We start from the raw sequence: 144,179 nt of genomic DNA, 5'->3' as shown, positions 1-144,179 counted from the left end.
AAGGGAGGTCGTATACTAGCTTCAATATTTTATTTTGCTGTCGTTGTATTCAGTTAATGTCCTTTTGGTTTCCTGTTCCCCATAGTTGTTGCATATAACATATTTAAGATTTGACAAAGGCTTAATGCATAAGATTTTTTTCCGTTTTTGGAACAAAGTTTTTGGGTTTTGAAAAAAGACTCGATAATGTATCTATTTTGCTAATTACAATATTGATGTGGGTTGTCCATGTTAATTGTCTGTCTTTTGTTAGTCCTAAATATTTAACAAGTTCAATTTCCATTAGTCGTTCTTCGTGTATATAAGCATTTATTTTATGACTTTTTTTTCTAGATACAAAACGGATAATATTGCTTTTTTCATTAAGTGTAAGTAAGTTTGTGTTTGTCCATTTACTCAACATAGTTCGGTCTTTGTTTATGTCATTGTTTGTTAATACGTCAATACAGTCAGATTTTTAAAGAATTTATAAATATTATATTGCTCTTATATGGTAAAACAAATAAACATACATATATAATAACTAAATTTATATAAAAAACTGAAAACTGACGCTAAATGCAAAGCTTATATAAATAATCTATATTCAGGAAATACAAGATTCCTTGATGATTTGAATCATCGGTTCTCAAATTTATTTCGCCCACCGCCTGATTTGAGAACGAAAAAAAATCCAGAACCCCCTAAAATGTTTAAACTTACCGTCTGTTGCGCGTCTTCAAAACGGCTAGATATTGCAATTATTATTTTTAAACGAGTCATAGTCTTTATAAGTTAAAAACAAATTGTACTGAGCAAGTTAGAACAAGCATCGATAATCCTGTCGCGGTGTTTGACAAAAACTTGTCAGAACTTGATTCTTACAAACACAGCACACGAGCTAAGAATAAAACAAAAACAGACATGAAATTAATTTTTGTAGAAAATATCAGGAAAACGTAATATTTTGGCGTTTTTAAAAATCAGCTCAAACTGCCTCAATGCCCCCAATTATCTCTGGGTCTTCTACCGCTTTACTGAAGGCCTTCAGCGCCCACAAGAGGGCGCTATCGCCCCCTTTGAGAAATGCTCTTTTAAATGAACAAAGAAGCAACGCAAGTATAGTCTTGCGCAAAACTTTTCCTTGGCAGGAATAAAGAGATTTAAAAAACTCGTATCTTAAAAATCTTGCTTTTCCTCATAGACGTAGAGTCTATATCATTGTTTTCTTATCGATTTTCGATACAAAATTATTTTTCAGATTATTATTTTCAGATACCGTCCCTTGAGTAACACCGCGAAAGTCTTTTTTTATATTTTTACAGGACGGCGATAAAAACTGCTTATTTCATTGAATTGAAGAAAAATTTGGCTTAGAGTTTTTAATAGGTGACAGTTCATGGATAAGCGTTTCATTTTCATACACTTTAAGTCGTAATTTGGTTAAGTATTTTAATAAATTATGCTGTTTTTCATGATCCTGTAAAAATAACTTACACGGTGTTGTTATTTTAGAGACGATATATAATATCTCAACGTTTTTCATAACGCAAAATAAAATAAAAGAACTCTTCTTGTTACCATACTATGTAGCCACTTTATGCGATGATCTCCTTTCTATTCTTGCTTGATAAATATTTAAAAAAAACTACAAAATATACCGTGTTTTAAATAAATGCTACAAAAAAGATTATGAATATAATTTTTAACTTCTTTCTGGAATATTTTGTATTCTTGACTGTACTTTTTATTTTCTTCGATCATTTCATTAAATAAAAACATTCCTCTCTAATCATAATAATATTGTCCCATACAGCTTTTATTTTAATCCATTCAATAATATTACAATGCAATGTAGATTTATGATACCTCAGCCCTAGAAGATTTGAAAAGGTGTAAGTTTAGACCAAACCATAAGAGGGTATCATTTTTCCTCTTGTTTACCCTTTACTTTTCCGTTAGATTGGCAAAGAGATGAAAAAATCTTTCAGCCATATAATGCGGATATGGTAAAAAGTCCTATTGACAAAAAATATTACAAAACCCTACAAATTTAAAGGAATCATATTTTATTTGCTTAAGTTTATATTTTGGGTAACTTTAAGACACACTTGAGGGAAAATATTTAGTCACTTGTAAACCAAATATATGTATGCGGTGATATGTAGCCAATTTTTTATATTATTTGACAAAACGCGGGAAAAGAGTACTTATTTTATTTGCAGATAGGTAGTTATCTCATACAATAAACTAAATAGACGAAATTTTGTTATACTGTGTATTGTTACAATATAAGAAGTAAAATTAACGGAAATCAATCCTTCAACTAATGATACATTATTAAAATATAGTAATAATATTTGGGTATAAAGAGGGTTGTTTCTTTTTACCGATGTTATATTTCTTTTTTACTGTTGCTTTATTTTATGTTGTTGTTTGTTTTCTTTTTATTTAGTTAAAACTATTTTTAAATAAATTATTTTTTATATCGTGTCTTACATAACTGGTGTACTTCAAAACTCTAGATATTTCAATAATACTACCGCAATTCGCACAATGTATGATACACTAGTCCGCAGCATACTAGAATACTGTTCCATCATTTGGGATCCTTCTGAATCAAACCACATCCTTGAAATAGAGAAAATTCGAAAGCGATTTTTGCTATACTTATCTCTTAATTATGCTGAATTACAACACCCTCGAATCTCGTCATCAACTGTTTTCTGGGAAAATTTTCTAGTATGAGCTGATTTCTGGAAGTATATAATATAATTCAAATATACTGAAAGAGATCAGCTTGTATGTTCCCAATAATTATACTAGAGCGAGATCTCATGCACTGTTTTACACATCCAGAAGCACGCACACTAATACAAGTCAGAATTCACCCATTAATATTTATTTATTTAACACTTTATATACATATACAATATATATGCTTATAAGGGCAGGCATATTTCCTTAAAGCAAATTTCTTCCTACCTACCCAAACCTTTCAGTTTGAAAAAATTACAAATACATGGACATATTAAAATTTAACTTAATTTTTTAATAAATAAATTTAACTTTGTTTTTTTGGATACGTATTTTTATTTATTTCTTTATATATAAATTGTACATTTGTGGTTTCATTGCCAAATTCCAACCAACTGATAATATAAAGGTGTTATTAAGATTATTTAACCTTTACATTGATCCAAAAAACGTATTATTTATAATTCTTATTGTAGCATAATTTTTCTTTTTCATTATACCCTAGCTAAATACAAGTCACTTTATGTTTATGTTAAATTATTCTCAATTTTAATTTGCTATATTTATATTTAGAACATAGGGTTTTCTCACTTCAATTTGTTATCTTTTATTTGTCATCTTATATTTTTAGGTTTTTTTTTAACTTTTTTGCAGTTTAAAAAAAAAAATACTAATTTGTTTAGTTTTAATTATTTAGTTAAATTATATAGTTATATTTCATATTGTATATAAGTTATGAATTGTTCACTGCTGTGGTTATTTCTGTAAAACTTTTTATTGTAAAAGGTTCTTTGAACCGTTGATATATAAATACATAAATATTGAATTTTACAATTTTATAAAATTAACAACAAAGATTAACCAAATGAAAATATATTTTAAAAATTAACACTTTACTATGAAGAGAGGAAAGGGGGTGGGAAGGAAAGGAGAAGGATAAAGGAACAATTTAAATATTTAGATAGTGACATTTCAATCTTGACTTAAATGTAAATAAAGAAGGAGCGTCTCTAACATTAGTGGGTAGATTATTCCACAATCGATTAATTAATATTAATAGGGCAATTCGCTTGCTGAACATGGATCTATTTTTCTGTACATATCGACAGTTTAGAAGCTTTCTGATTTTTATTCATAAATTTCTAACTTATATTTACAGGCTGCATTACGTAATGGATTAAACAGCCCGTAAAGTAGTGCAGACTCCAAATTTGTCAAATAAATAAATAAATTCTAATTTGTTCACTGCTGTGATTATTTTGTAATAGGTTCTTTGAACCGTTAATAAATAAATCAATCACAATATTTGCTATCAATGCGGTAAGTACATTATATTTCGCAAGGTTTGGAAATAAACTGCACGTTTTGTTTATGTGCCGTTTTTTTTCTTAAATAATTAGATCCGATAATAAAGCGATAAATAAAGATAGCAATGGCTTAATTATTTTAATAGGCAAAACACATTAACACTATTCCTCCCTTAAACATCCTTTGGTTATATTTTCACAGATCACGTCCGTTGAGTGGCAGGACGGGGTGGCGGCGGACGGGTGTGGGCGGGAAGGGTGGCTCCGGGAGACTAGGGGGCCGCTCGATCGATAACTCACCCTTAGAAACTTGATGGCTCTACACGAAATATACTTATTTTAACTTGTATTTTCCCTTTACGTGGAATAAGTGTGGAACAGGGAGTAGAACGCCAAAGCGATGATCCTTTGTTCCAAATGGCTATTAATTGAAGAGGCATTTACTTTGTGGGATTCCATGCTCTCAAAGTTGTTTGTAACGAGAATCATACCCAATTTATGGTTTATCAACATAGTTGAGGTGAAATAAAAAGGTTCCGTTATAAAAAATACATTTATTAATTATGCGATCCTAATAATGTAACATTGTTATTTACATTTCAAAATTATCTATATATTACTTTTTTATTACAGTAATTTACAATAAATACCAGCTTGACTCTTTTTGCATTTATATCCATGACATTATAAGGATAAAATTAATTTTTACTCGGGACTTACAGATGAGATGAAAAGTAACATAATTGACCTGTAAAATAATTAACCTAAATTAATAGGTAATATAATTAGCTCAAATTTACAGGTAAAATGTTAAGTTAAATTTTGACATAAGTTAATATTTAAATTTACAAATACGTAAAATAATTATAAAAAAGTTATTATGTGTCCGGATGGATTAAAAATACAGTTTTGTGTGTGAAATGGAATCAGAATCCTGAACGAGTGTTTTTGGCTTAACGGCTACTTTCTTAAAACTGCATTGTTAATTTTTTTCCTTTGAACATTTTTTTAAAATCTATGTTTATTTTTCATAACTGTTATTGTATAATAGATGTTTTGTTCCATTTGTATTTATACTTTCTACGTATTTACATTTTTTGTTTGTTTTTTCTCAACTTTTTTTTGTTGTAATTTATATATATATATATATACATGTATTAAAGTTAATAATTATTTTATGATGTAATTTATTTACAGTTATGATTATAATTTTTATTATATATATTTTTTAAAGATTCGTTGGACCACAAATAAATAAATAAATTATCATACATTTATAAAATAGTTCAATTATATCACGGGTTTATATAATTTAATAATTTAGTCATTTAAACAAAATTTCAATTTTTCTTCTGAACAAACTATGAAAAACATTATTATTTTATGAATTTCGGAACTATTGTTTATATCTAGTTATTTAAAAAAAACTTAACTGGGTCATTCGGTATATTATTTTTGTACGTTATTTTTTTTATTTAATTAATAAATATAAAAACATATTTATTGGTAATAAATATAACATATTATAGTCGTTGCACGGCAGAGGGGTCAGTTTGTCGTTAAAGATCTCTTAATAATGTTTGTTGGAAGTTGAGCAAGTTTTCTTCGACTTGAAAGGGATGTTGACCTGGGGGTGAATTGTATTTCAGTTTTTATTTTCCTCGATACGGAAATCAGATAAATATAACGTGATACTTTTATGAAGAAATTTAAACTCTACTCTGCTCCGCAAGCATTATTTCAAACAAATTATTTTGAGGCATTTTAATCAGTTACATCTTAAAGAAATTTTCTAAAAATAATCCACAAAAACAAATTATTAAATAAGAATCAATAAAATATATGTTTTTCCGCAAAAAAATGACATAATTCAAAAGTAAAATGTAACCATAAATAATTAATTTTAAAAATGTTTTGTCAACAGGTTTTATTTACCTGTTACAGAAAACCTATGTTAGTCACTTGTACATTTTTTAATATATGATTTTATTCATGCTATTTTAAATAAATGACTCAAAAGACAAACAATAAAATTTATTAACAATTTTTTGTTCTTTTTTTACTGATAATATTTCATTGATCCCAAACTTCCAAAATTTTTCTTCTTTTAAAAAACACGCACTATCCTGGTTTCAAACTAAATATATTAACTCTTTTTTTCCATGATATATTTTGTTGCCCTTTAATAATAAGGAATATTTCAATGTTTTTTTTAATATTTTTTATTTCGTTTTTAATTACTATAAAATAAAAAAGTACTTTATAATATTTTACAGAATATTTTCTTTTCTCTTTCTTATATAACACAAAATTATTATACCTGTCAACTTATTATACGAGGAAAAATTCATAAATATTTCTTGTACATCCACGAATAGGTCATGCCTTTGTGGGATTTTTTTGTTTACTATTTTTACGGTTAATATGTATTTCATTCATATGTATTTAATTGCTATGTAACTATCTTTTTTAATACCCTGTTTTACCTCTTATGTATATTGTAAAAAAAATAATGAGTAAATAAAATTAAAAAATCTCATTTTATAAACAAAAATAAATATAATTCCAAATACTGCTAGAATAAAGACAAACACACACGAACATGAAATAAATAGAACATAATTGAAACGTCAAAGTTAAAATACATTGAAGCCGAGAATTGTTTTAAATCATGTAAAAAATATAAAAACTTTTGGTCAAATCTTGTTCCAAGTCGGAACCTACCTCATGACTGAGGAACGTGACCAACATGTCATAATCTTGAGACTGCAGTCTACTTGTCTCGGCAGCCTCGGCACCCCGCATTTCTGAGAGCTGCCGCAAACGAAGCGCCTGTTGCAGTTTTTATCTAGCCCGACCAGGGTGCGGGAGACCTACTATGTCGTCTTCTTCCCTCTACGCTACCAACCACAACAAGCGTTTCCAGATAATCTTCCTCTCTCCTTGTGAGATGACCAAAATATCGGAGAACTCATATGAGGCATATGGTCCAGAGTTTGGCCGTCAACTTCAGATACTGAAGAAAGGAGGCGTTGGATTGGTGCGTGGTATTCTTAGCATACGCCTCCAGCACCACATCTCAAAGGCATCTATAATGTTGCATTATTTTGTTCTTATTGTCCAAGTTTCTGTCGCATATAATTTATTTTTTTTAAACTTAAGTTCTGACCGATCTCATCTTCTCGCTTTCGATATGTTTCCGTCCTTCCATATCTTTTCCAAGCTTGTCATCGCTCTTTTAGCCATCCCAGGTCTTTTGATTTGATTTCAAGCTCGCAGCTGCCATCGTCCGTTATCCAAGAACCGAGGTAATTAAATTCATGGGGTCGATTAAAGCTTTGATCGAAAGCTTGATCGAATAGTCACTCTTTATTTTACCAACTTGTCTCTCTTGGTAGTGCCATTTCTAAGACAGGTCAGCAACATATTGAACAAGATGGAGTAACATATTTTTATCTTCTTCTTTTATAGTATTTATTCAATTAAACACTATTTTGACATCACTTGCATTTATTTTGGTGCATTTATAATACATTATTTCTGAAAACACAGATCTATCAATTTACATTAGTTGTTGTAAATTTTCCTTCTTTTAAAAAACACGCACTATCCTGGATTTAAACTAAAGATATGAACTCTTTTTTTCTCTTTATATTTTTTTGCCCTTTAATAATAAGTAATATTTGTGTGTGTTTTTTTTTAAATATTTTTTATTTCCCTTTTAATTACAACAACATTTTATTTTTTCTTTCTTACGTTACACAAAAATATTATAACTGTCCATTATTTATTAAAGGAGCAAAAATTCATTAACATTTTCTTGTATACCCACGAACAGGCCATGCCTTTGTGGGATTTTTTGGTTTACTATTAATATGTATTTCATTGCTATGTAATTATGCTTTATTTTTTTAATACTCTCTTTTATCACTCATGTTTATTGTAAAAAAAAAAATTAAAAATGAAAAATGAAAAATATTTTTTTTTAAAAAATCATATCTAACAATGAATTCAATTTGAGGTCAATTCAACAATTTATATAATTTCATGATATAATTATAATAATTGTTTTCTTGTATATTTTATTTAGAATTTCTATTTTTGGTTTGTCTGTCCCAACTCCGTACAGGACAAAGGACTCATAGTCGGGGTCTACGTTCAACGCGCGAAAGGAATGCGGTTATGTGTTTTGACGCTGCCTGGTAGAGCTTCGATAAAAATTGGCGCCTCAGTTTTCAAGAATATAATATATTCGGGAATAAAGACCAACTATTTTTTGTCTTAACTCAACCAGACAAGGTCACAACACACTACCACATTCCTTCCGTGCGCGTTGAACGTAGACCCTGACTGTATGTAGGTTGATTATGACAAAAGAAGTTCAATAAAATAAATTAATATAATTTTGTTTTTAAGCACTTTTTTTTTCTTTTTCTACCGACCGGTTTTAAAGCTACACATCCTACCTTATCATGGTATACTTAACTAATTAATTCTATCCTATTTAATTTTATCAATATTAACTAAATATTAATTGAATCCATTGATCCATTATTACCAGTCGATAAACATCACCCTCCACTTTCTGGAGATATTTGCCATTCATTTTCTAATAACTTACTCAAACCTAATGACTCATTATATCTTAAATTTAAAGATGGTGATTATGCTGGCCTCAGTCAATATCTTTCAGAAATTGATTGGAACAGTATTCTAAGCAATTCTCATATAAATGATGCAGTCATCTTATTTAATGATAAAGTCGCAATTGGGATGGAACAATTTATCCCAAAAGGAAATTTTATTCAACCTAAGTTTCCAAAATGGTTTAGCTCTGATTTAAAGACTCTGATTTTGAAAAAGAAAAGGATCCACAAACTTTATAAACAAACTGGGAATCTCAAATTTTATCAACAATTTTCTCAACTAAGAGAACTTGCGAAGTCTGAATCATCCAATTGTTATAGATCATACATCAATGAAACTGAAACAATGTTGTCCATAAATCCCAAAAAGTTTTGGAGTTTTGTTTCTAATAAGCGTTTCAATAACGATCTGCCAATAAGTATGTTTCTTAAAGATAAACACGCATCTAATGGTACCGACATAGCTAATCTTTTTGCAACGCATTTTTCTTCAGTATATGTTAATAATTCTTCCAATGTTAATTCCTTATTTAGCTATACTAATACTGTAGACCTGAATAATTGTGAAGTGTCAGCTGAGGATGTCAGAATCGCTCTAAGTAAACTTGGTAATGGTAAATGTATTGGTCCAGATGGTATTCCTGAAATACTACTATCAAATTGTAAATCTAGTCTTGCCAAGCCTCTGTCTTTACTGTTTAATATGTCTTTAACAACGAGTGTATTTCCTGATATTTGGAAAATTTCTATAATAAGACCGATATTCAAATCTGGTGATAAATCTAACGTAACTAACTATAGACCCATTTCAATGATATCTCCTGTACCTAAACTATTCGAATCAATTATTACAAAAAAAATAACACCTATATTTAAAAATGTGCTGATTGAGGAGCAGCATGGATTTAGGACAGCCAAATCAACGACGACCAATTTGCTTTCTTTTACTGATACTATTTTTACAGCGTTCGAGAATAATCTCCAAGCTGATGTACTGTATACAGACTTCTCCAAGGCCTTTGACAAAGTTGATCACAACATTTTATGTGCTAAACTTCGTGCTGTAGGCATTAGAGATCCCTTTTTATCGTTTTTAAAATCCTACCTCTCACATAGAAAACAAAGTGTAAAAATCAATAACTTCATATCAAATAGCTTCCTAGTAACTTCTGGTGTACCACAGGGTGCCCACTTGGCCCCTCTTCTATTTAATCTGTTTGTTAATGATGCTGCTAATGTTTTTTCTTTTACAAAATTCTGGCTTTTTGCTGACGATAACAAGATACTTAAGCTAATTAAAAATATTGATGACTGTGTCAGACTCCAAGAAGACATAAATGCATTTCATACTTGGTGCAAAACTAATAACATGGAACTTAACATCGATAAATGCAAAATTATTTCATACCATAAATGTAAACATCCTTTTATTTTTGATTATAAACTTAATGGCCAAGTTCTTTCGATTGTCACCTCTATAAGAGATCTTGGAGTGATCCTAGATAATAAACTAACTTTTCTGGAACACTTTGATAATATAGTAAACAGATCCTTAAAAATTTTAGGCTTTATTAATAGAACTACGTCTGATTTCCAAAGTATGCTTACACTTAAAACACTTTATTGCTCTTTAGTTCGCCCTATTCTTGAATATGCATCTGTAATCTGGTCCCCTCATTATGCTGTTCATATCAAGCGCCTTGAATCAGTTCAACATCGTTTTATAAGAAAAATTGCATGGAAGATGGGATTGGAAAGAGGAGACTATTCATATTCTGATATGGAGAGGTTTTTAAGCATATCAAGTCTTGAAAAACGCAGATGCATTGCAGATATAATCTGCATGTATAAAATTATGAACTGTCTCATTGATGCCCCTGAAATTTTGCAAAAGATTCTTTTTAACGTTCCCACCCGTAGACTAAGAAATAATGAAATGCTTTTCCTCGGTCACTACAGGACCAATTATGGTGCACAGTCGCCTTTGCCCAGAATGATCAGGCGGGTGAACGATCATCAAGATCTTGATTATTATGGTGTAAGGATGTCTTTCTTTACAAATCAGCTAAAGAATCTGTATAGTTAGCCTATGCTTTTTACTTAATCTAAAAAATCTATCATCTGTCTTTGCTGCTTATTTCTGTTCCTTATATTTTTTTATTCCTTTGTAAAAATTTCTTTTAATTGTAATGTTTATAATGGACTTTGTCCGTAAATAAATAAATAAATAAATAAATAAATAAATATTTTGCTGGGTATGGACCTAATTAATCAAGTCTTTTTGTCTTGAAAAGATGGGGAGCGTAATTAGAGATGGATACGATCTTGAAATCTAGATAGGAGTAGTCTAAAAGAAATATTGTTTATTTAGTTATTTATTATTTTTTTCTTTATATTTCTGATTTATTAACTCCATACGCAGCATAATATTAAGTAAACATTGATAAAATTTAAAAAAATGGAATGTTCCACTAAATCTTTCAAAAATTGATTGGTCATCAATTATATTGTATTGATATTAATAACATATCTTTAACTTCCTTTAAAAATGAAATCTACAAAAAAAGTTATGATGTTGCGCCTTGAATCCGAAGCCTATATTATGCAGGTTATGAGCAGTTCTGTATGTAGGCATATTATAAATGTACGCTGTATGGTCAACTAAACATATATTATAATGTGCAACTAAATAAAATAAAATATAAAAAAAACTGTGTGACCAACATTAAAAAATAGATTTATTTTTAATAATATGTATTACATTGACATTTTAGTAATATTATAATGTGTATATGATTAGTTGTTTTATGTTATGTACCATTTTTATGTATTGTATTGTATTTATCAATGTATGACAGGGTTACGAATGATGAAATCAAGCGAGAGTGTAAATCTGAGATAAGTATAATTGATAAGATTAAGAAAGGGTCTCTGAGATGGTTTGGTCACGTAGAACGTATGGACGACGAAAGAATGGTAAAACAAGTATATATGGCGAAAATACACGGTAACGTTAGACGAGGACGACCAAGGAAGACGTGGTATGATCAGATAAACCAAAATCTTAAGTCTGGTCATGTCAAAAGCAGACAAAACCGTAGGGCATGTATGACAAGATGTATGAATGTGGAAGAGGCTAGGATTGTATGCCAGGATAGACGTGTGTGGCGGTCCATTCTCTCTGCCTACCCCTATGGGGAAATGGCGTGATGGTAGTAGTAGTAGTAGTAGTATTGTATTTATTTTGAATAGATGTACAAATAAATTTTGAACATCTAGTTATACCTTACCTAACAAACAAAAAAAAATTAAAAAATCATTTCAAAAACAAAACATTGTTATAAAATTCAGAGGCTTTCTGATGACACTCTACCCATATGGATGTTTGTTTTTAACAAAAGTCATCGCCAACCCACGAAACGATGCTTTGGACCCAGCATCCCTAATCTCCGCAGGCAACTCATTACATCTTAAGTCCTTTATGATACAGATTGTTTTGAGTTGCCTGGATTCTTGTTTTGGGGAGTCAAAAACCCTCACCTCCCCTCGTAGGATAGCGAATAGTAATGGATAGTGAATTTCATCATTACGCTGAACATCACAAAATATATATTCGGGCAATAATTTATTTTTTAATTGTTAATAACTAATAAATAAATAAAATTAATAAAAAAAATAATAATACTGCATCAACATTTACCATAAAATTTTTATACGGAAGCCTCTAATTGGACTTTATGATATGTATTTATGATAATATAATTGTAAATGTCTACATATAAATAATAAATAAATTTATAAATGTCTGTTGGCTTTCCAATGCTATATTTTTTTTTAAAAAAGGATAGAATTCATTACCTTGTATACCTGTATCCCTTGATAAAGAAAATTGTATAGCTTTGAAATCGGTCGGTAGAAAATATAAGTGGTTAAAAACAAAGTTGTTTTAATATAAAATTTCTAAAACAAATACACTTATTTTTCACAGAGTAAAAAAACATTCTGAAACCCCAGTAGGAGTACCCCAGGGTTCACATTTGGGACCATTGTTTTACAACGCGGATCTCTATGATATTTATGTTGTATTTATGAACGCAAGGTTTTTGATGTACGCAGATGATAAAAAAATATACTTCAAAGTAAAAAATCCCCTTGACTGTCTTAAACTTCAAGATGATCTAAACCGTTCGACAGAATACTATTTGAAAAATCGTATTAACGTCAATGTATCAAAGTGTTTGCTTATTTCTTTTTCGCGAGGTCGACATCCCATCCCATATCATAGATTAGAAAACCAACCTGTTCAGAGAGTTGATACCGTACGCGATCTGGGTGTTATTCTTGATAGCAAACTTACATTTGAGAATCACTTCGATGACATACTGACCCGTGCACATAGAAACCTTGGTTTTGTACTTCGTACATGTCAGGTATTTAAAGATATCGCGTGTATTAAAATGGTCTACTTTGCTCATGTTCGCAGTTTGCTCGAGTATGCGTCTTCTGTTTGGTATCCACAATATGTCACACATAAAGAAAAGTTTGAGAAAATTCAATGGACATTTCTTAGACATCTTAACTGGAGATGCAGGTATACCGATCTCAATTATATGTCTTCCTTTCAAAAAACACCACTTGCTTACTTTAGAAGATCGCCGTCTACTGTTGGACATGGGGGTGCTTTATGACATACTAAGTGGACGCCTAGATAGTCCGGCTCTTTTGTCGGAGTTATCATTAAATGTCCCCGGCAACCGCACCCGTCACACGTCGAGCTCTCTATTTCATGTGCCAGCAGTTCGTACGAACTATGCCCAGAACTCTCCACTTATACGTTTTGCTAGTGAACATAATTTGAACTTTCCCCTTATTGATCCATTTGATTGTAAAAAAATAACATTTAAAATGCGCGTCTTAAAACATACTTTTTTGTCTTATACTTAGTTTCAATAATAAAGTCTTTTTATTTTAATTTATTAAATTTTATCTCTAATTCTTAATATTTTATATTTTCGACACTTGACACCCTCATTCCAATAAAACACCCACTCACCCACCCTCTCACTCACTTACACTCACACAAACACACTAGTTAATTAATTAATTATGGATAACTTATATAGCGCCATTTTCGTAATAAAATACCTCAAGGGCGCTTTACATGGTGATTCTATTGTTAAGTTAATTTAATTGAAGCTTTTAAATTTGTAATTTAATTAAAATAATTTATTTTGTTGTCACGTGCTACGGATTTATTCAAATGATTTAGAGAACAAGTGGGTTTTAAGTTTTTTCCGAAACATCACTTCACTTTCACAGCCTCGCACCTCTGCTGGGAGAGCATTCCATGCCATAGGGCCTGCGACCGCAAATGCGCGTTCACTAAATTTAGTGCGCTGTTTGCGTAGAGGTATAATAACTTTTCCTCTCGCCGTAGACGTAGCTGATCTAAGCGTGAGACGCCTGTCAGCTAGTTCATCTGGAATGCATAGTTCCCTTAGATATTCCGGAGCCGAGTTGTGCAGTGACTTATACATAAGCCAACAGAGTTTGTATTCGACCCTCTGTGGAAAACGTAGCCAGTGTAGTTCCCGAAGTAGTGGAGTGATATGACTGAACTTAGAGATTCCGAAAATAAGTCTCGCTGCTGCATTCAATACAGATTGTAGGCGAGTCATTTTGTTCATTGGTAGACCTGCATAGATACCATTACAATAATCGGTCCCCTCAATATAATGTATATATTAATCAAATTGAAAACATTCAAAAGAAATTTATAAGGAGCCTGGAATATCGTTTTGGTAACATTGAAAATGATTACGGCGCATCTTTGATCAATTTTAATATAGAATCACTACAAAAAAGGCGCCTTAGATATGATTTAATTTTTTCTTTTCAAAATTCTCAATAACATAGTTGATTCGCCGTATCTTTTACAAAATATTGGTTTCCGTTGTCCTCTTCGCTATACTAGATTAAATTCCCTTTTTTATGTACCAACTTGTAAAAACAATTATACCTCGAATTCATTCATTAGACGCACCTGTAGAAATTATAACGGACTCAGTATTGATGTAGACATTTTTAACTGCACGTTGCATTTGTACAGAAAATTTCTTCATGGGGTCGATTATTTGGGATAGTTGCTGAATGTACATCTTGAGTGGTTTATGCTATGCATATGTGCCGCATGTAATGTATATGTTTGTGTATGTTTTATATGTGCGTTCATGTGTGTGCGTGGATGGCTCGGAGTGTACATTCGGTATTTTTATTTATTTTAATTTATTACCTCCATGGAAAACGCAAATGTCAACAATTATCTTTTTTTCACTTAAAATTCTTATTTATTTTTTATTTTTTGTCACATTTAATGTTTATATCTTTTTAATTTATGAAAACTTAATTGGTCTTTTTATGTTAAAAAATTGTTGTTTTTAATACTGATTTTGTATGACTGTATGTTTTCTAAATAAAATAAAATAAAAATAAAATCGACTCTAGACACTACAAACGCATTTATTAATTGTATGTATTGTACGTGTATTTAATGTATTTCTGTGGATATCTGTCATTGGTTTTATTCTCTGTATATTTTATTTGTTATATTTTTGTTACATGTATTACTGTTGATATCCCCAATAAATAAAAACTAAAAATAAAAAACGATTGATGTCAAATGTATGCAACCATTTGTTTATATTATATAATATGTAACTCCCTACTTACTAAAAACAAGTAACTGGAAATATGTAATACAAATACAAAATAATGCAAATAAATCCTCAATGCCCCAATTTGTAGACTCCATTGATACTCCTTTAACGAGAAAAATTCCGGCAAAAGCGTACGTGAACTTTTTCCAAGAAAAAATCTTTTCGACAATCCACATGACTTCGTAATACGGTGGGAAATGTAATCCAGTGGAGGGGTGCACCACCCCCACCCCCACTCCCACCCACCCTACCAACACTTCAGCCCCTCCCTTAGCCTCGGAACGACAACATATCGCTTTAGTTCTTTGCAACACATTGATATTATAATGAAATCATACCCAATACCCACTTTATTTCTTCTGAAGTTCGTTTATGTAACATTACGATAATAATAATATGTAATAATAATAAATGTCCTACATAAAACACTAAATTTTTGTTAAAAGCTTAGGACAGTTTCAGGACAAATAAACTTGCACAGTACGTTCATTAAAATAATCAAGATTTTTTCATAACAATTTTTGTCGTTGGGCCCTAAACAAACAAGATTACAGCAGATTATAAACACCGTACATAACTGAATATATTTGGCGTCGCGGCGCCTTCTCGGTGAGCTTTTAAATTAAACCTTACGGGTTGTGTTTCCGCTTCACGTAAAAATGTAACATACTAACCTAACCTAACCTAACCTCACAATAGGGATGCTAATGATTCCTGATTTTTTTACTACAGCATTAATTATTGACAAAACTAAATACATTTTTAAAAAATTGCTGTATTTTAACGCCCCTATAAACTCTATTGAAAAATCCCTATAGTTAAATAATTTATTTAGAAAATTCCCGCTTTTTTATGACGTAGAAAGATTTTTTTCAAATCTCTAAAGGAAATAGAAATATTAGTGTTTTTATGATTTACCCAAATATTTAAATTTTTAACGAGTTGTAATAACTCACTATTAAAAAATGGGAATCAAGTTGAGGTAGAGTGGGGTTTAAACCTCGTAATTCTTATCCGTGAGTCCGCAACACTAACCTCAGGACCACAACCCTAATACTACTACTACCATCAATTTATTTTGCGTATGGGCAAGCAGAGGGGATAGTACCTTCACACACGTCTATCCTAACATACATTCCTAGCATTTTCCACATTCATACATCTTATGTACATAACAATATGTAAAGGAGAGAATTAATAGGCTTGATTTATGCTCTTCATTCATAATTCATTTGATCATTAAATCAAATGCAATTTTCCACTCTCACTTTCCTTCAATCATCCTTTACCACTCCTTATCAATTTCCTTCTTTTCCTTTCCACTATCTCCTTGTTTTGTCCATATTTATCTTATTTTAATATATAGTATATTTATTATTTATATAGTTTAAACTTCGAGCCGTCGTCGCTTTATTACAGTATTATTTAGTGAATACATATAATTGGATGGCAGGCCCTACTATGTATACATTTTATGTAGTTTTTTTTTTTAATTATTCATTTAACCTGTTTGTATTCGAAATAAATAAAATAAAATAAAAATAAAATCCTGTCATGCATGCCCATTGGCTCTGTCTGTTGTAACATGACCAGACCTAAGAATTTCGTTTTTGGCAGTGGCTTTTGATTCAGTCGTTTCGAAGGGGCTAATTTTTAACCAGCCAATACGTTGAGCTATTTTAATTCATTCAGCGAACGGCCTAGCCATTTAATTGAATGCTTGCATTTGATGAACAGCCAGTCGTCTAATTGAGTGGCTGATTTAACTATTTGGCGGTGATATGTGCATGAATCCGGTAATTTTTTTTGACACTTCCTTATAGGCGACCCTTGTATTTTTTTATAGCAATTACTTTATTTATGCCTTAATTAATTCCCTTTATTTTTTACGTTTTTTTTTATTTAACTGTTAGTGCATAATTTAAATTTTAGGAGAAATTTCCACAGCAATTATTTAAATATATAAAACTGCATTAATTATCTAACAATACATACATGTATGTCAATAAATAATTACTTTGTTATAAATTTTTTCCGAAATACAAATATAAATACCTAAATTCCCCATTACCTATTAAACACTTAGTCTTGCCCTTAACTATTGGTTTTTCCCACAATTATTATTAATATACATGTATTACTAATAATGACATTCAATCCATCTAATCGTTACATTTGTTTGAAAATGCTCTAACAAGGCGAAACAGTTGCCACGATATTTTTGTTTTTAAATTTGTAAAAATAAAACAAAATGTTCAGTAGACTCAAATCATCGTTTGATTTCTCATATTATAAGATTAACTTCCATTGTTAGTCTACAAACATTTGGACTTATCCAAATTATATTAGGTAAGAAGCACACTATAAAGATTTTATCAGCACCAACAACAATAAACTTTGATAATGTTTTCACAATTTAAACATGTTGTAAGTATCGGTATTATATTAAAACAAGCAATTCTTTAAAATGTAAACTCAATAATCCTTTGTATTATAATATCTTTTAATATTTAAGCCGTAGCTTAACTTTCTTATCTTTACACTGTAATGTATATGGAAATTCCGTGGAATTCGATACCTGCTTTCACAGGTTAACCCTTTCATGACCAAAGTTTTTAAATGGGCACAATTTATTCATTGAATCAACTTTAATTTGGTATGATTTTAAAAGAGACTCCATTAAATGTTTTGTGAAGATTTATCGTAATTTAAAAATGAAATAATATTAAATTTATAAAAATTGAATGATCTAACTTTGTGGTAATTCATTATAATAATAATAAAATAACTTTGTTTTAAACCAAATTATTTTTCAATTGAATAATTTGGAAATCCTCGAAATCAAATATTATAAATAATCCATTAAATTTAAGTCAAAGACCTATTTTTAATATTTTCCCTGCAAAGTCTAACCCCACCAAAAACACAATTACCCCCCCCCCCCCTCTCTAACCTTATCTACACCCACTGTTTACTGTTTCTTTTCAGGCAACGTGAGTTACCGAAACTAGTCGGTTGTGATAATAAATAAGTGGTTCATAAAACAAACTCATTTTATTTATTCCTTTTAAAAAAAAAATATTTTTCTACCAGCCGGTTTCAAAACTATACAAATTTCTTGATCTCGGAATAATTTCAAAATAGTATTTTACTGATTGCATAAAATTTTATTCGTAATTATTTTTAATTAATGTGAATGGTATACAAATTAAAAAATAGCAAAAGCAAAAAAAAAATATCATTCTTGTTGAATATGAACGGGATTATACATTGAAAAAGAAGCTTGTGTAGCTTTGAAACTAGCTTTGGTAGGTAGAAAACATAGTTGTTTTATTAACGTTATTATAAAAATGAAATATTTGAGTTTTTGCAATTTTTGCAATTTTTCGTAGACAACGTCTGTAGCTAACTTCCTAGGATATTAGATGTATTTTAAAGATGCAGATAAAATCGTTATTAAGTTACAAAATATTTACTTACAAAACAAAAAAAACTTTTCTTTTTTTTGTTTTGTACACCATTTTATGAAAAAGACCTAAATTATATTGTTATGGTGTTTGTTACAATTAATATACTTTAAAGTTTCCGAAAACCAAGATTTGTAAAATTTCCATTGAAAATAAATGTAAAAACCGCATTTTTCAATTTAAAATTTAAAAAATGACATCTATGAATAATTAGTTTCATACTTTTGTTTAGAATCACCTTAAAGCAAAGTTTTGAAAGACTCAATTGATTAAGAAAAAGTTCCGTGTTATAGTTAACTCTTGTGATTCCTAGTTTGTAAGCAATTTTTCTTTTAAAAATTCGCTGAAATTATTAGATTTACATGCGTAACATTCACGATTCTTCAAATTATTGAACAACCGCATTCCTTTCATTCTTTCAAATGTTGATTTTTGAGAAGTTAGAGGGGTGAAACCTTTTCATCAGAGGCATCAGGGCATCAATAATAAATTAAATAAATTTTATAAATTCACGATATTAGAAATCGGGTAATGATAAAAAAAGTTGTGGTAGAGCGCAGTTTGATTAGAATTTCTGATCTGGAGTCTGTGACCCGGACAGCAACACGAAAATTTTATAAGAATCTTTATTTTTTCCCAATACACACAGCGTCGAGGGGTTAAATATATACCTGATGATAGCTTTCTTATGCCTTTGTGAAAATACCTCCCCTACACAGAGAGGGTACGTACTGCGTACTAAAGCCTGGGTATACAACCTAATTATTGGGTGTAATCGTTGCATTCCGGTGTTCATAATTGTTTGTGTAATTATTGTATTAAGAGTCGTTTATTGTCGCTAATGCTGCTACACCAGGCGATTAACTTTGGTAATTCCGAGATGTTAGAAAAACAATTAAATATAAATATTTTAAAAGCTCAGTGTCCACGCTGAAAACTACAGTTCTTTGAGTGAAATAAAACCAGAACCCTGGACGAGTGTATTCAACTCGATGATTACATCATCTCGTCATTATCATCATCCTGCTTTCAGCGAGCATTCAGTAGCGCATAGAGCACTGCATTAATAAACCAAATGCGCAGTAGTTCGACCGTCCGTTAAATGAAGGTAAGGTCATCAGTCTCACGTTTCAAGTGCCAGTCTAGGAACCTTCGAATAAAACATTTTACGTCCAACCTGCCAGTAATCGAACCTCGAACCTCAATAATGGTAGGTTAACATTTCAACCATTAAATAACGAGACGGACTTATCTCGAGTCGATTTCCTTAGTCAGGGTTCCTGAGAGCAGCCATTCGAAGGCGCTCGTCCAGGGTTCTTGTTTATTTTCACACACAGAACTGTATTCTTCATCCGCCTGGACACAGATAATGGCTACTCTCGTTTGAAAATTAATATGCAACATATACAATATTCCAAGACTGTGGAAGACTAATAATCATGCCTTTATGTCGCAGACGATCGAGATACGCTGCATTTGTAGTGTACTAATGCAGTACCTTATGCACCAATGCGTATGGATAGGAAAATGGTGATGATGAGTCCCTTACATTATTTTTAATTTCCAACGACTACGATTTAACTCTATTTTATGTTATCCAAATGTTTGCAAACGAGGACTGGATTTCACCCCGAAGGGATTTATTATGTTTATTTATTTATGTTTAATTTATTGTGTATTACCACCATTAACAATTTAGAATCGTTTTTCGTATGATTTAATAATAAATTATAAATGGCTGGTTTAAGTTGCCACTTTACACATTATGTAATATCACAATTTATTAAGGATCGTTTTTTCACATGGCATTAATTTTTAAAAAATACAGCCGATATCGAGACGCATCAATTAATTGAAAAAACACTCACCAAAACTCGCTGAAAATCGTTCTAAAAAATTATCGAAGTCAAACAGTTTTTTTAAAACTCGGTATTTTATCACTAATTTTAATCATTTATATTGGTTGCTAATGAAAAATAAAAGAAAATTACAAACTAAATATGAATTCTTAATAACCATCAGGTTTTGTGGTAAAGTGTTATTTTTTTAAACAAAGAATGTTTACAAAAATGAATCACAAAAAACCCTCTCATGAAAAATTACGTTTTAAGCGAATATTGAATTTTGAAAAACGAATCTTCAATTCTGCCTATGTTATAACATCTGTATTTCTTCAAAGCTTGTATCTGTTTACTTCACTCAAATCAACGATGTTTAAACATAGGCAGAATGGTAAATGTATAAAGGGGCCACGTAAACCAGATTCCTATTTTAGTTGTTATATTTCGACAATATTATTTTATAAATACGCACCTATTTGGTCCATCATTTTTGACGAAATTACCCGAATGGTTAAATCCACATTTTTCTACACAGAGTTTTGTACACCACTTAAAATACTGCAACAAAAATATTATTTTGTAGATTCAGTTTCTGCTTTGACATTTTTCTTAGTGCAAGTCCATTTTAATTATAATTAGAAAAGAAAAAAAACAGATTATTAATATAACGTATACATGAATTATTATGTTCCCAGGAGTTGTAAAAAAAACTCGTTTGGGACGGTACATAAAAAGAAAACATTTATGTGACAATAATATTAGCTAATACAATCCAATATTGTAGGAAACCATATTTAAAACGTTAAACACAGTGTAACGTACTATTTATGGAAATTGTATTAAAAACTTTCACAATCAAAAATATTTGATTAGTATTTTTTAATTGCTGCACTTTGAAATTTACTGCTTGACTTTTCGTTTTTTAATTCATCGGGCAGTTTGTTATTTTATTTTACTGTTTGGTTGTAATGAATTGCTATTTGGCAATAAGCCCGTCAATGAACAAATATATACTTTTTATTTATTTTTTTATTTTTATTTTCTTTTATTCAGGAAACATACAGTACAGTTACAAAGTTTAATATTTTACACAATTGGACTTAATTCTAATGGACCAGTGAAGTTTCCATATTAAAAAGCAATTGAATGTAAGGTTAATTATGAAAGTATAAAAAAGAGAAGGAAAAAGAAAACATAAATGAAAGTTGTTTAAAAATTAAAATTTAAGTGAAAAAAATATATTTTAAAGTTTGTAGTTTGTAGTGAGTATTTACAAATGGAAATAATATTACAAATGAAGAAAATTTGTAAGAGTAATTAAGAATTAAGAATGGAAATAAAGAATGAAAAACATGCTCAGATGTAAAAATAAAATAAAATAGTAATAACATTTTTTTTTTAAAAAGGAAAAACATAAACACATATTTATTTTGAGGGATTCAAAAAAACGATGAGAAGAATCTTTAAGTGAAATATAAGACAGTAAATTTAAATTTAGGTCAATTTATACGTCAGCATCATTAGCTCGACAGCCCTGGGTGGGCCTTGGCTGAATCCAGGAGTCTCCTCTACTCTTGCCGGTCTGCTGCCCTTCCTCTCCAGTTTCTCACTTCCAACATTGTCATATCTGCGCTGCTGCAGTCCATTCATCGCATTTTGTGCCTTCCCGGTCTTCGTCGCCCTTGCGGCACAGAGAGTCGGGCGTTTCATGGGGTATTTGTCACCCATTCTAATTATATGGCCAGCCCACCTTGATGGAGTCGGGCGCTCGGTAGATATAGCGACGACGCCAATGATTGTTTTCTCTTACAAGGCCATAGATAACTCAAAGGATTCTTCTTTCTAAAGCTGCAATGGTTCCCTCAATATTCTTTGTCATAACCCAGGTTTTGGACGCATACGTCAGGATTGGTTTAATCGGAGTTTTGTACAGTATTATTTTTGTATTTATTCGTACTAGTTTGGACCGTAGTGAGGAACTTCAGGCCTACGGGAAATTGGATACAAAAAATATTTTCTCGCGCGGTAAAAATTAGAGCATTAAATGATACCGCAAAGTTTCTTGAAAATGTACGAAAAAAGTATTTTAATAAAAACGCACTACTTTTATTGACGTCACTGGTTCATATGAACCAACCAATGATGTGACAGCTGTAAAAGATATCCGGTTAGTTTACCGTAAACGGACCAATGGGAAGAACTAACAGTGAACAACCTCTGACGTCACACACGGAGTTATTTCAGAAATACAAAACTGTAAAAAATCATAGCGCTAATAATACGACACGTAAAAAAATATTTTTTTTGTCTTATTTTAATAGTCTATTAATAAATAAAAATATAAAAAAAGACACTGAACTTCCTCATTGTTTTTGAAGCGCGTAGTCAACGGTCGGCAGCCATTATTCTCCTCCTGATTTCGCTCTGAGTACTGTTGTCACTGGGAGCTGTGAATCCTAGGTATGTAAAGGATTTGATCACCAAAAATTTGTAGTACAAATATAAACGTACAAGAAGCTTAATAAATAAATTTTATTAAATATTTTCGTCTTAAATTGTAATTTCGCTATCTCCTATAAAACTAACAGTATATTTCTTATTTAAACATTGTCTGTCCGACAATTTTACTGACGAATGACACAGTAAAACTGAACTTATGATAAAATTTGTAATATCGTTAGCGATAAGAATTTTGATAACTAAATAAATACCTTCCGATTCAACTACATACAATTTTATGCGATTACATCATTCTGATTGTATTGATTGAATTTGTTTTGCGTTTACATAAAGGTGGCTTACTAAATAAAGTAACGACATATCCAATACGTTTTAAATTACAACACGTCTAGAAATTACAGAGCGTATGGACAAAAATAAATCTACAAATAAAAAAACCATCACGCCATTTCTCCGTAAGGGTAGGCAGCAGGGGCGAACCGTGTATAGAAGCGAGTATGCGCAGCTTACCATTATATTTTACTAACCAGAATAATGTTTTATTGTAACTTTATTTACAGAAAAACAAATAAATAATTAACATTTATTTTAAATCATTTCCACCGTTTGTATTTTTATCCTAAAATAAATATAAATTTCAATAAAGCGAGCCCAGCACCTGCGGTGAGCCAAGAAACTAGCCGATTATTCCAGCTTATTTTTTCATACAAATAAGTATACTATATTTTGAATGTATTAACCCCAGTGCAGGTTTTTTCTTATATACTTGCAGATTACACAAATTATTTGAAGATTCTTGATTTGGAAAACAGTATTTCAAACGTTATTTCTTAAGGACTATTTTTCTTTGAGATGGTACTTTTGACATAAGACCATAATTACTTTCATGCGTCATATTGCAGGACATATAGCGCTCCACGCGGCCGTTTTTAGCACTACTAATTACTAGAACAATGTGGGCAGTTGACATTTAAATTTAGTACCTAATATCGACTGAATTCATAGTGGTGTTTTTAATTTATTTTTTAATTAATTATATATTAAAGTAATGGATAATATATCTTTATAATATAATATATCACAAAGTTACATAGTCTGAGTTGATTTCATGGATAAAAGTTGTTGTATCACACAAAATCACAGAAAAATATCAATTTATAGTATATATTACTTACATTATGTGTGTAGGTAAAAATATATGATTTTTTTATAGCTTACCTGTCAATAAAATCTTCATTCGCCACTGGTAGGCAGAGAAGATAGAACGCCACATCACTAAAATTTTAATATCTACGAACACGCGTAACGCAAAGATCTACATTTCGCTGAAAACCGCACGTAAATCGGTTAAGCCGTTCAAGAGGAGTTCAGTGACATCACTCGTACAGAAAAATTTTATTTTTTAAGATTACTGTGGTACTACTAGTAAAAATCCGGTAATTATCTTATTTATGTTTTGTTTTGTTTTTTTATATACAGTATAATAATTATAGCTCTTGGTAAGCCAGATAAATTAATAAATTAATAAGATTATTATTTTATGGTTACGCAAACTGAAAAATAAAGCAACAAAACTTCGTGTTAAGTCACAAAATATACAAGCTCTTTCACTTGCACAAAGGCGGAGAAAGTGAAGCAAGAATACCTCGTATTAATCTACAAACCTACTATCAAATCGTGAACTATTTTCTACCCACGACTTATTTTTTTTGCTTCGGTAGGGACAAGAGAAGATGATGTATTATATTTTGTGTCTTACCTATTTTTTACTCTTCCTTTAATAATATGTTGATTGAATAAGCCTAGATATTATTTCTGAAGATATCTTACGTCACTCGTAAATCGTATAGATAACGCAGCTTTATTTGAGGCGAACACATTACTCACACAGATTTATAATGTATACGCATACATAAAAAAATAGCATAAAATATTTAGGCATAAAAAAATATAAAAGTTCAAAATGTAGGGAGCAAATAAATAATATTGCAAATAGAAGAAGGAAACTTATATATGTATTCATAAGATTAAGAAATAAATTTAAAAATTTAAATCAATTTATTTATTTATTTATTTATTTATTTATTTATTTATTTATTTATTTATTTATTTATTTATTTATTTATTTATTTATTTATTTATTTATTTATTTATTTATTTATTTATTTATTTATTTATTTATTTATTTATTTATTTATTTATTTATTTATTTATTTATTTATTTATTTATTTATTTATTTATTTATTTATTTATTTATTTATTTATTTATTTATTTATTTATTTATTTATTTATTTATTTATTTATTTATTTATTTATTTATTTATTTATTTATTTATTTATTTATTTATTTATTTATTTATTTATTTATTTATTTATTTATTTATTTATTTATTTATGAAATCATACAGTCTTTATATAAAACAAGGTACAAAAGAACAATTAAAAAAAGTAAGACCAATTACAGATTTCACACTAAAGAATGCAGGAGGAGAGGGGAAAAATAATTTAATTCTAAAAAAGTAAAAATAAAAATATTACATTAAAAGTTCATAAAAAGGAGAAGACATTGTAAAGCTACTCTCCTTTCCTCCCTCTCTCTCTCTGCTTCCATGAACATGAAATTTAATTGTAAAAAATTACAACCAACAATAAATTACTCGATGCAGGTAGTAGATGTAGGTAAGTATAAATTAAGAGTTGAAATCAAATGTTTAAAATTAAAATTTATTTTGCATTAGCCTAATTTATATTACACTATGGAATATTTGGGTAGGGTGGTGCTTTTAAAACAAATATTTTTAAAACCATTATTGTATTGCCATTGTTTGTATTTGCTTTATGGTTTTATGTTATTTTTGTTCAGTTTCTCATACACTGTTTCTTTATATAAGTGATGTAATTGGCTTAGGCCGCATATAAAGTAATTATATTCATGAGAAAAATATCAAATAATGTAAATAATAAACTCTGAAGTAACATGGGCACGATGTCAACAAAATTGATATAATCGGTACTAAAGTATATTACTCACATACAATGTTTATTACTAAAATAATATTTAAATTTTTACCTCAATGCTCGCGTGACCTACTATGGTAGGCGGAAATAGTGTACGATTTTTCTGGTTTCTAGTATTTTCTTCCAATAAAATAGATGCTTACCAAAAACGTGTTATTATTTAAAGGTAAAAAATACAACAAAAAGTCTTAAGATATAGAATAATTAAACATAAAATTTTCGGATTTTTTTATTTGAATTTGAATTTCGAATTGAATTTTTGGAAACCATTTGTTTCATAAAATTGAGTACACATTACAACCTGATGATCCAGACCTACCCATTTCCCACAATTTACACTTTTTTTTATTTAAGTACCCAAAATAAAAATTAAAGATGTAATTAACCAAAAACTATCTAATATAATTCAATATTTTTGTTACTAGTACTATAAAAAAACCAAACTACCGAAGTAGAAAAAACAAACCCTTACTCTTAACAATAATATAACATCAATGCTCGCGCGGACTACTATGGTGGTCCCTACGATTTTACACCAAATTTAATACTCGCAACTACTACTCAGTATTTAATGTCGACTTTCTCAGAAATCGAACCCAGGACGTCAAGCATGATAGGCGAACGTGCTATCCACTTCACTACGAGGCGGACTTGTGCATATTATAAAATATGTTAATAAAATATTTTTTGTGGGTACGTCTTGAAACTGGTAGATATTCAGAAGTGGTTAAATACTCATATTTTTAGTAACGTTAGTTGAATGTTTGACTTCAAAATTAATGCTCTAAATATAAGTAATATAAAATATTGTCCTTATAATCGAAACTGGTAGACTGTCAGTTCCAGGATGCAGAACTAAGTTCGCACAGAGGTACTCCTTACATGTTGGTCCAAGATCCTTCAATCTTCTAACTAAGGAACTACAAAACATTGAATCACTGGTACAGTTAACAGTAGGTTTGAGGTCATGGATTAGCATGGAAGGAACAGATAGACACATTCTTTTTTTTTAAATGCATACTGCAAATAAATCATGTTTTGTTAATATCAGCATATGTTCATTTAGTTTTTCTTTTATTTTTCTTTTCTTTTCATGGTCATGTCGTACTATATTTATATGCTATAAACTTTTTAATAATTAAAAAAGGAATGGCCCACGCTCAAACGCTAAAGTCTTTGTGAGCATTTTTTCCAATTTTTGTTATAGCTTAATTTTAAGATGTATTTTTCTAAAGTGTATTTTTGTAATTATATTTTTATGTAAATAATACATGTATGGAAAAATAAATAAATAAAAAAAAAAAGTGGTTAAACTCATATATTTTAAAAAACGTTAGTTGAAAGTTTGACTACAAGATATATGAAGTATTGTCTTTATACAAAAGCCTATGACGAATATAATATTAGTAAGCGTATTTAAATTTACTTATTCATCAAGTTAATATATGTATTTTAATTAATTGTGTTTTTATGGCACCTCTTGAGAGTTGATGAAGGAAGTTTCACCGTCTCATTTCGTTTCGTTTTAATATCTATATGAGAAAACGAGTAAATCTTTTCGCGTAGATCTACGAAGGGTTCATTCAACCCCCACACTTCAAAAGCGACCTACGGAACGCACAGTCGTGAAAAACACCCCTACAGCTGGACCCGGAGCTTTTTGTTTACGGCCCCGTAAAACACCCAGGGGGTTGTTTTAGAAACAACTGCGAATACGTGAATATTTGTACCTTTATCGAATGAATCGTAAACCGTAGCAGTAAAGGAGAACAGGGCTGAAAGGGAAGAGGGGGCGGGACAGTCATGGAGTGGGGGGAAATAGGGAGGGGGCAACTTGGAACCTCTGAAGTACATATTTTAGAAAGACATCTTATATTACTCGAATTAAACGGAAAACAAATTTTTGCCAGATCTTTTTATTATTTATGAAAACTTTTCGGTAAATATTTATTAGGTTTTATTTGCTTAAATGTCGCAGAAATGCGAATTTTGTTGGCTTAATTTAATTAACAAAAATTACATAGATTTTTGTAAACTTAAAAAATTAATTTACCTTATTGAAAATGCGAATCGTCTTAATTGTAACAGAAAATGGCTTTAATAGATATTTCAACGGATATTGGAAACCTTTTTTAAATACAGAAGCTTGGGCACCAATATGATAATTTATATAATTTTTAATTCTTGGTTACTCTTCTTCTTTTCTTCTAAACTCACCTGATTTCACATTCCTCGTCCTTTGATTTGTATGACATAATGTGCTATTATTTAAGTTTATTTGTGCGCGCCTTATCTCCTTTTTTTAAAAAAACAGCCGTTATTTTCAATTAATTAGCTTTTTTATGAATGTATCTTCAGACATATATTTTATTTTTAGTACAAATTTTCTACCAACTCTTCTTTTGACCAGTCTGTTTTTTGGCTGAGACATTACTTTTAACAATAAGTCCACTACGGTACATACATGTTATTTGTACGTGGCGCTTTTACTATAAAACTTTAGAGCGCTTTGAAAAAAATATTATTATAGGTAATATAAAATTTGGTTGTACTTAAAGTCATAACATGCTTAGTGGTGGAAAAACAAATTCTCTACCGGATGCGGAACAAGAAATTGCGGGAGGCGAAGCCCTAAGGCTTCTACGATATTATTTAGCGAAGTGGACTGTATTTTCATTTTAATGAAATAAGTTAATATACTCGATATGCAGTATGCAGTGTCAATCAGCCGCAACCCTAACAAATGAGATGGATTAAGAATAGATGCCACTAACCTAGTTCGTTCTTAGTGGAATTGCGGTGGTCCGACTAGTCAATTGCGAGCGGCACCAACACTAGGACAGGTTCCCGATCTAGAGCTGAACACTGGTCGTTGGTGGAAACAAAGTCTATGATGCGGCACACGTTCAACAAAATAAACGCGCGATTCACTACACGAGGTCTTATTGTGGCGGATGATCAAAGGATACTAAGGTGGGAAGTGAACAGTTGTTGTAGGTACAAATTATGTTGAAGTTGTGACAATAATTTGAACAATTCATACCCACATTATTCGCAACCACTAAGGATTTATTGAAATGAATCAGAGAACAGGTGGGTATTAAGTTTTTTCCTAAACAACTTCTCTCTCTCAGTTTCGCACTTCTGCTGGGAGTGCATTACATGCCGTAAAACCTGCGACCCCAAACACGTGGTCTCTGAATTTAGGGCGCTGTTTTCATACAGGTATAATAACTTCTCCTATCGTTATAGACGTAGCTGATCTGAGATAATCGTAAGACATCTGTCAGCTAGTTTCTCTGGAAGGTGTAGTTCTTTTAGATTTCCGGTGCGGTGGCTCAGCCGACAGAGTTTGTATTCGTAGAGTTTGTAAAGCGTAGCCAGTTTAATGCCCAAAGTAGTGAAGTGGTAGAGTGACATGACAACTTAAGGATTTCAAAAAGCTGCAGCGTTTAATACAGACTGTAGACGAATTATTTTGGCTGGTTTAAGTGATTTACACACCGGGTAGCATATTCGTAAATACCCGACGCGTTTACCCATTCGGAATGTTTCGGAATCCACTCGAAGCGGCTTCCTAAATAGCAGACGTGTCGGATGGAGATATCTGACGCATTATCCACCCCAGTAATGACCGAAACAAACCTATAAAAAAATAAAACAACTTTTTTTTTCTACCGACCGGTATCAAAGCCAAACATACTTCTTGCTAAAGGTATACTAAACGTATTAATTCTTTCCTATTTTATTTTATATAATTTATTTTATTTTATCTTTAAGGAAACAATGATAGTTTTTTGTATATTTGTACTCTTTTTGTCGTACTCGTATCCAATATAAATCTTATATTTGAAGTACTAACTTTGTGGTTATTCATTTCATTAGTTTTGTAAACCTTGGGGAAGAAGCTTGTTTAGTTTTGAAACCGGTCGGTGGAAAAAAACATTGTGGTTGAAAACAAAGTTGTTTTATTTATTTTATTATAATGAATAATCACAAAGTTAGTTCTTTTAATATAAAAAGAAACAATCCTAATATATTAAGTATCTACATACGCCCCAAGAGGTTTTACATAAAATATATCAAATTAAAATGAAAGAGTTATATGGTACTACAAATTAATATGTAGGTACTTATATAATAAACAAAAACAAGTATAAGAATATCCAATTACATTTACTGCATATATATAAAGATACAATACTGAATATAAGTAGCTAGGTACATAATTAAATGTGTTGAATGAAATTAAATTTATATATTCATATAAACACTTTGTAAAGCGCCCTTGAGGTATTATATTACGAAAATGGCGCTATATAAGTTATCCATAATAATTATTATTATTTTAATGCCCTTAATATGACAGATAGTAAATTCAATTTTTTTATTGAAGCCGCACTGCTATAAAAGACCTATTATGTACTAAATGAGTACATTGAAGACAGCAGTATATGGAACTGACAATATCATTTTATTTATGTTCATTTATTTAATTATTTTTCGTTTTTTTTAATATTTTTTACAAAGAAATATTTGCGTTCTTATAATTTACGCAAATATTTAATTTTGAGGGCCATTTTCAACAAGTTGTAAATAAGTCACTTTTAGAAAATGGGAATCAAGTTGGGGTAGAGTGGGATTCGAACCACGGACCTTCGATCCGTGAGTCCGAGACACTAGCCACGGGACCACAAACCGATTCATTTATTTTTATTGTATTATTTGTTAAAACTAGACTTGCTCTCTCTACTCTCTTTCTGTTTTTTTGTTTATTCATATATAGATTAACTTTCAATAAGCGCGTAAATTATACCTACATTGAAGAAAAATTCAATAAATAAAAAGTCCACAGTCTTTACTTTTTAGTAAGTCATTTCTTTTGTACGAAATAATAAGTCATTTTTGTGTCCGGCAATTTAAAAAAAAATAAATACTGTAATAAAACCAGAACCCTCTGATTTTTTTTTAACACAACGGCTGTTCGCAGGTAAAAATCATGAAAAGGAAATCGGGTAGATATTGGTCCGCTTCGTAGTATACTGGTCATTGCGTTTGCCTACCATACATGAAGTGCCGAAAACTATTCCTTTTAGTAAAAGATAAATAATTATTCAAGTATATTTATGTATCTTAAAGCCATCTCAACCCACTCAAGGCAATTGTTTTACTCAATAAACAATATGTTGCATTTATTTATGTATTAGAAATACAAGGTTCGGAGATCGCGCTTCTGCCGTTGCCGGCCCCTCTGCCTGGAACAAATTGCCTTCACACTCGCGAATCATCGACAGTCCCAGTCAGTTCAGATCTCAACTGAAATCTCTCTTCTTTCGTTTATCATACCCTCAATTTTAAAACCAGAATGCCTAACATGTAATGTAAGCGTAGAGAATTGTAAATCACCCTTGAGATATTTTTTACAAAAATAGTGCTTTATAAATCCGCTTATTATTATTAGAGGAGATGTGCCAAATAAAGAATAGCTTAGGAAAAAAATATTATGTATTACAATCAAATTGTTCATAAGTTCTTAGCAATGAAATTGTCGGAAACATAGTTATGTACGCGACAAAAAATGTCATCGAAATATTTTATTTAATACGCAAACGTCATAATTTTAAACAAAAAGTAAAACAATGGATAAAATTTGTTGTGCTCGTAATATAAGATACTACGATTTTTTTATTTGCATGCAATAATCACATATGAAATCGACATTATCGGCCCCCGAACACTCAGTATAGCATTAATGACGGCAGGCTTTGTATTTTTCCAATATTCACTATTTGCCTTTGATTTTGTGCCTTTTTTGAAAATGACGTTTTTCTTTTGCAAGCCTTACTTCTATTTAATAAGGAGTCTCGAATCTCTTCACAACCTGGAAAATATAAATAAATTTAGTTCTTCTAGAATTTGATATTAGAAATGGTTTTCATAATTTCTAACGATATTCCACATAAGGATCGCCCAGATATCCCATATTAGGAACAAGATCAATACAAAAAAAATATATTCACAGAAGATAATCCACCTGAATTTCAAAATATTAAATATAGACTATAATATTGTCGAGCAGTAAACGATTGATAGTTTTGTAGGAAATTGGAAACGCACAAAAACGTTTCCTAACATGTTTTGATCTATCGTTAGGGAAGGGGGTACGCTGTGTTATATAGAGGGCATTCTTGTTTCGTTTTTGAGAAACACCGTCATCTAATATTAGGGACGTATGACATATTAGGTAAATCTCTTCTATTATTATACTGTATAATTACCGCTATTATTTCTTAGTTAAAATTTAGACATCCCATAAAAAAAACTGTTCTGATATTTGCTGCCAAAAACTTATAAAGCATGCCACAAACTTGAGTTTTGCATTTAATTTAGTGATTTGGATCGTCAGTCAACCCTGTATTGATTACGTACAGATCAGATGATGTTTTACCTCCCGACTTCAAAAGGATAATTTAGATAGTATGGTTTCAAAAAATATAATTTCACGTAGAATCGTTCTCTTGTGTTCGGAGCCGCTGGGAAGGTGGTTGTTTTATTGTTCGGGGTTGGATTATGAATACGGGATTCACCCTTTTGGAATTTAAGGGATGCTTTTGTCCCTCGGGCTCCTTTTTAAAATGTTTTTGGAAGTTGGGCGAGGCGAGAAATAATACATAATGCGATAGATTGGGAGTATACCAGATTGTCATGTTAGAGATATACGTTAAGAATGCTTTTATTGTCTTGGAAATTTTTGCTCGCCATATTAAACACATTGGCCCATGAACGGTGCACTAAGCACAGTAATTGCTAATAAAAATATGTCGATCGAAAAATAAGATATTCTTATTAGCGTAACAAACGTTTATTCTTAAAATATTACAACGGAGACGGAGAACATTAAAAAGTAATATGAAAGTCAAGGTCAATGCCAACAACAGCCAAACCCTGTTAATACCTTCACTTCCGTATTAATAGGCCCTATATGCCCAGGTCATAAGCCCTTATTACAAGCCATGTAAATACCAAAATCTTCAGATTCCCTTCTCTCTCTATTTCTGTTGCATCATGCACATTTCGATTTGTTATTTTCTTTTTTTCTTAGGTTAACCTTTTCTTTTATTTCTTTCTTATTTTATTTACATTTTTTAGATCTTAATTTTAATAGATACTAATAATATTTTATAATAAATTTTCGATTTACTGTGATTTAAGTTTACAACGATTTAAACGAGCACTAAATAAATAGTCCAGATCTTGTCTCGATGTCCCTTATGTTTGTCAATGCTTCTTTCTTTTTTCTTTAAATGTTTTAAACTACTCTTTTATTGTAATATTTAAACCTTATAAATTGTATACATGGACAATGTCCGTTAATAAATAAATAAATAAATAAATTTAATTTTATATTTTTTTTAGTTACATTTATGAGCACACACTATTTATGCATGTATATATATTTTTCTTATGTTTAAACTTTATTCAAGTAAATGGCTATTCTTTTCAAAAAAATATTTAAAACCATTTTATCTACTTACTACTACTACTACTATCACGCCATTTCCCCGTAGGGGTAGGCAGAGAGAACGGACCGCCACACACGTCTATCCTGGCATACAATCCTAGCCTCTTCCACATTCATACATCTTGTCATACATGCCCTTCGGTTCTGTCTGCTTTTGACCTGACCAGACTTAAGATTTTGGTTTATCTGATCATGTCACGTCTTCCTTGGTCGTCTTCGTCTAAGGTTGTTTTATGTATACTTGTTTTACCATTCTTTTGTCGTCCATTCGTTCTGCGTGACCAAACCATCTCAGAGACCCTTTCTTAATCTTATCAATTATACTTGTCTCAGATTTACACTCTTGCCTGATTTCATCATTCGTAACCCTGTCATACATTTATTTCCCACACATTCGTCTAAGAGATCGCATTTCAACCGCGTTCACTCGGCTTTCATCCTTCCTCTGCCAGTTCCATGTTTCACTTCCATACATAATTATCTACTTATGTTGAGTTTTTTCTATCTTCTAAATAATATGTTTTATTTTTTCAAGCATCAAAAACAAAATAATACATGTTAATTACTTTATATGCGTAGGTATAATATTATGTCTGTACTCTTTCATTTTATTCTTATAAAAAAAATTAAAACTAATGTCTGATGTCTGAGCACCTGATGACAAATTACTATCATAATTAATCGGGTCGAAATATGATTGATACTTATTTTTTCTTTTTATAATGTATTAATATTGTAATAATGTGTATTTTATTGAATAAAGACTCTATACCAAAATATATATCCTAGACTTGTTTTTCTAGTATTTTTTTATTAAAATGCTTCAGCAGTTTCGGAAGAATAACTACTAATTTATATATTTTTTTGTTTGCAAATTTTTTGTTTACATTTGTTACATTTTAACTAACTAACTAACTAACTAACCATCACGCCATTTCCCCAGGGGGGTAGGCAGAGAGGATAGAACGCCACACCACTCTGTCCTGGCACACTTCCTTTGCTTCCTTCACATTCATACATCTTCTCATGCACGCACGTCGATTATTCCGACTTTTCACATGACCACTTTCAAGAATTTGTTGTACTTGATCATGCAATGTCTTTCTCGGCCTTCCTCGACTTCTACAACCAGACACATTCGCATCATAAATCTTTTTAGCCGTTCTTTCATCATTCATTCGCTCCACATGACCGAACCATCGCAAAAGACCTTTCTTAATTTTGTCGATAATGCTTAACTCAGCCTTACATTTTAAATTACATAATTTATATAACTTTATTTAGAAAAACAAAAAATCCAACATAGGTATGGCCTGTGTGTGGGTATACTAAATCTAGAATACATTATGAAATTTATGGTGTAGAAGCATTTAATAACACACAATAATTTCTACAATCTAAATTAAATAATGAAAACAGAAAAATGCATTCCGCTTTTAATATAAAAATATAATTTAACAGTCTTCTTATATTTATTTTAGATAAAATATGATAATTAGACATGGTCATCTACTTTCTATATATTTTCAAACGGGAAAATAAAATATTGTCTCTGAAATAATTATTACCGGATGCCATATCTATGTATTGTCAAATAGTTAATGCATCAACATGTTGACAAAGACGTTTATCTGTGTTATGTTTTATCTATGTTCGTGACCAATACAACTATTCCTTATCGATAAGTTAGTGATATGGTTTGTCCAGTTTTAATGTTATCTTCTTCGAATTAGTAGATAACGCTTGCCTAGCAATTATTTGTGACTTAAATCACCTTAAATGCAGAATGAGTCATTATTAATGCATTTTGACTACCTGAGATTAGTCATCCATCCTAATTTATGAATTTTTTTCATTACACGAGCACTGTTATTTATAATGACTATGGGTTTGTATGCATAACCATGGTGGAAATAGCGCCAATTCCATATATTTTTTTAAGTGGGTGGTATAAAATAAAGTATAACATACCTACATATTATTATTAAGTTAATTCAACAATGTTTGAGTATGTCCAAATGCTTGCAGACTGGCTGGATTTCCTCCCTAGGGAGTTGTTCATATTTAAAATTGAATTGAATAGTTGCCTAGTAGGTGATTTGGTTCAGCCGGATGAATCTCACCCACATAATAAAGGTTTCAGCTCCTTTACTTCACAAAAGTCAACAGACGGAAGAGTTAAGGAATTGGGGATGTTTAAACATGGGCAGAATGGTGAATGTTACACAGTGTGTAAAGTGGCCACTAAAACCAGCCAAGGTCATAAGCCCTGTAAATGCCTTGACTTCCATATTCCCTTCTCAATAATGTTTCCCTCTCTGTTGCGATAAATTTAATTATTAAGTAAGTTTATTGTCGTAGAATCGGGTTGTGGTCCCGGAGCACGTGTCGCGAGCTCGTGGATTGAAGATCGAGGTTCGAACCCCGCTCTACTACAAATTGATTCCCACTAAAAAAAAAAAACTCTTTAAAAATGGCCCCAAAACTGAAATGTTTCAGTAAATCATAAGAACGCAAATATTTGTTTTTCTATTAGCAAAATTCTTTCGGGTTTGAATTGATTCATTATTCACTTTGAAGTGAAGTGTACCGTATTTGGTACAATTTTTAAATAAATTATACATTATACCAAAAAATACAGAATTTCAAAAAATCATGCTTATAAATTAATTACAACTGACAGAATAATACAAGAACTTAATTTCTAATCAAATTCTGTTCCATATCTAAGAAAAAAAAATGGGGCGTTTCAAATAACCTAGCCTGGCTATTAAGTAGGTTTTTGTTAAAATGTTTTCATTGAATTCAATTGTGAATCAATTCGTTAGCTTCAATCATCTCAAAAATAGAAAAAGTGCAAAAGAAAAACGTTTTTAAACAATTCCCGACATTGAGAGGGCCCAACAGAGCAGCTGAAGACTCTTCCGAAAGAATCCTTCTAGAAGTGCTACCAATCATGGAATCAAAGAAGGAATAAATGCATCGCTAGCCAATGAAAGTATTTTGATGGAGATTCATTCAAAATTTATGTACGCTTATTATATTGTTTGTAGTAAAATTATTAAACTCATTTTTTTATCAGCCTGTATATACCTATCAAAATTATGTATCATGTAAATCAAAACTTTAATATTTCCCCTTTCGGGCATTGGAGTATGTTCTTTGATAATACCGCACCATTTTATGTTTAAATTTACTGAAACAATCACAAAACAGAATTATTTTCCTAATAAAGTGGCTATTTGAATCACTACCAATATTCAAACAGAACTATACTAAGTAGGGGTTCAGAACTATACTATTTGGAATATGTTCCAAAATAACCCCAAAGTTATTCTCACTCAAAAGCTATTGACATTTGACAAACGATTTATTATAACAAAATAATATTTATATGATTACAATAAAAAAGAAGATTTGTAATTACTTGATAAATGTTTCGGGTATACCAGAAAGTTAGACGGAGATTTTTTAAAAAAGGAATAAAAAATAGGCGCGAAAACACTTTGGCAGTGACCACCAAAAACAAAATAACTGAAAGTTTAACGATTTGTGGTGCAAGAAAATAGCTTTAACGAATAGTATTTTTTTAAATGTGTTTATTTATTTGAGAAAAAAACAACAACTTATGCAATCTTTGCACCACAACAGGCCAGGAGGCCCAATTACAGTGGTGAATTACATCACAGAACACCCAGGCTTGAGAAAAATCACATTTTGATTTTTGTGTTCTCTCCGGGAATCGAACCCGGAACCTTCCGTGTGTGAGTCAAGCGTTTTGACCTCGGAGGCCGCCATATAGTGCACATAGAAAATAAGAGTACTTAGAAACTAAAATAGTAAAAATAGTCAATAACATAACCTAGTAATAAAATAAAATCAATTTAAAAATGAAGGAAGTTAGAATTTAAGAAATTAAAAATGTATAGGTAGGTATTGTAAATAAATTTAATTGTTAATGTCACAAATTTCAAATTTGTTTCAAATAGCATGTTTTAAAGTAACCGTTTAATGTGTTTTTCATGTGAAAACATTCTTATCGTTTAACGAGTAACAACCAGTGACAATGGAATATATTAGTCACCTAAAAATAATGGGAACATGGACGAGTGAAGATAAAGTAATCGAATGAAAAATAAAACAAAAAATTGAGTATTATAGCAATTATGAAAGAAAATGGCCCGCGACATGCAACCTAACGATAATCTAAAGTAATTGACGTTTGACGTTCCAATCGTTTGGCGGGAAACAAAGAAAACTAGTGGAAAAGTCAAAACGCCAGAATCGTTCGAAGTTCGAATTGAACTTCAAAAAGATCGCGCCGGGCGTTAATTTTATGAACAGACGCGCTGAATTTTATCTAAGACGCACACTTTTTATTTCAATAATAATTGACCGTTCGGCAAGGCCGGTGGGACGACGCTAGCGCCACGGCGGCCGAAATCCGAATAATTGTTATTGAACAGTTAATAAGGTCGGTTCACACATACTCGCCGAATAATTTGTGACCATTGTTTATCGGGAGTGCGGCGAATAAGTACACTGCCGTTTCTACTCAGTGGCTTATTTTCACTTCGATTGATCTGTAAACTATCATTGCGTAGATAAAGCAAAAAGACCCATCCACTTGCCGTGCATTTGAAAACGAATACATTTTGGCAATAGGTAGAAAAAATAATACGCGGGTTTCGATCTGCCTCGGTGTTTTAATTAGTCTGTTCTTCCTTTCGGTGAAGTCGCTCGCCTCGCCTATCACAGTAACAGATTATTTAGTTTGGCGCAGATCAGGCATAAGACAACCTGCTAGCGGCGGTCGTATCGCGCTGTCGCCAGTCGCGTTTCGTTCTCGGCACGGGGTGGTTGTGTGAAACGCTCTCCCGATCCGTTCAAACAATGTTCCGTGTGTCATAAAGCGCTATCTATCCACTCGCGAAAGTAACCAGTGACTATCCGATACATTTACAATATTGTGCGTGCTTTCACGCGGTGAGAAAAACAAGCGTGATTTTAGTGTTTATTGAAAAAATATTGTTTATTTACAATTTTGAAATTGGTGATTGTGATCTGTGTTGTCACCGCTTTTATGTTGGATTTTAAAGAACAATTACTTTATTGGATTTTCTGAAAACCAAGGTAAATACACCTTTTTAAAAAATATATTATCATTCATATCGATATTAGTAATTTAATTATAAACTAAGCGAGCGCTTTAGATATCAATAATTTATGTTAAACTTTAATAAAAAGTTTTTTTGCAGGCTGAATAAATTATTGTAACAATTCACAAATCAAAATAATTTATTTAACAAATTTTATATAACTCAATCAATCGAAATAATTTATCAAATTTTATTTTAGGTAAAAACACATTTTCTTTTTAAATCGTTAAAATCCACGAAATCACAAAATTAATTAAAACTTTTCAGAAGTAATTTAAATTATTTATCCGTGAATCGCAGCTGATTAAAAAAATTATCGCGTGTTTAAGTAAAGTTTTATAATAATCGAATAAACTTTAAGTCGGGTTTCGTAAACCGCGAGTTTAGAACTCCGCTAGCCGCACGTAAGCACTAAACACATTAAGAACCGTAAAACTAATGTGAAAGAAGTCCACTGTTTTTACGCATCGAACTCCTTTGTTTCGAGTTCATTTATCTTCTACTCCCGTTATGAGCTAATTCCGCTTCGTGCAAATGTATTCTTTTCTGAAATTCAAATCGTCCAGTTATGGGATTTAAACTGTGATTACAATTTACTCGCGTAAACGCCATGTTTAAACTTGGAATGTAACAGATAAAATCAATTTTCAGTTATTTAACACTTTACGTCTGTTACTTTTTTTTCGGAATTCAAAATTACAACGGTACACTTTTTTTTTCTCCTTTATCATAACTTATGTTATTATTAACAGCAAAAACAGAACGGATAATGGATAACAAAATGTACACAAACATAAAAATAGTGCGAATATACAAGAAAAACATGAAATTAATGATATTTGTAATAAAAAACACATAGCTAAACGAATAAAAGTTTAACGTAAATTGAAGAAAAAATTTGACAGCGCCTTTTTAAAAGAAAAAATATAAAAATCACAGCAAAATATAACATAAAAGTATTATTTATAACAGTATCGAAGTTATAATATCTTACTTAAACCGAGAAATATACGAAAACAATATTTTTTTAAATAAAGAAATAATTTGAACGTATTATTTCAATTAAACAAATATTGCAAATCATAACAAAGAACTGTTTGAACACAAAAAAAAATAAACAGATTCAATCAGTAAGCAGTTCTTACAATAAATAATTTCAGTTAAATCAATTGGAAAAGTTGAAAAAAAGTGAGATCTCTGCTTCATTTATTTGAAACGATCCGAACTTAATAAATACAGGCGTAAACGTCATTTCAGGTGGAAAATATTTCATAACGTTTTCTTTTCTCAAATTTGTGGAATGTACCTACTATAAAGTCATCTGTGACTATATATCAATTATTTATCACCTCCATTTTTTAATTCAAAGTATAACAGATTTTTTAAAAATTAAGTACGATTTTTCATTATTTTATAGTGCGATTTATTGAATCATTAATTTCTTCATATTTTTTTTTATTAAAAAGATAATCAATTAGTTCTTATACCTACTTAATTAATAAAAATTAGCAATTTAACTAAAAGTCGACTCCCAATTGGTTTTAAATCATATTATAATTGAATAAGTTATTTTTCACGTACGTTAATTACCATCGATTGTATTTTGAAGCGAAACAATGATAATCTTTGTTTCACATAAAAATATACCTACGTATAGTTTTCGTGCAGCGCAGTGCCCTTGGCACCATTAGGCGCGACTCAGGGTGGGGTAGGAAGATTAAAAAAAAGGTTTTGTATGTAAACTTTATAATAGTTCAAAAATAATTATTAAATACACAATAAAATCGTTAAAACAGCGCTGTATAAAATAAGCTAATTTGATGCGAAGATTGTGCGTACATCGTCCATTTCTCAAGTTGTTATAAATCATGGCAATCTGATGAAATTTCAATTACATTTTCCTTTTCAGCTTTAGTGCCGTAATACGGCATTTTGTTGTCAAAAAAATGGTACGAATAATTTACTCGCAATACAAAGTTAGCAAAAACAATTTGACATATAAAATTCCAAGGATAAAGGTACTCGCATGTATCCATTGCAGCTTCACTAGTTACACATATGCCTGTTCTAAATTTTCGTACGGGTATGTTATATAATACTTTTTATTGATTATACATAATTTATTTTTTTAAATAAATCGAAGCATAAATAAAAAAAAGTTATAATTATTATTTATTTAAAACGTTTATGAATTCATCTTCCGAATGGCAGCTTCGTCGTGTTTCTTTTGTCTGAAAATTAAATCGTATTATTTGTATTTATTTATTATGATCGGAGTATCTTTGTTTGATTATGTTTTCATATCACGTTAACAGCTGATTACTGATTATAATTAATTATACGTAATATAAATAATGCACAACAAAGCGAACATAAATGTCGTGCGCTCGGGAACATTAAACCCGATATTAAAAATGGTGATCCGTAAAAAATCGTATTTTCTTATTTTCATAGTTAATATTTACCACTTTGAATTTACGTGAAGTAGCTTAATATTTGCGTTTTTGCGTCTTAATACTCTACATTTATAGCTATTTTTTTATTGTTTATTTTATCTTGTTGGTCATAAATTATTTCAGAATTACTGATTTTACTATATATTTCCTAAAATAGAACTCCAATGAGTGTACCGGCGAATAACCATCCTATCCAGTGTATTATTAACCCTTATACTGCTAAACAACGATATATCGTTGTTGTTAATCCCTATCATAAAGTTCTAACTAGACTGATGCTGACGTCATAATCCCCAAAAGGGTAAATGAATTCGCGAACTGCTTGTTGCACTTAACCGTCAGTGGTATAAAACATTTTCAAAACATAAAAATTACTTATTCGACGGGTTATTATTTAGTTTCGTACCTATTTCAAGCCTACGGAAAATTTAATACAAAAAATATTTTCTTACGCGCAGTAAAAATTTAAGCATTAAATTGTACAGCAAAGTTTCTTGAAAATGAATAAAAAATAATTAAAAATATTTTAATGAAAACGAACATTTTTGAACGACGTCACTGGTTCATATGAATCAACCAATGATAAGAGGGTTGTTTAAGATTTCCGGTTTGCTAATCGTCAATAAACCAATCAACAGAACTAACCGAGAAGAAGCGGAAGAGACCTTGCGACGTCACACGCGGATTAATGTCAGAAATACAAAACTTTAAAAGATCGTAGCGCTGAAAATACGATACATAAAAATTGAAAAAAAAAGGTTCGTCTATTAACAATTTATTTTTTTAAACCACTAAACATCCTCATTATAAATTTACTTGTGATGTTTAAATTCACAGTGCTTTAAAGAAAAGAGAAACGACTAAACACAGGAAACTTCTAGCTAGTCGGGACCTGAAACAGTGATTTTTTTTACATTCCAGAAACAGTGAAATAAAGAATAAATCAATGTTAATAGTAAGATTTTTTATCACTTATATGATATCTGAGGAAAATAATTATATTCGGTGTTTTCCCCGCTATTAAACCCGATTCAGTGATTACGAAAATACTGATGTACTTCCGTAATGAATAACTATTTGTATACTTTACCTTTAATATAAAAATTCTTATCTAGTGAGGTCCCTATATCACTGGAAAACCCCATAATTAAGAATATAAACAAATAAGTAAAGAGCCATAAAACATAAAAATAATTCACCATGGAACCTAATGATTGTCAATTAGGAGGTTTGAATATTAAAAAAATCATTTGTTAATTTATTATAATGGGTACCCACAGTAATGGGAAATCAAAATGTTTTAGCTGTTGATTAGGTAGTAAATATTACTCTACTAACAAAACGTAATTATTACTATACAAACTCTATTCTACAAACTATTCTACAAAGAAAACGTAAATGAGGTATATCAGCTCGATATTGATCCAAAAATACTTCAGAAAAAGCTTCTTTGATTTCGTGCTCTTTGTAAGAGTCATATTATAAATTGTTATCACTATCACTTAAAAAAATATCATTATTGTCTAATTCACTTTCGGAATAGGTTCAGCTGCTAAGCCTCTGAGTTTCTCGGCGAGATACTATTATTTCTTTATCACTTTTACTATCCGTTATCATTTTGAATGATATATTTTGTAAATTTATTCATAATAAAAAGGACGCTTTGCAGGGTTAAATTGTTAGTTAAAGTAACAAAGTAAGATTAAAAATATATATAAATGTAAAAAATATGTAATTTACCTCAGCTGTTTGTAATTTCGGCAACTGTTGTCTATCTCGCTCAATCCATTATGCGTGAACTAGCTATTAGTGAAACGGAATATTTTTCTTAGAAGAGATATCAATTTGTGAGACAGTTGTACAAAAACATTATTTTTTTAAATTAAAATTGTATTATGACAACTACCAAGAAATAATATCACTTAGTACATTTACCGGTTTACAAATTTCAAGATATATTTTACTCAATTTTTGTTTAGCATGCATCTATGGAAGTGGTAGGTTTGATAATATATAACAGAGCACTTTGCCCCGCAATCAACAAAAAAACTATCATAATTATTTCGTTTCAATAATAACAATGCGCCTTTAGATTGCAGTACGAGATCAGTTTTGTTTGTTTTTATTTTCAATTTAGAAAGGGTTTACAACCCCTGTACGAAAATTGTCTATTTGCGGCACGAATTTTCTATCTTGCTCACTCCATTGGGTTTGAACTAGATATTTATGAAATGGAAGATTTTTCTTGGAATTGCTATTAATTGATAAAACAGTAGTGTGTTTGGAAAACAACGTATTCGATAAAATATTTTTGAAATGTATAAATAAGAGGATTTCTGATTAGATTCTTGAAAAACTGCGTAGCAGCGTAAGGGTTAAAGGATTACATCACTGTTTCCAGTAAGACGGTTCGTCATAACACGACTGTAGTAAATCCCAGACGAATTGAAGTTACCACCGAAGGAAACGCTCATCCGGTTATTTTTCTAAGTTCCGATGCCACGTGGTCACTCGCGTCGGAAAAGGAAATACCCCAAGCCCCGACTTGCCAGTGAACGTGGTACGTCACCAAATCACAGAATCCTACAGCGATGCTCATAATTATTTGTCATTATAACGCGCGTAAATTATGACGTTCGGACTGTTGACATATTATTATTCAATCGTTATTTACACAGCGGTGACACGCGTGCGAAAACAGCGGCCGTAATGTTCCTCGGAAATACTCTAGAACCTAATTCTTGGTTACATACCCGCAAATACTCAAAATGACTTCGTTTTATTCCCCGCACGTATTAGATTAAACAATATCTAGCATCTTAATACTGGCACTGTCGGCATTTCTCGTGTTGTTTTCTTAAAAGTGGAGCAGAGCGCTTATTTTCTTTCCGCGCCACCATGATTCGGAGCTTTCATAATGCAACACCATAGAAAATGACAGATGTCAGTAATCAATATGGCGGCCGAGACACTGCATGCATGTAGGTAGGTATTAAACTTCCCAGTTAAATATTACATACACCAAACACCCACAGCTGAGTAAGGTAGGTCCACAGCTCGTGGCGGACGAGTGCTACATTATGAACTCGGCTTTACACTGTTCTGTATCAATATTTAGACACTCCTTCGTTCTCAACGTGCCCCATTTATTTCGTAACAGTATTATAACGTCACGCTTTGCCACTGAGGGTAAGAAAACCAATAATTTGTATAAATAATGAAATGTTGCAGTGTGATTACACCGAGGAGTGATTAATTACTCGGCGCATATAGCTCGTGCCATCAGTTGGACGCAATATTACCTTGAGCAAACTCCATTATTGTTTAATATAACTCATCGCACTTCTAAAGTTTTTACCTGTCTTCAATACGTCAAAAAATTGCTTATTCACCGCTGTCATTGTAAAAACTTAACTATGAACGACGTAACATGGAGGAACAAAACGTTGTTTAGCAAAAAACATATTATTATTATTATAATGGATAGCTTATAAAGCGCCATTTTCGTAATATAATACCTCAATAATATTAAGCGAATAAGTCGCACAAATTACTGCACGATACCCTGAAACTGATTTTGACTTCTTAAAAATAGTATAAAGCATGTATGGTAAGTTCTAATACCTAATTTTTGAACCAACGCATTCCTTACTAAGAAGTGAGGAGAGCATTATAAGTTAAAACAATACACGCGGACAGTACATAGAGTACAACCGTGCATTATTAAAGCAGTGGATACCTATTCTGGATAGCGCACCCTCCTATAAATCGTTTGATTAAAAATATGGGGAGAATGCTCCGCACTATTACGAAGTGTAAGACCCCATTTTATTTGATTATCCGATGACACTCGTTAGGGTTTCCTTGTTCAGAGAGAGCATCTAATAATTGCTATAATCACTCGTATAATGTTATTTATAAATCATATTCATTTTTAAGAGGGATCGCGATTTATCCTGCGATTTAAATACGGTAAAAATCATACTTTAATACTGCGAGTAAAGTTTTTTGCAAACTGCGGCGAAAAGTTTTAAATATGCGATCGGAAATGTGTATTTTTTATTTACTTTTAGCGACTTTTTGTTTCATAGTGAATCGATTAATTTATAATAGTAAACATGTTTTTAAACACGTTCCTTCCTACAAATGGAAACACGTCGGTACACTGTATTTGTCCATCAAATGTCAGCTTGTTTTTGTAGATCTGTTTTTTGTCTGACACAATATCGGTGCTATGGGATGTGTGCCTTACAGGTCAACAAATTGTTATTTAAATGTGTAGGAAGATAACGTGATTTACCAATTGAAGTAGATTCCATAGAACACTTGTGTTGCGTAGATGCTCATTCTGTTACAGAGTAAGTTTACAGCATAAACAAAATATGTAGCCACCGGAAAAGGTTCAACCTTCTGAACTCGCCCTTATAAAACCAACCCACTGACCTGTCAGTTATATTTCAACCGTTTCGCGTATTATAATCTCCGGAAACCTCACAGAAACAGACGTTTTAAAATAAACATTTTTAGACAATCCAGTTACAAGAAAAACAAAATTGATATTAGGATTTTTTTGTATTTGCGTGAGACTAGCTCACGTTTACGGGGAAACGCCGTCTCCGTTTTAACGTGCCGACTGACAATGATATTCATGATTGTCTAAATATTCCAAGTAGCTTATTTTTCCGTGTATAAATATTGTCACTCTGACGTCACGTTTTCGTCACAAGAATTCTGACGTAAACATGGAGTTATTATCATATTGTAAATCATACATACGTAAATGTTTCGGAGCCATTCAAAAATAAGTCCAATTGACACAAGCTTTAAAACGCAGAGTGGTGGTTCACTTCCATCGTAATATTTCGACAAAATTATTGCTCTGTATTACAAAACAGCTTTTTTTTATTATCATCTTAGTATCTTGCGGTAAATGAGTAATTCGTGCGTTTTAATACCATTATGAATATTCTGACATTTCATCCGCAGAAAATGTGTAAACACAAACTTTTCAGCTTATTTGCAAACTGTCAACATGTTTTGAATAAAATGACAGATTGCGGCAGTGGGTTAGCTCGAAACCCGCCAGAGGTTGCCATCTAGCGGCAGAGTTAGTAAACTCCCAACTCTACAGTCTGCCAACATTGTTACAAATAAAATTACGATATAGTATGCGATAAATGACATGATCTAAATGACTTGCGACTTCTTAGTATGTAGTATTTATTGATTATTGTGATTTTTGTATTATCTTTAATTGTATTTCAACGCTTTAAATTGATAGTTTTTTTTTCTTAACCAAGCGCATGACATAAATATATTTTTTAAGTTGTTAACAATAAGGTTGATTGCATAAAATTTGTTCATAAAAAAAATATGTTCACATAATTATTTTCAAATTACAGCTGATTTTTAGTGGGTAGATAAAACTTATTCGTTTAAACTTATTAATAAAAACACGTATGTAATGCAAATTATCTATATGATTAAGAAAGTGGGATCAAGCAATGAGTTTGGAAGGAGAAGGAGAAGGGAAAAGAGGAAGAGGATCCAGGAAAGAAAATGAATTAAAAAATAAAGGAAGGTTTTGGTTCTAAAATAAATTTAAACATTACATTTCTACCTCTAAATATATAATATACACCCCAATGAATTTTATTTACTTTCTGAATAAAAAAAACTCTTAGCTTAAATCAAAACAAACAATCCATCACGCCGTTTCTCCGTAAGGATGGGCAGAGAGGATAGAACGCCATATCACTTTGTATTTGCATACAGATCTCGCTTCCTCTACATTCATACATCTGATCATGCACGCGCGCCGATTATTTTCGATTATTTATTATTATTAACAGTTAAACTGTTTATTTTTTAATCGCTTTATAAAGTGTGGTTTATCGAATTCGTCATGATCATAGAACAACGACGCATGTGATTTTCTTCAACTTTAAATAAGAGCGGCTTAAAATCTTTTTTGACATTTCATGTCCAAACTTTATAAGTACATAAGCATATCATTTGATACTTGGGTTAGTTATACATATTACATTTTTTGAAACATGGGTGTTCATTAAACCCTGTCACATCCGAAACCACGATAATCAGTATGAGCAAGAAGACATATTGGGATATTAAAATATTTTTTTAGAACGAATAAAATTTTAAAAAATAAAAAAAGCAAATGGTTTCTTACTTCTGCATAGGAGTAACGTCGTTGTTCTACGATCACGACGAATTGTACTTTTATTAGTAAAATAAAAACTAATATTAAAAAAGAACTCTATCTTCAGTACCATTAATGAAATAGTCTCCTAATTCTGTTTTAAATAGAATATTATGGATATTTATTATTCAAAAATAAAAAGGCCAATAGTATTTGATTTTTTACGAGTATCGGATAGTCGCAAAATGTGGAACCATAAAGTTGGGCGAGAATGAGTATGAAAGAACGTACAAGATAAAAACGTAAAAATAATAAATTCACCATGAAATGATAATTTATGTCGTGGATTTGTTTTACTATTTTCTCGTTTTTCCTTCCTCGGGACGAAACTTAACGGAAAATCGTATCGGCGGAAATTGTACGAACACGTTCCGTGAGTCCGATTTTGTTACGCGAATGTACCTAATATTATAATATGTAATGGGCTCTCCGAGCTGGACTAAATATTAACTAAATGGAAAACCGGGGTAAAAAGGTCATGATTACTTCATTGTACTTGCGAATGTGCTTATTTATACGTACACAGCCCTAGATTCAAGAGATAGGTAAATAAAATCAATCAAATAAAAATAAAAGTCCTGTGTACCTTAAAAATTATAATTCATTAAGCGTTCTGTTTTTTTCTGTTGTCATTCAATTTAAGATACCATTTTATAGACTGTATATCTAAACGTATTTTTTTATTATTTAAGATTTCTTAATTTTTTTAAAATAATGCCTTTATTGTCCTTCATTCTTAATTTATTTTTATTATTTTTTCTCTCCATTCACACAATGAACCTTTTAATGTTTATTTTATTTTACTGCTAAATATTGCTACTGTATAATTATTTTTCTTATATTACTGAATACCTATTAATTATTATATAACTAATTTGATGCAGGTAAGTTTTTATTCGCTGCGGAAAATGTCAAATATCTTTTTTTACAATTAGAGTTTCTGTTTTTCATTTATTCTCTGTGCATCTTATGTAAAAAATGTTGGTTTAATAATAAAAAGAATAACATGTAAGTAAACTTAAGAGCTATCACTCTTAAAAACACTAAATTACTCAAATATGATTAGAATTTTAAATCAATATAATGGCTATTGGTATTAAATCAAATAACTTGCCTGTAAGAATTATTATTATTAGTTTATCCTAAACAAAAAATGCAATTTCTTCGCAATAATAATTTACAAAACTGAAGATTAAATGAAATGTTTTTATGCATATATTTAGGCACTACCTATCTTGCGATAAAGTAATTAAAAGTAAATATTTTTTGTGTGGATCACCGACCTTTGCGTTGTTAAAAAAATTATGCTCTAGGTTAAATTAAGGTTAAACAGACATTATATTGTGTTTGTGTTTATACTCGTACAAGTATAATAAATATTATAATATGTGTAGGTTGTTCCACTAATACTCCCGCATTTTTATTCCTAACTGGTCGGATCATTACGAAAACCGCTCATCCTTCAAAGAAACCGAACGCCTTTTGCCGCAGAATGCAACACAATGATTCCATTTCTAACCAGGTGATGTCTGCTGCCCGTACGTAGGTACTGCCAAGTAATTTTCTGAGAAGGTTTTAAGTTTATACTGAGGGGAACACTGGAAGTTTACCCGCTAACAACACGATTATAAATGTGGTAGGTAGCCGTAGAAAAATTTCTTTTAAAATGTCAATGCTCCCCTTCAAAACGCATAAGAATTTATACAATACTCATATACTTACAATAAATTCATTTTATTCCTGCTAGCAAACTTGTTTCCCAATTAACCCACCAACGTCCGACTGTAAAAAGCTTATATTTGATTTATGCAATTTAAATTTAATCTTCTTTTTAAATCGAAGGAATTAAGAAAAAATATGTTTTCAACACAATGTTGTTCATTAAATATTTGTTTTCTTCTGTTTTAAAAACGTTAGAGCTATTAATTAATCATAAATTTCTGACATAAAATTTCCAGAAAATATCTCTTTACTGCTTATAATTTACCTTTAGTTGCGTTTTGCTCGATTTAACTACAAAAAAACATTGAAGCAAGCAGAACCATCTTTTTATAAATACATACAGGTTATTTATTTATCAACTCTAAATTGCGTCTAAGTAAAATTTGCTGTAATAACAAATAAAATTACTGACCACAATTTTGCCAATTGGTTTGTATTTTATCTAACTTCTTATCATAATTCTTCTGCATTCTCCGGAGAAATCGAGATATTAAAATAAATTGATTTTGTTTTATGAATTCGGATCACGATATTATGAAGACTCACTGCGGCTGCGCTATATTTTTACGACACGATACTGACTCGTCTCTTATACATATTATCTTCTGTCCTCCGGCGCGGGCAAGAATGGTTCGTCAGTCGTTCGTCGCTTTCACTTTACAAGGGAATGTCGAGTGAGGTAACTGGCAGCGTTTTTACGACGGAATTTCATTAGAAACACATCGGCGAAAAGCCATACAAACTCAGGTCGATAAGACAACACAACGATGCATGATAATTACGCGATCATTATTGATAATGCGCCAATCCATTTCACATGGTTCGTTGACGTTTCGAACACAGATACACAGATAGTCAAATACAATATACAATGGTCTTACCCTGCGCGGGTCATGCACGAGAGACATCTACCGACTTAATAACATATCTACTTAGCGCAGTAATTGTCAAAATTAAGCATCGTAATTTTAACGATGGAGACACGTCATTCTCGGAAGACGATTTTTCTTTACAATCAAATACACCGTATTATCCTCTTTCGCGGATACTTGAATATGTATTGACTGTTGAAAATCATTTATCCTTTATTATCGCGATGCATTTATTTTATTATATTAGGGAACAATAACAGATAAATGGACATACATACATAGGTAACATTCAAGATTGTATACAATATTATGAGACCCGTCACCCTTTATCATTGTTCACGACATGTCCAAATCATAAATTATTAAAAGTAATAATAAAGTATGAAATTCAAAGAAACATGTTTTTAAGAAAATAAAAATAATAACAATAAAAATTTAAAAAAACACTTTGAAAGAAGAAAATTCAATTTATTGTAAAACTCTTAATAAAAAACTAGGAAAATGAATAAAAAATACATAAAATAAAGCGTAGAAAAAAAAACATTATGGCTACTTGTAAAAATTACTTACTAGATTTTTGAAATTTTTATTGACTTAAAGAATTCCCAAAAATGTCTGTATCTTTCACGTTGCACTTATGGATCTTATTGTACTCTCTGCACATGCGAGAGAGGGGATTATAATATCCTGTATTCGAGGAAAATCATATCATGTATTTTATATTGGATTAAATGAAATACATGGTAATGTCATCCTATAAATTAAGTATTTAATATTGTGTACTAATGAATTGTATTATACGTTATATTGCTCATTTAATTGCTTATAAATTCGCTGTTACTCTTTGGCTATACGTATCAATTTGACGTATTATAATAATATGTCAAATTGAATTAACTATAGACACGGGCTTATGGAAAAAAAGATAGTCAATGTATTATTAATGAATTACGTTAAATACCAATATTAATTGTGTGGTTTTCTCGCTGCAACTTGAACTAGAAAACGTATGAAATATGATCGACAGGTGTTTTATAACGATTTAAATCTGCCTTTGATTCAATCGTCCGAGTTTTAATCGTTAGTTGCGAACTGGTCTGGCTATCTCTTTATCTTGTGTATGTTGGGAGTTAAATTATTGTAATGTTCGGTCGAGGGGACAGGTGTGATGGCAGGATGTCTGCGATACCTGAGCTGAGCGGGCCAAAGCCCTGAATTACTGAAGGGTGGCGTTTTAGGGTTGAATTCTATGTATTCACAATTAAAAATATTTTAGTGGAGATTGCGTATGCCGCTTGCGTATGCCTCTTTTCCTCCTTTCTCAATCGCACGAACAACAAACGCGAGACAATGTTTTACTTGTTGATGTATTGGCGGCCTCCGTGGTGCAGTGGTCAAGACGCTTGACTCACAAACAAAAGGTGCCGGGTTCGATTCCTGGTGAGAACACTAAAATTCAATGGGATTTTTCTCAAGCCTTGGTCTTATGCGCTGTAATTTAACCTCCTGGCCTGTTGTTGTGCAAAAAAATGAAAAAGTACCAAAAAGTATATAATTACACAAGTTATAGTACAAACTTGTGAGGTCACATTAATTTTATTATTAATTATAGTTTGTAAGAGAAAAATATGAATAAATAAATTTGAAAAAAAACGATAAAATAATCAAAATGATAATAGGTATTTGAATAGTTTAATTGTTCGATCTCCTACTTTTAAAACCGTTAAAAGCTTTCCACTTTTTTATTTTGTATCCAATATCACAGATTAAATCTTAAAACAACATTTTAATCATGTTTAGTATTCTTAGAAATAAAATTTATGATTTAACTCTCTAGGGATTTTATAAAGATCGAGGACATTATCTGTGCATAAACGTTCTCTAATAAGAACGAATTATAAACTTACTGTTTAAAAATGGGAAAGTTGTAGTAGAGCGGGGTGCGAACCTTGGACCTTTGATCCGTGAGTCCGCAACACTAACCACGGGTCACAACCCGATTCTTTTATTGTTTTTTGCATTTATATACGGGAAACCTACAGGAATTTTTTTATGAACATCCACACAGAATTAATGGGTGACCTTAATTTTTCCTACTTGTCTAGTTCCGCGGTGAATATGTACAAGTAGCTTTGTTTATTTCTTTGAATTGTGTATTTAAATATGTAGGTCAGAAAGTAGGTGCAGTCATTGTTCAAAGAAAAAATATTATGTATCGTGTAATGACGACCAAATTTAAATCGCTTCCTCGGTCATATTTGTGTATATCAGACTGTTGCCAAATTTAAAGAGAAGCGTATATATGTACAGTACACATTAGTCATACGCTATATGGAGGGTGGTTGTGTCAACCCTGCCCCTTGCAATAATAGGCCACCGAACCCCCATATAACAATGTGCTCATATCCCTCCGTTCCGAATATCAATAACGATCCCAGTTTGAACATTATAAAGTGTTTTCTCGCTCTGCTACTTTACATCCTGTCTCGACATTTTGTTTTACTGCAGGTTTCGTGTGTATAATGAAATCTAATGACCTTCTTCAAATGCCAGCGGTTAAATTATAATCGTGTCTAATACACTGCTTTACTTTTCAAGATTTGCTATGCGGCGATTTATCGAGTGTCAACAAAAAACGCAAGGTTATATCCAAATGTCACATAAAGACTTGTCAAGAAAGATGCTTAGTACGAGTAAGTCTGCTTCATAGTTTCTTCCGGCGTTGAAGGGGTCTACATACTCTGCTACTCTACGACCCCCAGAAGTACACTGTCGTTCGTCTAAATTTGCCTGTTTTGGGTTATTAATGCAATTTAACCACTTTTACTCCTTTCTTAGGAGAGTACTCACGTATCTCTACGTTTTTTTTTATGAGATATCACTATTTGAAATCAATCAAGTAAAATATCGAAAACTCTGCAGTAATCATAATGCTACAGTGTTATTACCATATTTGTATGCGACAGGCACGGTATCTCCGAATATGAAGAAATTTAGTTTTTTATAATGTGGAAACAAAATTTTTTGTCCTCCATAACATGGTAAATGGCATTTACTTCTAATGTCTATTCTATTGTAACTCCCACTCCGTTAAGGTTAAGGACAGTAAGAAAACATAAAATCTTCAGATTTTTTAAATGTGTTTTTTTGTTATGTGTTATTGATATGTTTTAGAAAACAAATTTACTTTAAAGCCTCTCATCAAATATACAAGATGTTTAAAGTATGAAAAATCATTCATTTGACTGTCCTGAAAAGTTGAGTTTTTCGAGATACTGTGGGTTACCTCTCGCGTGCAGATATTTTAACAGTCGAATGAGCAAATACCACAAAAATACTGCGCATTATAATGTCAACATATACATTAAGTTACGAGGATTAATACATTTGAAAATGTTTATTCTCACTCAAAATGCCCTATTTAGACATACCGCGGTGTACTTCTAGGGCTGCACATAGGTATGATTTCTTATTTGACCGAAGCTCGTTTTCGAGAAACACATTTGCAATTTTGACACCCCTTAGAACTTTGAAATAAAGTCCATGTAAGTTTAATATTATTAAAATGTCTGTAAATGTCTCCTGTACATCCCCCCTCCCCGCAGCATAAAACCACGATAATTTGGCTACGGTTCGTTATCATAAGCCGACAAGTTTGGTATTGAAAAACCTGTCCGAAACAACAAATATAAATAATGTGTATTGTGTTTGTTTTATTTCGTGACGTGTCATTTGTGTGGCGTTCGGGTGGCGAATAACAAAGTAATATGTAACTGTAACAAGTAACGATCTACTCGGCGTGAAGTGGAATATTTGTTTCCCTTGCGCTTACGAAATGCACAAATGGCGCGAACGCGGTGGGCGATTGTTGAGAATTTAGATAAAAAATAAAAATAAATACGCTTACTGAGCTATTATAATATTTATTTTGTCGATAAATCCTACCATTGATCAATATTGCGCCGACCAGCCTGATAACAAGTTATATTGGCAACATCGAGCAATAATACAAAGTAAAACTTTTTCACGAACGAGAATATTATTCATGGGACATATTTGATAAGATAATCACGCGGTAAATATATGATTACAATTATTTTAACAAGAAAACCTATAGGCATACTATCATCGAGACATAATATATAGAGATGACACTCCATACAAATCCGAGCTAAAAAGTCGTCCTCAAAAGAGAGGGACTGACCAGCGGAGGGAACAAGCGTCGTAACGTCATATCACGTCGACTTTAGCAAGCAAAACACGTAGAACAGTAAAAAACACGGACTGTTTACTTTGGTCTACTGTAAGTTCTATTCAGTATGTCGCTCCCTTCCGCTTACGCGTCACCTTTGTTTATCGTTTCATTTTACGCCTGACTAACTGAGCAGGACAGAGACAGGAGATAACTCACGACTAATGACTAACTGGTAACACATAATAAAACATTTTTTATTTGAAAAAGCTATTTTAAACGAGTATTAATTTCTTTACTTTCCGGTGAAAGGTTATACCATCGCTTTTCCAGATCGATTTGTGCAGCATCTTAGCGTACATATAGGCATTTTAGTAATTGCGAGGAGACGAAAGTTCAAAAGTAGCCGGGAACTGCTCGCAACAGACTAAAGTCCGTCCTACCAAACATCGCCAATCGGCCGCAGGTTGAGGGGCCATATTTCGAATGCTCATGCTAACTCTAGTTATATACCTCAATGTCGACTACATACAAAACATCTACCGCCCGTGTATGATTCCTGAAAATTCTAATCCTAACTGGATCAATAAAAAATATATTTAAATTAATATGTATTTAGCTTGAATCTATGTAACTATGCATGTACATTGTAGGTACATATCAGTGTTCATGTAAACTGTATATATTATGCAATGTAGATAATATAAATAAATTAACTTACAAATAAGTATCATAATAACGATTCTACGTCTTATAAATCTACTACGTTCTTAGAAAACGTTAAATGGATATAAAATAACGCACTCTAGGAATTAAAGAGAGACTGGAGAATCATTTAGTTCCCTTTCGAATTTACCTATGAAGAATGGTTTTTAGTTAACGGCGACACAGGCTAATGCTCATTATAGATTATATTAATTAATGGAATAATATCTAGTCGATTTGAGTAGCGTTTCGACTTTTTCAGCGGTCACTAGCGAGGTGAACTCATCAAGCGAGGTTATATTCCGTTACCTCGCGAAACAACTATTAACCGAACGACTATTTGACAACTTCAGGTGCGACCTCAGCCAACGTCACAATAAATATCGTGTTGATGGCTGTGAATGTAAATTTTAAATTTAACATCTGTGCAGAAGATAAGCGGCGATAGAGAAGACTGGCGATGTGTGGGACTTCGGGGCAAGCGCTCTATAACGTCGTCTTTACAGAATGGCTCGTTCGTCGTTTAATTACACGTAAGCGTATAAGTTTGTACTTTCTGACCTCAAGTTGAACTGAGGATCGCGCAATTCTTTATCTTAATACACGCCTTATCACGTAAAACAGTAGCTTCGAGACCGAATTACAGCGTTTTTATTCGATTATTGCGTGTATAAAGGGCGCTGAAGTGATAAAGTATAATTAATTCATATTGACGATCATTATTGGTGTATAAAAACTATGTTTTAACCTCCCATTTCCTCTTTGAGTATCTCCTCGAACGTTGTATCTACAACCGCTTCATTTTGCTATTTACTGTTATAGATAATGTTCACATTACATACATATTATGTTCTAACAATAGACAGACAATTGACATGGACAATTTATATCAAGTAGCGTCATTATCGAGTCTTTTTTAAAATCAAAAACTTTGTTCCAAAAACGTAAAAAATTCTAACGTATGAAGCTTTTGTAAAAACTAAATTATGTTATATGCAACTACTTTGGGGAACTGGAACTCAAAATGACATAAACAGACTACAAAGACAGCAAAATAAAATATTAAAGTTAGTATATGACCTCCCTTATCTAACAGCAACTAATGAACTCTTTAAACTCTTTATTCGTGGCCATGTCATACCATATTTATATGCTATAAACTTTTTCATAATTAAAAAAGGAATGGCTCGCGCTTAGACGCTGAAGTCTTTGTGGGCATTTTTTCCAACTTATGTTAAAGCTTAATTTTTGTAATTATATTTCTATGTAAATAATATATGTATGGAAGAATAAACAAATAAAAAAAACTAACTAAGCAATTGTATATAACTGAACTCTTTAAACTAGAATGCCTAAAATTTATTCATAAATTAGCCACTGATGTAAGACGAAGAACTAAAACTTGAAAAAAAAATTAGTAAACATGGACACAACACGAGAATATCAGAAAAATATCATATACAACCTTCTAAAACGAGACAAGGACAGTCGAGACTAATAAACCAGTCACTGAAATTATACAATAAACTACCAGACAAAACTTTACGAAATACTCGGACAACCTTTACAAAAGATGTTAAAAATATTATCCTTAACAGTAGAATATGAATTTTAAAAATAAAATATTTTGTTATATGTATGTAACCAGTAAAAAAACATTTCTAGTGAATTCGATTACTGCTTTGTCTTCTGCATTTCTCTTTCCACCTTATTGTATAAATAATAACTGCGCCAGTATCCGAAATAAAACGATGTGTTTTTATCGAAAGGCGCGGGGTGCAAGTACGATAATACTTCACCTTCGCGATATACTCACTCCGTCCAATCGCTGTAAATGAAGACAAGATTGTATCTATCGCGCCGTTAAAACCTAGCGCGTTCCGCTTTGCATCTAAAACAATAAAAAAGTGAACCGTGCAACAGGCGAGCGATCGCTGCTCGCCTGACGTATGCCACCGTGTGACGTAGCTAATGGCGGCCCACGCGTGTGACGTCATCGCGCGCTACGGTGGGCAAAATACACCCGCGTCTTGGCGGTGCGGTGCTGGTGATTAAAACTAGTGCTGAACTTACAACGCTAACTGAACCAAACGCGAGATTTATATTGCGCGATCGATTTGTTTTGTTATATAAATAGTAATTTAAGTTTAAAGAAAAAAGTATTATGACATTTTCTCTTTGTATTTGTATTTATTATAAATTGTAACTCTAATATGGTCCCATAAAGAGTTTTGTAACCCGTAAGCCGATTTACACCATTGCAAAATCAACAGGGCGCGATAAAAAAACTTAGGGTGAATTGATATTATTTGTTTATTACATTTTTTTATTTAACGCAATAACTGAGCTCTTAGCACGAGACAGTTTGTATTATACCCAGGGCCATAGAATTAAGAAGAGTCCAGAAGAAGAGTAGATAAGTAAAGGGTCATTTAATAAGAGTAATTGAATTCATGAACCTTAAACTTAAAATATAAAACAAATTTTATTTTACATAAAACAGGTATTTTTATATCATATTAAATAATATTTTATGTTTTAAAGATAATGTCGGCCAAATGTCCACCACGGCGTTGTTTAATACGAGGTTTAATTTTCATTATTTATCTTATTATATGAGCGAAGTAGGGGATTATTTTCTACTATTCTGGCAACACCAACGAAATTTCCATTTTGTTTCTTCGACAATCTGACAGGTGGAAAAATAATTCAATTTTTAAGTAATGCATTTGTGACAAACACATTCATTTGATAATTATAAATGATATATGATTGCATCCTGTTTCTTTAAGATCCTAGCAGTATTTCTACACTTCAAAAGGACACAACACGGCATGGTTAAATTCGAATCGGGAGTTGCGTACTAAGCGACGTCTACAATTTCAATTGTATTTATTTACTCACATATATGTACATTACAAAATGGAAGATTTTAATCCATGCATATAGAAATAATTAAATTAATTAGGTGTATATAAAATAAAAAAAACACATTAGTATCCATAATATCCAAAGAGTAATATGTTTAAAAAGTAAGAGAATCTTGTAACGAAAAACTCCCTCAGAGACGTGAAAAATTTCAATGTCCAAAGTGATATTGTTCAACATAGAGATAGCCCTTCCAACAGGCATAACCATTGGCAGGTTGGTCCTGTATATTGGAAATGAAACTAATGGGTCAAAACGTAAACCTACTCATTTATGAGCAGTTGAGTCACCTTCTGTTTGATGTGCGCATGCGGTTTCTGGACTATTCTTAATTTAAGAATTCCATTTATCGTTCTTTTATTTACAAGGCGCAGAGGTTTCTGTCAAAAAAAAAGAAGTATTTTGTTGTCATGTTATATTTGAAAGTAAAATTATGTTTTTTTATCAGTATATTTTTTACACGGTACTTTGTAGAACGTATCCCCGCGTAAAAAGAGGTTCCGGTCTAAAACATCAATTATAAATTAAATTAAATCTCGACGTGCTTCGGCGTTCCTCGGGAATCCTCGGTACCCGTCGGCTCCACGTGTTCGGATCACGTGAAGCGCCGAGCGGCAAGTACCTCAGCCAGGGCCGGGGGCCGGGAACATATGGCGGTCCGGGCCGGCAGGTGCCCGCAGCCGGCGCGAAGCACGCCCTCACTGTGCCGGTAACCGATACCACTCGCGGCCCGAACCGGTTTGCCTCGTGTTCCGGTTCAACATCCCTGACCAGACGTCCGCCGAACCGTTTAAAAAAAGCGGAGTGGCGAACTCATTGGCGAAACTGTTATTCCGCGCTGTATGGACCATATTTGCAGTTAGACTAATTTGAAGCACAATGAAAACATATTAAACGTTATCTTTTTCTATTTAACTTCGTTTCAGTTTTTCTTTCTTTATAATAATAAAAAGTATGTACATTAATGTTTATTATTAAAACGGTATTTTTTTCATTAAAATGCAGCTCTTTATTACTTTAACCTGTGTCGTGCCAATCCATCCGACCAAATTCTAATAATGTATGGGAGCGAAGTATGGCATTGGAAAAACGATGATGAAAGCAGGATAAATGTTGTCAAAATGCGATCCCTCAGGCGAATGTGTGGTAAAACGATGTATAGGTGCACAAATGTCGAGATCCGTGAACTGAGTAAGGCCAGACATGCATTATCGACAGAATCTAGAAGGGGGTGCTGCGTTGGTTTGGACATTTAGAGCGAATGGACAGCGAAAGAACGGCTAAAAGGATCTACGATGCGAATGTTGATGAATGCAGATAAACGAGGAAGGCTGAGAAAGACATGGCACGATCAAGTCCATCAAATACTTGAAGATGGACGCGTCAAAAGTAGGAATAATCGGCGTGCGTGCATGAGAAGATGTATGAATGTAGAGGAAGCGAAGTCTGTATGCAAGCCTGGGTGTTCTGTGATGTAATTCACCACTGCGATTGGGCCTCCTAGCCTGTTGTGGTGCAAAAAAAAAATACAAAATACACACATATTTAAAAAAATAAATGAAGATGTATAAATCATTTTTTATAAAAAAGTGCATGAACATATGCATGCAAAATTATTAGTTATTTTTTTTTTTTTAAAGTTCGCATTAAAATATATTTCACCGTCATTGTTTAATACTGTATTGTATATTGGGGTGTTAAAACGATTGTTAGCGTCACGTCATATTTGTTCTATTGATGTCATGAATATTCCCGCCCAGCAAGTACGGGCGATTCCGAGTACCGATTCCAAATGCTACGAATTACCAGATTCCGATTTTCGGAATCCAAGGCATTGTTTAGACATGAACAACTTTTCATAGAACTAAACTAAATTCCAAAAACTTATCTTGAATTTTCATCTAGAGGTTTTCCACTAAACGGCGCTTTTCCGGCAAAAAAGTTAAACTCAACCGCGCACCCAAAAGTCCAAACCATCGAAACTAATTATTATTAATAGCGTACGTGCGGTAAAACTTTTTTGTGTGCGCCTGTATCTTTCTTTCTCGCTTACCGAGATCGAGACGTGTTGATAGCCGAAATCAGATTAAGCCCGGAGTAGTAAATCGTTTAGTAGTTTATTATTGTAATAAGCTACCGTGTTATCGAAGTGCGCCGCGAGCCGGTTGCTAGTTACCTCTGACATTTCTACTTGATGGCCGCTTTTGCTCGCTAACGAGTTCGCCTTATTTTTGACTCGTTCGATATTGAGGCCCACTTTTTCTGGTATTTATTGTAATGTCATGTTAGTTTTTCGAGGTATTTTACGGTGTATTGGAATACCGCCGACGATATACCTACAAAATTCGACGAATTTTTTTCTTGGTTCGCGCTTTTCGGAATTTGTAAATGCTTGAACATTTTGATACATAAATTAAAATCATATTTATTGAGATCTTAATTTGTTGCAACATAGAAAGAAAACATTTTTGAGAAGGGAATATGGAAGACTTGCCATTTACAGGGCTTATGACCTGTCAAAACATTGTTCATATACGTTTATTTTAATTATACCATTAACTACCAGACAAAAATTAAAAAAAAGACTTACAATCTTTTTAAAATATTATCATAAACAATAAAATAACATTATATGGATTATAATATTGTTGAGGTTGTATTTATCATTAATGTCAATCTATAGAGCTCTAATAAGCCTGTTGACTGGCTTAAAAAGACATTTTAAAAAGATAAATTATTTTGTTAAATGAATGTGATCCGTAAGGGTTCATAAATTTCAAATAAAAAAAACATTTTATATCGACGGTGGAAAGGAAAAAGTTACTAAGTGACATGTAGCAACTTTACTGGATAGCCAATTAAAGTTTTTTTTAGTTAGCAAATGATTATTTAGAATTTTTCGAGATTTTGTATTTTAATTTTTTTAATTAATAACTTCATAATTTATACATCTTACAATACGTATGTAAGAGATTTTTTGATTCATTAAAACAAAAAAACTTTTATTGGCTCATTTGTAAAGTTTTGTCACTTGGTAAACTTTTAACTTTCCAACGTCGATATACACAGTTTTATTTTTTTAGTGTGGAGTCACTTAAATTTCGTAGATAGCCACTATTTTAGAAAATGTTATTAAAAAAGACAACATACGTTCACTTAATTAGAAGTATCAGAATCTTGGTGTTCATTGTGAAATATTGTTAGAACCAGAGCCGCGGTAATGGCCGATGCGGCGCTGCAAACGCTTTTCCGCAATGCGATCCCTCCGAGTAAAAGGGACCCTGGCGTTCTCGCCTCGGGCGCTGACCGATACTCGCGAGATTGAGCCGTTTGATTCCGGGTTTGCTACTTTCCCTCGCACTCGTTCCCCGCGGACCGGTTTTGATACACGGCCTTGCCGCCAGCTACGGACGAATACTAAAGGGGCCTGATCTCCGAAAATGTCGCAACCCGCTATTCGGCGGCATTGTCCAGTGCGAATCTACTGGCTTAGCTACCTGTTAAATCTACTTAAAACAAATGCAAAATGTTTTCAAAATCAGCATTGGCCAAACACTATGCAAAACAATTCAAATAACAACACAAACGTCATAATGTAAATAAAACATTTGAATCATTTTAGTACACTTCCGCGACGTTTTTTAAAGTACCACTACCGCCATCTTTACATTTTTTATCGAAGTACTGAACATACAATAATAAAATTATTGCTGCTTTTCCTTACGTTCTTGCGCATAGGGCACTAAATATTAAATACAGAATATTACTTTGATCATAAATTGCATTAAGTCAAGTTGATTAATTATAAATTTCAATTGAATGTTCAGAAAATATGGCGTCAAATATTTTTCAAAGTCGACAATTAAATAAATAAAAAAAGAATGATATTGTAAATACTCACAAAAAAAATGATTGATGCAAATATTCTGAATATGTTTATATTCAAACATAAAATTTAATTTGAAATTAATTTTAAATAAATGCAAATATTTGAATACTTTAAATAGAATTAAAACGCGATTTGGTGTCATCGTGTGCTAAAACGCAAAATCGTGTTACTTAGAATAATCATTCTTTGACCCTGACCCACTAGAAGTCATAATTTAAAACCGCCCACTTTCAAACTGTAAGGTCACAAATTTATAATGACCCCGCGCTTTGTAAAATTACCTTTAAACAATAAAGGGGCATAAAAATAACAACCCTTCAGAAGAAACATTTTCTTTGAAAATTTCCAATTTTTTTCTCGGAGTGTTAAACTCTCGCATAGGTCATTCATTATTCTTGCGAAATTATTAAATAAAGAGGCAAGAATATGCTTGATCAGTCGAATGTCACTCCGAACTCCGATTCTCCGAAGAAAAAATGTACGTAGGTACAATACATTCTTGTATGTGAAAAAGCGAGATAAAAAAGTGATTTATATTATCGGCTTATGTTAAGTGGCTCCCGAAGATATTGTCGGTTATTTAAGTTGTTTATCGCTAGTCAAATGGAATATTCCTTCAATAATCAAACACGTAAAAACTTCCAAGTATTCACAGCGAATTTAATTTCTTAACTAATCATTGCATAATGGTTCTGGTATTCAAGAAGCCTTCACATTACGTTGACATCTCGTAAGCTGAAAGTGCGATAGAGACAACTTATTTTTTATTTGGGAACTTTCTCTTAGCATTCTTCGTTGCACATATTCACGTAAATTATTTTATTTTCAAGTCTTTAAAAGTACTTACGGTATTTTGTACATTGATCTTATATTTCGCTCGTATTCAGACCGAAACCAGTGCTGAGCCCTGCGTCACTTCGACAAAATGGCCGTTTGAAAAAATGAAGCTTATTCGAAATGTTCTCAAAAATAGCGTTGTCTATACCAAAAACATGTTTTAGAAAATGCCGTACTGTGCAATATTGTGAGTACACCGTGTTTGAACTTGTACGCATTTGGAAATATATTTTTTTTCACATTTACTGTAAAAATCATACTGTTTTTAAATAAATACACCAATTTCAGTTGTTCTGTTATATTCACGATGGATTCAAAAAAAGACAAAACTAAATTAAAGTGTACTTAAATATAATATATGGAAGGGGAGAAGACGTGTGAAAGTGGTGATTAGCTGATTAGATTTTGTTAAAACAATGAAGAAGTTCAGTTTAGATATTTTTTTATTTGTTAATAGACTCAAACTAAGCCATAAAATTTATGTAATTTGTTATGTATCATATTATCAGCTCTATGATTTTTTTAAAGTTTGTAATTTTGAAATTACTACGCCTGTGACGTCACAAGCTCTCTACGGTGAGTTGTCCTGATTGGTGGGCTGGCTTCCCAGCAACCGGATATGTATCACAACACTCTAAGTTTAGTTGATTTTGGAGAACTAGGCGTTCCTACGACGTCTCGTTCAAAGAAGTTCCTTTTTTACCAAAATCATATTTATTAATTTTTCATGCATTTTAGGAAAACTTCACGTACAATTAAATGGTCTAATTTTTACCGCGTGTAAGAAAACATTTTTTATATCCAATTTCCCGTTGCACTGAACTTCCTCATTCATTAAGTGTAGATAGTATGTCTAAAAGTTATTTACACCGTATATTTAAGATATATTAAATGGACTAATGGATCGTTTAATTTACAATATAATTATGTACGTCGATGTCACTTCACTCAAATTGTCGTTTTATGCAGCCTGTAAATATTCTTCGAAGAGCGGTATTTTTAATGTAACTAGTCCATGAACGTAAAATGCCTAAAAGTATCTACATAATTCTATTTCATCCTTTTTATTAAACTGTTATGTTTTAACAAGCTTACTGATTTGTCCGTCTTCGATTAAGTAAACGGTTTTGATTTCGCGAATTTACAAAGCTAATCTGTGTTTAAATCTCGCTCGGCACGTGCATGGATGCAAATTAGTAGGAATAATGTCGGCGAATGGCAATAAATGGAATATATGTCCGATAAGTCTATAGACCTACATAATATGACATTTGAAGAGACCAATACATATCGAGAAGCTGAACAAACATTACCTTGAAGTTAGCGTCAAACTTCAAGCCGATGCCGATGTTTTATCAAGCGAGACCTAGTAATGAGATTCCGTGCATTTAAAATACACTATCTAGTCAAGTTATACATTTTTGTAACTTCAGAATAATATGATAAAAACTTAGGCAATGTTTGCACGCAGTTAGATTTATCCACTTCCCCTTCCACTTACTTGAACACATCCGTAAAACTCCTTACATAACAGAACTTCAGATTTTGATTCATGCGAGCATGCCAAATCTGACATTATCAATTGTTGTTATCCACAATTGTAGTTATTATCATTATTTTGCCATCTAGCATATAACCAGCCTAATCTCAAAGATACTTCCCATCTCATAAAATACACATTTAATCCGTGCTTCTTTATAAACCCCTGATTCTTAAGACCTAATATAAATCCGTTGTAGACAACCAATTTAAAGTGTTTTTTTTTTTTTTTACCACTTTTCAACAATACATGTCGCTAGTTTTCTCCATATTTTTATCATGTATAGTGGGCCATAATGTAATATTAAAACCCAGCATTTATATAGAAATAAGTGTTTAAAAGTCGACTTCCGTTGGTAGAATGATGAATGTTACACAGTTTGTGAAGTGACGATTTAACACAGCCGATGAAAGATCATAAACTATGTAAATGCCTAGGTTTCTATATTCTCAACAGCTTTAAAAATATCTAATATATGTTAATTAATTTCCCCACTGATCGACTCGTGTACGTATAACGTATTATGATGATTGTCTACGGATGCAGCTCAGTCGAGAGATGTTACGATACAATCACAAAGAAATGTATTTTTGACCGAAGAGTGTTAGGCGTCGATGCGAATCGTATTAGTCAGTCATCTGCGGGAGTGTCTCATCGTAATATATGTGGTCATCTTCGTGAGTAGGGTAATAATACTGGTAGCTAAAATTAGAGCAAGAAGATGCTGTAGGACTATTTTCAGAGCGGAATGTTGTATGGAAGTTGCAGTGATCAGCAACCGACATACAGCAAGCGAGGGGAACAACACAACGCCAAAGTAGCGATAAATGGAAATCAATATATTAAAACTCCTCGCTGCGCGCGGAAAGTAATACGACGTTTCTAATCGCGGAGTGATGTTTTTATACTATCAATGTCTTCCGTTGTTTGTACCGTGTATTAAATACCGGCACTTCCGCGTATGTTGCACTGGCAGAAGCCAACAACCGTAAGTGTGATCGTTTTCCGACCAAAAATGGACATATTGTCGAGAAATATTGCAATCACGACGCTTCCTAATAAAACGTTTTTTTTACAACAAAAAATACTTGAAAATATACACAACTCCCTATGAAACGCTTTTAAAGCAATTTTTCATCGGATGCTCAAACCAAAAATTTAATTTTTTACTTAAAAAGCTATAGAAAAGTGCAAAGGTATGTAATAATAAAATAGTGTTCAAAAATAAGAAAATACAATAGTATATAATACAATTGTTTAAAAGAAAAATAGATTATCATCTTGGTACAAGTAGCAAAAAAATCATTTATATGTAAATCTGTAGCCACAAAAAAAAATCTCTCTCATATTACGCAACTTTTTATTTAACTCTGGACAACTTTTTATACATGGGAAAAGAATACAAATGCGAAAAAAGCACAGATTGAATTGCACACAATATAAATATGTACACACATAAAATCAAAACTTAAAAAAAAAGATAGATGACCATGTAGGTACAAGTAAGCGAAAAAAATGATTGTCGGTACAAAAGATATTTTATGTGTTTGAAATACATCCAATCGACTCTCTCGAGAGTGTGGAAATGCGCACCGATGTCACCATAGTAAAAATGTCACAGCCAGATGAAGATAACAGATTCTATTACCGACCGTTGCGCGTTGGTTACCGTACGAGTGCACTGCAAGACCGTGATAATTTGACGCCGGCGAATATTGCACTAGATTCGCTATTGTGAGAAACGTAGTTTTTGTACGTTGTCTAACTTGTAATAGTATTTTGATTGAAGGTCGATTGATTTCGCTGTCATATGATCGACAGTCGCTCCGTAGTTTAGTGTGTCTAGTTTACGTTCCACAAATCGTTTCAGTAGACACTGAGCGCAGTTAGCACTGACCAGTTATTCTATTATAAGCTTCTGGTATACGCCGGTCAAGTTGTCGGAATATTTCCCCTCTCCGGTGACCAGTAGTGAAGTAATCCGGACTGGAACCGTTTCATGTAATGTTTAGCAGCCAGTGCGAGCGGAATTCGTCCGTTACGATCATTTTTAGCTCTAGAAAGTTTTGCGGGAAAGTAAAACTGAATCGTCCCCGTTTCTATCAGGGCTACCTAAACAATACTGATCATACGTTCGTTTAAATTTTTACTGCCTGATAAAAAAAATAACCTTCGATTTCTACTCAATCTTCTCAACGCTTTAAACTAATGGTTCATTACAATAATTATTTCAGTATTTTGAAACTTCATCAGACTGCTTAATGGAAACAACTCTCCGGTTCATCATAACACCTTTTGATCCATTTCTATAAATACGCTAAACTGGTACAACGAATTCATCGCTTCTATTTCGATGAACTATGTTTTAATACCGCAAAGTATCGGCTTCGTACTGAATTGATAGTAGTTCTCATGAATATCCACCATTCGGTAACCGCTTACATCCGTGTTGTTAGAAAAAATCCGATAGTGAAATCGGCGAACGAGAGCAACCATCGCTGAATGGTTCCATTCAAATAACAAAGTACTGAAATTTAGATCTGGAATCGGTAGCATACAATACATATCGATTCATAATTTAATCGAAATCAGTGTTATCGAGTATCAAGTCGATCGGGCTAAATATTTGTTTTGACATGTTTTGTAGCAGTGGCACATGTCGTGTTAGCTACTCCGCAAACGTTATTAACATAGTAACTAAGTGAATCTTGGGAGAAACGGTACCCGGCGCTCGCGCTCTCGCCCAGGAGGCCGAATGGTTCCGCTGGTTAAATGCCGTTACATGAACGACAGAACGTGAGCGACTCTTATTATTGCTGAATGTTTACGGGTATCGAGTTAACTCGCATCGTATTGTTAAAATGAAGAATAAAACTTAACTGTAGGAATAGCGGATTTATAAACATGTTACATTTTCTTCAGTCCGATACTCATGTTTATGTTTCTTTCTTGCAGGTGCTCAGAGAGTCTGACTGCACGGAGGGCGGCAGCATGACGCCGCCCACAGCGCTCGACAGCGACATCCTAGGAGCCGGCGAGGCGCCGGGCGACCAGGATGACATCTTCGGCCCGTCGAGAAGCTTTCCCCCTCGCAGCGACCGCCCCCGCCCTTCCATGATATCCGCGAAACTGCGGGCCAAGGAAGAGAGAAAGAAGGTCATTCAAATCTGCACGGAAAAATTAGAAAAAATCAAAGACCCCGACCGAAACCTTAGGCGATCAGTATGTATCAATAATACCTACTTCAAACTGCAAGACGAGGTCAGAAGAGAGAAGCAATTGAAACACGCTCCTCCTCCTGTTACTCGCCTGCGACCTCCTAGTTCCGAGCAAAAACAGAAACTGTTAGACAAAGCCCTAGAGTCCATAGACAGAGAACTCAGTGCCATAGGAGCCAACATGCCCTCCTTAGAGCACGAGCTCCTGCCGGAACCTCCCACTCCACTGCCGCCTCCTCTCTCGATGGATGTAGCATTTTCGAATCGCCTTTCTTCCGACGCGTACTTGATGGGTATAGACAAATCTATGGATTTCGACTCCAGGTGCAGGTCTAGGAAGCGCTCGTTCGGAGACATGGAAGATTGCGACGTCCACGAAGTCTTGTCGCAGTTCTATATGCCCCAAACCCCGAGACTCATCTCGGCTATGGAAGACGACGTCATTCTTGATCAAGTTCCTCCCCCCGTACTGGAACGGCTGTCGGATTCCACGCGCCTCGTCTCCCGAGTCGACTCCGGGGACACCGCTGAAGACTCTCACCGCCTCAAGCCCGACTTCGAGAGCGGTTTCGAGGAGATTCTCGAGTTAGACCTCAATCAAAATAAGTGTTTCCAATCCGCGAACAACTGCCACGAGCCCTCGAGCAAGCGAATGCGGTGCGACGCGAGCCCCCGCAGGGAGAGGTTCCCGCAGAGGAGGCCCAGCAAGTCCGAGTTCGAGATCATCCTGGACGCGCTCCGGTTGGATGACGGCAAGGATCTGTGCGACCGCGAGGAGCTCATGTACCTGTGCGGGAAGGGAGACATGACTTGCGAGACCGGGGGGCGGTACACCCTCGACAGCTGCGGGCAGGCCGCCTTCCTGCGCGGGGGCGAGCAGCAGACGGCCCCCTTCCTGGGGCTGCCCGCGGAGCTGGAGACGTGAGGCGGGCCGCGGGCGTCCTCCCCGCCCCCGCCTTCGCCCCCGCCCTGCTCTCGTCACGGCGGAGCCTCGTGCTTCTATAGAGATTTTCGGGAAATTTTCCCGCCCAACTATTATAGAAAAATATTTTAATACGGACCAAGTGCGCTCCCGGCCCGAAGTGTCAGTCATTATACGGATAATCGATATTTTATTTTGTTGATGAACCGAATTACTCGAATCACACACTGCGCAGAGTGGCCGTCGTATGCCGCGACCAGAACTATATATTACACTAAACCTGTCGGTACTTAACTAGCCGCGCCGCGCCGCGCCGCGCGCCACCGTCACGAGGTGGCTGTGTAAACTATTCTATCCTAAGTTACTTGATTTCGCATACCTACTACGTTTGTATTCAATTACTAAATTTGTAAGTTAAGGCAATATATTCTAATGTATTTTTATTACTATTGAGCGATAAAATGGGCAATTAATTTTTGATTACTTTTTGAATCACCGAAGGAGAGTGGGACGGAGAGTTCGGAGCTGTTCCTATAATAGTCATGCAACACTCTCCATACTTCTCACTCCCTGGTCCCCACCCGCGCGGGCGAGAGGGAGACGGCGACACCGACCTAGCGCTCCGTCCCCCTCCCGGTGCCTTTTGTATAAATCATGCCAATGTCTGTGATATTAGTCGTAACATTTCACGAACTTAGATTTAAATATAAAATTATACAAATTTAGGTAATTTAAATGTACCTTTTGTTCTTATCTTTTTACCAACCTTTAAATTGAATATATTTTACAATTTTCTTAAATTCTTTCCAAAACTGTAATCCACTACCGATGTTAAATCTCGAATATTTTGATCGCGTCAATATCACCCGCCTCTCTGGTGTCTCGTAATCATTTGGCATAATATACCCTGTACCTGTACAGTATAAACCTGTGCAGTGTTCCAACAATCCTTATTTTATGTTTACTTTCATATAGGCCGGCTCAATTCTAATATTTGTACAATTCGTTAACCTTCGATTGAAAATATTGATACGCATGTTCCGATAGATAATCAAAGATACTCGTCAGTATAAAAACTATACGTAATACAAATCCCGCACAAAATTTACTCATTTTCACATGGTCGCTTAACATTTCAATCAAGGGTTAACCGATTTACGAGTATTTACATAAATAATTAGTTTTAATCATACTTCAAACTTCATTACATTTTAAAATAAATATGTTTTCTTACACCTAAATCTGTTTAATTTTTTGTTTTAATTTTGCGCATTAGACTTACGTATGAGCCCATTGCGGGTGAAGTGAACTAACTGAAATATATATATAATTAATAAAAACTTAACTAACTGACATTTAAGGTTAAGTTAACTCATCGCTTATGTTACATTTCTGTTATCAGTATAATTCAAAAAGCTTTTTTCCTGATTCTTGTAGTACAAAACTTCCATGTTAATTAAAAATATCAAAACAGTTATTAAAAAAATAGACAAAAAGCTCACAGAGTTACAACTTTGAATACAAAAGTCTGACTGATTTGTCGGTTGATTCACTTCACCTGAAACAGTCTCATTTATACTGTGGTTGTCAAAATATTTCCTCTGTATTTCTATAGATAAATATACTTTCTTGCCAAGGTATATTAATCTAATCGCAAATTCTTGACAACCTGAACTTTCGTATTGTTCCTTTATCAAAAATATTTATTTACTTTTGAATTAGTAATTTATAATATCCTAAATTAAGATTTTTTACTTGACGTATTCCGTTTTAAGTTATCTTACCTAATACCATGTTTTTTTACCATTTTATAAAAAGATATTAAGTTGTGTCCTTTGGTTGTTAATAATTATTGTTTTATTTGCTTATTTACATTTGTTTTATTTTAATTTACTCATATCTACTGCACAATCTTACAAATTATTGTTTTTCTAAACATGTGCCATTTTTTAAAAGAATTGAAACTTTTTTACTATCCATAGCATCATTTTTTTAACTTTTTTATCATTTAATCAGCAATAAATTTATTTTTTCAAATTTTGATAAATAAATGTGTACCTACCTAAGATTTTATTTAAATAATCCAATTCAAATTTTTCTGATCTGTATTATATTTTTAACTAAATAAATCAAGTGTTTGTAAAAAAAAATACACAAACTGTAAAATGTACAAAATTAGCGAAAGTGCTTTATGAGATTTGAATATAAAAAATGTTTTCTTTTTCACGTTTAAATATTTAAATCAACCAATTAAATTTTTTGATTATTTTAATGTTTTTATATATTTTTATAACAAATCTAATACTTCTAGCAATACAATTATTAAATGTAATCTGTTATCATTTTCATTCGTATAAAAATGACAAAATGTACATATGTAGTTGTTTTTTTGGAAATATAAATAATAAATAACTATATGTTTTTTATAAATATAATCTGTATATGTGTAAATTTTAGAGGTTTTATAGTTATCGACAATGTTATGTAAAATTACCAAATTATTAAGATGGTTACCGATTTTAATTTAAAAGTTGTCGATTCCAGAAGTTATCGTTAATAATTATTATTGATTTTATCGACGATTTGTTGTGGCAACACATGCATATATATTATTATATGATGTCTGAAGTGTATCGTTGAACTTAAATAAAAATAATAAAAATAATTGTACCTGCAATAAAACTTTTATTTATTCAATTAATCCCAAACTCTTAATATATAGTATATACTATTGAAAACCTTTCCAAAATAAAAAATGTGATCTGGCAGTGGAAATAATCAAAAATCTCAACATAGGTTTAGAAACCATTTTATATTTATTTATATGTAATGGGCATTTTTAAGGACAAAATGTATACGTAGAAAAAAAATAAAAAAGAAAGTAGAAAGACACAATGGTATATAGTAGACTTGGTGGGAGTGGAAGCTATATTATATGCGAGAATATGGAAGTTAAAAAATTAACAGTGCTTATAACCTGCCCATGGCTGGTTTGAGTGATCGCTTTACACACTGGAAGTAACATTAGTCATGTTGCCTATATTTGAACATCTATATTTCATATTTTCCATATTATGTTATTTTTAAAGTATAAATGACATACCTAGGACTCACCAGGATATACCAAACAATTCAAATGAACGAAACACACATATAGACTCACCAAAGTAATCGCATCATTATATAGCCTTTTCTACAAAATTAAAGACCTCATACCAAAAAGCGTTTTTTTTTAGTTTATTCGGATAAAAAATACAAGTATTACTACCAAACACAGTTTTTTAATAAATGTAATACATATATTTATATTATGGTTTCCTATTACGTAAAAGAAAAAACAATTCTTGAAATAATCATGAAGCTTATTTTATAAGAAAATTGAGCTACATGATCGCCTCCTGGGGAACCGGTAACAAGACAGACATAACACATAAGGATACACAGACAACAAAATAAAATAATTAAACTAACACACAACTTACAAGGAACTCACACGAGAGGTAGTATCATACATGGTCAATATAGTGCAGGCAATCGGTAAAATAAACCAAAGTAGGGAACAAAATGCCGAACACTCCTCTAGTGGAACGGAAGGCCTGTTGACTACTGCCAACAGGCCAGCTTCTCCTGAAGAGTTTCAAGTAATTTCCTCTCCACGTGAGCAAATGCTGAGAAGTTCCTGATTGGCCCACATTAGTAAATCCCTCCTGATCCGAATAGTTTAGATAAATTTAAAGAAATTCCCTTTTTGACTTTTTAAAAATCCACTTTTTGAAATATAAACCTTGTATATTATAAGCAAGGTAAATAATAAAGCAACTCCCATAGAAAAATAAAAAAAATGAACCCTACGACTGAACTGTACGAAAAACACCAGTTTGACAAAATATTTGACGAAAATTGAGTCGATAAAAAAATTGTACCCAAAACTATGGGAAACATACAAGACGATGACCTTACATTAGACAAAAATGCTGACATACACAAATATAATACCAGACAAGCGGCCTCCGTGGTGTAGTGGTCAAGACGCTTGACTCACAGACGGAAGGTTCCGGGTTCGATTCCCGGTGAGAACACAAAAATTAAGTGTGATTTTTCTCAAGCCTGGGTGTTCTGTGATGTAATTCACCGCTGTAATTGGGCCTCCTGGCCTGTTGTGGTGCAAAAATAAAATAAAAATAAAATAAAATAAAACAATGAAAACACTACCACATTAAAAAGCTAAGACAATCTTAGGACCGTCAAAAATACTATTCAAAGGACTTAAAAACTATAATCACACCTTGCCACATGAAAAATTACACTGTAGACAAATTTAAAATCAACCTGAAAAAACACATGATGACTACACTGACCAGACGAGACATAACATTACTAGACCTTATATTTTTTATGTACCCCTAAAGGATTAAAAAAATAATATATAAATAAAAAAATAATTAACAAACAGTCGAAACCTTTTTTGATGTGGATGGATCCTACCGAATTATTCATCTACTAGAAATCGTCTAAATTTATTTATTTAAATTAAATTTACTTATACACAAGACCCAGCTACAAGGGACTAATGTACTGTGTTGACTTATGCCGAATTTCGATATGCTATTATATATATTAAAAATATATTTGAATACAGTAGATACAACAATAATATTATACAAAACACGAACATCACTGGCGGCCTCCGCGGTGTAATGGCTAAGATACTTCACTAATGTGCGGAAGGTTCTGGGTTCGATTCTCAGTAAAAACACAAGAATTAAATGTGTTTTTTCTAAAGCTTTAGTATTCTGTGTAGATATTCACCACTGCAATTGGGCCTCCTGACCTGTAGAGGTGCAATAAAAATAACATATAAATACATCACCTCATGAATACATCATATCATGAATACATCATATTATGAATACATCATATCATGAATACGTCATGAATACTTATTTGTGAAATTAGCTTTCAATAAGCGCACATATTATATAGTATACGCTTACATTTCATTAAAAAAAACTCCTTAATATTCCAATTTAAAAAAAAGAATAACCCGCTAAGCTTACATTTTAAAGGCTTGTCAGCAGGTGGGAGAGAGGCGGTATAGAAGGAAGTTATGAAAAACACACCACAATACTTGGAAAAATTAATTGAAGAAAAATCTTTCTTGGATTTTTTTCTTGCAACTGGCGGGAATCGAACCCGCAACGCCAGTTTTACAGTTGACCGTCTAACCGCAGACCCTGAAAGAAGTGGGTAGTGTAATGTTTTGTCTCAAAATGTTCCCGGTTCGATTCCTGGCCCACATTTCAACACTTTACGCCACACTGTTTGATGACGAAGAAAAATCTATTTGTATACTAAATCAAATGCTCGTCCAAGGCCTAGGTAATTTATTCTGCTATGAAAAAGACCTAAGAATAAATATTACTTACTGACCTTGTCAGTAGTTGAACCCGGGACCTCGTATTGTATTGTATCAACATTTACGCCAAAAACAAACAAAACATCACGCCATTTCCCCGTGGGAGTAGGCAGAGAGAATAGGACCCACATAAGTCTGTCTTTACATTTAGACCCCGCTTTCTCTACAGGCATACATCTTCTCACACACGCGCGTCTATTATACCGACTTTTTGCATGTCCATCTTCAATTTTTTGTTGGATTTAGTCATGCCATGTCTTTCTCGGTCTTCCTTATTTTCCGTCTCCATCCAAATTCGCATCGTAAATCTTTTAGGCGTTTTTCGACGTCTATTCGCTCTACAAGTCCAAACCAGTGCAGAACTTATCTTGATTTTGTCGATAATTCTTATCGCAGCCTTACATAATGCCCGGATCTCGCCATTTGCGTACCTATCGCGTCACACGTACCTACTGGTCGAGTAAATAGAGCTGGCGAGTTCGCCAAACTTACACAAACGCATTAAAAATCTACAGGATGTTGATTTTAATAAGTTAAATTTCAACCATTTAAATCACTTTCTTGATTTGAGATCCGTACGTTATGTAAAGTTGAGATAAGCATTATCGACAAAATCAAGGAAGGAGCTCTGCGTTGGTTTGGACATGCAGAGCGAATGGACGGCGAAATAACGGCCAAAAATATTTACAATGTGAATGTTGATGAATGCAGAAATAGAGGAAGACCGAGAAAGACATGGCATGACCAAATCCAACAAATACTCGAAGATGGATGTGTCAAAATCCCACTCTACTACACCTGTTTGTCCTAGCTTTAATTTCCTTAAGTTGTATTTTATTTCAATTGTACCTGTATATATTATAAATAAATGTACTTATCATTGTTTAATGTATTGAATAAGTCCGTAAATAAATAAATAAACCAGGTTTCAATTTTTCCGGCACAAATTATTTACAACTTTCAGGAAATGGTCTGAAAATAAAAATATTTGAGTAAATAATAAGAAGTATTTCTATTTTTCTTTAAAAAATAAGTAAATAAATAAACGTCGTCGGGTATTCGTTTTCCCAGCGCTCACATGTGAACTGCGACTGAATTTTCGTACTGTCCTAGTCCTGCGCGGTCCAGACTTTTCACGGAACTGGGACATGACAATATTGTCATTTCTTTTGTATTGTCCACCTGTAAACGGCCCTTAAGGGTCGCCACCAGGACGGCACTGAGAACGAATAATTTCGCCTCCTGCGACTAACATTGTGTCGTTATATTCTATATAATTTATTTGTTATTCTTCCATGGCATTACTACATACTATTCAGTCCTATTTAACTGCCCGGGATGGCTAGGTAGATTGTAAGACACCGGCTTAAGTCAATAAACCGACCTTTATATATATGTATTTATATACATAAATGAGCCAATGTATTAAAATGTATAAGTACACTGCCAAATATTTTTGATGATTTTAATGCTACTGTAGATTATCGCAACTGTAATAATAATATCGAAATGGTTGATAAATGCATATATCTAGTATCTAGGAAACAAAGTCAAGATTCAACAATATTTTAAGTTTGTCCAAATTTTTGTAGACAAGAACTGGATTCAACTCCCTGGGGAGCTGTTTATATTAACATATTACAAAAGAGATGAAGAACATTTAAGAGAAGGTAATATAAAAGTCTAGCCATCTACAGGGCTTATGACCTGTCAATGGCTGGTTTAAGTGGCCACTTTACACACTGTGTAACATTCACCATTCTGCCTATATTTGAACATCTATATTCCTTAAATTCTTTCATCTGTTGATGTTTGTGAAGTTAAAGAGCTGAAACCTTTATTTATGCGAGTGAGATTCATCTAATTGAATTATTTCAGCATACTAGGCAACGCCTGAAAATGCTATTTTTTCAATTTCTATACTTCTTCATGGACCAGGTAATTTATCAACAATATTTTGACCAGCCATTGACAGGTCATAAGCCCTGTAGATGCGTAGACTTCTATATTACCTTCTCTTAAATGTTCTTCATCTCTGTTGTAATATGTTAAAGTCAAGATTAGTAATGATAACCAGACAGCAGAGTTGACAATGAAAATAGATCTAAGTTGGGTTGCTTTCGGCAAGCTAATGTATATTCTTGAAAATAAACAAGTCCCAGTATGCTTAACAGACAAATCCATGAATCGTGTATATTGTCGGTGACGACATACGAACTAGAAACCATGCCTGTGACACAGAAAAGTAGCCAGTTACTAAAATGAACGCTACGATCTGTAGAAAGACTTAATAAGAGTGTAGATACCGACCTGAGTCGTAGATATCATGTAGGTAGTGTACATTGAAAGAATCCACAACATACTCGAATCCGTTTAAAAGACTAAATGTCTTTCTTCGGATTCACTCATACAAGCAAGCAATTTTTTTTTCACTACGAATTGATTATATTTCATCCTTTACTAACCAAATTCAGTAAGGAAAGGCGCGAACAAATATTTACATTTACAACTTTCAATGTCCCTTTCACTGTTCCTCTAAAACCACCCCTCATCCTCTACAAGGTAGAGACAAAGGGAAATATAAATAAATCCTTCACCCATTTCAAACCCCTTTATGTCGACAGTGATAGGAAACGTTGGTTACTACTCTCTGGAGCACCAGAACGCCCCCAGGTGACAGTCAAGGCCAGTCACCGGCAGCGCACCCAAAAGCAGCAGACTTACCCAAAGACTACTGGTTGCAAACCAACTTTTGCAGGTAGTGTACAGGACCTCGGCGAGGCAAAATGGTGGCAGGCGGACACCCAGAAAAATAAAGTGCAGACCATGCGCAAACAAAAGAAATGTTGGAAGGCCACAAAAAGGTGGGTCGATGACATTGCCTCGATAGCAGGTAAAACATGGATGATGGAATCGGGTGATAGGAAGAAATGGAGACGTTTGGAAGCGGCCGCCGTCCAGCAGTTGAAAGATCAAGGCCGAAGAAGAAGTAGTAGTAGATTGTTGGCCCTAAAGAAAATATTGACATTTGAGCGATTAGTTGATTTTACACGTGGGAAGGTTTCGTCAATACTTAGAAAAAGTGTGACGCGAGTAATTCTTTTTTATTCAACGTTTTAACGAAGTGGCGATCATAAATAGGTAATTATTATTTCTTTTTCTTTTTCATCTTGATATAGGGCGGACGTCAACAGATTCTTATTTTATTTGGGAAATCAACAGTTCTACATTCATAGTTATTGTAAACAAACAGATATAGTGTATAAACTCAGAACTAATAACAGATTTCCACAAAGTATACAAAGTTACTAAAGAAAATATATTACATATTAAATAAATACATATAAGTTTGTACATATAAAAATGTTATTTTCATGTACTAATATTTTTCAATAATCAAAGAATTTTTAAATATTTTTTTAAGAACAGTAAGTTAATGTAAATTGGGTGGTATTAGGACAAGAATGTGTGCTCTAATAATAACAATGTAACGTATATTTCATTTATAAGTCACGAGCTGAACCCGGCAATGCTTTGCTATTGCTAGATTTGAGTTCATACTCGTATATAGATTAAATGAACAAAATCAAATTCTGTCGAAATACGATCTCTCAGGGGAATGTGTAGTAAAAATATGTGCGATAGATACACAAATGTTGAAATCCATACATTATGTAAGGCTGAGATAAGCACTATCGACAAAATCAAGAAAGGAGCTCTGCGCTGGTTTGGACATGTAGAGCGAATGGACAGCGAAAGAACGGCTAAGAATATTTATAGTACGAATGTTGATGGATGCAGAAATAGAGGAAGACCGAGAAAGACATGGCATGACCAAATTCAACAAATATTTGAAGATGGATATGGCAAAAGTTGGAATAATCGGCGCGCGTGCATGAGAAGAGCTATGAATGTAGTGGAAGCGAGATCTGAATGCAAAGATAGAGTGATGTGGCGTTCTATACTCTCTATCTACCCTTAAGGGGAAACGGCGTGATAGTTTGTTGTTGTTATTGTCAAAAAACCATACAGAAAAGACGAAAACAGACAGAAAATACGTGAATACGTTTGTATGAAGAAAAGTCGGACCGCGTTTCCTTTTAAGATTAAATATAATTAAGTATATTTACAAAAATTTACTAAAAATCTTTAGTAAAAACCGTTCGGATTAACCTAAAAAAGATGTAACTTTTCATTGGTAGATAGGTACTTGTTTATGATCCAAATTTAAAAGTAATAGATATACAATTATTTAATTTAAGTAGGTACCCAAGTACTTGTTTGTATTTGAATTTCAAAACATAAAATAATTTATTATTTTCACAACAAAGAATTCTTTTAGCAAATGTCAAACTCGGCTCAGGGATGCATTTTAGTCAGGAATGCGATTTTCAAAAATGTATAGAATGTCTTTTGATATTGTTTTAGTAAAAAGAAACAAATGGATATAAATTATAAGAAATTTAAGGAAATACTCTGATTGTGATTCATAAAAAAATTAAACATTAAAACAACAGCTTTCTATATCCACAAAAAAACAACTTCCGTCCATTTTTTTTGTATCCGTATTCTCGGCGAATGCAACCCTTGTGATGGATAAAAAAAACATTTACGCTCCTATCTTTTTTTGTACTTAATAAATTGAAGATTTTATGAGCTATAAACCTTCTCGCGGCAGAGATGTACATTTATCTGAAAACCGCACGCAAATCGGTCTGGTAGTTATTCAGTCCATCGAGGAGAACCATTCGAACATTGCATTTTATATATAGATAGAAGATAGATTTAACACATATTTCTTAACCTTCTGTTTGAATTTTGATATTTTTTTCTTCATAAATGCTTTTTCCCTTTTCATAATATTTTTTTACTGCCTTATATAAAATATAATTTTGTGACTTCGCCTTTTTTCTAAATGGAAGTCTGATTTTTTACCTTTTTTCTGGTATTATGATCATGTTCATGTTGGCTTTGATATTTTTTTTTGCAAAATACTGTGTTTTTATTTATTAATAATATTATATTGATATTAATTAACCAGTATACTTATAATTACACTGGAAACTTTTTTTACACGGGGTATACGTTCCACAGGGTACCGTATAAAAAAAGTATACTTAAAAAAAAAAATGCTGGATAGTTAAAAAAAAAAAATTGTATGTTACATTTTTTTCTTAAATATAACAAAACATCTATTTTGATCAATTTAAGTATTTACTTTTAAAAATCGTATAAAAGATTACTCATTATCACTTTCATATCGTGGGGTAATTACTAGAACTAGGTAACATCGAAATCAGCATTTTTGAGTTAACTACTAAAAACACATATTTTTATCTTCCTCCGTGAATGCTGCAAATAGACAACTCGTGATCCATTCAAATCACATTATGTTTTTTTGAGTGCATGACTTGTATATTTGTAGCATTTATGAAGGAGGATAAAAACATTTGTTTTTAATGGGTAAACTCACAAATGCTGATTTTGGAGTTACCTAGTTGTAGTCCCGTGATATTATATTATACGGCGAATTAGTAAGAGAGCGGTGCGTAGGGAATTCCAATATCGAATAGTCAAATTATATTACCATGACGTATTGTTAAATTAATGTAGATTTTTTTTATTAAACTTTTGGATAGTGTCATTTTCAAAATCGAGGTTTAAAAAACGAGGTTTCAGTGTATATTGATACTTATTTATAAGCCGTATTATTTTATCAAGTATTCACGTCGCGTCATGTAAGTATAATTAGACAATATTCATGAGACTTACCTAAAGCACTCAAATATTTCAATTTTGGGGGCCATTTCTAACAGTTGTAAATAACTGACTGTTAGAAAATGGGATCCAAGTTGTGGTAGAGCGGGGTGCGAACCCACAACCCGGTTCATTATCACATGATAAAAAATAGTTAAAATTGATATTAATATATTTTTAAATACACTCACAGTAGAAAATATTTTTTTTCTTTTAAATTATTTATTTATTTTATTTTAATTTATTTTAATAGGTAATTCAACAAAGATAAATACTAGAAAACATACCATTTGAAAGCATTCGTCGATACAATTTTACATGCATACATATCTTCAATTATAGAATTACACAAAATAGATTTATGTATTAAGTTGTAATACATATTTTTTAATATTTTTTTTATACAGGATACAATGCAATAAAAAATAAGTTGTACGTGTGAACTTATTGAATAAGATTTATTCCTAAGAGATTATTCGCAAAAGCTGAGAGAGTATCATGAAAAATGTCAATTTTATTTTTTGGGCAGTATATATTATATTTCAGACATATGCGGGCGATAGGTGTGTGGTATGTAGCATTATTTGAAAACAGAGGTAGTTTAAATTAGTTAGAATAAACGAAAAAATGCTGTAAAAGCAAATATATTATATCATATAATTATATCATCATCCTAACTTGTAAATACACAAATAGGCAAAAAAAATATTTTGGCGTATTCAGTTAAGACTTCAAATTAATGATCTATACATTTGTGTGTATAGATCATTTGAAAACTTCGCTATAATTGGTTACTGAATTGGAAAGTATTTTTACTCTTCTCTGAACAAAAGTAAGTTTGGGAGTTTTGGGACTTACTATAAGAGTTTTACGAGTTAGACTGACGATGTTAATAATACATATTTTATGTTTATTCACAATTGATTGTTGGTAAATACACTTCACCGATCTCTTAAGAGGAAACGCAGTCTGACTTTTCTTCATATTTTCTTCGTATTTTCTCCCTGGATTTATAGAACTACAGCAGTGTTTTTTTTTACAAACTATATTAAAATATAGATATTTACCATTGGCGAGTCCCTACCGTTTTGCTTTTTTGATAAATAATCAAAAAACCCTTGAAATCGCCCAGTTTTTTCTGCCGTCTTCGGACGTACGGTATACAAATGTGGTAACGATTTTCAAAAAACGCAAAATGTACGGACATAGAAAATTTCATTCTGATATACTTTCTTTAAAAAAACAACAGAATCGGTTCAGTTTTAGGGTGCGGAAAACGGGACATCGAAACGTCGATTTTAACTAGGGATTATCAGTACGACGCGACGTACAGTTGTCTTTTTCGCACAGTATCAGGAAGGTATTATTATGCGAGAGTGACAGAATAACAATATTCAAATATCTATTTTAAAAATCTACTCCACGCATATTATCCTCTTAATATTTTTATTAGCATTGTCTATGGATTATAGAACGTTTGACGTGGAACAATATTTTGACATTTCTTTCTCAGCGGGAAAAATATAGATCCCGTCTCGAAGTAAGTACGCGTGGTATTGAAAAACATTCTCGTTTGTTTTTGTACCTCACACAATAACACGCAGATAATATTGCCTTCATTATAATATTATATCCGACTGAATGACAATGTGTTATTCATCGTTACCACCTCTGCAAAATGGCGTGTTAGTTGTTCTTGCATGTTGATTCGCACTTTCCGTTTGGTCAAGGGTGAATACAGTAAGAATTCACTCCATTATTACACCTCAAACTAAATAACTTATTGAACCAATTAAATTAAAAAAATAATTTAACAGTAGCAAGGTACAGCTTTAGATACGAATGTTATCAGACAAACAAAAAAATACGTTTTTGTCTCGATAATTTCGTTAACCATTGTAAATATTTGTAAGTATCGTAGGTAATGTGCATATCAACCTATTTGAACGAATAAGACCAGAGACCAAAACATACATTTTTATTACGACGAACATGTCGACATTTTTTATTCCGTGTACATGTTTTCATAGATACTAATGATCCGAAAATTGCAGTATCATTGATTTTATGTTTTTTCAACGCATGCATCGCGAGAATACAATGTCAATGGGTCTCGGTTACTGTTGATTAGTACCTATTTATTTATTTAATGAGTATTTTATGAACATTTTTATTTCAATACAAACTGTTACTGTCATCTGTTGGCGAGTAGATCTCAAAACTCCGTAAAAAAATATTTAATTTCACGTGTGTACGGCCATCTGTTATCAAATAGAAATATCTCTTCTTGCTCATCTGTGTTAAATTTAAGAAAGTTCTTACACAACTTTATATAAACCTTTGGAAATAAAGAATTGAAAATCGCTTGATTAAAAAATCCGCTTTAGCCTATAAGACAATAAAATGCAAAGAGAGGTGGGTCTTTTCTATGCTGGGATAAGCAGTTTTAGACTCTTCCTCTCTAACTATGTACCAAAATATTTATATTAATGATTTCTTCGTAAATATGTTTGTAGATGTTTTGTTTCTTCACATTGTTTCCGTTTTATTTCGGTAAAATGTAACAGTTGCTTTGATTGCTATAGTTTTTATGAATTAATTGCCGTGTCACTTTATATGTACAGTGCTGTATTGTACATTTAATTAAATAAATTAAAATACGAAATGACTGAATGACCCCAATAATATTTCCACGTGAAAAATATGTTTTTAATTATTACACGAGTAGGTAGGTACTTAACATGGAAACAATAAAATATTATTAATCCTGGCAACCTTTCTGCAGCGGGAAAAAAATATAGTTTGGTTTGGGTTGATAATTTGACACAATTTTTGGTCTTAGCTCTTAGCCAAAAAGTATTTCTGCAAATACATGTTTAAAGATTAAAGAGATTTACTATTACGATAATATAACAACACACGTGAGTTAAATTTTAAATTGAATATTACTTTTAAAAATGTTTGAATGTATCTATTATAAAATGTACTATTAACTACAGTGATTTCTTTTCTACAAAATTTCTAAAAATGAGAGTTCATTCAATTTTGCCAGTTACGATAAAGGACTCGAAACAGTCAATAATCTATACATATACCTAATCGATTCATCAAGCTAATATACAAAACAAAGTTATTACTGTTTTGTCACGTGAGAAAATATTCAAATTACCAAAATATAATCACTACAAAATACACACATAGGTACATTTAGATGTTCAGATAACTAAATGAGAATTGACATTCCTAATCTAGAACTACCTATAGTAAATTTAAGGCAATCAACGAAACAGGAAGTGTACCATTCTTAGCAATTTTGAGGTAACATTGAATGAAAATTGAAAATATCATTTTTTTATGCAATTGGTAGGTAGTATGAATTTGAAGGTAAAATTCAATTTTTGTAATTTAATGACTTAAATTTGTTATTTATTTATTTAACAGTTTTTTCCCTCTTTACAAACGCGTTGTGTTTTAACATCATGTATTTACAGTAATTTCTTAGTATACCTAATTCCGAAAAAATCTCCCTCCTTTTGACAACATTAGTTCGTTATTAAAATAATTCAGTAAACATATTATGTAGATGGGTTATTCCGTGGTTCTGTTAGGATATAATCCGTTGAAAGATCATCCTGATTTGAGATTAGTTAATTGCGTTATTTATAATTACGTATGATATGATTATTAAATGGTACCTACACAGTATCAATTACTTACATGAGATTTACTTTCACTCAGTTTACAAGGCAAGAATAATTTATAATAACGATTTTTAGAGAGTAATTGGAACGTATACGCTGGGAGCTGTCGGCATGGAAAAGAGTGTGATCTGTTTGAGGCGCTTTGTTTTATAATCTTTGACAGTGCCCTCTGTTGGCGGGTCTTGCATTCAGCGCAATGTTATTTTACAATTCCACCGTAGTATCTCCGATCTAGATCAGGTTCATGGTTGAAACTCTACCACAACTCGTTTTCCACATTCTAACTTTGTTATTTTTGACTAGTTAAAAATATTCTTAGGTATTTTTGGGTAATTTAACATCTTTTCCGTAACCGTACCCAGTACAATGGGCAGTCCATTTTGCACTCCTGTTGCACTGCGACTCGATCCTTTAATACACGAATGTGAGATGATCAATCTTACTATTTAGATCCAGTCTAGGGAGTGTAAAATATGTATTACAGCAGTACCACCTCTTTAAATAATTATTTTATGAAGGGGACTGAAGGAGCAATTTAGTTTAAAACGAGGAGTAAATTATAAGAATGCAAATGCCATATTTTTTATTTATGAAAAGTCCTAATTCTACTTGGAACACCGCAACATTTTTTTTATTCTTGATTCGTAATTATGATACAAACTCACATGGTTTAGGATTGATGGTGTAATGATGCTACGTGAGTAAAATATGTTCTGATCACAGGCGGCTCCTGACCAAAAACACTGGCAGGGCATTTCTTTATTTGTTGTAAACTACTAAAAATATTAAGTACGTATAATATAATAAGTCTGTCATGGTGTCATAAACAAGCGATAATATGTATGAGCAATAGCAGCCCGCACATTGAAACCAGATCGGAACACTAAATCCGCCTATGTTTCTGTTTAGATACTGTTTTATTTTTATTCTTTATTCGGATAACCAACAGCTGCAATTATCATATATAAAAAATAAACCAAATAACAAATAAGCCAATTACAGGTTTTCACAAATAGCTAACGGACTAACATTGTACTAACATCACATGTAACTAAATCACAATTCTTACCAATATTCTGTCAGTACGCATGTTCAAAGTGAACTACATACCTAGGCATGTGCTGGCACTGTAAAGATTACGTCGGTAGTCAGATGGCAGAAGGGACCATCAGTATATTTTTCTATTTTTTAGTTTTTAAAAGTTTTATTTAATGTTTCAGTAAATACACATAGCAAAAAAACAACATTATTTAGAAGGGTAATTTATTATTAAAAAGCAACACTAAAGTATTTTAGTTGGTGGATGTCTTGAAATTAAGTCATTTTTCAGCTCTCCTGAACATTTTTGAAAATTGCAGATGGTCCCTTCTGCCATCTGACTACCGATGTGTATTATCTTCTACCTCTAACGCATGATTTACCGCTATCAAGCATAGTCTATCTCGCTGAAGCTACTCCTTGGTATTTTTCATACAAATATGAGTAAAAGCTTGCGCAAAACAAAACACATTCAAAATATGTTAATAAAATCTACTTAATGTATGTTTTCAATTTTTACCATAAAAATACATTGTTATTTCTGTAAATAAAGTCTAACTAAAGAACTCCATAAATAATTATTAAAAATGCACTATACATCATGTTAGAATTTTTTTATTTACCTTATAAAAATACATCATTTACATTTGTCGATACAACATTCATATTATATGGTTTCTCAAAAGGACATTTAAAATTCATAATAAAATATTATTAAAAGAGACTGTTGAAAAACAATAATTACTTTCAAATGCAAAAAGATGTATTAACATAAAATGTGAAAAAAAAATACGACAGTAAAATTGTTTTTCACAAATAAAGACTATCTGTAGTAAATTTAGGAATAGTAAGTTCAAACCAGAGTTCGAAAATATCATTATTATTATAAATATCAAAATATCTGATACATATAGCGATATATTAACATTTTATATTTATTTTCTATGAATATTACTAAAGAAAACTATGAGGATTTTTTACTAGAATAAGTAACCGATGCCTCTGAAACCCAATTCAAATCAGTATGTCTGGCTTCAGGATGTTGGTTAAAATATTTAAATAGGAATACTGATTTCACAACCTTTTCGGTACCCAGTCTATCTCTAAGTATGGACTGAACCAAACCAATGAATGAAAAGTACCTCTGCTGCTGTTGCTGAATATTATTCCCCTTGCTACGCATCCCCATTCCAGTCCACAACACACAACAAACGTGACTTTATGACGCCCAGGGAATCTCAGTAAAATTAATCACGGAGAAATGCGGGAAGGTCTTGTAAAAACAAAGACACTTACTAAATTATAAATATAATGATATTTCTATGGTTGGGGGGAACACTCACATAAGTCAATATGTCTTACTTTTCCATGAGACAGTTTTTTGTATCTCAAACATTGCGGGAATCAAATCTAACATTGAAAGAATGTTCTTTATTCTCTCCATACTTATAGGAATAAGACTATTCTTAATGATATGGAATACATAGTAAGAAATACTGTTTTTGACTTGTTTTGCAACACGTGTGAACAATTTTTTTTTTGTTTTTTTTTAATATAAAAAAAATAAAAATATTGGCGTTCTTATAATTAACACAGATACTTCAATTTTGGTGACCATTTTCAACGAGCTGTAAATAACTCATTATTAGAAAATGACCTCAGACCTCACACTGATTCAATAATTGCATACTACAAGATGAGCAAATAAAAAGAAATAGAAAATGTTGACTTATGTGATTGTTCCCCTCGTCCAAAGATATATAGTGATATATATCAGTTATATGTATCCTTCAAACCCTGGTTCAAACACGCAACATAAAAATTAAAAAAATAGTTGATCAAATCAATAGTGACCGTTTTTACATGCATTTTATCAGAACACTGATTAAATTAAATAAGTATGAATGCGATCTTAGAAATTTATTAACAGTCTTTCATCATTCATTACACTTAACAATGAAACATAAGACTAGATTATGATGAAATCACGCTGTCCACTTGAGACATCGCGTATCTAGATGTGTCCCAAGACATTTGACGCTGCAGTAGCGTGCACCACATGGCAAACATGTGTAGTTCGCAGGAAAACCACAAACAGCACAAAGATGTCGCTCCGGAAATCTGTAAAAAATAACACTTTTATGCAACAGAACAGAAAAAAGATTCAAGAGACAAATAAAATGAACTCTCTAAATAATGGCTGACTAAAGCTAGGGTTTCCTAGGACAGCGGTGCCCGTATTTTAACGGCCGTAGTGAACGGTGATGCGGTGGATAACCGTCGTAACGGTGACTAGAGTGTGGTTTTTTAGGAAAACGGTGTTATCAACACCATTTAACACCTTTTCCCTAGGAAACCACTCTCTAGTCGACGTTACGACGGCTGTCTACCGCATCACCGTTTACTACGGCCGTTAAAATACGAGCACCGCTGTCCTAGGAAACCCTAGCTTAAGCAATGCAAATGAAATTTAGAACCTACAAAGAGCAGACTTTTTTACTGTTAGAAAACACATAGGATCCACTCAGCAGACATTTTTTCCTCATGGGATTTACTCATATGGACATGTATAAATTTCTTATTTTTTGGAATATTTCACATCTAATGTTGATGGTTTGAAATAAATCTTATTTGACTAACAAACTGAGACACTTTTGTTGCTGATTGTTTTTTATAGGGACACAATTACGGCTTCCAGTCTCAACACAAATTCGAATCTCGAGACTGAGACAAGACTCAGAGACCAAATCTCTTAATTTTGAGACTATTTGATACTAACGATAATTCATTTAAATAAAAAGCGTATGTAGTAAATAAATCACATCATAGCATACTGTCAAACAGATATAGATCACTAGAATAACACATAGCCAAACTAAAATAACATCACAGAAAAATCTCCTTAAATTAATAACTAGTTAAGGGTGAGGTCGGGTAGCAACCAGAAGCCAGCATGCTCCAGACAAAGCTAAGGGAAAATATGCGCAGCTCTAGCATACATTCGAACAGTGCGGGGGCATAGGGCACGATATTAGTACACCAATAATGCAGCGTATTTCGTCATCTGTTAAATGAAGGCGAGGCGATCAGTCTTATGCTTCTTATACTTATGCCAGTCCCAGGGATAGTGAAAAATTACAACGAACCAGAGCCCTAAGTACCTTCAGGTGTGGTATGATGAAGATAAAATAATACTAACTTGGATTGTGGAGCTTGAGCGGAAACATAATTAGGGGGGTCAGGATTATACGCCCCGTCCTCTTCTAACAATTGAGCGAAAGATTTTCTAAATCTCATCTTATAATACTCCGCACTTTTTGTTTTTTTTCGTTTCGCTTTCACTTCATTTGTATCTTGGAATTTAGGGATTTTCTTAGACATAACAAGATCGGAATGAGGATCATCGTGAAAGTTATCTTGTTCCAACGCCTCTAAAGCTTTTCTAGCTCTTCGTTTTCTCGATGCTTCGTCTAATATCCTTTTTTTCTCCGAGTCCTTAATCCTACCGGATTCTCTTGCGGCCATATTGTTCGAGTTTTAATTGGTACTATGTTTTCTGCTGATTTACTGTCCCTTTTCATGGAGTGGAAAGTTGATTTGATCCATAAGATCATCTATTCTTCCTTGCAATGTTTCTACAATGTCAGCAGATATGAAGACGTGTGTTTCATCCAAATCTTGCAGAATAAATTTTCTTCCCAGAGCGAGTGTCTCATCAAGATGAAGTAGAAATTGTTTCATAGCATGGTCACTTAAAAAAAAACGAAAATGTAATTCAATATATAATTTTGTTTTCAGAATGTCTAAACGAAAGGGAGTCAGTGCAGATGAAAAGAGGACAAGAATGTTGGATTTGTTCTACGAGAAAAAAGAATTTTTCCAATTAAAGGTGGTAAAAATGTTACAGATGCATAACGTCGACGGCACATGAAACATCACCACTTAAGTCATCCAGATATGCCATTCGGCAAAAAATATTTTCAAACATTCCTAGTAAAAACAAAATAAAAAAAACATTGTTTGTAAAGTAAGATTTACACGTTTAAAAAAAAAAAAAAATTACTGAACAATTAAGAAAAACATGTCAATCTCTCTTCTCTAAAGTGGTCAAATTTGAGTTACGCGGTGATGGATTGCCATCGACGATAGACTGTAATCAAAAGATCATTTACCAAGCTTATTTTTTTTTATATTAAGGAACTCGAAAAGATTGCTCCAAAAGAAAAAGGCATTGTGGCCCAGTCAGTAAAGGAGGTTATTCAAGGATTAGTGGATGATAATCTAGTTGACACAGAAAAAATTGGAACATCTATATATTTTTGGGCATTCCCAAGGTAAACGTATTATTATTTTGTACCTACTTGTATATTTACTACTATCGCTTTGCCATTTCGCTGTAAGGGGTAGGCAGAGGATAGACCTCTACACATGTCTATCCTGACATACACTCCTAGCTTCTTCCAAATTCATGCATCTTGTCATACATACACTTCGGTTGTGTCTGCTTTTGACATTACACACCAGACTTAAGATTTTGGTTTATTTGATCATGCGATGTGTTTATTGGTCGTTTCCGTCATATGTTAACATGCATTCTTGCCATATATACCTATTTTACCATTTTTTATTTTTTATATTTGCTTTTAATTAATTATAAAAATTAACTCATAAACATATTTTTAAATTAAACAAAACTTGAAAAGATGCATTAATAAGACATTGATTTCAAAAATAATTTATGTTTAAATCATTAGCGTGCGTGGATATTTCGACAAAAAAAAGAGCTTAGTTTTAAACTACACCAATAATGTATTAACATGCATTTATTATGTAATTTCAGTAAAGCTAAAAATGAAAAGAAGCGTAAACTAGATGAGCTGACATTCAAACTAGAAGAATGCAAGAAGAAACTTTTAGCTTCTCAAGAAACTCTAACTAAAGAAAAGGTATTTTTTTAAAATAGCAAAAAGTATTTCTCAAAAAATTATAATACCAATATTTTAAAATAATATTTGAAACACCAACTTTATTTTTACATATCAGTGAAATATAACGACATTTATGGTAAAAAATGGTTTCTATAGGTGAAATATGATGTTTTCTTTAACAGAAAAAATCAGTTGCGATTTTTGTAAAGGCAAATTGTATATATATTTTTTATTTTTGTAAATACACGTTTTATTTATTTTTTTCTTATCATGTGTAACGAATTTATCTTTTCGCTTATTTATCAGGCAGGACGACAAAACGATGGCAATAGAAGTGACATAATGAGAAAACTAACAAGTATCAACTCAAAACATGCCGAATTGCAAAAAGACATACAAAAATATTGTCACGTGGATCCTGATGTGCTCATTAAACTGGAGTCAGATACAGCGGTATGATGATCAACGGAAAAGCTTGACTTAAGTTTTCAATACAATTTAAATGTTTTATTTCATGAATTACATTACAAGAAAATTTGTAGAAAATAGATTGTAAAATTTATTTACAGAATGTAACGAGTCTCATAGTGCATGGCTTATATGCACCTAAGGTAGGGTTGCCAACTTTTTTGACCTACGGTTAAAGGATGTAAAATGAAAACCAGGAGGTAAAACGAAAAACAACTAGAATCAAATGAGTTTATTTTTTTAAAATTACACACAATATATGTATTCACGAAACGTAATTTAAAAAATTATTATTAATGAAAAACAACATCACTGCTATGTGGGTATTTTGTAAAGATTTTAATTTTTTGCGCGCAGATTCCGAATGATATTTTGAGAAAAGTTAGTTAACTACATTAAAAACACTCTAAGCTGTGGCATTTGCGATTGAAATTAACGAATAAGTGCAAAATTTATTTTTTATTCCTTTCCCACATTCATCATAACAATTTATATAAAAATTAAAGTCTACCACCTTAGCTGCGCTCGAAACAACTATACAAACTTTTTGTAACAAACAGTAATCGATTCCAGGAGATTTTAGCTACATTCCGGGAGTCGGGATATTAAAAAAATTAACAGCTTATTTCGGTAAAATTCTAGAATTTAGGGAAGGTTAGCAACCTTAACCATAGGGCATAAATAACATTTAAATATGATTGTGGTGATGTTTAAATATCACAGACACATATTATAATTCATTCTAGTGCTTTCACACTTAAAGATCACGCAGATGGGGGGTATTGTCTAAGGTTAACCCAGTTGCACAGTTTGAACCTGAACTGTGCAATCAGGTTTCCTGCAATACATAGGACTCTCCTAATGCTTACATAATTTGAGGGATTCAAATTTAGTTATCTGTTATTTTCTCATAGGAAACGAAGAATGCGGCCAACCGATGGACCGAGAATTTATTTGCTGTCAGAAGTTGGTGCAAATCAGTAATGGGATCAGAAGAAAATACATTTAACCAGCACTTTGGAATTCCGTCAGAATTAGATTACATAGACTAAAATATGTGAAGAATAAAAGCTCTTATTAAAACTTAATACAATAGATAATACTTATTAAACAAAACTATCCAGAAAACATGTTTTTTTTTGTTTTGTATATAATGATAGAGAATCATTTAATTTAGTTATAGGTTAATAATGAATGTGCCGGTGGCAAAGAAGATTGATTTCAAATTGAGGGAACGCAAGAACATAATAAATTACAAAAGATAATATTTATACCAACCATTCAACAAGAACTCCTTTCATAACATTTACCATTTTCAAACATAAATAATGCGTCCGAAATTGACAATACGATATGACAGAAGCAGATTCTCGTTATTTCCAAAAATAAAAAGCGAAAGACAAGAGACAAAACAAAATTGAACATAGAAACTAGCCAGAGACAATCACGGTAAATGTACAAATGGGTAAGTTGTACAACAAATTTCACTCAACCAATAAATCTTGTAAATTATCATCAAGTTGTGTTTTGAGTTTGGTTTCTATTCTCATGGGCCAATGCAGTACCCTTACCCTATGCCAACTGCCAACACCAACAAGATCTAGTAGGTGTTAGGTGTTGTCTATGCATTGTAGTTAGATGCAGCCAAGCAAATGATGAGGAATTACTTTTGTAAAAAACACTCATATTATCATTGCCTTTAAAAAATCCTAAGTACATGATGTTCTAAAGTTAAGTACATAGACAAAACTTTTTTATGTCAACTTAATATTATTAAATCCTAAAATTCCTATAAATATTGTCTCAGCAGAGTTGGATATTTTTTTTTATTCCCATAAAATTTATAATATAATTCTCCCAATGCACCATCTGTACGTAATTAAATTAACTAACCTTAAATAACACGAATTAAATTACAGTGATCTGCATTATTAACCGTTATTTGGTTTTAACTACAGCTAACAAAATTGACCAATAGCAGCGACACGATGGATTATTTGCACCAATCGCCACGCGCCACACCAGAAACCTACCTTTAGGAATTCTCCAGCTGTCTCCTCATGTGCCTGACGTGGTTGCGGGCTGTCAAAAAGTGATGAAATTGTATTAAAATACCATCACATCGTATTATTTTTTAATACGAAATCATATTTACAATAACAGCAACCTAGTGTGAGTGATTTTACAAGTGGCTTATATTTATATATCAGAACAAAAGGCTGTCGAAAGTTTGACGTTTCATCCTGCGTTGTGTGAAAACGGCAATCTTTTGACGTGTAAAATATTGATAAATTCGGTTTTTTAATTTGCGGTTTTACTCATTTTCAGACGGCCTAATCATGAGTGTCTCCGAGAGGCTGTGGACTTTATTATTTTTGTGCTGCATCGCGTTTCCCGTCGTGAGACCGGCAGCTGTCATGTCCATCGATTTCGGTTCCGAGTGGATGAAAGTTGGTGTCGTGTCGCCCGGAGTACCGATGGAAATGGCTCTCAATAAGGAGTCCCAGAGGAAGACTCCAGCGGTTGTGGCGTTTAGAGATGGCGAGAGGACATTTGGTGAAGATGCACACACTGTCGGTCTGCGATTCCCTAAAAACAGTTATGCATACTTGCTGGATCTTCTAGGCAAGACTATCGATCATCCATTAGTACAGAGATACATGTGAGTGACATAATTTTTGTGGAATATTTTTAATTTTCTATTTAATTAGTCCCTATTCAAATATCCCCACTAAAATGTATTGTGGAAAAATTTAATTTTTGTCCTGTTGTGCAGTAGTGAGCTGGGGAGCTATCCGGCACATATCGCTTCTATGTATTTCATATGGTCAGAATTAAATTGCTTTAGTTTGGTGTGTCGTGGTGCGCCACAATGCAGTCCCGATCCGACGATTTACTCTGCACCAGAGTGATGGAATAAAGTGGCACGTCACAACACACCACACAATATGTTTATAGAAACATAAAGCAAACTAGGTAAACGTTATAAATGATCGATAAAAATGACAGAAGAGCCCTCAACACACTGCATCACTCCACAACACGAAACAACAATGTAGTCCTGCCTTAACTTACCATCACGACAGACCACTTCTCAACACAACAATATAATCCTACCTTTAAGTGGTTGCTGTTTCTTGATTCTTCAAAACGTGTGATGTTTTTAGGATCTTGAATTTATGAATTGTCTATGCCAATGGAATTAAACCTCAGCTTTTTTTTCTCCTGCAAAATTTTGCATCTACCCGATCTGCAGATTTGAAGATCTATTATTTTTAAACACTCCACACATATAAAATGTCACATGGAACCTCCAAAATATAAATTGTTGATTTTTTTTATTGGAAGAATCAATGTACTATAAAATAAAATTGTTTATGTACAGTAAAATTTTGCTTTAAACATGTATTTAAAACATTAAAAATAAATAAAATGCAATTAATGGTGACTAAGAAACACCAATTGGATTTTTTTCAATCTTAAGTTTCTATTTACAATCTGTAACATTCACTTTGTCCGGGCGAATGAAGAATGCAGTGAAATAGAACCGGAATCCTGGACGAACGTGTTTTATTTGATGGCTGCTCTCTATGGACTTTGGCACTTTCAGCATTTAATAGCTTACATGAAGTTGAGACGTATTCTACAAAGTGATTTAAATTTTCAAAAAAGTGAATAGTCACAGGGAGCTATATCCTGCGAATGAAGGGTATCTTCAACAACGATTTACCTAATATCTCCTTTTTTACATGCATTTCTTGTGGTTGTAGCAGCAAATTTACTTAATGCTCAAAATAAATTGTATTACTAATTCCAAATTTCATTCTGAAGTTTAAAAATATTCTAAAATGCAACGGAATTAAATGGAAGTAATTTTTTTTAGATACAAAATGGTATTTTATTTGAGTTTGGCTATTTATGTTGTGCGGGTTGTGAAACCAGGCTATACTTTAAATATTATATTTAATATATCGTCGGCTTTCTGGCACAAGTTGGTAACTACAAATTTTCGAAAAATGAGATGTCTTCTTAAAAGGCATCAAATGTCTTAAAGTAAATAAAAAAATCATTTTTTACGAATACAAAAAATAATATTTATAAAACTAAACTTGGGGTTTTATTTGATTTGTTGATTTGGGATGAGCATTTAATTTTAAAAGTGCAATATTTCACAACTAGTCAAATGTAGTTACCAATTTGTGCCCGAAACCCAAAGATATTATTATTTTCATTTTAAGGCAGCAGCTTAAAGCTGATATGCTTAAATCTATTTAACAAAAGTTAGTTGTTGGCATGTTTAAACTTTTCCAAAACAAATCTACCCATTTTTTCATGTTATTGAGACTACACATCAAGACCAGCTCTTGTGGCAGCCTATTCCAACCAACAACAATCCTATTGCTCATCAGGAAATGCTTCCGTGGGCTTAGGTTGAACCTGGTTTTCTCCAGCCTTAGACATAAAACCCTATTTTTCCATTTGTTTTCAGGAAACTGTTTCCTTATTATGAAATAACTGCGGACCCAGAAAGAGGAACACCTGTCTTCAAACATGATGAGAAAACTAGCTTTACTCCCGAGGAACTCGTCGCTCAACTTCTCAATAAGGCTAGCGAATACGCTCATTCTAGTACTGGTAATATAGTGTTCAAATTAGTATTTGAAAAATATGATATGTAATATTTACGTATAGTCTTTCGTGTCTGCTGCTTTGATACACAATCAGATATGAAATAAACCTAATAAAGAATCATCATACTAATTACTAGGAATGCTAATTGGTCTTCTAGTGGTGTTATTTCTTATTATTTTTGTAATTGATTCCGGAAACATGGTAAACATTTTTTTTTCAGTTTCTCAAATATAGTATTTCCAGGTCAAATAATCAAAGAGTGCGTCATCACTGTCCCCGGGTTCTTTAACCATGCGGAGCGCTCTGCCATGATGGAGGCCGCCCAGTTGGCAGACTTGAAGGTTTTGCAACTCATCAACGATCACACAGCCGTCGCTCTCAACTACGGAATCTTCCGCAGCAAGGAGATCAACGAGTCCTCTCAGTATGTGGCTTTCTATGATATGGGAGCCCACAGCACCAAGGTTTCTATAGTGGAATACAAAATGGTGAAGACTAAAGAGAGAGGTTTTGTAGAATCATATCCCCAGCTGCAAGTTCTCGGTGTTGGCTTTGACAGGTAAGATATAATTTCAAACAATATTTCCTTTAACCAATAAATCCAATTACTTCATTTGAATAAAAATAGGTAAATTGCTCCATTTCCTTATAAAATCCTTATAAATTCATTCTAATGAAAATAGTGAAATCACTATAACTTCTTTATTATTATTAGATTCTGCATTAGTTTAAATATTAAATCCATATATTATGCAGTCTCTCTGATCTATATTTAAAATGAATGAATTCATTGATAATTTTTATTGAAATTTATTGATTTAATTTCTAATAAATGAAACCGGTCGGCATATTAAATTTATTTACGTGATTTTACGCAAAGTAAACATAAAGTTTTTATGTCCAGGCAGATAAAGAACACAATTTTGAGTGTGAAACAGAAAAAGATCCCTGAACAAGCGTTTTTTACTCTATGGTACTCAGGTAAAAATCTTGAGAAAGGAAATCGAGTGGAGATAAGTCCGCCTCGTCGCCCCGCTTCCCTTTTTTGAGGTCCTGGGTTAGATTCCTGGCAGGGAGAATGTGAAATATCAGTTTAAAGGTGGCTCTACAATTCAATAAGCATAAGACTGATCATCTTGCCTTCCATTAACAAAGATGATCGAAATACCATCACTGTTATATTATTTAAAATGAAAAATCACAAAGTTAGCGTTTTAAATATTAATTTTATTTAAACGCTTAATTATTTCAGAGTACTGGGAGGCTTGGAACTTACCCTCCGTTTACGAGATCATCTTGCCAGTAAGTTTAATGCTCTGAAAAAGACACCAAATGATGTACGTAAAAATCCCAGAGCTATGGCCAAACTTTTGAAGGAGGCGAATCGTGTGAAGATAGTTCTGTCTGCCAATGCGGATCATTATGCCCAAGTTGAAGGATTGTTAGATGAACATGACTTCAGAGTTCAGGTATTACACATTTTAAAAATCTACTCGAATTTCACTAAACCAGATTCATAAGTTAATCGTTATTACTTCAATTTTTTAAATATTTATTTTTGTTATTTATCACTGAGATAATGACGAAATTCAGGTTAACGATTTTGGCGCCGACCCAACGGTATTTACTCAGTTTTTTGTGTTTATTTTCAAACAAAAATGCGTATTTAGAAACTGTACAATAGATTATGTATTGAATTCCAAAATCATGTTTGAGGAGTCAATTTTAAGATGGGAATAAAATATTTATAATGTGAATTGATGTTGCATGTTACTTCACCATGCTTTATATACTATTTATCACAATCAAATGTTTAAAATTCAAGCGGTCTCATAAAAAAGTGTTTAAATTTAGTAAATTGAATTACATTATCATAAAGTAATTGCTGATTCAATAAACAATATAAAAATTTACATTTTGTATAAAAAAACATTCTTATTGTTTCGACAATTGTCTGGGAAATCTGATATTGAGTAGGTGTTGCCACACATCAAAAAAACGCCTGAAAACTAATAGATTTAGGATTTAAGCTACAGTTACTAATAAATATTGTGGTTTCGATACAAAATGTCAGCCAAGGTCCTAGCACTTAGGAGAGGATGTAGGCTAGCAAACATGTCTGTACTCGCGTATTACATAAAATAGTTTGTTTTTAGTAAACATTACTTCTTTTTCTTTATCGTCCACAGTATACCTTGTTTGCCCATTTCACACCCTTAAGTTGTTATGATGTCATAAAAAGTTAATGCATTCCTTAGTTTCTTGTCATGTTATTTTATTTGTCTATTGTATGATTTACACAATATTTGTGAACTATTTATTTTTATTAATTTGTACATGTATTTTTGTCACACATGTTAAATTTGTTTTGTAACAAAATAAGTTTAGTAGGTACTTATGTTGTAAAGTTTAATTATTTGTTTTTAATGTATTCAATTTAATTTTTAAAAAATTGCACCTTTTATCATTGATGAAATATGTATTTGATTGAATAGGTAACCCGTGAAGAATTTGAAGAGATGTGCAGCGATCTTATGGATCGAGTCACTGCTCCGCTACACTTAGCTCTGAAGAATGCTGGCCTTTCTATGGATGTGTTATCTCAGGTAATTTCCGTACTTAAAATTTTAAGATTCAAAAAAATAAGTTACAACTCGAGTGTCGCCACTATGGCAGTACGAAAATTAATTTTTGATATCTAGTATAACGTACCTGTTACCATGTGTTTGCTGGTTCATCACCGACGTCTGCCGTAGTCAGACTTCCTGGCGTAAACGGGAGGCCAACCTCCCAGGTAGGGCCAAAAGGCAAAGCCGGAAGGTAGGGGCACAGAGGCACCGACTTCAAGCCAACCCCGATAGCCCTGAAAAGGACATTCCACCCTGTCCAAGTGGTACAGACAGGCGAAGGCAGTCAGCTGGCAAAGCGGAGGCGAAGACCGGAGAGGATAGAGAGAAAGAAATATAACGCGATGTTTACTTGTCAGAAACCAGATCTCAACTGATTCATTACAACAAACGTTCTCCCTTTTAAAGCGCTGCGAGTCAGGCTTGGCGGTGCGGGCCGTAACGCTGCGCCGAGTGGCTTGGAGTGAAGAGGGTCGTACTACCCTTACCACTCCAGGTTCGGTGTCCGTAATCTTCATGTCCATTCTATTCCTTTGATACCTATTTAGACTGATTATTTACCAACAAATTTAAAAATAAAATCCTTTTAATTGTAATTTTATTACTATTGAATTATTTTTTTCTCCGTGTGGTATTTTTTTTAAACAATCCTGGGCGCACACCAGGTTTCTGTGAACATGTTTTGCAAAATCGTAGTGTTTCTTCTTCCCTTTTTTTTGCATTTATTTTTTTCTTTGCTTATGAGAAAGGTTTTTTTTTCTCAAATAGATGGTAGTAATGGTTTCATTTTATCCTAAAATGTAAAAAAGTTGCCGCTTTTTTTATATGACAATTTATTTAGGCCTGTGGCTCATTTTTATTTCAGGCTGGTGACTCCCGCCAATGGAGTCCTTAGGGTTAATGTCACAATCTTATTTTATTGTGTTATTCAGGTCATCCTGGTCGGAGCAGCAACTCGGGTCCCCAAAGTTCAGGAACACCTTCAGAAGGTGGTGGGTGCAGATCTCGGGAAGAGCATTAACACTGATGAAGCGGCGGCTCTCGGAGCCGTGTACCGAGCTGCCGATCTCTCTATAGGATTTAAGGTCAAGAAGTTCAACATCAAGGATGCCGTCGTGTTCCCCATTCAAGTTATATTTGAGAGGGACCACGAAGGACAAATTCGACATGTGAGTTACATCAATTCATCACGTCATTATGCAAAGTAATAAGTTGTAAAATTTCCAAATAGCATTTTTACCAAGTCTTCAATGTTAAGTAAATGTGTACTGAATATTAATGTTTTAAAAAATAGTTCTTTCATGCTTCTGCAATCGCCAGAAAATGATTTTTTTTCCCTTTTTATACTCGGAAGTATTACTCAAGATCACAATAAAAGTGATTAAACTTCTTAGATTTTCACGGCCGTTAAGATGCACAATAAGTTTTTCTGGGTTATTATGCCGTGTGTCGTTCGTACTCTCTACCGACGTTTCGGATCGCGTTACAGCGTCCATCATCAGGGTTGATGTTATTTGTGTATGAATATGTGTTACGTTAGGTACTTAGAATTTTTACCGTAAAACGCGTACACGGTAAAAATTCTAAGTACTTAGGTACTTAGAATATGTGTTACGTTAGCGTAACACATATTCATACACAAATAACATCAACCCTGATGATGGACGCTGTAACGCGATCCGAAACGTCGGTAGAGAGTACGAACGACACACGGCATAATAACCCAGAAAAACTTATTGTGCATAATAAAAGTGTTGGATTCCAGTACCCCGATGGTAAATGTGTGGGGACATAGTTGTATGAAATGACATATAGCGTAGGGCAGTATGTACATAGATGACCTACTAATTTAGCAATGTTTAAATATATTTATGTAATTTTTATAATAAAAATTATTCAAAATAAAAGAAAAATTTTCCTTTCAGGTTAAGAGGACGCTGTTTGGTTTGATGAATCCTTATCCGCAGAAAAAGGTCATTACTTTTAATAAACACACGTCAGATTTCAGTTTCTTTGTAAACTACGCTGAACTTGATCATCTTACTGTTGATGAGGTCAGGAATTTGGGCTCACTTAATCTGTCCAAGGTCGACTTAAAAGGAGTTGCGGAAGCCTTAACTAAAAACCAGGGACCAAATATAGATTCTAAGGGAATCAAAGCTCACTTTGCCATGGACGATTCTGGTCTACTTAAACTTATTAATGTAGAATTAGTGGCTGAGAAAACTCTATCACCCGAAGAACAAGAAGATACCGAGAGCTCCTTTGCTAAACTAGGAAATACAATTAGCAAATTATTTGGATCTGATTCTTCTAAACCCGAAGCTAAAGTAGAAGATCAAGCGCCGGAAGAGCAAGAAGAAAAACCATCAGAAACTAATACCACTAAAACGGGTGATACCAACTCTACAGATTCTGCAGAAGCGAAGGCTCTTAAACCCAAAATCATTATCCTTAAAGAAACTATTGAGGCTTCGGAAAATACACTATCCGTGGCAACTATGAATGAAGAACAATTCAAGGCTTCAGTTAACAAACTAGTATCATTGAACAATGATGATCAAGCCCGCACGCGCAGAGAAACTGCGCTCAATAACTTGGAATCTTTTGTCATAGATGCGCAATCCAAATTGGAAACTAAAGAGTACACTTCTTGCAGTACTCCTGAAGAAGTTAAAAAAATTCTCAAATCTTGCGTAGAGGCGTCCGAATGGCTTTACGAAGATGGATCCGATGCAGCGGCTGAACAGTATGAAGAAAAGCTCGCAAATTTGAAAAAACTTACCAATGATCTATTCGGGCGGCACTGGGAACATAAAGAGAGGCCAGAAGTTTTAGCGGGACTAAAATCATTGCTGAATGCTTCTAAAACCTTCTTGGAGAATTCTAAGAAATTGACTAAGGAAACTAACCCAGAGAAGGATATCTTTACAGATGTAGAGGTGGCTGTTCTTACCAAGGCCATCGAGGATACAGAGAAATGGATGACAGAAACTGTCGCCGCTCAGAGTAAACTCAAGAACCACGAAGAAGTAGTTCTAACTATTAGATCAATAACTGAAAAGATGTCGGAGCTAGACAGGGAGGTTAATTACCTTCTTAATAAGATGAAGATATGGAAACCTAAGAAAACTATTCCACCCAAAGAGGAAAAAAATTTAAACGGAACTGAAGCAGAAGATGTGGTCATCGAGCCACCAGCGTCAGGATCCGGCGAGGGTCAGAATGATAAGAAGCCCATTTCAGAGGATGAAGGAGTTAACACGTCCGATGAAGATGAGCATAGTGAATTATAATCTTACGGGGAGTAGATGCAATTAATAGCTGTCCATTCCTACCATCTGTAAGCTGCCAAGTAGTAGTAATGTTCCGCAATTTCAATTTATTCGTATGAACTTTGTTGCGTGATAAAAACATTATTCTCTATGGTGATGCAGTTTATGCGTTCATATTTCACAACACAGTTTTCACTTTTTGTTATCTGTATTGCATACAATATTATACTAAAATTATTAAACAATGTGATCAACTAGAAGTATCTTTTCTATTAGAAGACATTTTGTGACTTTGTGTGGTCGATTGTGCGGTGTTCCGAGTATTCTATATCGGCGACTTTCCAGTGATTTTACGTTATTGTTGCAAAATGTATTTTGTATGGCAATCTGTTCTATTATCTCCTGTTATTTATTAAATTTTAAAAGGAGTTGAACTCGAACTGCTAATGTTTTGTGGATTTCTTCTCACTTGTGTAATATCGGCTGTTGAAAGGGAAATTTACTATAGTATAATGAATTAATTATTATTTAATGAATCGAAAAGGATGAAGTGTTTTAGTTACTTTGTACAAAAATGGAATAAATGTTTTAAGTAAAGAGCTAGTGTTTACATTTTATACCTTCTCTTGCACCATGTCACACCCCAGGAATAGCAGTGGCACAACTTTAAAACCTTATTTTTACAAGAGAGCGGTTACACTCACACACCCGCACTATAAATAAACTAACATTTATTCGCACAAACAAATCACTACAGTAGTTTGGGGGAATAGAGACGTTTTAGTTACCATATGCTTAAAGTGGCACCAACTGAATATGAGATGGCTTTTTTGCTATTGGGAGTTTATTTTACTTCATAATTAGTCATATTTATTTGTATATACCAACACTGGTTAACAACGAAACTTGACCGAACAGGTAACAAGGTAAAAAAGATTACTGTTGGTGTGTAATTTTTTACTCTGTTTACACTTTACTGTAAATCGCCAAAAAGTTACTAAAATATATTGTTTCTGACTTTTTTTTATTAAGTTTATTTTCTACTGTAGTAAGCATATTTCATACTTAACTTATTTCATACTCTTTGGACGCGGCTGTAACATATGTTGCTACCCGACGTTCCATACTAGATTTCCTACCGTTCAACGCGAATGTAAACAATGTTGTTATGCTGGCCTTTGGCGGCCGATAAAATCGTTAACTTCTACCCTATGACGTTTCAACTCTAATAAGTGTATAGGATATTTCATGCTACTAATGCCATCTACGGTTTAACAGTGAAAACTATACGTTTGTTTACTAAAAATCCAGATCTAAGAGATCACTTACTCGGGTCGCGAACCTAAGAATACAGTTTGAAATTCTGGCGGGTTCACTTCGACCAATAGTATCTCGCCGGGTTCTTTCCAGTAACTACGTCAGCGTAGCATAGTGCGCGGATAGGATATACACAGCGGTGAATATTTTGATTTGCAATTTTTTTAATACTTTCGAATTTTTATAGGTCCCTAATTAAATTTAGTTAAGTGCGTGACTTTACGAATAATTTTATCAAAACATTGCGTAGTGGTAAGTGTTTTTAGAGACAAACATTTCTTTAAAAAATATGTGTAACCGTTTTATAAAGTACGTTTTTACTAGAAAAAAAAACTTATTCAGTTTTATCAACAGTGTTTTGAGTCGGTCGAAATTTTTGTAGACAAGAACTGGAATAAACCCCTTAGGGAGCTGTTAATATGAACATATTACAACAGAGATGGAGAACATTTTAGGGAAGGGAATATAGAAATATTCAATCAAAAGCAGCCGCGGGAATGGTTTGATAAGAAATCACAAGACCGTCACCCCCAGAAGGTTAATTTAAACATTTTAGATACGTTTTCCAATGGCTTTTGAATATTTTTCAATTTGGAGACGAGAAGGAGATGAATAGAGACACCATAGGGGTCAATAGAGACACCATGGGGGTCAATAGAGACACCTATAGGGTCAATAGAGACAAGCAGCGGGGGAATAGAGACAGTGATTACATTATATTTAAAAACAATTTTATTTAAATAATGGTGATTGTTTATTTTTTTAAATTCTTTTCTAGAACCCGTCATTCGACTTTATTTGCATGAAATGTTTATGTGGTACTGATGAATTAACAAATGTTAGGATTTACTTGATATAAAATAAAAATATACACTACCTTTTAACTGTGTACCAACCTACCTACTCTTTTGTTTTTATACACATGATATAAAATATTTTTTATGGAAAATTAAAAAGAGTCTTCCTCACTAGGGAGACATGTTTTACATCATCGAATTAATAAACTCCTACTCACTCACAATTTGTAGAGACAAATTAGCAAATTATTAGAGAATAAGCCCCCTCTTATTTCTATTCACCCCAAAGTTGAGTAAATAGACAAAAGACAAAATATTTTATTTACTTTGTAAACACAACTATTTACAAAAATCATGTCAATGAACTAAAACCAATGTCTCAAAGTATCGAACCTGTCTCTATGCCCCCCCAAGCTACGGTACTCAAAGTTAATACACTTGTCCATCTAGTTTTAACTTGTCCGGGCCTAAAGGGGGCATCTAGGTTCCTCCAGGTAGCATATTCTTTTCAATTTTTTTTTTTATTATTCATCGTATTGATTTCATTTTTTACATAATCCTACCCATAGTGATAAGAATGTATCAAAATGAAAGTAGTTTTTCTGCTGAATTATTTCAATCACAATTCACATTTTTCTTTGGTTTAACCCCGAGTTTTACACTGTTTAGTAATCTTCGGTACTGACGAACTGACGTTCGCATGTGTGCTTCTTGCTATTGTTAGATTATTTCCAGAAATAACGACAAAAACACAAATTTCGTGTGTTAGATCTTACATGTACTCGCTCGTCCCCTCCCAACTCCCTGCTGTACCTCCCCGCTAACGGGTAGCGTGATTTCAAATCAGCACTGTTCAACAGCAAATGAAGCACAATGTCGTAGCATCCTTTCGCAACAATATTTTATGTTAAAATATAAGTTGCTCAGAAAACTCAAAATATCATAAAACGGTTTCGCAAACACTACCATGACAATCATAATGATATTAAAAAAATAATAAAAGTCGTAAATACAGTATTGTCGGCCTCGTGGTGTAGTGGTCAAGACGCATGACTCACACACGGAAGGTTCCGGGTTCGATTCCCGCTGAGAACACAAAAATTAAAATGTGATTTTTTCAAGCCTGGGTGCTCTGTGATGTAATTCACCACTGTAATTAGGTCTCCTGGCCTGTCGTGGTGCAAAAAAAATATGTAAAAAATGGTCAGCACGCTTGCCTACCATGCAAGAGGTCTCGGGTTCGATTCCCGAAGTTGATATGAAATATTTATTTAAAATTGTGTTTTCAAACCAGAATATTTCATAGTCCATGGACTGGTACCTAAAGCGTAAGACTGATCATGCAACAAAAATGATCAAGATACGCTGCGGTTGGTATACCAATGCAGTGTCCTATGAACCATTAGGTGCGGAAAGGGAATGATGATGATGATTTATAACATTTCTGGTAATCCCCACAATTAGGCTCGGAAAGGTTAAATGTTTTCAGAGATAACAATGGCATGATGATCATTGTGCCACTATTATTTCTAGAGTTTAAGGGGAGCAAACCCTTTACAATTTTCAAAAAATCGTTTTTTTTTTGTCGTATTTTGAAATTATAATGTATTGAGAGTATATTGGAAAGAGGAAAAATTAAGGATTAAATACTAACATTAATAACAACAACAGAACTATAAGTTTCTCAAGAATTATGTCGTTAATTGTGGACAAAGGAAATACATTGAGGAACACTTCTGCATACTAACTCAAAAATGAGAATTTTGGAGTTCAGGTGCGATGTGCACACACAAATGTATTTTTTTTTAAAGTACCTACCCCACAGATTGTTGAATGTGAACATCAGTTTTGTTTAAAGAAAATAAAACAAAACAAATGACATTAGATATACTTTATTTAAGTTATATAATCACTTTGTGCTTCATTGCCACTTCTGATTTACTTCAATCGTCTAAACATACAATCACAGGATTTAATTATCCATAATTCTAATCACTCATCATTGATTTACATTTCACTGCTAGAGAATGCACCACAAATGATAAATATATGACTAATTTCCTTGCCAAATGGAGTTAGTTTATTAGCATGGACTTAAAAATAATAAACATAATAGAATCGTTAATTTCTAATACGACCGAAGTATGAAATCAATGATTTTATAGGAGAAAGAAAATGAGATACTCCTGAAAAACATGTATGATACGAATTGATATTTCATTGTCATAGTATCAAAACTATAAAAATGAAACTAGTATGACTTGCATGAACTCAATTTGTACCTTCAAATACGGTTTTAATGGATATTATAAATTTTCGCATTTTCAAAATTAACAATTCAATTATTACACCAAGAAAATAATAAATATGTAACAAGGATTTTATTACATTTGCTTTTTTTAAATTTATGTAATTTTGCAGCTGTCCACAATACCAATAAATGTTTTTTTTATCCTGTAATTTTATTTTTATTGTCTTGCTAAATTAAAAACCATAAATTAAAAATCAATTTTTACTTTCATTTGAAAACATCAATCAAGAAAACAATATTTATTCAAATAAGAAAGAATGACTATTGTTTATTGATGACATTTTAAAATATCACATTAACCCCCTATCTTGGTGGAAAGAAAAAATATTTTTTACATAGTTTTTAGATGGTTGAAAAGGCTTTGTTTGTTTTAATCAAAGTTTATTGTGAATTATAGAACAGTTAAGATAGAAAATATGGTAAACTAGTTTTAACTGAATGCTGTTTTATTTGTGTTTTAGTTCGTGATAAAAAATGAGATCATATATATCCTATAGGATACATTGTTAGAAAAAGGGTTAAATCGCAAAAGAAAATAGTAGCAATAATTTATTTTAATGGACAGCTGACTCGGAATCTCTCAAACTCCTGTAAAAATTTAGATTTACAACTGTAAACATAAATTTAGAACTCTAAATCGAGTTACATCATAAAACTAAACAAATTATATTATATTAGCCAAGCAGCACTACATTAAGTAGGTTTGGTTAATTTTCATAAAACAAAACACATAGACAAAAGGTTAGACAGTCTCAAGAATGCAGTAAAATCTCATCATTATTTAAAAAAAACTTTTTTAATAATAAATTTGGATGATTTGAAAGTTAGTTTTTTCTTAAAACTACGGGGTAAGTAATTTTGCTACATTTTTCTAATTCTTATTGTGTATCTATCAGATATCGTATCGTAGGAGGAAAAATTCCTGAAGTTATTCTGAAGTTCACTAACTGGAGAATTATGTTTGACAAATAACATCTTAAAGAAATTATGCAGAAGGTAAATATCAGTATTACAAAAACTTACAATGATCCTATTATTTTTAAATGGCAAGACACGTGTAGCAAATTGATTGAAAATGAATACTACATAATACATTGATTTAAATAATCAAATTAAACCTAAGATTAAAAACAATATCAACACCCAAATTAAAACTTATATAAAGTACACTATTGACTCAATAGTTTTTGCTTTTTTGAATTCAATATTTATTATGTCTTTACTGATTTTTTTATGTATTATTTTTTTCTTTTGCATAAATAAATAGTATTTAAATCAGAATTATTTATTTACTGAGAAATATTTTGACTGATGGGAAATGTTAATGTTTTCTTATCAGATTTAATATCACCGGTTATGAAAATTGTTAATTTCTTATACATAATTAGTGTTAACGTAATAATTATCAAAAAAAAACATGAAGTTGGTACTATATTTTAGAAATACCTGCTCGGAATCAGAAAAGGTAAATAAATTTATGGCTAAATTTATCATAACTTTAGTTATTTTTAAATACGCAATGTTGTTGTACGAGTGGTGATCGAAAAATATAATGTTATGAAAATTTTATATACTAAGACATACTGGCAGAAAAACAGACCCCAGAAAGATTATTTTTCCATATTAAGTTTTAAGGCATAGACATCATTATTAATGACACTGATGTAAATTTAACCGTATTTTAAATAGAACAATATTTCAATAAATTTACTGAGTCGAAAGTTCTTTGTCAACATATAAGTTGATAAACGTTGAATGACCAGTTAATTTAATATTTTAAAAATATATGTATATACATCTATATCTTTTGAGATAAGTAGTAGGGATTGATTTGTTTTTTACCGAAATTTGTATAAATTCATATCAATTGTTTTTAATGTGCATGTTAAAATTCTAGCCCAAAGTAATAATTAAATTATAAATAGTATGAATAAGTTAGTACAATGATGCGGTTAATGCTTCTGTTTGGAGTCCACGATGATCTCATCACCGGATCGGATATTGTAGGAGTAGAGCTGCTTGGAAGGGAACTTCATCTCCTCTGGACCCTGGTGATCACGAAGGTCTTGGTCTACATAGAATAGTCTCATCTTGTTGGCAGGAATGCCCGCTAGACGCTCGAGCTTCTGTTTCAAGTCCAGTACGGTTCTGTAAAGCAGATTAAAGAAATAAAAATATGAAAAACAATTGAAAACAGATGAAAAAGTTGTCATCAGAATCTGCAACAAAAAAAAAATTTAAATAACATCATACACTTGTTTTCTAGAAAGAATGAAATAATAACTAACTTTGTATACTATGTGGAAATCTGTTATTAGTTGCGAGTTTATACACTATATCTGTTTGTTTACTATAAATATGTATGTAGAATTGTTGATTTCCCAAATAAAATAAACTGTCAATTTCATATTGGTAAATCACTACATGTTGTGTTTATATAAGTTATAAAAAAATATTTAGAATATTTTTACGTACTTTAAAAAAAAGGTTAATACGAATTGAAAATAATATTTTCAGAGTGAAAGCTTAAGAGACTATGCTAAAAAAGTTCTCTGCAAAAGGTGCTGTAACCTGTAACCATGTCACATTAAGCAAAAGACGAGATGTTTTAAATACAGGTAAAAAAAAATGTGTTTTTTAATTATCGATTTCCCATGATTTATAAAAATAAAAGTATAATTTATTTTTTATTACAAAAAAATATGACTTCACCTTTTCAAATAATAAGAGAGATATTGTAACGTTGTAAAAAACAATTCCAACGTACCCCGTTTTGAAAGCATTTTAGTACTGGATTATAATTCTAAATTGCCTGATTTAGCGCCATCTGACGGCCGCGGTAGTAACTCATCCATACGATATCCGTGCATTAGAAGTAGATTTCTTTCCATTTGAAAACTCGAGATGAAGAGTCCAGTTATCGCGCAAAGACTCGAAGAGAGGCGATCCCACATTTCAAAAATGTAGTCCTTCAAGAAAGGGAACGTTCAACGTAACGTAAGCCTATTTGTTTTAAATTTATTACCGAAATTCTTGTAGAGAGATATATAATATTCTAATGAGATTGTATTTTATACAGGTTCCCTTTTTCTTTACCTTCTTCTACCTTTTTCTATCTTTTTCCATTTTTTCACCTTATTCTATTTTATTTACTCCATCTTTTATCTACCTTGTCCGATGATAAAGATTTTACAATGTAGTATATTTACTCCATGATTCGAATGGATCACTAATTATTACGAAGTTTATTCGTAAATACCTGGAAAAGTCTATGTCAGCATTTTAAAGTTTTCTTCAAGATCATGAGACACAAATTTACAAATGCAAGGAAGCAGACGATCATTTACTTGACAAATAATCTTCTGGGAAATCATCAACTGAGGCAACCACGAGTAAAAATACACCAACCGAAGACATCTTAAATCGAGTTCCATCTGCGGATTTTATTTTGTAAAATCAACATTAATTTCATATCACCTCGAGAAGAAAACAATCAAGAATCTATTTCACTTGTCATTATTATTGTTACAAATATTTATTTCTTAGATAAATTTACTGTCAACCACTTACTCATATTAGCTAGGCAGAATTCTGAATTTTTATATTAACTAATCTTGGTACATTTGTAGAGAATTGCTTCTTTTATTAAAATTTTGTATTTCACTAACGAGTTGTTTATTTCATAAAATCCAGATCTTTAAGTCATATTTATTCCATTTTACAGTAAGGTATTTTATAGATAACGTTTTTGATTTCATTTATAAAGTTAAATTTATACAACATAATCTTATATTTTTTTGGAGAAATCTCATGTTCTTGCCGATTGAGCGAAACTGGTGAAAGGGTAAGTGTTTGTAGGTACTTTATTTGGTTATCTGCATTATTCTTTTTAATTTTAGAATTTTTTTAACTTATTGATTTTTGATAATCTATCTCTATAATGTCGCCCACCTGGGACCAAATAATTTATTTCAACCTACACTGCACGTTTACCGTTTACAATATATATATATTTTTTATCTACATAGACTCATGTGACATCATAGCCACACAAGAGTAAAACTGTATTGAAATGAACTGTACTGTAGTTCTGTAACTCTTGAAATCCAATAATTTTATACTATTTTTTATAAAAATAAATGTTTTTAATTTAGATTTATTTGGTTGAATCATCCACCACCAACAGCTGTAATATAGTCCTGGAGGAATCTGTCAGCTGCGCATAGAAGAAAGTCAGCCAAGGGAATACAGACTCTGTGCAGATTGTCCAGAAAAATAATATAATATCTTAACTGACATTATAAAGACTAGTGCGAGGGTAAAACTGTAATTTAAAAGTGCGCTTTAGAGAAGGAAATATAAAAATGTCTAGGGCTTATGATCTGTCATCGACTGGTTTAAGTGCCACTTTACAGCAGACACAAGAATTGAAGAAATATGGATTGCCAAACAGAGGCGAAATGATGAATGTTACACAGTGTGTAAAGTGGCTCACTTAAACCAGGTCATAAGTCCTGTAAATGCCTAGACTTTCATATTTTCTACGCTAAAGTGTTCTCCATAGGGGTTAAAATCCAGTTTTTGTTAACAAACATTCGGACAAGCTCTAAATAGTGTTGAACGTACGCCTTGTAGTGCAGCGGTTGACCCGTTCGTCTACCACACTTGAGGTACCAGGTTCGATTCCTCGCAGAGTCGACATGAAATATGATTAAAAGGTGTTTTTAAACTGCAGTATTTCACTGTCTCTAGATTGGGGACCTGAAGTGTAAGACTGACCATCTTACCTTCATGTAACAGATGATCGAGATACGCTGCATTTGGGGCACCAATGCGGTGCGCTATGCAGATAGAGAAATAATGATAATATATGCTCCAAGTAAATTACTAAATTACCTAAGTGATGTACGAATGAAAGATTTAAAAGATACCTGTAAACATCCACAGTGCGGACTTCACTGATGTCTCCAGTAGTAAAGGTGACCTTGACCCTCTTCTCTGGTCTGAGGTCTATGCTGACCAGAGGGTCCAACTTGCCGTGGATGGCTACCAGCTCAGAGTATCTGAAATAAATAATAATAACATAAAAATAATCGAGTCAAATTGAAGAGAGATATATTATAATATGTACAAACAAAATAATACATTATTTTATGCTCCAGAACATGCCCATGGGCCAGTGCAGTGGCTACATCTACAAAAAATGTGAATAATAAAACAAAAATGTGTTTTTTGTAGCTATCTATTTTTCGTTATTGCTAGTTCAATAATAAATAAATGAAATAAATTATTTAAAAATAATAATAAAAAAACACGTTTTTTTTTTCCGTTTTTTAATGAACATTTCGCCGTAATTGTAGAACAACGACTGATGTGCGAAAAATGCGTCATTGACTTTCTTTTATATTTGATCTTGAAAAGGTTTTATAAAGACTTCATTTTCCAGGTTTAAAAAAAAATATATTATTTCAAAATGAAAAAATGTACAAAACATAATTGTATTCCTATGAGTTAGTCAACTCATTCTGAGATAGATAGAATTAAAGATTATCAGATAAAAATACATTTAGTTGAACATAATTAAAACAAAAATGGTCAAATCTCGGAAACCTTTTTAAAAACAAATTATAATATATTATTTAACATTAACTTACATAGGTCAAGGGTTATCGAGAAATAATTTAAGGAAATGATTTTTTAGTGTAATTTGATTTCCTTTCGTAGACTGGTAATATTATTTCATTTCATTTTCATTTATTTTTGCACCACTACAGGCCAGTAGGCCCAATTACAGTGGTGAATTACATCACAGAACACCCAGGCTTGAGAAAAATTCATTTTGATTTTTGTGTTCTCACCGGGAATCGAACCCGGAATCGAACCTTCTGAGCGTGAGTCAAGCGTCTTGACCACTTCACCACGGAGGCCGCCGAAGAAATTGATTTAAGGTGAATATGCAGGAGGTTATATTGAGTAGAGGCAATGTAGAGGTATGACCTCAATCCGATTTTAGAGGAGTGTACAGTGTATATATATATATTCACAAACGTCAACAGATGGAAGAATTGAAGGAATATAGATGTTCAAATATAGGCAGAATGGTGAATGTTACACGGTGTGTAAAATGGCCACTTAAACCAGCCAATTACAGGTCATAAGCCCTGAGGATACCTAGACTTCTATATTCCCTTCTCTAAAACCTTCTTCATCTCTGTTGTATTATGTTAATATATATACAGGGTGGGGCAATCAGTATCACCCTATTAGAAAGTGCTGCCAATTTTGCAAATGGCGTCGTATGTGAGTTTGCTTTTGACATTCGTAAAGTACTGGTGGATTTTTGTAAGCTGGCGCGTGCGCTATACTTACACATACGCATTGTGTAGTATCTGTGAATATACATTGACATCGCACGCCATACGTATTATGAAAATAATATCTGTCTCTCTCGCGCTCAGACGCGCTTATGAGCGTGACATAGACAACTATTGCTTTATTAGTAACTGATGATATGGTAATACAATATACACAGGATGCTTCTGCGTTCGTCTGAATTTTGCTGCGATTCTTAATAGTAAAAATATAATAATATGTACGAGTATTAAGTAATGGATTAAAAAAACTGGTTTATAAATATGTAGGTATTTTCTTTTAATCAAATCATGAATAGGTCGATTATGTAGTGATGGTGCTTTCACAAAACTTACGCAAAAACATTTTTGATGTACAGAATACTGATTTGAAAAAATCTTGATGTTATATATTGTTATTTTAAATGTTTTTAAAAATGTCTTTTTGATTAGTGCGAAAAAAACAAATACTTAAAAAATGTCATATATTTACGAGTATTTATTTTTAAACAAGCATGTTTTTTATTTAATATTTTGTGTTCATCATAATAATAATTAATAGAGTGTAATTAAAATGCACAGAACAAATTAGATCGGAAAAAATATGTATACACACTTATTGATAAACAATAAATCTTGTTATTAATATACTTAAAACAATCTACACAACTTCGCATTCTAGTTCGAGAGTAATTTACTATAAAAAAAATATTTTTTCAAATTTAAATTGCCCCTTGTTCTTGGAAAGACTATAATTAGTAAAATGCAACATTTAAAAAATAAAATTGAAAAATATGAAAAAATTAAACAGTATTTGTAGTAAATTAATATTACATTTTCTTTAACCCATTGTATGTTTTTTTCATGTACACAACTGTCTAATCGAATCGAATTTTAAAAAAAGATAGCACATTTGGTTAAAATTTAAAACATTGTTTTAAAAATCAACATCCTATAGATTTCAAATGCGTTAGTGTGAATTTTCTGAACGCGCCAGCTTAAATTAAACCACCAGTAGACACGTGCGAAATTTATAGTGAATAACAATGTATCGCTATACGCCTCAAGGACGCGCGATAATTGTGATAATGTTTGCGCGCGATAATTCGTCCGCCAGCCAGATCTCCCGATCTGACTGTCCCGGACTTCTTTCTCTGCAGATATTTGGAGTCGGTGGTGTACGCGAACATGCCCCGCACCTCGGGGGAGTAAAGCTAGGGTTTCCTAGGACAGCGGTGTCCGTATTTTAACGGCCGTAGTGAACTGTGATGCGGTGGACAGCCGTCGTAACGGTGACTAGAGTGTGGTTTCCTAGGAAAACGGTGTTATCAACACCATTTAACACCGTTTCCCTAGGAAACCACTCTCTAGTCGACATTATGACGGCTGTCCACCGCATCACCGTTCACTACGGCCGTTAAGATGCGGGCACCGCTGTCCTAGGAAACCCTAGCTTTACAGAACAACATTCGAGCCGAAATTGACAACGTGACACCACAAATGCTGCGCACAGTTATGCAAAATGTAATCAAAAGAGTCCAAATTGGCATCAACGACGGCGCCGGCGGCGGCCATTGGTCGGACATTTGTCTATAACTGCGAATAAACATAATCCGTTAAAAACTAAATGAGTTTTCACTTTAAACAAAAGTTATAGCGAAAGAAAATCAGATGATGTAACAATTTATTTAATAATGTCATTCCACTGAATTAATGTCGATTCAATAAATAATACAAGTATGCACGATTATATACTTTTGTACTTATAGAATTGTGACGTAAAGTGTCAAAAAAACATTTACACAACCCTCATGTAAAAATTAAGAAAATCATATGCGTCTTTGTTCTACGGTTAAAACCTCAGAGTAATAATGCGTAACGTAAAGAAGAGTCCAGAAGGAGCGTAGAATCATATTTAAATACATCGGACTGTGTCCAATAATTCCCCCACTTACCGGGTAATATTGCCAGATCGCGAAGAATATAACCATAACACAAATGTAAAGTTAAAAAAAATCAATCTGTTAATTTCTCTAAAATTGTATTGTGCACGCGGAAACATTGATTAACACAACAGAGTAGATAAGTAAAGGGTCATTTAATAAGAGTAATTGAATTTATGAACTTTGAACTTAAAATATAAAACAAATTTTATTTGATATGAAACGGATATTTTTATATCATGCCAAATAATATTTGATGTTTTGAAGATAATATCGGTCAAACGTCCGCCACAAAGTTGTCTAATTCGAGATTCAATTTTCATTAATTCTTTCATAAGATGAGCAAAGTAGGGTAAAAAAATTACTACCCTGGCAACACTAAAAAAAAATCCATTTTGTTTTTTCGACAATCTGACAGATGAAAAAATAATTTAATTTTTAAGTAATGCATTTGTTATATGCACATTCATTAGCTTATTACACATGAAATGTGATTGCATCCTGTTTCTTTAAGATCCTAGCAGTATTTCTTCACTTTAAAAGGACACAACACGGCATAGTTGAATTCAAATCAGGAGTTGCGTACTGAGCGACGTCTACAAATAAACTAATGGGTCAAAACGTAAACCTACTCATTTATGAGTAGTTGAGTCGCCTTCTGTTTGATGTGCGTATGCGGTTTCTGGACTATTCTTAATTCTATTCCCTATCACTATGTTTCATAGAACGCAAGCTATGTTGATTTGTTGTTTAGCAACCAATTAGTGGCCATTTTGTTTTATTTGACAACATAAACATAACGAATGAAGTGACTTTGAACTTATTTGAATAAGTTTCTGTTTCGGCGAAAATTAGAACAGAAGCCGAAATTCGGTTTCGGCTGAAAATCTTGTTTCGATCAGTCACTTATTATTATAGTATATACTTTGAGAACCAAGTTTTATTTCGAATATTTCATTTATTGATATCAATAAAATAAATAGTCAAAACAGAGTTTGATTCTCAAAGAGTATTCCTTGCTAATTGAGGGGAAGAACAGGGAAATATCACATACTACAAATACCGATCAAAATATATGAAATGGATTTAGAATAATTAGTTGCATTTTCAAAATCAATATGGATATTGGGTAGCATTGTTATAATGAGCCATTGTTTTCGTCAATATTAGCCAGGCGCTCAACGGTATCGGTTCCGCGGAGTGTAAACTTTTTGCATTCCGCTAGTTTTAAAACGTGTTCGAATTTGTAATGTGATTAAGTTATATCTTTACTAACAAAAAAATAATTTGATCAATATATAAGAAAATGTTCAGACAGTGGTAAACTTCAAACCTCGGTTGAGGGCCAAAAGTAGAATGGAATATTTTTTTAAATAATTTTTACGTTCTATGTGATCCAAAATGCAACTTTTTAGACCCTTTTCATTTTGATGTCTAAAATAATAAAAAAACTTCATACATCATCGGCCCACTCTAATGTAGAGCGAGGCATTCTGATCTTCTTCTCGTAATACGGTCCGATAATGTTTTTTTTTATTTTTTTTATTGAATATTTTTTTATTTACAAAATACATTTTTGAAATACAAAATAGGTAAATATACAGAACATCTTATATATAACGTTTCTACCTCTCTAATAAAGTAGATACTTGTGTTTAGAGAGGGAGTTCGTTTCACATTTTTTTTATTTTTTTATAAACAAAGTAAATTAAAACAAAGTAAATTAAAATTAAAAATAAACAAGGTAAATTAAAAATAAAAAATAAACATTCTTTGGTATGGAGTCTAGGAAGGGGTGAGTCTTAAATGTTTTTTAATTTTAGTATTAAAAGTTTGATAATTTTTTATAGATTTAAAGTTTTCCGGAAGTTTATTAAAGTTTTTTTACCTATGTACGTATAATGGTTTAACGCTGCTGTTGTTTTACATCTGTGCAAAATTAAATTATTAGAAAATCTAGAGTTACTTGAATTTTGCACTTCAATTTTTTTTTCTTAAAAATTTTGTAAGATAAAGGCTTTATTAAAAATTTCTTCAATTGTTGGTATATTAAGTTCTTCGAATACTAGTTTTGATGGGTAAGTTCTGGGCTTTTTAAGAATTATTTTTGCAATCTTTTTTTGAATAATAGAGAGTGATTTTAAGTTTGTCCTATAAGCTCCTCCCCAGCCTATAATTCCATACTGCAGAATTGACTGTATTAAAGCATAATGTTGTTTGTATTAAAGCATAATGTTGTTTGATTATAAGGCTTCATAATGGAATTTCAAGTAGACGAAAGTTAGCATTTTCAACACCTCTTCTGTTCGCGTTTAAATAATTAATTTATTTTTATTTGGGAAAAAAACAACAGTTTTTACACACTTTGTATACAGAAAATAAGAATATGTATAAACAAAAATTGTGAAAACAGTCAATATAAATTTTCCACAGTGGTGTACGCTATAGATTAAGTACACCATCGGTATAAAAAAAAGCAATTTAACAATTAAGAAATGTTAGGCACTTAGAAGTTGCAAATAAAATAAAAATACATACATTTATATACAGTAATAAAAATAAAGTAAATAGAAACAAGATAAATTTAAAGAATAAAAAAAGAAAAAAGTTATATAAAAATAATGTAAGAGGTACAAAATATAATAATGAACATACGAGTACATACATAATTACTGACATCGTATAACTAAATGGGTGTACTGTCTATAAGAAATCTTCTATACTTACTGTATAATAATAGGAAATAAAACAGCCAAAGCGGTTCGCGATATTTGCGCAGTGTACGGTGTAGATGCTTTGAATTATTGACTAATTTTATGTAAAATAATGAAGTAAAATACATTATGGACTAATTTGCTGTAATTTTTTTTCGTTGAGCGAGGGCTCAACGAAAAACAGGAGGCTGTTCTCTTAATTTGGAAAAAAAACGGAAAACGTATATGTTTAATACCTAGCGTCGGCGCTCGGCTTGTTTGTTGTTAGAGTCTCGGGTCCTAATACGATTGGAAATCAATTAAATGTGCAATGAAATTTATAGATTACAGATTACATTTGGTAATAAAAGACAATAGATAATTCCAGATAATGATTTCTCATAGCGTATAATATAATAATGTAGCAAGAAAGAGTGAACTTGGTGCATTAACACTGTAATACATAAATTTAATAAGCATTATTACATTTGACGCCGACTTGGCCTTTCTAAAACGGCACGGATTGCAAAAGACTGACACCGCCAAGTGGCGATTGTGGAACGCGGCTGTTATTATTATTATGTGTACCGATGGAATTATAGTAAAATTAATAATCCTAACATCTCAGAAGCGCGCGTAAGCAGACTGAAAATATCAATAATTTTATTTCTCAATGGGGAAATACAAGTATTCTTTTTTAAATTTTTTATTTATAAAGGTCTATGAAATACTGTCCAGTAAAAAAAATAATTCAAAAAGAATAAATTAAATGCCATAAATTGTCTAAACATTATTCTATTGTGTTATTTAAATCAGATATTAATATAATTGTTGTATTCGCGAGTACAGTGTTCAAGATTAACACGTTTTATGCCCTAATGATCTGACAGTCTGAAATTTGAGCAAAATAGTCGTGAAATTTGAGCAGTTTGAAATCAGGTGTTTGCACATTTTCGCGAGCAAACAAAAGTAGGTTTATGGGTTCATTTCTGCAAGGCGAGGTCGCGATTAGACGGGATTCGCGTTTTTCCAATAAAATAATGATTACTTTAATTGCCTTTTATTTTTTAATAAGTGACAGTAATGAGTAATGAGTAATATGACTATTACGAAAAAATAAAAACGTATACGTCATTGATTCATCATTCTTTATTCACATTCAAATATTTTTTTATTTTTTCATTCGACCTTCTTCTTTCCTTCCCTCTTTACCAACTCCTCTCTTCATAGTATAGTATAGTGTTTAGTCGATTTCTATACCTGAAAATAAATGTTTACATCGATGTTTTGTTTTAGATTTTTCTTAGTATTTTTTATTTTTTTATTTATTTATTAATAAAAATATTATAATACATCTACAATATCTAAATTTGTTGCAACATAGTGTGAAAACATTTTTGAGAAGGGAATCTAGGCATTTGCAGAGCATATGACCTGTCATTGGCTGGTTTAAGCGGCCAATTTACACAATATGTAAAATTCACCATTCATTCCATCTTCATTCATTCACCATTTAGATCTTAAGAACTATTTAGGGAGGAAATCCAGCCTGTCTACGAACATTTGGATATACTCAAAACATTGTTGATTAAACTACCTGGTATAAGGAGAAATACAAAATTTTAAAAAAATGTTTTCTTAAGATAGCTTGTTAAGTGGAATGGTTCATTCGGATGAATCCAAATGACACGGTAAAATGAGAGTGGACTGATATTTATTATGTTTAATATAATTTATTTAGTGGTTTCTCTAGGGTAAAATCCCAGAAAAGGAAACAGAGTGGAGATTAGTCGGCCTCGTGGTGTACCAGTTAAGGCATTTGACTGCTGTTAAATAAATAAAAATAATTTTAAAAAAACAATTATAATACAATTAAAATCAAACCGAATTCGAAATTTTATCGTTCCGTGTGAGTTATTTTTACGATGAGGAACTTCAGACCTACAGGAAATTGAATACAAAAATGTTTTCTTGCGCGCGGTAAAAATTAGGGCATTAAATTGTACGGCAAAGTTTCTTGAAAATGTACGAAAAAAATACTAAAAAATATTTTAATAAAAATGCACTACTTTGATTGACGTCACTGGTTCATATGAACCAACCAATGATGCGAGAGTTCGGAAGGATATCCGGTTGGTTTACCGTAAACGAACCAACGGGAAAAACTAACAGGGAACAACCTCTGACGTCTCACGCGGAGTTGTTTCAGAAATACAAAACTTTAAAAAATCATAGCGCTGCTAATATGATAAGTAAAAAAAATAATATTTTTTTTGGCTTAGTTTAATGGTCTTTTAACAAATAAAAAAAAAATTTAAAAAAGACACTGAACTTCCTCATTGAACGAAATGAGCCTTGAGAAGTTAACATTTTTCTGTACTAAAAACAGAAAATGCATATATTTTTTTCTTTTGAACATGTTCAATTATGGGTTACCGATGAAGATACTTTAAACACTCATGCAAATATACTCATTTTCGTACACAAATATCGATTTTTCTGTATGGACAGTCGACGAAAACTCTGTCAACTTCCCATTGTAATCGGGGCCCAGGGGTGTATGCAACATTAATAACATAATCAACAAAACCTTGAAGCCTAAATGTTTACTCTACTTGCTGCCTTAGACGCGCATTATAAATGTTGAAGTTGAGATTTCAAAAGAAAATAATATAAAACAAATATAAGGTATAAAAGCATCTGTATAAATCACATGTGGGCAACCCCCGGCCCGCGAACCGGATCCGGCTCGTTTGACGTTTTGATCCGGCCCGCAAAAAAGTGAGTTGAGTTTTGATCATACCTAAATTCGTTCATAAACTCAAAACATCGAACGTGTGTGTGATTAAAAACCCATCATCATCATTCTCTTTCTCCACCTAATGGTGCATAGGTCACTGGATTCGTACACCAATCGCAGCATATCTCGGTCAATTTGGTTATATGAAGGTAAGGTGACCAGTCTTACGCTTCAGGTACCAGTCCAGGGACTACGAAATATTCTAGTGTGAAAACACCTAAATAAACATTTCATATCAACCATGTCGGGAATCGAGGCCGAGACCTCTTGCATGGTTGGCAAACGCGCTGACTATTACACCATGAAAAATACCAAGGCAAATGTAAAAATACAAAAATACTATACCCCTTTATCTTTAATTTTAACTACAAAGTGAAATTAAGTTTTCTGCAAGTACATTTTTTTTCTAAACATGTTCAACATGTTCAATTACTGGATACCGACGAAGATTCTTTGAAATTGATTCAAATATACAAATTTTCGTACATAAAATACGGTTTGACTTTATAGACAGTCAAAGATAAATGTGTTAACCATTGTAATCGGGGCCCATGTCATATTATAGAGCCACATGAGCGTTTTTTATCCGAAACGTTAAATCTAATTTTAGAGGAAATAAATAAATGCACTTGGAACGTTGGGATAGTTTCAATCCAGAGAGTGTAGGTTTGTGCAATGTTAAATATAATTTTACTAGTCTAGGAATGCAGTTGTTTTACCAGGAAAATCATTTCAATTCAGGGTGCATGATGTCTTTTTAATTTTGATTTGATTATTGTGATTTATTTTTAAACAGTGTAAGCTGACTACTAGAACCTATACGTGTTTTGTGCGATGATGGTTATTTTGATATTCCAGCCCGCAACTCGGAGGAAGATTGGCAATCTGGCCCAGACTTGAAAAAGGTTGCCCATGCCTGGTATAAATATTGCAAGACGTAATTTAGCTCCCACAACAATAAAGTATGCACGCGCTTTGCACAAATGCGCAGTTGCGAGTAAAATGTTCCACGTGCTAACACCACTAACACAACACATAAAAACCACATTTTTTTAAATGATACTACTAAACAGCCATTACTCATTCAGAGAGTGCGGTGCCACTGATCATTGACCAACATTAAGACATTATGAATTGATCAAATTATCAAAATTACTCAAAACTGCGATTCCAATATACTATTTTTGTCCTGTGGTATTGTATAATCTATATCGGATGCACGATCAAATTTCTGAATCAGGAAACTTATTCCAATTTTATCAAATACAAATTTATATTTTTCCATCTTGAAAGAAGTGAACATAAATGATAGACTTTCCTCCAACTGTTTAAAGCGTGTGCTCTAGTTTTTTGACACATCTCCAGAAGAGACAGAAACAGTCATGAAAAATGATTGGTCGTGGGAGGGGTCGAAGGAAGTAGAGGGAGAGAAAGATCCCCCACCAGATAGACTGACCAAATCAAGGCTCGCAGAGAAACATCAGTGGTTAGAACGTGTGTCGGGAGAGGCTAAGGACAGCAGCATTTTCAAGACAAAAAGGGAGGAAGGTCGCGACTCTCCGCAGTGAGGAGAACGAAGCGGATAATTATTTGATTGCAGGGACTGAAAATCAGGCGTCTTTGTTGTCTATATATTTTATGGTGGCGTATAATTACTACTTAGACAGGTTACAAGCGCGAAGAAAATGGCATTTTAACTGGTGGGTAATTTTGCGTTCGATGACTATATTCTCTGAAGTATTTTCACTATCTGAATTTGTTAGAACAGAGAGGAAAAAAAATTTGAGAAGATAATATGAAAGTCTAGGCATTTACATGGCTTATGACCTGTCATTTCCTGGTTTAAGTGGCCACTTTACACACTGTGTAACATTCTGCCTACATTCAAACATCCACATTTCCTCAAATATTCCATCTGTTCACTTTTGTGAAGTAAAAGAGCTGAAACCTTTATCATGTTAGTGAGATTCATCGGGCTGAACCAATTTACCTACTAGGCAACGCGTGAAAACAATTTTCCAATTTTTATACTTTTCTCTTCTTCTTCCAAGTCGGTCCCTCAATGCTGAGGATCGTGATCACCATGAACACTTCTGATTAGACTGTTCCACTCCAGTCTGTCCTAAGCCCGACGAACTGACTCATCAAATTTTAGCCCCGTAGCCACCTTTATTTAGTCAGTCCATCTATATGGGATTCTACCCCGGCTTCTCCTACCTTCAACTCGGCCAGACATTATTGCCTTTTCTAGATTGTCTGGCTCAAGTCTAGCAATATGTCCGAAGAAAGACAGTATCCTCCTCAGACACACCACTGACAGACGAGTTGTAATATGGAGCTCTTCCAGTATCGATGCATTCGTCCTTCTGGCTGTCCAAGGCACACGCAGCAGCCTTCTCCCACACCACATCTCGAATGCATCGATCCTCTTCCTCTCGTAGTTTATACTTTTAAGTATGTCCAAATATTTGCAAATGTCAGTTTATAAACATTTGGACATACTGAAAATGCTTTAATTGGACTGCAACAACCGTGAAAAATAGAAGAGATATATGGTTTCCACCAGTAAACTTGAACGACTTCAGAATAAATGCATAAGGTACATTTTGGTCTTAGGAAATACGACCACATTTCTGATTATCGTAGGCAACTGAAATGGCTTAAAATTAGACAGCGGAGAGACTATCACTCCCTCTCACTTCTGTTCGATGTACTTCATAGTCCTAACGCTCCTATATACCTGCGTGAAAAATTTCAACGCTTATCAGTTCATGGTTTACCTCTTCGTTCTAATTCTCAAGGCACTCCTTTAATACCCATCCACAATTCCTCTTTCTTCTCTAACTCGTATAGTGTCCATGCGGCTCGACTGTGGAATCATCTCCCATCCACCATCAAAGATGTTACTACATTATTTCTGTTTAAATCACGTCTGAAGAAACATCTCTTTTCTCTACCTTAATCTCTCCTCCTTTCCTTTTTCCTCTTTTTTCCTTTTTTCCATTGAGTAATAGTTTTGATTTAAGTTAATTTATAAACAAATACGTTTATTTCTATTTTTATATATCTTTAGCTTTTTAATCTTTTTTTTTCTATTGAATATGTTCTGTAACTTGAATTATAAAAATAAAACTTTTATTTTACTGGTTGGTTGGTTAGAAGAAATTGCCATTTGGCAATAAGCGCGTCAATGTACAAAAGTTAAATAAATAAACACAATTCAATTTATGGAATAAGCGAGGGGGTTAAATGCCAAACCGCCACTGCGCATGATCACTATTTATGGGAAGATCAACAAAACCAGTGGCCAAATGACTATTTCTTTTGAGTCTAATATGCACATTCCACTTAAAATGAATAGTCTTTTTGCCACCGTTATACCACGCACTTTTAAATAAATAATATTTTTGCTGCTGGTTTAGTTGGTCTCTCCAGAAACAGAGATCATGCACATTGGCGGTTTTGCATTGAACCTCCTTAAGTAGTATATTAGTTATATATATTAGTAAATGTTATGAGTTGTACAGAAATAATTATAGACCACGTACATATTTTTCTAATTCTAATAATTGCACGTGTATCGTGATATGCTATCTCTTTTTTAATGTGTCTATTTATTACACGTCAGCACGAGTTAAAATTGAGGATATCCCGCCCCTGCGCAATACACAAGAGGACCTTTCCATCGCCATGTCCGGAGAAGATTTCCAGGAACGGGCGCCGAGTCGACTCGACTATCGGCGAACTGTGCCTGCCATGACCCGCCTAGCGCCATACACCACCAGCCACCAGCCACCAGCCATCGGACCATATAATTGTAACACTTGACCCGCATCCCATAACGAGGTATTGAGATAACGAGGAAAAGCGTCACGTTTTCGCGTATTTCACAACTTGTTATAGAAAGCCGTTGAAAGCACTAATCAAATAATAACGAGCATAATAATAATACTATATATTATATACTTACAATATAAATTACTAGGCAAACATTAATTTGCATAAAAAAAACATTGATTAACATAAATTACTAGACATACTTACAATATAAATTACTAGACAAAGGGAATATGTGATTCCGGGCATTTACAGGGCTTATAATCACTTTACACGCCCTGTAAATACCTGGACTTCCATATTCCTACTCAAAAATGTTTTTTCTCTCCGTTGCAAAAAAAAAAGATCCAAATGACTCCCTAGAGAGGAAAGCCAGCCTGTCTGCAAACATTTCTTTGTCATTCCCTTTCCGCGTCTACTGGTGCATAGGGCACTGAATTGGTACACCAATCGCAGCAATCTTGATAATTTTTGTTACATGAAGGAAAGATGATCAGTCTTACGCTTGAGGTGGCCAGTCCAGGGACTATGAAATATTCTAGCGTTAAAACACCGTTTTAAATAAATATTACCAGAAAACTCTTGCATGGCAGGCAAACGCGCTGACCACAACACCACGATGCCGACAAACATTTGGACATACTCAAAACATTGTTAATTTAACATTTTAGTATGCACAAATCTTTATATCGCCATCGGGTCTTGTAAGGGATTTAGATCGATATCTTTAGTATCTGTTCCAAGTTTTGAGTGGATTTACGCCCCTTGATTTGAGGGTTAGAGATCTTCCCAAAGTAGAAAAGAACCTCACTTTGCAGGACCTGGCAAACGACAGATTTTACCAGGGAACCAGATATTTTTTTTTTTACCGCATCCTGCTGGACGCAACCGGATTGATGTTGCGGGGAGAGTTAAGCATATTTACTGACGGTCGTCTCTTCAACGGTATGGTGAGAGCAGCATTTGTACCCTTTGACGGCGTGAGAGAGCTGCCGGCAAGAAAGCTGAAACTTGATGGTTTCTGTTCTGTGTTTCAGGCGGAAATATTTGCAATCATAGAAGCTCTGGTTTATGTGCTAAAAAAACCACCAAACAGATGGAATCAAATAACAATTTTGACTGATTGTAAGGTGCAAGCAATGGCTGATCGAAATTTAGTCAACCCTATTGTTGTGGACATTCATGCTGATATACAGAAATTAAAATCCAGATCACAGAATGTTTATATCGGATGGATAAGAAATACATTGCGCAAATCGCGGTAGCAAAAAAGCGGATGAAAAGGCTCGAGAAGCCACTCTTAAGAAAACAGCTCCCGTTTTGCCAAATTTTCTTTCTAAAGCAGAATTCTGCATAGCTCTGGAACGACCGCTATTCAAGTTAAACTACTAGACAGGAAACTAAATATTTTTGGGAACAATTTTTCATGCTTTTGATTCCATGACGCAGCAAGTTGGCTACGAACTGAATTTAACACCTCATCGGTCACGGTGGTTATTTGAGCTATCTTCACTGCTTTAAGCTCTCAGAAATCAATAGCCGTATATATGATGACGAGACACCCCAAGATGTCCCTCATTTGTTGAGCCATTGTCCCTTATTCAGCTTAGAGCAAATGCAGCTAGAGGCGCGATGTAGAAGTCTAAATGAGGACCTAGGAGATATCGCAACTGCGATAAGCCATAAGGGCGTATCACATGAGGTTATATCATATGTGGTAAAAATAGTAAAGTAAATAAAAATAGAACACAAAATGCCGAACACTGACAAAGTGGAACGGAAGTCTATTGATGCCTGTCAATAGTTCGGCTTTTTCTGAATGAGTTTTCTGCGGTTCCCTCTTCAATAAGCAAATGCGTAGAAGTTCCTTTACAAGGTCACAGCAGACTATTACACACGCAATAGTTAGAGCTGTTAGAATGAACATAACTATAGCAGTAAATATAAGTCTTGTAGATAATAAGCGAGGCAACAAATAAGCAACTCCTATTTTTATAAAATATATATATTTCAAATATATGCAGCCGGTAATCGAACCCAGGACCTCAAGTGTGGTAGACGATTCAAAGTCAAACATTCTAACAAATGTTAGTAAACATAAGTATATTACCACTTACCGACTTTTTGAGTCTACCGGTTTCGGTGCATTTGGAAGTGTATTTTAGTATTTGCATGTTGGCGTAGTGAGTGTCCTGACGAAGAGGCGGGTACGTCTCGAAACCGGTAGACTAAAAAAGTCGGTATGTGGTCAAATACTAATATTTACTAACATTAGCTAAATGAGAAATTGCGCGTCCAGGGTTCGGAACCTATTTCACAGACAGAACTGTATACTCCATCCGGTGGCTTCTAAAAGTAATTTCAAGGCTTTTAAAAGGTTTTGTAATCATTGCGGCAAATTAATCATGTCCAATCAATTTAATCCCAGTCAGTGAAGAATTCACTTCCCTCTCTTCTCAATCCAATGAAGTATATATTATGTACTTCTGGACTACTTTCTTTCAGCACAAATATGCTAAGGCTACCAGATTTCAGAGAGCTCCTTCGGGCAGCTTTTCTCGTTTGACAATGAGCAAATTTTCCGTGTATGTGGGCACCGCCAAGGAGACTTATGTCCTCAGATGCGGTGTGCGGTATGTGGTGGGCAAGCTGTATTCTCCATCCGCCTGGACATTAAAAAAAATGTCTCCTAGATCCTCATTCAAAAACGTTGTAATAACAATTACGAATAAAATAAAATGGAAAAAAAAAACTAAAATGGAGACATCAAAATGATAGTTATAGAAACAGGTGTGTACGGTAAATAAGTTTAATTGGGTACAGTTTGTCAATGTCAGTTAGCGGGCGAAACATACGACTCGGTAAACGACCAGACTATGGCGCAAAAAATAGGCAAACCGATTGTGTTTCATTGGAAGATAATGAAATAAATAAATAAAACAAAATAAAGGATCGCGCAGCCCTTTGTGACGCTGCACGGCGCATACTGACCTCATGCTGCATTGTACGGCCCGAGGTCGTGACGTGTGCCTTATGGTTTATGGCAGTGAAGGAAATTATTGCTTCAAAAAATATCATTAGCATGCTAATCGAAATTGCGTAGCCTGCTATCTGCAATTTTTTTTATTTAGGAACCCACTTTTAAAAAACTTTTTGAGAACTACAAGTATTTGTGGATATTTATATTTATTCAGCTACTTATGCACACATCTCCACTTCCTGTTTTTTTTTTTAAACTCAATGATTAAAAAAAAATTTCAATCACAACATGCCCAATTGTACGGGTGAAATACGACAGAAAACGCCCAGGCTTGAGAAAAATCACAGTATTGTTTTATTTATTTTTATTTGAAAACTTCGAGTACAAAGAATAAGTACTCTAGCGGACTTATTGCAAAGCAATATTTTCCAGCCAACCAAAAAATAGATAAAAGAAGAAAACCTAATTAATTAAAAATAACAGCTGTTTTTTAATTGGGAGATAAGGCTTGCACGTGTTAACTTTTAAAAACTACATTATATTATACCTACATATTAAAGGATGAGGAATGTGGAATCAGGTAATGAGTAAGGAAGGAGAGAAAAAAGGGATTTAAGGAAAAAAAGCATTAGAATACAGGGAGCTCAGTATTCTGGGGATATACGAGTACAGTATTGTTTCGGTCGTTTCTTGAAAGTGGCTAGAGAAGGTACATTTTCTCTATGAAGAGGTAGCTCATTCCAAAGTCTAGTACCTGGGACGGATAGGGAAACGCTGAAAAATTATTATTTATTATTATTTGTGTTGTCACCGGGAATCGAACCTGGAACCTTCCGTGTATTACACCACGGAAACCGTGTAATACATAGGACGCTGCATTGGTACTACAATTGCAGCGAATCTGGATTATTTTTATTACATGGAAAGTAAGTGACCAGTTTTACGCTTCCGGTGCCAGACCAGGACCAATGAAATCTCGCAGTGTACAATAACCATTAAAACCAATATTTCACATCCACCATGCCAGGAATCGAACCTAGGACCTCACGCGTGATAGGCGAACATGCCAACCACTACACTACGAGGCGAACTTGCATATATCTCCACTCGATTTCCCTTTTCAGGATGTTTGCCTAGATTATTCATCGATTCGAAAACACTCATCCAGGGGGTTATGGTTCTATTTATATCACTCTCGAAAATTAAGCAATCAGCAAAACAGTACTATATGGATTTTTATTTTATTTTTATTTATTTTTTGTTTTTTTTTACAATAAATACAAGTGATAAAACAAAATTACAAAGCAATGAAATACATATTGATAGTAAAAATAGTAAACAAAAAATCCCACAAAGGCATGGCCTGTTCGTGGGTATTTGAGAAAATGTTAATGAATTAACATAAGAAAGAAAATCAATTGATTCGGTGTTATAAATAAAATTCAAGTCGCAAAATACTTGGCATTTTATATGATTTTGCGAGTTGGCAGCTAATGCTATTAAATTATTATAATATCACGTCGCTAATGCTAATTAATCCATGTTAGGTTGTGAGTTGTGAAAAGTCTTTGTCTGAGCCAATCAGTTCCTAGTGGTATTATATGTACATGATTAGATGTTTGATCGGTTTGTCTGCCCCCACATAGCAGACGTAGCACGATGTTTTTTCTGTACGTACATATTAAGTTTTCAGGTTCGACGCCCGATTGAGTCAACGTAACGTGAAATGTCTGTGATTTACCTACTTGACACACGAGACAGTGAGGCACCGATTTTTGATATTCCGAAATAATTTTGCATTCGTATACGAAATAATTGAAGTATTTGAATATTTTTATCGATTTTTATCAGTCACATCGTACCGACAAAATATCCTACTAAATCTTTCAAATTTTAGGCTCGCTCAGAAAAAAGAGTAAAAAATAAAATATAGGGTAATTCTAGGATAGAGGCCCTTGACGGGAGCTCGCTGGTGTAAAGAAGAGACAGCTTGGGTTTAGGTTCTCCTGAGGCATACGTAGCACGTGTCTGAGCCAGGTCCATCGTCGTATCCTCAAGACGCTCGCTATAGGAGGCTGCTGTGTCCGTTCTCGGACTTCAATGTTAGTTATGAAATCAAACCAACTTATGCCATTAAACAGAAGTTTGGTATTTTGAGCTTTAGTAAGGTGCCAAGATTTGCACCCATATAGGAGTAGAAACATCATACAAGAGTTGAATAATCTCTATTTCGTTTTGACCGAGCATAGACTAGAGTTCCAGACAACACGCATCATGTTACAAGTTGCTCCAGCAATTCCTAGGCGGGTTGCGAGCTCTTTGTGCATGCTTCCATCCTCAGTTATGTGAACTCCCAAGTATTTAAAGTAGTCAACTTTTTCGATCAAAAGCCAATCTCTGCCAATTAACACAAAGAAGCTGATCAGGGTCAGGACAGGATTTGTTGCACATAATCTGAGTCTTTTTGGTATTAATATTAAGACGCGGACGAGCAAGGTTTTCCGGCAGTTTATCAACAATTTCCTGAAGATCACCAAAATACTTTTAAAGAAGAACCGCATCGTCTGCATACTCCAAGTGGCACAACTTTAGGGGGGAGTTAACTTCTATGCCTCGATCAGGTGGTATTGATTTGCATAAAATAAAATCTATGAATATGATGAGTAATTCACATTTGATTATTAAATCATGGTAGAATTATTTAAGAGCAATTGGTGACGAAACTGTTGACATATGTAGACATATTATTTACTATGTTTTAGGCCTAGATTAGTTGGGCTATAAAAATAGCTACAATATAACCCCAAAGTAAGTTGTTAATTTTAGATACCAATCAACAATAGATTTGCATCGAAAAATTTTGAGTGGGCTTTCCTATCCTTTTAAGGAGAGATGACCAACTTTTTTTAGGTAAGTTGGCCTTACAATTTAAAACTATAATTCGTAGTTTCTAATTGCATGTATGGCGCATATTACATCTTTGTTGTTTCAGATGCCTAACCAGTATGTACGGGAATCAAACCAGCGAGGAATGGAGCCAAATGGAGGAATTGAGAAAATGTAAAAAAAACCTCTTTGCATCGATGTTTTTAAATGATAAAAAAGAAACAATAATGCTTATTTTTAATTTAATTTAAGTTAACCCTTGCGCCGATTTGCTTTCGTTTTTAATACGTGTGGATTGTTAGCTTCACATTTGAATACACGATCCAAAGAATAGTTTTCAATAATGACCACTTATTTCATTTAAAGAGAAATCAATAATTTAAAATACAATGTTTAAATGTTGTTGGAAAATGTTACGAACAATTCATATTTGGCGTAGCAACTAAACAATGAAGGATTTTACATTTCCCATGAAAGTATTTTGTCCCTGATGCAGACAGTCTATATTATTTGCCTTTCACATTTTCAAGACATTCATTTCACAATGAAGCGTGCACACTGCGCATATTTAAAAAACACAATAGAATTTTCATTATCAAGCAATTGAAGGAATGCCCATGTAAACAAAATTGGATTAAGCAGTACCGAGAAATTGCTGACATAATAGGTACAAATACTCTTTATAACTACTTTACAAGTCTTAGTTTCGTCGTTTACTTGGTCGAGGAAACAATAAAGGTATGGTTAATGATTTGTCACGAAATCGATAGCGTTATGCACAACGAAAATGGCAGTTTAGTCAATGATCCCATTGTATTGCAACAGTAGAACATCTTGAATATTGCGGTTAGATAATGGATATGTTCTATTGTATTGTATGTTAAAGAAGTCATGTAAAATACAAATATAGAACAGGAAGCTGCAATGTCTTTCTTTAAAATGGATTTTTCAAGTAAGAGAATAAAATTTTATTTACATTGAAAGAAACTTTATTAAAAATGAAAAATAAAAAATCAAGATCAAAATGTCACTATCTAAATAATTGAGTTGATTCCTTCCCTTCTTCTTTCCTTCCCATCTCCTCTCCACAATTCATAGTTAATTGTAGATTTTCAGTTAATTTTTGTTTCAAACTTTGTATAAAAATAGATAAAGAGTACGCATTCCTTTGGGTGAAAAATGGCAACATATTCCTTAGGAAAAATGAAGGATCACCCATATCTAAAATCTCATCAGACGCTGATCTTGAAAAAATAATATGACTTTTGAAGCAGCTGACTAGTGTTATTTCTTGTTTTCCTTATTTTTTGTTTTTACCTTTTCTTTGTACTATTTTCAACTTTTTTAATGTGTATAATTTAGCGAACTACTTGCCTTTAGTGACTGCATTGATATATAGAGACTCATTTTACAGGTGCGTCCAATATAATTTAAATCAATTTTACTGGTGTATTTTAAGTTTTTTGTTTAATAGGTTGAAATATTTTAATATTCTCAGGCGCTAATCCCATAAATAGTCTATCTATTTACTACCAAAACGTACGCGGCATTCGCTCCAAAACTCATGATTTTTTAAATAACGTCTTGATTAATGATTATGATATGATTTTTTTATCTGAAACATGGCTCCTTCCAAGTATCAATGATAGCGAAATTTTTGATAGTAGATATAACGTATTTCGAAGAGACCGTGATTATGAGAAAACACAACAGACTCTCGGTGGAGGCGTGCTTATAGCTGTCAAAAAAATGTTTTGTAGTTCTGTAGTAGATTCTTGGGACCTAACGGCGGAAGTTATTTGGATTAAAGTAAACACAATCACACATCACAAAACCTTAAATATGTTCTGTTCCTACTTTCCTCATGGAAATTCACATTTGCGAGTGATATCCGAGTTTTTTGACAAAGTTTCCGATACACTCTTAACGTCCCCTAATGAAATTTTCCTGATTATTGGTGATTTCAATATATCTAATGCTGCCTGGCTTTCGAATCCCAGTTTTACTCACTGCACCCTCGATCCTAAGGATGATCCACTTAGCAAGTCTCTATGTAATTTTATGTCATTTAATAACTTCTACCAGTTCAATTCGCATGCCAATACTCGTGGCCGTATTCTAGATCTAGTTATCTCCAACTTTGACTGCGTAGTCACCGAATGTGTATCCCCATTAACACTGGAAGACGCCCATCATAAGACTCTTGTAATTTTGCTCAATTTACAATTTAAAATTCTTCCCGATAATCAAAGATTTGTTCGTTTATTTCATAAGGCAAACTACGATGATGTTTGTGCCCATTTAGATGATATTAATTGGTTCGATACTTTGTCTAATCTGAACATGGAAGACGCAACCCAGCAATTTTACGTTGTTCTAAATGGAGTTATAAACAATTTTGTTCCCAAGCGTCTCACAAATAATAATTGCCGATATCCTCCATGGTACACTCGACCGCTAATTAAGTTAATTTCAGAAAAAAAAAAAATTTAACAAAAAATGGAAAAAGTACTCTCAAGCGTCTGATTATCATACTTTTTCTTTGCTGAGGGAAAGACAAAAACGCACGAATAAGGAATGTTACCTACATTTTATCACAACTGCTGAATATAACATTAACCGAGAACCTAAACTTTTCTGGTCTTTTGTCAAGTCCAAGCGAGCTGGGTGTGATGTGCCTCTTCAAATGTCCTACAAAGATAATTTGGTAATTGGCGGTCAGAATATTTGTAATGCTTTTGCGGAATATTTCCATTCTGAATTTTTGGAAACTAATGCATCTAGTTGTAGTGTTCCTGCCGAAGAAAATAGTGTAATTGATCTTAATGCTATAGAAATAAATGAGTCATTGGTAACAAAATATCTCAAAAAACTTAAAGTCAGCAAGGGTGCTGGCTTTGATGGCATACACCCTTTTTTTATTTCTAAATGTATTAAACAGCTTGCGCGTCCTCTTACTTATCTTTTTCAATTATCAATAAAGGAAGGCACGTTTCCTGAAATATGGAAAAAGGCAAATATTACACCTGTGCATAAAAAGGGAAATAAGAGTCTTGTAGTAAATTATCGACCCATTTCTCTTCTTCCCATTTTTAGTAAAATCCTTGAAAATATAGTAACCGATCAGCTCTTCGATGTTATAAAACCACATATTAATCCCAATCAACATGGATTCTATAAGAAACGGACAGTTGAATCAAATCTTTGTGAATTTACCGATATTGTTTTGAATGCAATGGATGCAGGTTTTCAGGTAGACGTTTTATATACGGATTATTTAAAGGCTTTCGATAAAATAAGTCATTCGGTCTTACTTCGCAAGCTTTGGAACATTGGTATACGGGGGAATCTGTATCGTTGGATATGTTCCTACATTAGTAACCGCAGTCAATCGGTCTCACTCAAGGGATTTAATTCATCATTTAAACCAATCCCATCAGGTGTCCCTCAAGGTTCGCATCTTGGACCCTTATTTTTTATTATTTATATCAATGATATAAGTTTATGCATTAAAAACTCAAATTTTTTGCTATACGCTGATGACAATAAAGTATTTAAAATTGTGTCTTCAATAAATGATTGCGAAGTTCTTCAAGCTGACTTAGATAGAATCTGTTACTATTGCAAGGACAATCAGTTATTATTGAATTCTGATAAATGTCTTGTCATGTCATTTACTCGAAAGAAAAAAAGTATACTATTTGACTATAAACTATCTGGGAAAATTGTCAATCGTTCAATGAAAGCAAGAGATTTGGGTGTACTGATGGATGATAAGCTTTTATTTAGAGATCACATAAATACAATAGTAGATAAGGCGTACAGACTTCTAGGGTTTATCTTACGAATCTCCAAGCCATTCTCATCACCAAATACATTAAAACTTCTTTACTATACTTATGTGCGAAGTCAACTCGAATTCGCTTCATTAGTATGGTCCCCTCAATATAATGTATATATTAATCAAATTGAAAACATTCAAAAGAAATTTATAAGGAGCCTGGAATATCGTTTTGGTAACATTGAAAATGATTACGGCGCATCTTTGATCAATTTTAATATAGAATCACTACAAAAAAGGCGCCTTAGATATGATTTAATTTTTCTTTTCAAAATTCTCAATAACATAGTTGATTCGCCGTATCTTTTACAGAATATTGGTTTCCGTTGTCCTCTTCGCTATACTAGATTAAATTCCCTTTTTTATGTACCAACTTGTAAAAACAATTATACCTCGAATTCATTCATTAGACGTACCTGTAGAAATTATAACGGACTCAGTATTGATGTAGACATTTTTAACTGCACGTTGCATTTGTACAGAAAATTTCTTCATGGGGTCGATTATTTGGGATAGTTGCTGAATGTACATCTTGAGTGGTTTATGCTATGTATATGTGCCGCATGTAATGTATATGTTTGTGTATGTTTTATATGTGCGTTCATGTGTGTGCGTGGATGGCTCGGAGTGTACATTCGGTATTTTTATTTATTTTAATTTATTACCTCCATGGAAAACGCAAATGTCAACAATTATCATTTTTTCACTTAAAATTCTTATTTATTTTTTATTTTTTGTCACATTTAATGTTTATATCTTTTTAATTTATGAAAACTTAATTGGTCTTTTTATGTTAAAAAATTGTTGTTTTTAATACTGATTTTGTATGACTGTATGTTTTCTAAATAAAATAAAATAAAATAAAAAAATAAAATTAAAAGATTCTGTATGAATATGTCCATGTACTTGTAATTTCTAAAAAGTGGGATCTCTAATTTGACATAAAATGATTAATTTTTTATGTTTTTAGTACAATGTCTAGCGCCAAAGATATCAATAAAGTGACATGTCGCTGTGGTCTTTGAGAAACGATAAACAAAAAACAACCGAAAAAATGTAGTATTTTCATATTTTAACATAAATTAATAAATTAAATTTGGTTAAACCAATTATATCTGTACATTTGATGATAAAACACGGGAGTCCAATTTTCGCCGTTTTGATGTTAAAAATGCAGAAATTATCGCAATAATCTATTTTATACGTGAATAAAACACCGAAGTCCACTTTCGTTGTGAAAATGTATTTTTAAGTTGAAATAAAAAAATCAAAAATGCAAAAAACATCAATGGTCTCAGAAACACTATTATAATTAATACCATCAATATATTTTTAAAAATCATTATTTTAGACTGAAAGTTCCTTTTAGGTTGAAAATTATCTAATTTGGTTCAAAAGTTATGATATTTTGGAAATCGCAATATTACAGAATCTTGTTTCCTGAACATTTCGTTCAATGTGACTCCCGTGGTTTATCCGTTAGTAAATAAAAAAATGCTGCACAAATACATATTAAAAAAACAAATGGCGGGAAGCATTTTACGTTTTCATAATTTTGCCTATATTTCACTTATTGAAAATGCCACCGGCTGTAATGCCGTCCACTATCCACTGTCCTCCAGACACCACTCACCTCTCGGGGCGATCGCTCTCCGGCCTCTCGGTGTAGTAGCGGATGAAGGCCCTCTCGGCGTCCTCTCGCTCGTCCGAGCCCAGACGGCCGCCCCCGTTGAGGGTCTGCACGGAGGGCAGGCGCGCCACCAGCAGCTGGCGCCGCTCGTGCTCCGTGGACTCGCAGCGCTCCCAGAGGGGCAAACCCTGGGAAAAGAGATACAGAGGATCATTTACAATAAATTAAAACAGACACGAACACCGAGCCGTTACTCCTTTATGTTGCTACTATTGGCAAAACCGCCAAAACCCATCTTTATTTATTAATTATACACGGCACGCAGTGCCTTTTACCATACAAGAAATAGTGTGTAGAAGTAAACACTTCAAATAAACGGAAAAAAAAACATAGAAATATTATAATATGTACATATTATAACACAGTGGTTTCATACAATGAAAACGCTAACATATTATGCAAAAATAAATCATTAAAAGGCATATGAAAGTTAAAAAAATGTTTTCTTAATAAAAAGGACAGGTCGATATATCTTTAATCATAGGTAAAAATACAAAATATAATTATACTACATTAAGAGAAAAAATGTTTTTTTTTATGTTAAAAATAACAATCCAAAAGTTTTTAGCAAATCAGCTAAAACTGATTGATACAAAAACCGCTTCAACGTTTTTTAAAAATATTTCAGATTTTTATTATATTATAGTTTATATTTTACATGTAACTAGTGATGAAATAATCATGATAATATCAAGAAACAATAGTTCAATAATTAAAAATTTAATTTAGAATATTAGGAGTTGGATATATTATAATATATTTACGATATTATATTATAATATACGTACATATTGAGTTTCACTGCTAGCATTTCTTGGTCGGATATTGGAGACGGGTTGTCCGAGGCTAGAATCCCGCTCGACCACAACTTGTTTCCCCTTTTCTAACACATTTTTTTACAACTTAGAGAAAATGGCAACAAAATCGAAATATTTGGGTCAATCATACGAACGCAAAAAAATATTAAAAAAAAAAAAATATCATTTCGTCTTTTGGCATATGCGTACTTAAATATATGCTAAAAAAATTATATTTATATTATATCTTCCTAATAATAAGAACGAAATCCAGTTATGTAGGTACATAATTTACATTATGTGACATGTATACTATTAATGCTCGAGTATTAGGAATCAAAATAATAATCTTCTTTTTCCTATCCTGTGATGCAAACGGCACTGAATTGCTGCTCCTATAGCAAACTATCATTTTGTAAGGCAAGGTAGTCAGTTTTAAGCTTCTGATCCAGTCCAGGGAATGTAAAATATTACAGGGAAACTATGCCATGATTATTTCTAAACCGGTTTGCTTTTTTTTGAGATTTTTATTTGAGTGGCAATCGAATCGAAAAATCTTAATATTATTTTTATTTTTATTTACTTCACATAACATAAATGTATTTATGTTAGAAAGAGCGATAAAAGAATTTGGTCAAATCGTTGACCTGGAAGGCAAGGCATATACTTAACTGTAAAACCATAAATTTTAATAGTCCGGTTTTAAAATTAGGTTAAAACGATAAAGGGGTTTTAAATAAATTGATTTAAATCATAATGAGCTTTACTTTTTTAAATCTGGTAATTAAACATGCTATCATTTATGGCACAAAAAGCTTTGTTATAAATACTTATTTATTTCTTTTAGAGAATTTTAAAGGGTTTTGTTCCGAACGCTTTTTTGAGTAGATTAATTTATGTCGCCATGCTTAAATAGAAGTGTATACGAAATAGTTAAATCAACCACTGAACTGAGCGGCTAGACTGTTAGGCTCCGGGCCCCGATTACAATGGGAAGTTAACAGAGTTAGTTATCTTCGACTGTATATAAAGATAAATCAATGTTTGTGTACGAAAATGAGTATATTTGCATGAACATTTAAAGTATCTTCATCGGTATGTGTTTAAAAGAAAAAAATGTATGCATATTCTGCTCTCATAGACAAAAAAATAATTTTACTTTGTAGATAAAATTGAAGATAAATGTTAACTTCCCGTTGTAATCGGGGCCCTAGGCAGCGATTAAAAATGCCATCTTTATCAAATGCGATATTCATGAACGAAAATGTGTATGAAAATTCAACGTATCTTCATCGGTAATTTGTAATTTAAAATGTTTGGTAAAATGTATACATATTTACTTAAAAATAATTATTTTAAAATCGAAATATAAACCGAAAAAATCGCAGTTTTTTACGGACTTATTCAGTTCATTTAATAACAGTAAAAATGGTTATATTTTTAAAATACAAAAAAAAAATTATAAGACAAAACATTTATTTTTATACAGCACCGTTTTAGTGATTCTTACCCTCGAAGTCACTTCAAAGCAATGCGGTATGAAATCACTTTTCAAAATATATTAATATATAAATATTTATTTATCAGAATAGATTCATAAAAATAAAAACTCACTCAACGGCGAACCAGCTTGTCAGCAGAATAATAAGCATATGTAATTAAGTTAACCAACAAATTAATAAAATAATAAAAATCACATTATAAGATCAGGTGCATTCGTAAGAAAATATTACTCTTAATCTGTAGGTTGAAAGAAGTCCTTGTTTTTTATTATAATAGTTGCATTAATTACGTGCGAGAGGTTTTTGTTTTTATTGTTTAAACACTGCGGAGAGGGAAATAGCCCGTAAATGCAATGCTAATAAGATTAACCTTGTTCGTAATAAAAGATTAATTAGTGCGAAGGTCTAAGTAGTAAACTCCCTTTTAATTAATAACACAATAAAGTAGAAAACAATGTAAGTTACTTCAACGAGTTACGTAAATAACACTAAAAACAATGCGAGAATAAATAATCCTTAACTTTATGAAATGAAATACGTGAAACGAGTTTTTGCCATTTGTTTACATAAAGCACATAAAAAATAACAAAACATATTAAAAATCCCACTTACAAAAGTAATGCCTACCTACGCAAAAAAACAAGCGAACATGATTTACAATAGAAAATAGATTACTGTAAATTTTCGTATCCCACATAGACCAACAATAAACCTTTAGTTTTTATAATTAACCTTTTCATCCCCGGTGTTTATTCAAATACATATGCATTTTTAAAAAAAGATCCTCCCGTACCTACTAAAATTCGAAAGCGGCTAGTTTATTTTTTTATTACTGGAACCCCTAAGTACGTCTCTATTTTTTTTAATACGTCTGTTGTATTATGTAAATCTTCCAATTTTCTTTGTTCATGTACTTACATGTTTTTTTATTGGGTGTTCTTTTATATGTTAATATGCCATGTATTTTTTAATGATGTTTTTGTCGTGTATAATATATGATATGATGATATTGATAGTTGAAGTGATATTGATTGGCCTCGTGGTGCAATAGTCAGCGAGTTGAGTGTGTGTCTCAATAAATGGTTAGTAAATATATCGTAAATTAAATAAATATATTATGGTTATAACGCCAAATGCCAAGGAATAATTTCTTCGTAGTGGAGCATAAAAAGCGGACATAAAATTAACGAATGCTTCACAGCCAATCATATCTTAAGAAATAAGGGAATTTTTCCGATTCCAAGATAACCTAGTTCCATATCCGCCGGAATGAAAACTGGCACAATAGGGTAAGAATATCACTAGGTCGGGAAATGTTAAGGGACGCATGCGCGTCGCGTCATAAGACCTAAGACTCCGAAGTTACGCCCAAGAAGCAGTAGCGTGCGTTTCATGAAGAAAAATAAATAGTGACCGACCGAAACAAGATTTTCAGCAGAAACTGAAACAAAATTTCGGCTTTCTGTTTTAGTTTCGGCCGAAAGCGAAACATTTCTAAATATTACAATATTTTGAGTTTGTCCAAATGTTTGTATACAAAATACTTGATTTGACCTCCTAGAAAATATTTAAGATTAACAAATTACAACAGAGATGGAGAACATTTATTTATTTAACATTTTATATGCATAAACAATATATATACATATAAGGGCGGGCATATTGCCTTAAGGCAATTTCTTCCTACGTACCTAAACCGTTTAGTTCGAGAAAATTACAAAAACATGGACATATTGAATCTTACAATTTTATACAAAAATTAAAAACAAAGATTAACATGATAAAAATATATTTTAAAAATTAACACTATACTATGAAGAGAGGACAGGTGATGGGAAGGAAAAAAGAAAGATAAAGGAACAATTTAAATATTTAGATAGTGACATTTCAATTATATGTGTAACATAACTACGAACCAAAAAGCGCTAAAAATAAACAGATTTACTAATTACATTTATTTTAAAACGCCTAATTTTGAGCGTTTTGAAGTGACTTTTAACGCATTCAAATATTTACAAATTACGAAAGACATGGAAAACATTTTAGAGAAGGGAATATGGAAGTCTAAGCATTTACAGGGCTTTTGACCTGTCATCAATTGGTTTAAGTGGCCACTTTACACACTGTGTAACATTCACCATTTTGTCTACGTTTAAACATCCATATTTCTTCAATTCTTCTATTTGTTGATTGTAGTGAAGTTAAAGAAGCAAAGAGCTCCCTGCTCTAAAATGTTCTCTACCTCTGTTGTAATTTGTTAATCTTAATGACTCCCGGGGAGGTGAAATCGAGTCTTTTGTCTACAAACATCTGTACAAACTCGAAATATTGTAATAAAATCAACTGGTCCTAGAAGAAGTTTAAAAATTGGGAAATCGTTTTCAGGCGTCGTTGTTTGTGAAATAATTTGTTCGGATGAATCTCTTTACAAAAATAAAGATTTCAGCTCTTTAACTTCACTAAAATCAACAGGTGTAAAAAACGAAGAAAAATGGATGTTCAAACATATGCCAAATTGTGATATATAAGCAATACAGTGTGTAAAGTGGCCACTTAAACAACCCATTGACAGGTCATAAACCCTGTAAAGCCTAGACCTACATATTCCTTCTCTAAAATGTTCTTCATGTCTTTTGTAATTTGTTAATATTTAAATATGTTAAAAGTCACTTCAAGTCATGCTTTAAATTGGGCGTTTTTACTGTTAAACCTTACAGGTTCATTATAGTGTTCAATAAAACACAAAATAAAATAAAGGGCATAAATTTAATAAGTAGATCTGTTTATTTTAGCGCGTTTTGGTTGTTAGTTATGTTACACATATAACTTATGTGCAACAGTTCTTCGGTGTACACTATAGGAACTTTAACTTATTGATTATAAAGGAATTACAAAAATATAAATATAAAACATATTATAAACTCCGACCCATAAGATGCACACGAGTACAGCCGAACGTAATCCGACAAATCCCGATCGCAGGCTTTGCCTGGCCGGATTTTCCGCAGCCGAAACTCTTTTTCTTGGCCGAAACTGGCAATAAAACGAGTTTCGAGAAATTATGATATTTGTTTTTTAAAAAATATTTCGATCACATTTTTATGTTACATAACTATGTTCCCAAAGATTTCAGTGTGAAATACTTAGTAAACAATTTGATTATAATTAATAAGATTTTTTCCCTAAGCTATTCCATATTCGGTACACTATCATTAAACATGGAGCCAGAAGTGATTAAAATGTAAAAACCAATGGAATAATTAAGAAAGGGGTTGCTAAATAAGTCGAAAATGTCAAACTGGTCAAAAAGACAACTGAATAATAATAAAGGTATCTAAAAAAAAAATAGTGTCAAGAAAAAAATATTCTCAGATACAATATTCATCACTTTGCAAGTGTTCTATGCACATATACATTCGTGAATATCAACGTTACAATTTTTATCGAACCCCAACCGGGCGGCGTCACAACACCGCATTCTTTCCGTGCGCTATGAACGTATGAACGCCGACCCGTCAATTTATCGAAATACATCGAAACCAATTCAACTTTCAACCCACTGTTTTTTTAATCAAATAATAATCGATCATGTTGGAAGAAAGAACATTAATATAATCGCGAAAGCAACGGTTCACCAAACCTCAAAATAATCACACACGATCAACTTTGCAGATGAGCGAAAAAAGCCGCCCACTGCAAAATATTGTACATTGAGTCCGCGTTCAATTCTGAAACCGAAGGCCTATTTCAGATGGATCGGACAAATCCACACGGCACGGTTAAATTAATCGGCGAATAATGGAATCGCGTGTATTCTTAATGTGATTGTAATGTTTCTTTGTTTGTCCAATACAAAGCTGTTCCAGAGAAGCAAGGAGAACCGAGTGGATTGATTTTTATTTAATTTTTGTTTATTCATTTACTCAGTTGATTAATTGGCTCGAGCTGTGCCGAAAATATTCCCGTGTCTGGAGTCTGGATGGGATGAAGTAAAAATATGTTCTGGTGTAAATAACCAGAACCCTGGAAGGGCGTTCTTCAACTCGATTGTTGCTCTCAGATAAAAATGCTGCAGAAGGAAATTGAGTGGAGATAAGTTGGCTTTACGGTGTACTGGTTAGTACGTTTGTCTGCCACTCTTGAAGTTTTGTTTAGATGTTTGTTTTCTTTGTATTATTACGTTCTCCGTCTTTTAAAATGGGGTTCCGGAGAGTAAGGGTCTCAATATTGAACTAACGCTGTAAAATTTATTTATTTACAAATTAACTATACTGCTGTGAGGATTAAGTACAATGAAGGCTTTAAAGATTCTAAGTTTTGTTATTTTTCGCGGTTTGATTTTAAAGAAATATCATCGTTTGATTATTAGTGCTTACATGTATAAAAAAATCGTGATGTGCGAAACAACAAAAAAAACACTTGTCTTTGTAAACAGTTTCGGGAAAGGGCGGGCGCTTTCATGCCTGGGGTTCTGAGTTTGATTTCCGCCAGGATGGACGTGAGATATTTGTTTGATGGGTAAGTTTTCACTATAGTATTGCATGCTCCTTGGACTAAACTAGAAACGCAAGCCTTGATCTGATCGCTTAATATGCAACCTCGCCATTTGGTATTAAATGCTCAAGATAAGCTGCAATGGAATACAAATACATGCACATATTATAGTAAAAATAAATGAAACCATTTTTTTTTTTTTTTAAACTTTAAATACAAAACGACATGCACTTCAGCTTATTGTTACAGAAAATATCTTTCAGTCAGTCAAATAACAGATTGTTCAAATAAAAAAGTTAGTCAAACTTCGTTGTTAAAAAAAATATCAAAGAATCTTTTCCCAGAATTCTAAATAATTATAACACGTTTTTTACTGAAATCGATATATATTTCCTCACTTTAAACTAATTTTAATAAATGCCAGAACCCAATTGAAAATAATAATTATAATATAATCTAACAGTAACTATCTAATTTTTTTTGTGCACTTTAATATTATAATTATTTTCTATTGTTTGAAAGAAAAAAGGAAGGAAGGCTGATCTGGGGTTACTCCGTATGGATCCGCCGACTAAAGGCTGTAGTCTGGTAAAACACATGCAAAATATGGAAATCATACGATTTTGCCATTTTAAAACGAATGTTTTTTTTTAATCGCGCAATAATAAAAAAATAAAAAAACATAAGTTAGTTAAAAACAATATTTTTTTAAAGATATTTCTGTTAAAAAATATACTTTAAAGTTTTATGAAACTATACTGTACTTACTTTTGGACTGGCAGATTACGCCATTTCAAATTTAGACTCAACTTAGGTATCTGGGATCTCAATAAAGACTAATACCCGTATGCAGAGACAAAACTTAAGGTGAGGAAAGTACATTCTACTGTCTTCACCTTCGAGTTATTCTCCGCATTTGAGATTAGAATGTACTTTCCTCACCTTAAGTTTTGTCTCTGCATACGGGTATAAGTATTGAACAAAAAATTGTTAGAATAATTTAAAGATAATAAATTTAACATGAAAGTGGCCGAAGCTAAATTTATTTTTTTTGTTTTTGAAAAGAAATAAAAGCATTTTAAATCACATACACAAAGAAAAGAGATAAAAAAATGAAGAAAAGTTAGTGGTCTAATTTCACCGTGTCGTGTGGATTTGTACGACCCGTGTACCTAGATATTAAATGAACAAGGCGGATTAGAGAATCAACTAAAAACGTTTTCGCGTAGTTCGGCATTACGAAACGGATATGATTTTGAAAGGAGGGCAACTTCGGAAGTGTACTGAGCTGAATAATTTATATACATGTGCGTAATGAAATCGGTCGGAACAATCCTTCACTGAGTCATCCCCGAGATTGGAAGAGAAAATTAGTTCAATATTACACCTACACCGTAATAAGTGAGATCCTAATCTTGCACTGTATAATTACGCAAAGTGAAAAATACATTATTAACAAACGAATGTCTTGAACAAGTAGAAAAAGATGTTGAAAGGAGAGTGAATGCCAATTGCCAAAAAAAAAACATGTCAATCGAAGCTAAACTGGCAGTGCACAACGGAGTTTTAGTCCCAACACTTATGTATGGAAGTGAAGCATGGAACTGGCAGAGGAAGGATGTAAGCCGAGTGAACGCGGTTGAAATGTGATCTCTTCGACGCATGTGTGGGAAATCAATCTATGACAGGGTTGCGAACGATGAAATCAGGCGAGAGTATAAATCTGAGTCAAGTATAATTGATAAGATTAAGAAAGGGTCTCTGAGATAGTTTGGCCGAATGGACGACGAAAAAATGTTAAAACAAGTATGTATGGTGAAAATGAACGGTAACGCGATACGAGGACGACCAAGGAAGACGTGGCATGATCAGATAAACCAAAATCTTAAATCTGGTCATGTTAAAAGCAAACAGAAATAAACGGCATGTATGACAAGATGTATGAATGTGGAAGAAGCTAGGAATGTATGCCAGGATAGACGTGGGTGGCGGTCCATTCTCTCTGCCTACCCCTATGGGGAAATGGCGTGATGGTAGTAGTAATAGTAGTAGCACGATCTGTTCACATCGGCCCAGCTGTCACGTCGAATGACCTTAAAACTTTAATATTATTAAACAAATTCATATTAACAACCAAAACATTTAAAAAAAAATATTCAAAACAATTTTTTTTTAAAAGTATTATTGTAGGCATAATTAAACATAGAATTTAAAACACCACTAAATTTATGCGATTAAGATTAGATAAGAATGCTTGTATTTCTTTGAAAAAAACTAAAATTTACGATTTAAAATTAATATGGAGTCATTAAAGTATATTGTTAAGTGTCCTCAGTACGAGTAACCCCAGTGAGGTCACATTATTTTCATGATTACCTAATCATTGTTTATTATGTGGAAAAAAAAATAGGTTTATCATTCAATACTAAAGACAAAAAAAATGACAAAAGATAAAACTTTGAAACAAAAAAGTACAGAAGTCTAGGCATTTACAAGACGTATGACCTCTCGTTAACCGACAGTCTAAGTGACAAATTTACACGTTGTGACACGTTATTTACAAAAATGGAAGGTGCGATAAAATGTTTTATTGTGTGTGTGTGTTAAGTGCAAGCATAATATAAACCAGCCACAACAGGTCATAAACCCTGTAAATGCCTGGACTTCAATACTCTGATTAGTTTTTAAAATTTTAGTCTAGATTCGGATTCAAAATATTATTGACTAGTATCTAAATATATTTTTGATAAATAATATCTAATCTATCGAAATACGCTAAGTAGGATTGCTTATGTATTTCCCTATGCATAATCGAATGATGATGATTGTTAGATTCATGGATCCGTTTTGAATTTAATGTTCTCCGGGAGATAATTTGCGATGTGTATAAAAAAAGCATGAAGCAATAATATGAATTGGTGTTACATAATTTACATGTGTATTGCCAGTCCCCGATACGTGCCGCCCATACAAAGTTTGAGGAATGCCGAGCAATTTTAATATCGCATAGAATTATAGCTAGGATTATTATGAAACAGACAGAAGGATACGAGTGTCAAAGAACTGCGCACTAAAACAACTTAGAATTCGCGAGAGGAAAATACTTGCGTACTTTGAGACTGCGCGCAGAAATTGCGCGTAGTAAATTTGTGTTAACAAGTTGTATACAAAATATTGGAAATGCGTGAACAGGCGTGTTGGGTAGGTACTATTGACAGACGTTCTTAAACTAAAGATATACAAAAATACTTCCACATAGTAAAATAAAATGTATATTTGAAGCAGTAACTTTGTGGTTATTCATTATACAATTGAAATATTAAAAAATCATTTGTTTTCTAACCACGTAATTTCAACAATATTTTAGGTTTGTCAAAATTTTTGTAGACAAGGACTGGAATCAACTCCCTTGGGAGCTGTTAATTTATTTGTTTATTCAATAAAAATTACACTCGTTTAAATATAAGTGAACTTATTAAGGCTGTGCCCGTGTCAAGCCATAATAATTATCGATAAAAAATACGAAGTAAAATTAATTAGATTAAAATATAATTACATGTTAAGATATATAAAAAATATCCAGAAAAAAGGTATAAGTAATAAATAATAAAATTTCAAAGAATACAATTTAAAAAAGATAATCAGACATAAATATCAAAATGTAAATTATAAATTATACAAATTTAGATTCATACATAATCAAATATACATTGTAAAAGTATCA

The 144,179-nt window shown here is 32.7% G+C and overlaps 6 protein-coding genes and 2 long non-coding RNA genes across 8 annotated transcripts; 4 read left to right on the top strand and 4 right to left on the bottom strand.

Moving 5' to 3' along the window:
- Positions 1 to 38,225: 38,225 nt before the first annotated feature.
- LOC148276940 (uncharacterized) lies at positions 38,226 to 71,048 on the top strand. The gene is made up of 2 exons (XM_088233560.1): positions 38,226 to 38,848; positions 67,191 to 71,048. The coding sequence occupies exon 2, from the start codon at positions 67,227 to 67,229 to the stop codon at positions 68,376 to 68,378; it is 1,152 nt and encodes a 383-aa protein (XP_088089686.1). The 5' UTR covers positions 38,226 to 38,848; positions 67,191 to 67,226; the 3' UTR covers positions 68,379 to 71,048.
- LOC148276941 (uncharacterized) lies at positions 40,604 to 46,900 on the bottom strand. Its single transcript, XR_015823627.1, has 2 exons — positions 45,631 to 46,900; positions 40,604 to 41,105 (listed from the first exon to the last, which is right to left on the bottom strand). It is a non-coding gene; the product is annotated as an uncharacterized LOC148276941 (long non-coding RNA).
- An 11,221-nt stretch (positions 71,049 to 82,269) lies between the features above and the next one.
- On the top strand, positions 82,270 to 90,799 carry LOC148276938 (meiotic nuclear division protein 1 homolog). Its single transcript, XM_088233565.1, has 6 exons — positions 82,270 to 82,469; positions 88,086 to 88,176; positions 88,485 to 88,621; positions 89,128 to 89,233; positions 89,522 to 89,668; positions 90,598 to 90,799. The coding sequence occupies exons 2-6, from the start codon at positions 88,087 to 88,089 to the stop codon at positions 90,733 to 90,735; spliced, it is 618 nt and encodes a 205-aa protein (XP_088089691.1). The 5' UTR covers positions 82,270 to 82,469; position 88,086; the 3' UTR covers positions 90,736 to 90,799.
- On the bottom strand, positions 86,193 to 87,812 carry LOC148276939 (zinc finger HIT domain-containing protein 1). The gene is made up of 2 exons (XM_088233566.1): positions 87,487 to 87,812; positions 86,193 to 86,408 (listed from the first exon to the last, which is right to left on the bottom strand). The coding sequence occupies exons 1-2, from the start codon at positions 87,810 to 87,812 to the stop codon at positions 86,273 to 86,275; spliced, it is 462 nt and encodes a 153-aa protein (XP_088089692.1). The 3' UTR covers positions 86,193 to 86,272.
- On the bottom strand, positions 87,852 to 91,084 carry LOC148276937 (general transcription factor IIH subunit 5-like). The gene is made up of 2 exons (XM_088233567.1): positions 90,962 to 91,084; positions 87,852 to 88,038 (listed from the first exon to the last, which is right to left on the bottom strand). The coding sequence occupies exons 1-2, from the start codon at positions 90,994 to 90,996 to the stop codon at positions 87,852 to 87,854; spliced, it is 222 nt and encodes a 73-aa protein (XP_088089693.1). The 5' UTR covers positions 90,997 to 91,084.
- Positions 91,085 to 91,720: 636 nt separating this feature from the next.
- Positions 91,721 to 100,814, top strand: LOC148276936 (hypoxia up-regulated protein 1-like). The gene is made up of 8 exons (XM_088233564.1): positions 91,721 to 91,855; positions 92,012 to 92,345; positions 94,173 to 94,318; positions 94,559 to 94,874; positions 95,568 to 95,784; positions 96,811 to 96,921; positions 97,875 to 98,111; positions 98,868 to 100,814. Exons 2-8 carry the CDS (start codon positions 92,023 to 92,025, stop codon positions 100,236 to 100,238), a joined length of 2,721 nt encoding a protein of 906 aa, XP_088089690.1. The 5' UTR covers positions 91,721 to 91,855; positions 92,012 to 92,022; the 3' UTR covers positions 100,239 to 100,814.
- A 3,393-nt stretch (positions 100,815 to 104,207) lies between these two features.
- Positions 104,208 to 134,766, bottom strand: LOC148276934 (tubulin-specific chaperone cofactor E-like protein). The gene is made up of 4 exons (XM_088233562.1): positions 134,755 to 134,766; positions 133,606 to 133,790; positions 109,574 to 109,705; positions 104,208 to 106,790 (listed from the first exon to the last, which is right to left on the bottom strand). Exons 1-4 carry the CDS (start codon positions 134,764 to 134,766, stop codon positions 106,595 to 106,597), a joined length of 525 nt encoding a protein of 174 aa, XP_088089688.1. The 3' UTR covers positions 104,208 to 106,594.
- Positions 120,070 to 130,537, top strand: LOC148276935 (uncharacterized). Its single transcript, XR_015823626.1, has 2 exons — positions 120,070 to 120,128; positions 122,057 to 130,537. It is a non-coding gene; the product is annotated as an uncharacterized LOC148276935 (long non-coding RNA).
- Positions 134,767 to 144,179: the final 9,413 nt, after the last annotated feature.

The sequence above is a fragment of the Micrasema longulum genome, unplaced genomic scaffold, assembly GCF_059751315.1.
Source record: "Micrasema longulum isolate JH-2025_06_02 unplaced genomic scaffold, ASM5975131v1 h1tg001123l, whole genome shotgun sequence".
Taxonomy (NCBI): Eukaryota; Metazoa; Arthropoda; class Insecta; order Trichoptera; family Brachycentridae; genus Micrasema; species Micrasema longulum.
Note: the sequence above shows the minus strand (reverse complement) of the source record. Positions and strands in the feature narration are given on the sequence as shown.

Coding starts and splice junctions, on each gene's coding strand:
- LOC148276938 (XM_088233565.1), top strand. CDS start 88,087: ATGTCTAAACGAAAGGGAGTCAGTGCAGATGAAAAGAGGACAAGAATG. Junction 89,234..89,521: donor AAACTCTAACTAAAGAAAAG/GTATTTTTTTAA, acceptor CTTATTTATCAG/GCAGGACGACAAAACGATGG. Junction 89,669..90,597: donor AACTGGAGTCAGATACAGCG/GTATGATGATCA, acceptor ATTTTCTCATAG/GAAACGAAGAATGCGGCCAA.
- LOC148276937 (XM_088233567.1), bottom strand. CDS start 90,996: ATGGTAAATGTTATGAAAGGAGTTCTTGTTGAATG. Junction 88,039..90,961: donor AAAGGAGTTCTTGTTGAATG/GTTGGTATAAAT, acceptor TTTTTTTTTAAG/TGACCATGCTATGAAACAAT.
- LOC148276934 (XM_088233562.1), bottom strand. Junction 109,706..133,605: donor GAGAGCGATCGCCCCGAGAG/GTGAGTGGTGTC, acceptor TATTTATTTCAG/ATACTCTGAGCTGGTAGCCA. Junction 106,791..109,573: donor CGCACTGTGGATGTTTACAG/GTATCTTTTAAA, acceptor TCTGCTTTACAG/AACCGTACTGGACTTGAAAC.
- LOC148276940 (XM_088233560.1), top strand. CDS start 67,227: ATGACGCCGCCCACAGCGCTCGACAGCGACATCCTAGGAGCCGGCGAG.
- LOC148276936 (XM_088233564.1), top strand. CDS start 92,023: ATGAGTGTCTCCGAGAGGCTGTGGACTTTATTATTTTTGTGCTGCATC. Junction 95,785..96,810: donor AACATGACTTCAGAGTTCAG/GTATTACACATT, acceptor TTGATTGAATAG/GTAACCCGTGAAGAATTTGA. Junction 98,112..98,867: donor ACGAAGGACAAATTCGACAT/GTGAGTTACATC, acceptor TTTTCCTTTCAG/GTTAAGAGGACGCTGTTTGG.
- LOC148276939 (XM_088233566.1), bottom strand. CDS start 87,812: ATGGCCGCAAGAGAATCCGGTAGGATTAAGGACTCGGAGAAAAAAAGG. Junction 86,409..87,486: donor GCTCAAGCTCCACAATCCAA/GTTAGTATTATT, acceptor TATTTTTTACAG/ATTTCCGGAGCGACATCTTT.